Genomic DNA, 144,179 nt, shown 5'->3' with positions numbered 1-144,179 from the left:
CATTCAATCAGTTGAAGGCCTGAATAAACAAAAAGACAGAACTCCTTTTGCCCAGCTGCCTCCCAGCTGAGACATCAGGTTTCTCTTTCCTTCAAACTCAAACTGAAACACCTGCTCTTCCTGGGTCTTGATCCTCTCAGCCTTCAAACTGGAACTGCACCATTGGCTCTCCTGGCTAGGCCTTTGAACTTGGACTAGAACTAGCTACACCACTGGCCGACTGTATGTCTTGGGATTTGTCAGCCTCCGTAGCCACTCAGACCAATGCCTTACTATAAATATTTTTCTGTGTATCTACACATCTTTTTGGTTCCATTTTTCTGGAGGACCCTGACTCATACATCTATAATAAACCACTATTTTAGTATTTCTAAAGAATAATTTGGTCATCAGAAGGTAATGATGCCTTTAAGTTCACTGTGTATTTTTTTCTTCCAAAAAAATTTAATCGTAAAAATGGGAGCTGGAAAAAATTAATCATGAACCTATAGTTTATTTTGTGCTTCATGTTTCTTCAAACTTCACCTCTGGCTCTGGCTGTTCCTACAGATCCCCAGGCAGCACAAACACCCGGTCTAATGGGTGCTGCTACAGCTTTCTTACCTGTAATGAGATGGCAAGAGTCCCAAGAACATGCAGTTCAGCAAAATGAATTGGATCGCCAGAAGGATGTGTGAGGCCAGGAAGTAAGTTTCATCACTCTGACTTAGCAGAACAAATCATTTTGTCAATTAATGACGTCTCTCCTTTCTAAGCCAGACACACTTTAAGATACTGGCAGTTTTCCCCTCAAGGCAATATTTTCCATTTTTATGACACAAAATTATTGTGAGTACAGTTCTTTCTTATTTCTAACTTAGGGTACCTGGCTAGGGATTTCATTTCTCTGGGCCTCTTTCTCCATTAACAAAGTATGAAGACATTAGGGCAGGTGATCTGAGCAGTCTCCTCTCGTGCCAGTGTCCCTGTATTGAAAGTTAATGTCCAAAGGGTGTCTCTTTCATAGCAGTTTCATTACCCACTTAAGGTCTGCATTCTTTTTTCTGTGTAACCAAAATGTCAGGTGATCCTTTCATAGATCCTGAGATCTATATATAATTGGATAAAATCCCAATACCACTGCCCGTGCAAGTCCAAAGCCATCTTTCATGAAATCTGCACATTCCTGGGGAAGTTTTTGACCTCAGAACTTTCTGGCACCAACCTTGCCTGGATGGACCATCTTGACATTTATGTCTGCCCCCTATGGACCTTGAAGTGAAACGTAATCCTTTCCTCCATTTCCCTAATTTCTAAAGGAAATAAAGGGCAAGGGGTCTGACTTTATTATAGATTTGAAAGGGGTGCAGAAATATAAACAATCCATTTGAAAAGTTGGCACCTCCTTTCTCAACCTATTTAAATGCTAGGCTACCTGCCTTCCAGTGTTCCCCTGGCCAATTCACCCCTGTAGTGCCCACCCTCACTCTGAGAATAGAATAATTCTTATTTTCTTGTTCTGAGCATTTTCACTGTCTTACATTATCTCGGCTCTCTTTCACTGACCTCAAGCTCTTTCTTCCTTGCTATTCCAAAGGTCTTAGTAGAGGGTTGTTATAAACCAAGAGAGTTCTCTCCCTAAGAAGAATTCAGGTGCCAAATACAAAGAGAATATATTTTTCAACCCAGTCTCCCAACACACACATCCGTAATGGCAATCATGCTGCTGTGTTAAGACCTATCATATCTCTGTATCTCTCACACACATTCCAGGAAACTCTCACAGTCTGGTTCATAAAATGACCCCGGCCAGATGCTTAGCAACCAAGACATAAGGGTCTTGAAATTCCTAACAAGCCAGAAAAGGGTTGATGTTCCCCTCCATGGAAGCTAGCAGTGGCCTTTGACAGCACAAACCTTGTGGACTGATAAGCCACCACTCACTCATGAGCTAGGAGACCTTGTGGTTCAATGTTGTAGAGTGTTAACAAATTAAAAACCACATTTACGACCATTCAGATATTTCCAGCAATTACAGTTGTATTCAAACACAAGTTTATGATTCTTTTTTTAATTTTTGAAGCCAGTAACTATTATTTGGGGGCAAATAGGGGTTGCACAGAGTAGCATCTCCCCTCATCCACCCTGGTGAATCATCCCAGTTAAACTGGTTACTATTTTAATCACTTATCACAGTGATAAGTTTGGTTTGGGGAGTACACATAAGCTTTTTTATTTATCTTATTTTTCACCATCTCTTCTACAAAAAAAAATGGAGATATATATGATTTTTGCTTTTGTTATTATCTAGTATTAAATGTTCTTCCGTGGCTTATAATTGACTTTATTTTCTTAATTGTTTCTTCTTGATTTTTTATTAACAATTTGCATTGGCTTTTTATGTTAACAATTAGCTTAAGTCTAATTATTGCTAGAATTTCATAAGTATTTTCTAGAAACAAAAGCTTCATTTCTAAAAGTAAATAGTGTTTAAACATGATTTGAACAAATAGATTTTAAAGGGCATTATAGACTGTTATAGCTTCAGCATATCATTTTCGAAATATATTTGAACATACAGAACATGAGCAAAATTGGTATCTTGTGAAATTTTAGAATGTTGGTAACAAAATTCAATGAAACTTTATATTTAAATACTATTTTGCTTACATATACTTAATTTTTCGATTTTTTGATGCAATGTAGTTTTTAATGTTCGCAAAAATGCAGTCAACTTAAAAACTGTTTTTGAAAAGCCAATTTCTCTGAAACCAAAGAAGGACTATAATCCTTTTATGTGTCTTGCATTTAGGTAAATTTAAATTTTTCTGACATTTATTTTCTCATCATAATGGATAAGACTTTGATTAAAGCCAGAAGGCCATGAGACTTGCAAAACAAACAAAGAAGTCCAAAAAAATGTTTAAGGCTGTTTTTAGGCAATATAATAAAGATGATCACACATTGGAATGTGTAAGATCTCATTGCTCTTCTCTGCTATCTAAATAGTGTATTTACATGTTCAAGTTATCAAGGAAAGCAACAGCGCCAAGCAAACCAAGCCCAGCACCTACATCATACATCCAACTCTCAGAGAAGATTTGAACATTTCTAGATATCTTCAAGTGCAAACCAAGAAGCAAAGTTTTTTATGAAATCTGTTCTAATACTGCTAAAGAGAGTTCAAGATGCTACCAATTACAGTGTTTCACAATTAACAGCAAATGCCAAAATCCCTCACGGTGTTGCACATCACTCATTCGATCAGCCTGCGTGAAAATCTTCAACACTGGGTTTTGGAAATATTTATAAAAGAAAACTCATTGACATCATGTCACATGACATAGAGATACCCATAAACTAAAATAATATTAAATGTGAAAAATTTTATTACAGAATGATGGATTTACACATGATAGTGGCTGGGATGCAGGATGAGGAAGAGCGAAATTGGACTGAGGTTTTAAAGAATTGATGGTGAATAGGAAGCTACCAAATCTGCTCACTATGTTATTAAGGAGCCTTCTACCCAGCAGAGAAAGAACAGTCAACATAGCACAGGTGGGGCACTGATTGAAGAAATGTGGAACAATGTCATCTTAAACCCCACCACTTGAGGCTGTTGGGTAGGCTGGTTCTATCTATAAAAACAGTGGTGATGGTGGTAAATGCTTCTATAGATCTTATGAGGATTAAAGGACACACTGTCAATCAAGTGCCTGCTATGCAGTAAGTAGAAAGAAAGGAGGCAGTGGAAGGAAGAGCAGGAGGAATGGGAGCAGCAGCAGCAGAATTTGATAGAGCTAAAATTATTATCCGGGTTTCTGATACAAGGCACTGTCCTGGAGTGTGAGTCACAACTTAGATTCCGAGCTCATCTACTAATGTGGGCAGGAGTCATAAGGAATCAGAACCATGTTGTGGTGTGCCTGGAACACAGCAGCCGCTCAGAAGACATTTGTACAGGTGGCAAAAGACAGCTCAGATACACTCGGTCATGCCTGGCAGGCGACCCACAGCCATCTAACCAGCATTACTGGAAAATCTCATTCCTGGGCCTTGGCAGCCATACATGCTCTTGTCAACCGACGGTTCCAATGAGGTACTCCAGCAAATATCAGCTCTGCCTTTATAAACTTTGCTGGCCTTTTTAAGTCCCTGGATAACTGCCCCCTCATCCAAGAGAGAACTGAAGTGAAATTTGTCTTCCAATAATTTTAGAAGAGGTTGGGAGAGGTTGCTGGCTAATTGTAACGCTCAGTAACTCCTGTTACCATGACCTTCCCGTCAGACATGCCAAGAGTAATGAGATACAGCAGCATTCATTGAATTATACATTCTGAGCACGTCCACAGAGGAACGCCAGGCAGTCACTCAGTCATCAGCCATCTGCCTTTCCCTTCCCAACATCCACTTTGCAGAGATGGAGCTGGGGCCTCCTGCTTTTCCAAGCTTGATCTTTCATGGATGTCAGTAGGGAGGAAATCCTGGTGGCAGTATAGAGTAGTGGTTAGGGGAGCTGGGAATGTGACCTAGATTCAAATAACGTCTCTATTGTTTGTTAGTGCAGTGGCTTTGGGCAGTGTTGGAGACTAAGTTGTGTCACCTCCAAATTTGTATCTTGAAGCTCTAACCCCTCAATGTGGGTGAATATGGAGACAGGGATGTTAGAGAGGAAGGGAAGGTAAGATGAGATCAAAACGATGTGGGTTTGGCCAGGCACAGTGGCTCACGCCTGTAATGCCCGCACTCTGGGAGGCAGAGATGGGCAGATCATGAGGTCAGGAGTTCGAGACCAGCCTGGCCAACATGGTGAAACCCCACCTCTACTAAAAATACAAAAAAATTAGCCAGCTGGGGTGGTTGGTGCCTGTAATCCCTGCTACTTAGGAGGCTGAGGCAGGAGAACTACTTGAATCCAGAAGGCAGAGGTTTCAGTGAGCTGAGATTATACCACTACACTCCAGCCTGGGCGACAGAGCAAGACTCTGTCTTGAGAAAAAAAAAAAATTAGCCGGCATGGTGGTGGGTGCCTGTAATCCCAGCTATTCAAGTAATTCTCCCTTGAACCCGGGAGGCAGAGTTTGCAGTGAGCTGAGATCACCCCACTGCACTCCAGTCTGAGTGTCAGAGTGAGACTCTATCTCAAAAAAAAAAAAAAAAAGGATGGATGTGGGTTTAATCCAATAGGTCTGGTGGCCTAAGAAAAAGAAGAGACACTAGGGATGTCCATGCACAGAAAAAGGCCACGTGGGGGTACAGGCCAAAGGCCACCATCTAGAAGTCAAAGAGAGAGGCCTCAGAAGAAACCAAACCCATGATACGTCAAACTTCCAGCCTCCAGAATTATAAGAAAATAAATTTAAGTTCCCCTGTCTGTGATATTTTGTTATGGCAGTCCTAGCAAACTGTTACAGGCAGGTTTTTCAATCTAAGTCTCAGGTCTCCTCCGCAAATGGAGAAAATCAGAAGCCCTATAGGGCTGGAGAGGGGATGGAATGACATAAAGCTCATCAATGGCGGGGCCTGGGCCTGGCACAGAAGAAACGGGGCTGCACACAAATGAGGTGTTAATTTTAATAATCCAGCTCATCCGTTTTAAAACTCATGAGGTCCAGGGAAGTTAAATCACAGCTCAAAACCAGTAGCTATTTGGTAAGCCTGATTTGGGAGCCAGGAACTTCAGAGTCAGGATTTAAAAGAATAGGATGTATCACTGTAATCATTATCTAATTCATCTCTCTTACAGCAGCTACCTGCCTTTCTCATTCTAAATAGCAGCCTTGGGTAGCGACCAGGGATGTGGGGTCAAGGCCTAAATTGAGCTCTGACCAAGAGCCAAGCACTGTTTCGGGTGCTGGTGACTCATAGGCAAGCAAGGCAGACCAGATCCCCGCTCCCATGGAGCCAGCAGGTGACAGACGTGCTAGGCAGTGACTGCCAACAGGGAGACAGGGAAGGCCTCTCCGAGAAAACGATGCTCCAGCTGAAACCTGAATAATGAGAGAGAGCCAGGTAGGACAACATGTGGGGGAAGCAAGATCTTGTCACATCACCACACTACACCCAGCTAATTTTTGTATTTTTTTGTAGAGACAAGGTTTCACCATGTTGCCCAGGCTGGTCTTAAACTCCTGGGCTCAAGCAATTCTCCCACCTCAGCCTCCCAAAGTGCTGGGATTACAGGCGTGAGCCACAGACTAGTTTATCTTTAACACAATCATAGTTCATATTCTCCTACCTAGAAACCTTGTTTACTTATGGATTAATGTCCAAGAGTTTTTAATTATTTTGATGGAAAAGAAAACAAACCCACAGATTTTTTTTTTTTTAGCTTAGCTGAAACCCAAAATGAGGGCTTATTTCAAAGAGAATTACCAAAAGAATGTTTAAAAAGAAAGTGATGGTGGAGGTGGTGGTAGAAATAGGCTGCTGATGAGCAAAGACAGAACCATGAGGACACAGTCGGTATGTCGGAGCTTCGAAGGGCCTTGGAGATAACCTTGTTTGACTGCCTTGTTTTTAAGATGAGAAAACTGAGGCCATAAGCGGTTCAAAGACTTGATTAAAGACCCAGAGCAAGACAGTGGCAGGACCAGGATGGACATTCAGGCCTCCCAATTCTTAGCCCAGTGTTTTAGCCAAACAAATGCCTCTCTCTCAATACCTCCCTAAGGCTCTGTGGGGTGAGGAGAAGCTGAGGTCCTGTGAATTGGAAGCCGAAGTTGTGCTTACACTCCAGGGTACTGAATGGTCACTGGTTTTCTCATTTCTACTACAATGAATCCAGGGCTTTCAGAAGCTAAGTGACTTGTCCAAGGTTCCATGAGTAAAAAGTAATGAGAAGTGCTTAAAACTACAGCCTGTCTGCTTCCGAGGTAAGTCAGAGATGAGGCTCTTAATTAGGTGTTGAGTAAGGTGGTGCATTGACACCTCTCAATTATACCACATAGGCTCATTTCTGATGCTTGGGCAATGCTCAGCCACAGCTTTGACTTGATGAAAGTTAACAGAGGCAAATTCTTTTAAACCATAGGCTTCTAGACTAAGCCAAAATCCAAATACCTTAGGATGTTGCCAAGACTGCAGGACCGTTACTCAGCCTTTCAGATGCACCTCCCCAGGAAGAAGCTTATTTTGATATTTCCTTCTGCATCCCCTCTTCTTCCCCAGGAATGATGACTGCCTCCCTCAGCTCTCCTCCTCTCTCTTCATTGTATTTGTCTCCCCAAGTTTCAATTATTGACTTTCTGTTTCATGTCTCTCTTTACGCTGAGAATCTCAGAAACAATAAATTTTATTCATCTCTGTTGACCTGGCACAATGCCAATGCCTATAAACATTATTTTAATTAATTATATAAGGGTTGAAATAATAGTATGCTCACTTATTTATTTTGGCTTTGCAACCTTTTGTAAATAGACATTGGATCACAGTAGGCATTAAAACGATAGTCCTGGCCGGTGCTCAGGCCTGTAATCCTAGCACTTGGGGAGGCCGAGGCAGATGGATTGCCTGCGCTCAGGAGTTCAAGACCAACCTGGGCAACATGGTAAAACCTTGTCTCTACTAAAATACAGAAAAATAGATGGGCGTGGTGGCACATGCCTGTATTCCCAGCTACTTTAGAGGCTGAGGCACAAGAATTGCTCGAACCCGGGAGGTGGAGGTTGCAGTGAGCCAAGATCATGCCACTGCACTCCAGCCTGGGTGAGAGAGCAAGACTCTGTCTCCAAAAAAATAAAACCACAATAGTCCTCAATCAAATCAAACCCTCTATTTATACAAAATGTAATCTAATTATAAATACAATTTTTAAAAAATTCAACATAACACCCTAAAAGAAATATAAAGCAGAAATTAAAGGAAAGTAATTTGTAATAAAATACCAATTAAGTCAAGATGTAAACATCCCCTGTGTGACTGTACTAGAGGACTAGTGAAGCTGGGAGATGCCTGACTCTCTCATGACACCATGAGCATCTTTGTAAATGAGTCAGCTGCAATGTAAACTGCTACATGTTTGTGGGATAGTGGCTCCAAATCACATAGAGCTTTGCCATTGGTGATGAAATTTACTATATCAGTTAACAACCCTTGCTAACATTTTGAACAAAAGACACTGATCATTATACACCTGTGATATCCACTCGTGAATGTCCAGTGGGAAATTTAAATATCCTGGAGAACTTAGTTCTTTGACGTGCAGGAATGTCCCATGCATTTCAGGGCTCTGGCATCCTGGGCCCCAACTCACTAAATATTACAGCCCAAGATCATGCCCACAAATTTCCAGTTGTCCCTGGGGCCAGCACTGTCCCCGTGGAGACCCACTACACTGGACTAACCAATGATTTACCTCAAATGACATTCTCTCCTAATAACATAGTGGCTTTTCTTTCTTCCAGACTTCTTAAAAGTTCAAAAACAATTCTGAGCTATAGATAAAGTGAAACATCTCTCAAAAAAATTAAGGCAATCAAAATTGTACCATAAATCAAATCTGTTGGAACTCAACATTCTGATAGCTATCCATCATAAGCCAGGGCTGTGAGTATTACTTCTTATTGCACCTCTTTATTGTTGAACATTCTTGACCCATGGGTGTCCACCAAGAACAAGGTAAAAGGATGTCTAGAAAAAAAAAAAATTACTAGAGGGCACTGATAGCACTGAGACCAAAGGCTCCATGCAGACGCTGATCCAACAGTTGGACCATTTCAGTTCCCAATGGAAAATAGATAAGAATCCAAATGTAAGCAGCTTCAGATTCATATTTTAAAATTCTCAAGAGCCATGGTCTATTTCCACAGCTCTATTTTACATACTTATTTTATGAGTCTCTTGATAGAAATCTAAGCCTTAAATGTTCTTCCACAAACCATTAATCTTCAAAATACAATTTAAGCAAGAGGCTGTGTGGCAATCAAGTGCTGGCATTCCCAATTGATAAAAAATAAGGGAGGCCTTGAGTTTTGAGAAGAACTACCTGCAGACTGGGGCTGGAGTACCAAACTCCTCCTATCACCACAGCAACTTACGCACAGAGATGGCACAGCTCCATGAGCACATCCTCTCGTTTCTTTTTTCTTTTTTTTGAGATAAGTATATTTCTATTTATTTACTTTTATTTTTGTCTTTTTAAAAAATTATATTTTAGATTCAGGGGTACATGTGCTGGTTTGTTATATAGGTAAATTGCGTGTCATAGGGATTTAGTGTACAGATTATTTCCTTACCCAGGTAATAACCATAGTACCTGATAGGTAGTTTTTCAATCCTCACCCTCCTCTCATACTCCACCCTCAAGTAGGCTCCAGTGCCTGTTGTTCTCTTCTTTGTAACCATGTGTACTCAATGCTTAGCTCCCACTCATAAGCGAGAACATGCATTATTTGGTTTTTTCTTCCTGCGTTAGTTTGCTTCGGATAATTACCTCCAGCTCTATCCATGTACCTGCAAAGGACATAATCTCATTCTTTTTTATGGCTACATAGTATTTCATGGTGTATATGTGTCAGATTTTCTTTCTCCAGTCTATTATTGATGGGCACTTAGGTTGTTACTGTGTCATTGCTATGGTGAATCACACTATGATGAACATATGCGTGCATGTGTCTTTATGATAGTACACATTACATTCCTTTGCGTATATACTCAATAATGGGATTGCTGGGTCAAATGGCAATTCTAAGTTCCTTGAGAAATCTCCAAACTGCTTTCCACAGTGGCTAAACTAATTTACATTCCCACTGACAGTGTATAAGTGTTCCCTTTCCTCCAAAACCTTGCCAGCATCTGTAATTTTTTGACTTTTTAATAATAGCCATTCTGACTGGTGCGAGATGGTATCTCACTGTGGTTTTGATTTGCATTTCTCTAATGATTAGTGATGCTGGGCATTTTTTTATATGCTGGTTGGCCTCATGTATGTCTCCTTTTGAAAAGTGTCTGTTCATGTTCTTGTCTCACTTTTTAATGGGGTTGTGTGTTTTTCTTGTAAATTTAAGTTTCTTATAGATTCTCAATATTAGACCTTTGCCAGATGCATAGTTTGCAAATATTTTCTCCCATTCTGTAGGTTGTGTGTTTACTCTGTTGATAGTTTCTTTTGCTGTGCAAAAGCTCTTTAGTTTAATTAGGTCCCATTTGTCAATTTTTGCTTTTGTTGCAATTGCTTTTGGTGTCTTTGTCATAAAGTCTTTGCCGGTTCCTGTGTCCAGAATGGTATTCCCTAAGTTATCTTCCAGGGTTTTTATGGTTTTTGGTTATAGATATAAGTCTTTGATCTATCTTGAGTTAAATTTTGTATATAATGGTGTAAGGAAGGGTTCCAGTTTCAGTCTTCTTCATGTGGCTACCCAGTTATCCCAGAACCATTACTGAATATGGAGTCCTTTCCCCATTGCTTGTTTTTGTCAGGTTTGTCAAAGATCAGATGGTCATAGATACAGGACATTATTTCTGGGCTCTCTATTCTGTTCCATTGGTCTATATGTCTGTTTTTGTACCAGCATCATACTGTTTTGGTTACTGTAGCACATTCTCTCGTTTCTCTTCTGAAAATGGAGATCATTTAAGGTTACCTAGCAAGGAAGTAAAAAGAGAGAAGGAAGGAAAGAAGGAAGGAAGGAAGGGAGGAAGGGAGGAAGGGAGGAAGGGAGGAAGGGAGGAAGGGAGGAAGGAAGGAAGGAAGGAAGGAAGGAAGGAAGGAAGGAAGGAAGGAAGGAAGGAAGGAAGGAAAATAAAAAGATGTATGCCATTCCTTAGAAGTCAGAGAGGCACATCATAGAAAATCTTAATTCCCTAAGAAAATTTGCCCCCCTTTTCTCCTCTTTTGTGAGGATTCTCTCCCAGGTGAAAAAGTCAATGTATGAGACAGAGACAAAATGAGAGGACTGATATAAGAAGACTAGAAATTCTACATAAGGAGATATGAACAACTAACTAGTAACAGTCTGAAAGTCAAGCTAAGGATTTTTTTATGAGACTTTGCCCTGCTGTGATTGGTCACCTATTTGGAGGCATGACCCTGACATTCTGCCTTTTACCTATTTGATGTTTTAGAGAAGTGGTTCTCAAAAATGTCCCATTAGCAGTACCTAGAGAGTACTTTTAAGAACCTTTTAAGGCTCTTGATGTCCTGGCTTCACTCCAGACCAGTTAAATTAAAAATCCCTTAGAACAGACCCACCAATCAGTATTTTTTTAATCTCCCTAGATTATTTCAATAATGTATGTAAGTTTAAGAACCAGTTTTAAACAGCTATACCTTTTAACTCCAGGAATAAATAAGGCAAATGAAAATGATCTTTTGAATATCTCAGCAGACTAAGAATACCCTCCTTAATATGTGCCATCTCAGAATGCCCAGTTTGTAGACTTTACTGTGATAATGGATCTGAGCCTTGAAGATTCTTCAGCATCCCCCAAAACTGCATCTGTTAATGACACAGTAGATGACTGGCTGTCCATTTTGATTATACCTAATTACAATAGGAACATGATTAATAATAATTAGGGACATTTTATTTTTAAGGCATAATGATGAAAATTAATCATGCTATAGGCACATCCCCAACTCCCACTCACTGAACAGACTAGGCAAGAGAGCATGATATTCATGATAATCTCTTCTTGTCTGACTTTACTTGACCTTTCAGGTAGAATTCAGTGAAAGTAAAAAGAAAAGAGGATGAGACATCATTCCCTTCAGGGCAAAAATTTAAAAAGAGAAAGAATAGATAGAACCCAGGATTTTTGCAGCAGATGAAGCATCAGACACACACACAAACACACTCACACACACTCAACTGACCCCATCTCTCAAAAACAAAAGTGTTTAAAAATAACGTCTTGGGGAATTGGATCATCATAGTAGACTGAATACCTGCATCTTCCTTTCCTCCTGCTCAGAGTCTCATAAGAGGCAAGAAAAGATATTTTTTAAAAAAGAAAATTATAATAGCAGTAGTAAACAATAAATATCATTATACAATTTTTAAAATAAGAAATTTGTTAAAGAAGGAACCTAGGTGGTATTAGAACTAAGGATAAATAAAATGAAAGAAAATCAAAGCCAAAGCACGTATAAGAGAAGACGTCTCTGGACATCCACGGATTGGTTCTGTGAGCACCCTTTATTCAATCAATGGCTGTAAAGAGTAGGAGGAAGCCCAGACATCACCAGGGTAATTAAATGAAGAACTGAATTTAGAAGATATGTACTTATATCCTCTGTACTTTGCCCCAGTTCCTTGTACATGCAATGAAACAGGCAGTAACTCGTGTATACGGGTAATAAAAAATTCAAAGCATAGCAAATATTTGTCAGCAATCACAATAGAGTGAGCAGGTAAAATTTTCCCATGAAAAGACAAAGACCGCCCTGTTGAGGTTAGAAATATTTATTTGCCATTTACAAAAAATAAACAATAAACATGGACACACACATGCATCCTGAGCAAAATAAAAACAAACACCTAAAGCTGAAAAATGAAAAAATTATATCAAAAAAGAAGTAAATATGGCAACCTTAATATGAAACAAGATGAAACGCAAGTCAAAAAACATTAAAAGAGGAAAAGGTGAGCTTAATCTCATATTTAGTTTTTAAAAAATCATACACTGAGAAACCATAACACCAAGTTCAAGAACCTTTATGCACGTAACACAATAGCTTCAGATATCATGTCTTCAAACAGAGAATTTTTCTTAGTGAAACACAAACAAAAACTGCCTGTGCAATTCAACCTGCTGTTTTCATTTTCACTGAGGCTAGGCAAGGTGGTCCTGAGGGACCCCCTTAGGACACTATCTTCTCTGCCTGGAGGTAAGAGGAGGAAAAATGACAACAGGAAGCAGAGTGCTTTTTTTTTTTTCCTTTGAGACAGAGTCTCGCTCTGTCACCCAACCTGGAGTGCAGTGGCGCGATCTCGACTCACTGCAAGCTCTGCCTCTCGGGTTCAAGCCATTCTCCTGCCTCAGCCTCCTGAGTAGCTGGGATTACAGACGCCCGCCGCCAAGCCTGGCTAATTTTTTGTATTTTTAGTGGAGATGGGGTTTCACTGTGTTGGCCAGGCTGGTCTCGAACTCCTGACCTCGTGATCCACCAGCCTTGGCCTCCCAAAGTGCTGGTATTACAGGCGTGAGCCACTGTGCCTGGCCAGCAGAGTGCTTTTGTAGATGTGGATTTTATTTATTTATGTGCCTGATACAATGCCCAAGATGACTTTTGTTGACTCACCTGATTCAGGGAATGTGTAAAACCCTGGCAGTCCCCAAACATGAGTGTGTTCAGCTCTGCATTTGAAGGAAGTTTCTGTTGGTCTAGCCAGTGGCGGAATGGCAGCCTTAGGAGGGAGTAAGCCCTCTCCTTCTCGAAAAACCCAAGCAAGCCTGGAGACTTCTCTGCAGTGGAGGGGTAGTGAAAATATACACTTGAAAGGGGTGACCTAGATTGTTTTAAATAGGGCTTTTTCTCTCATCTCACAACCCTATAAATCAAAGAAATATAAACTGAAATGGCCACATCGAAGTTAGCAAGGAAAGTAGGGAGGAAGGACATCTCTTCCAACTGACATGTAGATTTGAACTGAGGAGGCGATACGGTTTGGCTGTGTTCCCACCAAAATCTCACCTTGAATTGTAATAATCCCCATGTGTCAAGGGCAGGGCCAGGTGGAGACAACTGAATCATGGTGGCAGTTTTCCCCATTCTGTTCTCACGGTAGTGAATAAGTCTCACAAGATCTGATGGTTTTATAAATGGGAGTCCCCGTTCACAAGCCTTTTTGCCTGCTGCCATGTAAGATGTCCCTTTGCTCTTCCTTCATCTTCTGCCATAATTGGTAGGCATCCCCAGCCATGTGGAACTGTGAGTCCGGTAAAACTCTTTCCCATATAAATTACTCATCTCCGGTATGTCTTTATTAGCAGCATGAGAACGGACTAATACAAGAGGCAAGAGAAAATCCAAGGTTTCTTCCAATCCTCTGACATGAACAAGATGGGAATGTGTGATTGGAATAGATTGAATCCAATTTTGCAAATATTCACTCTCTTGTGCACCCTACCCCCACAGGAAGGAATCTAATTCCCAGCTTTGGTCGTGTGACTTGCATTGACCGGAATGTGAGCAGACATGCCAGACACTGTGTTAAAAATGACTCTTTCATTGTGACTTGTGGTTTGGCAGACATCTTGAGCCTCCTCCATGGGTATATGACTTTGCTAAAGCTGCCATGACAAGTACCACAAGCTGAGTGTCGTAAACAACAGACATTTATTATCTCACAGTCTCGAGGCTGGAAGTCCAAGATCAAGGTGTTGGCAGAGTTGGTTTCTCCTGAGGCCTCTCTCCTTGGCTTGCAGATGGTCACCTTCTCCCTGTGTCTATTCACATGTCATTCTTCCAGGTGCATGCCTCCAAATTTCCCCTTGTTATAAGAACAGCAGGCATATCAGATTAGGGTCCACCCTAATAACCTCATTTTAACTTGATTACCTTTGAAAAGACCCTATCTCCAGAAAAAGTCACATTCTGAGATACTGGAGGTAAAGATTTCAACAGATGCATTTGGCAGGGGACACATAATTCAACTCATCAAAACCGTATCCCAGACAGGGGCCACTGTTTACGTCTGAGTCTGGAAGTGGAAGGCCAGCTGGAGCGGATATGGTGGGGACCTTCAGCCCTTACGCTACATGAGCAATTATAAATGTATATGGTAAGCCATTGAGCTTCAGAAGTTGTTTATTAGACACCATGATTCACCAAAATCTGACAAATACACCAAGTTAGTAGCAAATTCACTAACAATGAGCAAATTATTTGAAAACCACAATGCCTCACTCTGTAAGAAAAGAAATTCTTTCATTTTCAGTGAGCAGTTTCATGATATCAGCAAATCTGAGTGGCTCAGGGGGCATAAAGCATGGAGATGAGGCGAACACTCCAGAAAAGAACTCATGGTGGGATGAGAAGTGAGCTTGGTGTATTAGTTCATTCTTGCACTTCTGTGAAGAACTACCTGGGACTGGGTAATTTATAAAGAAAATAGGTTGAATTGGCTCACAGTTCTGCAGGATCTACAGAAAGCATGGCTGGGGAGGCCTCAGGAAACTTACAATCATAATGGAAGGCAAAGGGGAAGCAGGCACGCCACATTGACCAGAATGTGAGCAGACATGCCAGACGCCATGTTAAAAAAGATGCTTTCAATGTGACTCGTGGTTTGATAGGCATCTCGATCCTCTGTCTCCTCCATAGGAAGGGTATATGACTTTGATTAAGCTGCCATGACAAGTACTACAAGCAGAAGTAGGAGAGAGAAGGCAGAAGTAGGAGAGAGAAGGCAGAAGTGCTACATACTTGTAAACAACTAGATCTCATGAGAACTCACTCACTATCTTGAGAACAGCAAGGAGGAAGCCCCCCCTCCAACCGCACCCATGATCCAATTACCTCCCACTTAGCCCCTCCTCCAACAATGAGGATTACAATTCAACATGAGATTTCAGTGGGTACACAGATTCAACCATATTACTTAGGTAATCAGCTTGCCCTTTCCGTCTCTTAGGTTCAAAACCAATGGGGTTTCTACAGAGCAATCCATTCACATAATTATGGTGTTCTAAGATGTTTTTATAAACAGGAAAGAGCACATAATAAATGGTGTCCAGAGCAAAGAATATCCTGCTCTTGGTTTTATTTAATGTAACAACTGAGACAATGTAAAAAAAAAAAAAAAAAAAATATATATATATATATATAATAATTCAAGTGTTAACTTCAATGTCTACATGCCTATAAATGGGAAAAGTTTAAGAAAAACTTTCTGGCCAGGAGAGGTGGCTCACACCTGTAATCCCAGCAGTTTGGGAGGCTGAGGCAGGTGGATCATCTGAGGTCAGGAGTTCGAGACCAGCCTGGCCAACATGGCAAAACCCCATCTCTACGAAAAATACAAAAATTAGCTGGGCATGGTGGCATGTGCTTGTAATCCCAGCTACTTGGGAAGCTGAGGCAGGAGAATCATTTGAACCTGGGAGGCGGAGGTTGCAGTGAGCCAAGATCACGCCATTGCACTCCAGCCTGGACAACAAGAGTGAAACTCCATCTCAGAAAAAAAAAAAAAAAAAGAAAAAGAAAAATTTCTTACTCAACACTGTATTATCTTTTGGACTAGTTTTTCCCTTTCAAATATAGGAAAAGAGTCTTTTTAAAATTTTTCTTCTCTAGATGAGTAACATATTATAGAAAATTCTGCTCTGAACTCTTAACCACTGGACTTCAAAGAAAACATCTCAAATCCATTACATGTTTCTCAAGCCTGTGACTTTATATACATAAATATATGTTATCTAATATACATATATAAAATATCTATGTATGTACTTCTCTCCACCTTGGATTTGTTTTCTGGCATTTCACAATTATTCCTGTCATAGCTCTCCAATTACTTCAATTCTCAAGAAACTTTCCTCTAAGTCAAGGCTGATTTTAGGCAATTTGAGTCTGACTTAAGGAGGGTAAAACCCAGGCCCAGTTTTGGTGTATTTTGAGACTCCCCATTCTACTGAAGGATGGATGTAGTTCTGTTCAGCTCTCGAGGCCATAAAAAGATCAAATGGTCTGAAGGTTAAGAGCCTAGTGTATGGATAAGACTGCCAGGGGTGAAATCCCAGTTCCTACATTTATCAGCTGTGTACCTTGAGGGATTACTCAACCTCTTTAGGCTTTAGTTTCCTCATCTAGCAAATGGGGCAACAGTAGCGTCTCTCCTCCGGGGATTATCTAAAGATTAAGTGAGGTAATACATACAGAGCCCCTAGAAGAGGACTTTACAAGTTGTAAGGGCTCAATGAGCGTTCATCATTATTAAAGGTGGCTTTGGCATCCTCAAGAGAGAGCTGACAGGTTGGTCACAATTGGTGCAACCAAACTACATGTTGGTTTGGTAGCCCTGGGAAACTTAATAGCCTTTTGGCAAAGGCACATCCAGCCTGGAACAGCTGTAGGGCTCCCTCTTGGCCATGAAAAGAAGGAAAAGGTTTTCTTATTTCCTGGCCACAGGGGAAAATGTTTCTATTTCAGTGTTGATTCCTCAATAAGTGTACCATTCATTGATGCATTCAATAAATACTGATTGACTTCTCACTGTGTACCAAGCACAGTATAAGACTTGCACATGGAGCAATTAGAAGAAATACAAATTTTTGCCATCTGGGAATTCACACTCTAGTTGGGGAAGACATACAATAAATTAAATAAGCCAAAGCACCTTTCACAATGTAGCTCAGAGAGAACAACAGGTCCTAGTACCGTCTCATTATTCTGTGTTGACTTCTGCCTCAGAGTAGATTCACTCTTCTCTTCTACTGAACACAGTAACTGTCCTAAAATGTATTGTTGTCATTGGTCGCCATACATTTTGAGGCTTAAAGATGAAATAAGTCAGAGATTTCTTTTAAATATTCTAATTTTTTTTTCTGTAGAGCTACCTTATATACTAAATGCTGTGGAGTTTAGAGTCGAGAGATTTAAATTCTAGTCCTGCCTGACCAAACCCAACCATATCATTAAAATAATAAAATTTTGCCCTCTGAGTTTTACTTGTATAAAATAATAGAATTGGCTTACCACTGGTTCTCAAAGTGTGATGCCTCTCTCCCCTCAGCAAGGAGCATGAGCATTACCTAGGAATTTGCTAGAAGTACAGGTTCTCAGACCCCACCTCAGAACCATGTGAAGCACAAACTCTGACAGTAGAACCCAGATGTAAGTTTTAACAAGCCCTTCGGGTGACTCTGACTTTCCAACGTGCTGAGGCAGAGGACATCCTTTTCTATCCTATCCCCAAAATTCAACTCAATGAGTCAAGATGAACCAGCATGCTAACTTCTGTGTGCCCACAGCGGTAGTTCCCTGACGGTAAAAACATAGCCAAAGCAAACTATGCAACATCTATTTATCTTGGACACAGGTATCTATTTCTGTCTTCATCTTTTCTAGAAAATATTAGAGTTTCCTTCACCAGTCCATCTGGGATATCATGATCCTGAATACTTCAGTCCAGACCCAACTGTTATCTATGTCTTGCCAGAAAATATTAAAGACCCCTCAAACAAATCTCTTTAAACCATGGATCCTTTGAAGCGTAAAAGAATAGGTTGAGCCTGGGAGGACACCCAGTTTGAACATATTTGAAATAAAGATAAGCTTGGAATTCTCTTTTTTTAAAAAACAATGTCAGCACAAATCCTAAAAGAAATTTAAATTTTCTTATCCTTTCAGCCAGACCTCCTCCTGAACTTTTGTTCAATACTCAACATAATCACTGTATAATTCCAAAAATATGTATTACAATTTGTGGTCTTTCCAAGCTTTAGGTTTTAAAAAAATTTTTGTGCTCTTCTCTTCTGATGCTGTCTTTGGCCTGAATGTTAAGTATGCCTGATGACTCTTTATAAGCTAATTAGTGATGGTCATTCCCAGCCTCTTCCTATAAATTTCCTCATATCCTAAGTGCTTATCTTCTTTTTGTGGTTGGCTCCATATTAACAATGTCTGCCTTCACAGAGTCTCCTTTCTACCAGTGTGTTCTAGCCTTTCACACAAAGTGAAACAAATGCACTCTCTCTCTCTGTCTCACACACACACACGCACCATGGGGAAATGCAGTGGCCTTTAAAACATGACACAAGCATAACTCAACAGGACAATGAAACCGCCACCACACATGACTAAATGAGGAGCAACAGGAATGAGAGGGACTCCTGGGAGACCCCTAAGCCAGAATGTTTAGGGGAATTCAAACAGGACATGCATGTGACGTTGCAAATCTTCCTGTACTGTTTCTGAGTATTGAAAACTGACATTCTATTTCCTTTCCACACTCCAGACACTTTTGCATACTCTCAGTACACGTGGTACATGGATATTTAATATTCCTTCTTCTCAACACTCTTCCTACTATCTTGTTCCAAGTCATCACAACTCCATGTCTGGCCTATTGCTGTTCTCAGCAAAGTTGCCTTCTGCTTTTCCAGTGAAGATTTAATATTGACAAATTCCATTCAATGGGTGGAAGTGTGCACTGATTTAGGAAGGTGATATGGTTTGGCTGTGTCCCCAGACAAATTTCACCTTGAATTGTAATAATCCCCACATGTCAAGGGCGGGGCCAGGTGGAGATAATTGAATCATGGGGGCGGTTTCCCCCATATGAGATCTGATGGTTTTATAAATGGGAGTTCCCCTGCACAAGCTGTCTTGCCTGCCACCATGTAAGACATACGTTTGCTTCTCCTTTGCCTTCCACCATGCTTGTGAGGCATCCCTAGCCATGTGGAACTGTGAGTCCCTCAAACCTCTTTCCTTTATAAATCACCCAGTCTTGGGTATATCTTTATTAGCAGCATAAGAACAGACTAATACAGAAGGATATTTTACTATTTCAAAGATGATTTAGAGAAGTCCACAAGGAGTTACTCAACAAAGCAGATAAAATCAGATAGTGCCAAGTTCTCAATGCACTTTCTCTTAAAACTTTTCATTCTCAAAATAGAATTGGGTTTTCCAGGAATATTCAATTGGGATCGCTTGGACGTATATCAGCCTAGTCACTCTGTTTGGAGCCAATCTTTTTTCTGTCATCAGGGGAAACATTTTTTGTTTGTAGCACGGATGAAATTTCAGAATAAGAACCCATTTGTGGACAGCTATCTCATGAAAGACATAAACATTTTTTTCAGTTGTTAACATGACCCTAAAGAAAATTTGGCAAAGAAGAACCTAGCTCACTTTAAGACCTTAGGTTTAGTGTGGTTTTATTGCATAATGTTAATATTCTACAAAACTACCTGGCTCTCAAAGCAATAGAAAATAAGATATGTTAACAAAATAAACAAACTAACAGTAACCAGAATCAAGAATTGTGAATTTAATTATGAAAAGTAAAATTCAAGAAATGAATGACTCAGCTGTCTCAGAATATTCTCAGAAGTGGAGATGTCCAGGTCAATATTGTGACCAGTGTAACACACCAATATTCATCAAGAAATTACTTTTTAATAATTATAATATTCTCATCTAAAAACTGGACATGGGGTTAAACTTGCTATCCTCTAAGGCCCTCCCAGCTATAACAGTCTATTATTCTGTGATTTCGTGACATCTTTGAGGTAGAGCTGCAAACTTCGCTTGAAGATTTGTTAGCTTAGTAAGATGCTAGATGGGTTCCCAAAACTACAATCCAGAGGACTGATACTGGGTCTGCCTACCCAGTCAGGGTTTCGGTACGACAACTACAGATAATTAGTTTTATCGAAAGTCTTAAATTTTTTATTAAATGTGCCACTAAATCACAAGCAATCAACATGTATGGGATCATAGTTAAACTATAAATTTGGCAAAAAACAAGACATTTATTGAAAAACCATTACTTGCCTTGTAAAGCCATTTATATGGCTCTGGTTTGCTAGAAGATGGTGGGAAAGACCTCATAAAAAGTTGGGGAGGGGGGATTTGAAAAGAATCAACTAATTAAAAATGTCCAAGTTCAGACAAACTCCCTGGAGAGAGCCACTTACGGAATGTGATTTACAAGGTTCTGGGAAAGGTCAACGATACCAAAACCACTACCTACTCTAATCAGCCTTCCACAGGCCTCAAATTCCCCAGGTCTTATTCTTCTCTGCATCTTTTTTGGATTAGGTACTTAGTGAAACTTTGAAATATTATCAACCATTGCCACCTTAACATAAATTACGTTTGTTAGATTAGCTACTCCCACATTCAGCAAGACTCTGTGAGAGAACAGAAACAGATAAATGATGAAATGGGGCAGAATTTATCTAAGTCTAGAACCTCTAAAGGGTGTGAAGAATGCAGTGCCACAGTGGGGACCCTAAGATTCTAAAATAAAGGGAAGAAAAAAGACAAGTTTAGGAGTAGAGAGAAAGAGAAGGAAACAACTATTTGACAGGTATCCACTATGTGCTGGGCATGCTTCTAGAAACTTCACATTTATTTACTCATTTTATCCTCAGAAGATCCTACTGGTTAGATATTATTAATCCCATTTCTCGCTGATGAAACCACAGACTTGAAGGGGATAACAAATTTGTTAAAGATTGCAGAGCTAATAAATGGTAGAATCTGGGTACAAACCCATATCTCTATGACTCCAGAGCCTGGCCATGTTCCTCTCTACTCCAATGCTTTCTTGAATCCAGAGGCCTTATAAGCTCTGTGCTCCCAGAGAGTCCAGCACAGCATTTTATCACTTACAAGTGAAAGCCCTTGAGGAAAAGAGGAATGGAAACACCAAGAGCCAAATTTGCCTCTTTCACAATTTTGCTTTAAACCAATGGTACTCAAATTTTGCTTTTAACCATGGAAACTTGTCTTCAAAATAACCTTAAGCACAAACTCAATCCACCCACCATGGAAGGCCCAAAGCACATTCACGAACCATGTGGGAGCCATGTAAAAGTCTCAAAACGACTGCAGAAAAGATGTGAACAAGCATTCCACAAATAAGAATTTACAAATGGCCAACAAGCATAAGAAAGGTTGCTTAAAATCATTAGTCATTAGGGAAATGCATACTAAAACATCAATGTAATACCACTACATACTGACTTGAATAGCTAAAATTAAAGATACTAGGTAAAAGAGGATGTTGAACAACTGAAACTCTTAAATATGGCTAATGGGAGTGCAAAATGGTATGGTCATCTTGGAAAACAGTTTGACATTTTCTTATAAAATTAAAACATATCATTGCAATATGACCCGGCAATTTCACTGCTAAGTATTTTTGCCCAAGAGAAATAAAAATATGTACACACCAAGGCTTGTACATGTATGTTTTTAGCAGCTTTAAAATTAGAAACAGCCCAAATGTCCATGAACATGGAAGGATAAATAAATTGTGGTATTCCATCCAATGAAATACTAATCAGCAGTTAAAAGGAAAGAATGACTGATATGCCCAACTACGTTGATGAATCTCAAAAATGTTATGCTGATTGATAAAAGTCAGACACAAAAGAACACATACAGCATGAGTCCACATATATGAAACTCTAGAAAAGGCAAATCTAGTCTACAGTGTTGAAAGCAGATCAGTGGTTGTCTAAGGCTGGGGGTGTGGGATGAGGAAGGACTGTGAAGCGGTACAGTGTTTTCGGGTGATGATGGTATTATATATCTTGATTGTAGTGATGGCTATTTGGGTGTTGAAGTTTGTCAAAACTCAAAGAACTGTATACATAAAACGTGTGCATTTTAACTCCAATAAGGTTGGTTTAAAAATATATATTATTCCAATTACCAAGGAATTGTTGAGGCAGACCTGAGTCCCATTATATAATCACTCAGGTAACACTTTGGACCTTTCTCCTCATTCAACTATTTTTATTTCCTCCAGTCTCTAACTTAGCTCGGCTCTCCTCTACAGCCCCATGAAGAATGGCAACCCAATATGTCCTGCAAACTTTCAGCCGACTTCATTATGAAGATACCCTAGGACCAAAGCCAGAGCTGATAAGCATCTTAGACCACGTGGAAGAAGAAAGGATATTTTTTTTGCTCTGGATAATTGAACTTCACTTCAAATCAGAATCTAAGCTATTATTTTCTCTATACTTAGTCCAAATCCTGAAATTCCTGAAATTCATCCACTGTTATTGTCTACCTGATGCCAAAATGTCCTGATGAAAAGTGAAACATTCGGCCAGTTGTGTGAATTCTTTGTCCCGAAATCTAAAAGCTCAGCTATTTGGCAGGATAGCAGAACAGCTGAACAGTCAACATATTTTTACTGTGGATTGAGGAGCTTTAGGATTGTGTAGATAAGGTCTTCTGCAAAAATCAAAATGCGTAGGCCCAGTGTCCTTCATTAATGACCAAGTAAAATCCAAAGCATTAAAATCATAGAAGTTTAAAGCATGAAGGAATCCTGCCCAACTCTTTGTTTAAAGATAAAGAAATTGAGGTAACTCCTATTCATTCTTTAGAACCTAGATCAAATGCCATTATCTATGGGGAGCCTTTCTCCACCTCTGCAGCTTATTCTCTACTCTGGCTCTCATAGCAGACAACCAACAATCTATTCTAATACTTACCCCATCATAGGAAATGTATTTGTTTGTACATCTGTCTCCTCCTCTAATGTTGTAAACTACCTAAGTACAGTACCATGAGCTCTATACACCCAAATTCTAGAACACAGAGGGTACTCAGAGAGTGATTGTTGGATAGACTTGAGCTGAGTATCTGAATACATTTACACTCCAAATACATTCTTTCTCCATACTTATGTTGAAATGGTGATAGTGAAATTCAAAAGAGATTCTTGACTTATTCACAATTAATACTCCACACTGAAAACTAAGAATCTTAGGGTTTCATGTTCTTTGGACAAAGAGGACAGTAATAATGTGATCAGTAATAAGACAGCACAGTTTCTGGCATGTAAAAGGAACATTGTAATATAAGGAAATAAAAAACAATGACAAATTTTTGCTGTATTAGTATCAATATAAACTTAACAGTAATATTTGAGTGCTTACTATATATGAGACCCTATTCTAAGAATTATATGTATTTAACTCTTTTAACATAATTGAAAAGCATCTTTATGCTTATCCTTAAAACTAAATGCAACTTGATTTTACATTTTGTGGCTGATCTCCGTGTCCCCTCCAGCTGTGACTAAATAGAAAACCAAACAAAATTTTTAAACGGCAGTTGTCAAACTTTCCCTAACAATCTTTATTTTCAAATTTCTTGCCCATAGCCTATCACGACTTTCCATTTTTAAAAATCACATCTACTTTAAAAACTGAAAATACTCTTTAGACGTCAAATTGTTCTTCTGTAGTGACATGTTGATCAAAAGTTTAAGGAGCTAAAAGCATGAAGATTACATTTCTTTCAGTGAAAACACGCACTTTAAAATCTAGAAGAATATTTTCCATTTTTGTGTTGTCTGTCACCATGGAGCTAAAGAAGATTCAGTAGATAAGGCAGGGTATGAACCTGACACGATAAAAACCAATGAGGAAGACTGGACTGGAAATTTTCATAAAACGAAAAAGAAGAAAAAGGAATCGGTTGATTTTTTTTTCCATGAAAGCCTTAAATTCAATTGCATGTGTTCACTCATAACTCCTTTGACAAACGAAATAGTTTATTTCTTTTTTGATTTAAAAAGAAAGGGCTTCAAGCATTTTGAAAGTACCAACTAGCTATCTTCGCTAGCTAAGTATTTTCAGCCCTCAAAGAAAAATTGTCTTGTTTTTCTGTGAATCGTTCAGGGCACTAGAACAAAATGATCTTGTACACAATAAAGATTCAAAAATGAATGCTGAATTGATGAATAAATGAATTTAAATGGCCTTGCTTCTTTTTCCAAGTCACTTTTCTGCATCTACAGTAAGTACTGAAATGCCTATTCTATGCAAATCAACAGCTACCAAATTTCTCACCCTAAGTCACTAAGGCTCTGTTCAGACCACTCGTAGTCACCAGTAAGTGCCTCAGAGTCTCCTTTTCTTCTCCCTCCAGGATTCACCCAGTCCTTCACCCCTCAGAGCCCTGATTACTTCTCTTGAATGTGGTCTTTATTTCCAGCACAACCATCCTGGAGAACCGCCATCTCAGTTCAGAGGATAATTTCATTTCCATTTTGTAGTACAACAGAATTGCCCTTTCTCTGAATGACGCTGAGAAGACAACTGAGTTAATTTTGCCGGGAGTTTAGAATTGTTAAAAGTTCATGACTTTCCCAATTGGTTATAAGTTTTCAAACTCATGAAGAAATGCAGAATTTAAGTGAAACCTCATATAAATGCTCTCACATCAGGGGAACAATAATTACATAATTTTACTATCATTTTGTGGAAAACGAGGAAAGACTATAATGCAGAGTAAGAAAAAAAATAATGTGTTTGTATCTGTTAGATGCATAGCTAGGACAAATCCTAAATATGCCCCTTAGTAATAATGTGACCTTGGATGCTTCCCAAAGCCCCGATTTCTTGCATGTAAGATGAACAGTACAGAGCCATTGTGAGGATCAAATGAGATTAAATATTAAAAGGGACACTTAATGGACATTCACTAAATGTTAATGCACCACACGTATAACTTAGGATGCAAAGGCAGTGACCATTGAAACTGTAGATCTTAAACAATTTTGACACCTCTTGCGGCATTTTGGAAAGATGTCTCAGAAAAAACCATTTTGTTTTCCTTGGGACTATGCTCCTGTCACATCTGTAGTCAAGACCGTGGCTAATTTGCAGTGCCTCTTAGTTGGGTGACATGGAAGGACAGCATAGAAGTGCAACATGGATTGATTTTAGGACAGAAAACAACTATAATACAGAGAAATAATTCATCTCTTTTACAGCAAAGTCCAGAATAGGGACACTACATTTATGGGTGTGTGTGTGTGTGTGTGTGTGTGTGTGTGTATGTGTGTGTGTGTGTGTGTGTAAGGGAAACAGAGACTTTTCCCCTACTCAACATCTCCCCCAAACTCTACTGGCCCAGAAAAAAGGAGGTGATGACCAAAGCTGTGTAAGAAACCACTAAGTTTATTCTTAACTTTCAACGTTGAAAGTACCCAAGTCCTGGAATTTTAAGAGCACTTAAAGAAAGGGCTTTCAAGGACAATTTTTGCCTTACACTCTGATTTTAGAACCTAATCCCTGAAGTAAAATCAGGCCCCATTTTCTACTAAAAATATGATTTCCAGTAGTAAAGTACCAACATTTTAAATTCACATGGCAGTTCTAGCTTTTTTCCTAATTTGGTCTTTGTTTTAAAAGTATAGTTTACTTTATTTGAAGACCAAAATTACATTTTTTAAATTGAAATATAATAATATTCCTTTAGCCTTCTCCTTTTCAGATGATTTTAAGCTATCAAAGTCCTAATAGTGAATTATTAGTGCCACAAAACGAATTTTTATTACCTATTTATTAAACTATAAAATTATTACAAATAGCTTCAATTCATCTGCTCTGGTTCTTGGTGTACCATTGCTTCTCTGGTCTATAATATCAGTCCCTGGGCCACCCAAAGCCACCTTCTTTTCCAGGTTGGAGATGGCCATCTTGTTTGTGTGTAATTTTGTAGGACCAATCTATGTCTCTTTATGGACCCCTATTAGGAAATGCAAGGAGAGTTTTAAACCAGACAGCAGTTTTTAACGCTACATTTTTATAATAGTGGAAGCCCAAAAAGTGAGTATGATTTTAATATTATCTACTCTCTACAAGAATACCTTCATCCGGCCGGGTGCGGTGGCGCACGCCTGTAATCCCAGCACTTTGGGAGGCCGAGGCGGGTGGATCACGAGGTCAGGAGATCGAGACCATCCTTGCTAACACGGTGAAACCCCGTCTCTATTAAAAAAAAAAAAATACAAAAAATTAGCCAGGCGAGGTGGCGGGCGCCTGTAGTCCCAGCTACGCGGGAGGCTGAGGCAGGAGAATGGCGTGAACCCCGGGGGGCGGAGCCTGCAGTGAGCCAAGATCGTGCCACTGCACTCCAGCCTGGGTGAAAGAGCGAGACTCCGTCTCAAAAAAAAAGAATATCTTCATCCACTCACTTCTTCGGAAACCTGCTTTTATTAAGGCAATTTGAATTACAACCAATATACACAAAAGGTATCAAAATCAGTTTCTCAACACCCAGAAATTAAACATAATCAGATAAAATAACATCTTGACTTCATTATGACATGTTCCAGATTAAAAAGCACCATTATACAAAATCATACACCCAATCAATTTTCAAGCACCTAGAAAAATTGTGTTCCTGAATAAAAATCACCTTAGAGAAATAGAAAAATTCAGGGCAATTCTAAATACAAGGTCACTCTGTTGTCTTTGGTGCTTTTTTATATAACCTGAAGAGAAAAATCATGGAAAGGCAGAGATTTGGCAGCAAAGTATGTGCACTCTGATGTTTGCAGAGAGAGAGAGAAAATGTTATGTCACTTTTATACCCTGCTTTCCAAAGCAGCCCTATAACACAACTCCAGGCAACTTCTCCAGGCTGGCTAACATTCTCCCTGGGTAACTTTCATAGAAATCCACTATGAACCAGGGAAAACATCAGTCCCTACAGAAATACAGAAAGGAACCGTCATCCCATACCATCAAAAGGAGGGAAAGTTGATCTGCAACCTAAACCAAGTGGCAATCAGTGGCAAGTAAAAAAGAAAGAGGCTGTGATTCTGATTCCTTGAATTAGACAGAGGATATAGTACTTTGCTTTTCACAACCAAACTTCCTGAGTTAGTTTATAATGACAATGACCTATCCCTCAACGTGCATCAATCTTTTGTACCTGTGATATCTCTATCCAGCTACTCTACAAATTCTGCATCTTGAAACAGAAAACCAAATACCACATGTTCTCATTTATAAGTTGGGTACACGTGGTCATAAAAATGAAAACAGTAGTCACCGTGAAGACAAGAGTGAGGGGGGAGGATGAGGGGTAAAGATGGAAAACAACTACCTAGTGGGTGCTGCGTTCACTAGCTGGGTGATGTGTTCCAAACCTCAGCATCATGCAATATGCCCATGTAACAAACCTGCACATGTACCCGCTGTTCTAAAATAAAAGTTGGGAAAAAAAATAAAGCTACCACACACACACATACACACAAGAAACCTGCATCTCAGGTACTGATCACCTACAAGTCATCAAAAGAAAGATGCTTCCCCTCCCGCAACCTCATCTCTCTATGGCCGACCACATCCTCTTTCTAGAAAATCTCTGCTTGCTCAGTTCCTGAGCATTCTGTCATGCTGATTTTACTTCTTGAACTGCTCCTCCTCTTTTTCCCTTTCCTCTCCCAACCCCCAGTAATTCACTGCTCCCCGAGGGGCTGTTCTTTGCCTTCCTCTCCAGTCCTACTCACCTTTGGCTATTTCAGTTGTGCTCAAGATTTTCAGGACCTGTGTCTACGCGAGAGGTTCTCAAATCACTGTCTGTGGTGCCAGCTTCTCAAAAAATTTCCATACTGATTTTCCAAATGTTTTCTGGATGTCATGTCAGCACCTCCAACTCAAAATTCACAACACAGTAAGTCCTGGAAAGGATTTTTATTATTTTCACTTCCACTCTCTCAATTACACAGACTCAACTCTCTCCTTCATTCTCTAATATTTGACTAGTTGCAAAATCCTATCAATTTCAACTCCTCAGTATTTCTAGCTTCTATGTCTTCATTTCACCTGCCATTGCCCCACTTCAGGCACTTGTCTCACCTAGAACCCTGCTTCCTCAATCCATCTTACAGAATGGAAAAAAATTACAAGCAACATGATGATAGAGACTGGGTTTTTATTCCTGTCCATCTAGTGCCTCGCATGCTCCATTCCAAAGATTAAATTATTTTTTAATTTCTATAAACACAGCTCTGATCATGTCTTTTCCTGTTTCAACATTCCTCTGCTCCTCGGTATTTTTCTGATTAAAGAAATAATTTTTTGGTGCCTACAGGGAGCCTGACTCATGCTAATAAATTCACAAGAGACTTACTGGTAAGCCAGACTATGGCTCTGTGAATTTCTTGTAGAAATTATGCCTGATTTAAGAACCAAGATCACATTGGTGGGCCCCCAGGAGAAAGGATATATATTAAGTGACTCAGTGAATAGTGATCAACCTTGTTAGTAGTTGTCTATGTGCTAGGCTACTTCTTTTACTAGACTGAACTCTCTTTGAGCCTTTTATTCCTGGTATCTCCCTTATGTACTGAAGTGCCTGTCACAAAATCAGCACTTAATAGAGAACTGTTGGATGAACCAATGAGTGATTCTAAACCAAGGGGATCAAATGATCAGAGGAATATTTACGTCAATCTGGACCAACAAGATGGATTGCTCTCCTTCACCCCAGGAATACTTCTGCCTGTTAAAAGACTAGCCTCTGTCCTGGGCATCTGTGAAAACTGTGATGAATTTTTACTCCTTCCTCTTCTCCACACAGATCCCTGCTTTGTGCTCTTCGTGGCTCTATCTAATTGTCAAGGTAAAATCCAAATGGGCAGATAATCCTTCATTGATTTGTTTTATAAGTTATTTTTCAGATGGTATCCTGACGTCAATGTGGACTACCTTGCTAAATTTGAGAAATATCAAAATCAATTTAAATAAACATACTTTGAGGGATGGCTTTTTTTCTCACTTTGAGAATAAAAACTTTCTGGCCTTATTTTTTTAAAAGAAGTACTTTTTTGGGTAAACAATGACCATGTGAATGGAAAGAGATTTCAGGGAGGTCCTGGTGACCTAAGGTAAGGGACAGAAGCTTGAGTTTGACCCATGTTTGCCCCCATGTTCTGTGACTAATGGATTATGGGAAATGTAAGTTGAGGGACAGGTTTTTTGGGGGAAGATGGTGAGTTTGAGTTTTGACATCAGGAATATGAGGTGTTTATTGGACATAGGTGGATAGAGCCAGAGGCATTGGTGCTCGTGAGAGAAGTTCAGGCTACAGCTGAGTGACTAGGATCTGGAGACAGAGAGGCAGCCCAGCAGGCAAGTAGCTGTATTAACTCTGGAGCCAAATTGCCAGATTCAAATCCCAATTCTGCTGCCAAATATCTGTATAACCAGGTCAATGTTCTTAACCTCTCTGTACTTCCATTTCTTTACCTCTAAAACTGGCTTTAAAATCCCTATCACGGCCAGGCGCAGTAGCTCATGCCTGTAATCCCGGCACTTTGGGAGACCGAGGCGGGCGGATCAGTTGAGGTCAGGAGTTCGAGACCAGCCTGGCCAACATGATGAAACCCCATCTCTACTAAAAATACAAAAATTAGCCAGGCGTGGTGGCGTGTGCCTGTAACTCGGGAGGCTGGGGCAGGAGAATTGTTTGAACCCAGGACGCAGAGGTTGCAGTGAGCCAAGATCACGCCACTGCACTCCAGCCTCGGCAACAGAGTAAGACTCCATCTCAGAAAAGAAAAAAAATAAATAAAAAATCCTATCTCTTAGCTTGTCATGAGAATTAAATGTCATGAGAACAGTGCCTGGCACACAGTAAACACTAGATAGTCATTTGTTATAATTATTTACTTAATAGTTGAAGGTTTGAGGGCGGATGAGATCACCCAAGGAGAAAATGTAAAATAAGAAGAAAAGAATATAATGAGAGAGACCTCTGCAGAATGCCAGCTCAAACTAGACATTTAGACATAAAAATAATACTATAGGGTTCTCAGTCTCAAGAAGTTTATAATCCTGTGGCAAACACAGCATAACTTCTGCTGTAATCGATGCTTGAGGACAACGGGAGAGGAGAATTAAAAAGGAGATTTTGAGAAAGAAACAGAATCTCTATTCAGGCAACATGTCCTGGTAGAAATACTGAATGGAAAAGTTAGATAGGAATGAGGGAGAAATTATTCTTTCCATATCAGGGCTAAGCTTATAAAAATAATGATTGGTGATGTGCCCATTGGTTTCTGCATTACCTGAAACCTCAATCTAGAGCTGAACCTCCAGGGTTTTCCTTCAGGGGTCATCAGTCCTGGGAGCTCTCTGCACTGGGGGAGGAGGGTTGCATGTGAACCACTCTGGTGCTGGAGCTGAGCAGAAATGTATGCAAAAATCAAAAACAAACCCCAAAACCAAAAGCCAGTACACCTCATACAGAGCAATTGCATTCAACCCTGTGTGACAATTTCCCTCCTCCTATTTATAACTTCTTCCCCTTTGTTGAAGTTTCCAGTGATGTCACCTTGCACTGCTTTGGGCAAATGTGTTTACTCTTGCCCGCTCAGATCCAACCCACCACAAAGCACAGTAAGTGCCAGGGTTTGACCAGGGAAAAAAGAAGCCAATTGTCAGCAAGGCTCACAGGACTGGTAAATAGAGGCAGCACCAATGACTTAATGCTACTCTGGACAGCTCAAGGAGAGAGGCCCAAGGGAAAAGACCATCTGGGTCTTTTGTCTTCACCGAGCCTTGGAAGAGGCCTCCATGGCCATGTCCACCACAGGGTGTAAATCCCCATGGTGGGCATGACCACGGAGGAGACCTGAGTTTTGCTCTTGTTGCCCAGGCTGGAGTACAATGGCACGATCTTGGCTCACTGCAACCTCTGCCTCCCAGGTTCAAGTCATTCTCCCACCTCAGCCTCCTGAGTAGCTGGTATTACAGGTGCCCACTACCACGCTTGGCTAATTTTTGTAGTTTTAGTAGAGATGGGGTTTCACCACATTGGCCAGGCTGGTCTCGAACTTCTGACCTCAGGTGATCCACACGCCTTGGCCTCCCAAAGTGCTGGGATTACAGGAGTAAGCCATCACGCCTGGCCTTCCTCTATGACTTTGAACAAATCACTTAACTGCTGTGAGTTTTAATTTCCCTGTCACTAAATGGAGAGGTCAGGTTAGATGATCCAGAAGGTGTCTTCCAACACTTAGCATCTCTTAAATATGGTCATATCCTGTATTAATCTGGTAGGTGAGATTATGGTGAAGTAACAAAAAAAACCAACTTTTCCATCTTTCACTGTAACCTAGACTTATTATTGTTTCATGCAAAGCCAGCTGCAGGTTTGAGCACCCATCCAGAGCCATTGCTTATCATGTAGTAACTCACTGTTCCAGTCTGACACAGGCTCCACCCATTACCTATACCTTCTGGAACACATGTTCTTTTTGGTGACATGCAGATGAAGTGAGTGACTCAGGAATCCTATGTGGACTTTTCACTGACTCAGCTCAGAGGTGACATATATCACTTGTAGTCTGTTTACAGAGAATGAATCACATGGCCCTGCCTAGCCCCTGCTGATAGGAGAGGAGGAGTGGGAGAGGGGTTGAGAAGTGGAACCCGCCATGTTCTCAGAAGAGGAGGAGAACTGAATATTGGTGAATACTGGTAATGTCTAGACACAGCCTCTATCAAACACAGACACTTATAATTTTTCCAGCTGCTTTATGAGCAGTTCTGGCAATGTTTTGAAGACAATAGAGAAGATATTACTACCTCCATTTGAGGAAATATACTCAGAAACGTTGAGCAACATATGCAATGTCACAGAGCTCCCTAACGTCTGAGATGGGACTAGATTCTGTGTCCCATGCTGTCAGCATCCTAGTGATTAAAAGAATACCAGATTTTATCTCAGAAGACCTGCACTTGAATCCTGATCTTTTATTTCATTGGCCAGCAATTGACTTCCCTGAGCCTCAACTTTCTTTATCACTATTTTATTTTATTTTATTTTATTATTTTTTATTTTCTTATTTTTCCATAGGTTATTGGGGAACAGGTGGTGTTTGGTTACATGAGTAAGTTCTTTAGTGGTGATTTGTGAGATTTTGGTGCACTCATCACCCGAGCAGTAGACACTGCACCTTATTTGTAGTCTTTTATCCCTCGCCCTCTCCCATCTTCCCCTCAAGTCCTCAAGGAGCCTCAACTTCCTTACCTGGATTAAGAGTATTATAGACCTATCTCACAGTTTCCTTGGGAAGACTAAATGAGGTAATCAAAGGAAAAGTGTCTGTCACAGAGCAATATAGATAGATATAGATAGATAGATATAGATAGATAGATAGATAATAGATAATAGATAGATAGATGATAGATAGATAGATAGATAGATGATAGATGATAGATAGATAGATAGATAGATAGATAGATAGATAGATAGATAGATATAAAATGCTACTCCATAAAGAGCTGGGAAAAATATAACATCCCCAGAGAGGTGTTACATTTTTTCCTAGCACCTAGAGAAGTGCCTAGAACAGAGGAAAAGCTCAAATTGCAGGGTTGCAAAGGTGTGTGGCTTGTAAAAAGTGCTGAATAAGTATCATGCACTGTGGCTACTATTCTTTTTGTTCCTTTTGGGTAAGGGAAGGATGAGAGAGAGGAAGAAAGGGAGGGAGGCTAGATAAAGAGAGGACAAGCAAAGGAAAACTATTAAAGACAGGAAAGAGGTATAGTTATTGATGTGAAGGATTTTTCAATCATGTTTCTTAGCAAGAATTCAAGGCAGGAAAATAAATTCATAGGAACAGCAGAAAAAGAGCTTAGCCCTATGCCGAATGCAACAGGGCAAGTGCAAGGAAGGGACTGCAAAGGATGCAAGGGGGATGTATGAAGAGAGGACAGGCTTGTGCAAGACAAAAGGAGAACAGTGTTGTCCCTGCACCCCCTCCCATACCTGTGAATAGAGGCTGCCATGGGCTCAAAGCTCATCTTCTGAGCCAAGGACCAAACCGTAGCTTCCGAGATTGGCCCTAATGATCCATGCTAGTGGGCCATGGACTCCTTCCATCGAGTGACCTTAGCTGGTTATCTCCATGGTAACAGCACACATCCCAAACTGTTCCTTCCTGTGTGAGAGGAAACATTTCAGAAATGGGGGAAGGCTGAATTTAACAGTGGTTTTTCCCTCTTGTGACCCTTCTCCTTTGGCAAAGCGTGCACTTTTTCTGAGCACACTGCAGTCTCCTGAGGAAAGCGTCCATAGAGGAGGAAGTTTTGTGACTTTATTTGCAGATGCATGCCCGGACATATTTTTAAAGTAGAAGCCTGAATCTGCTTTTCTTTGAGTATATCTCGGGGCATTCCACCTTTCTTTTGAACAACTCCCCAAAGAGAAAAGCCAGCATGCTGTCTTCTTGTTGAAAGAGAGAGCTCAGAAAGGTTAGGTAGCTTCCCCAGAGCTACAAGCAACATGGTAGCAGAGTTAGGCTAGAAAGCCAGATGTAACAAGGCTGAGGCTCCACTGGCCACTATTTACACCCTGCCTCCCTGCATTTCAGGCACAGCCTGAGCCACCAGCCACCATCCTGGCCAACTGGCTGGCAGGTCTCCCTCCAGCCCTAGACTCTGCCTCTAGTCCCATGACCAATGATATGTCCTGTGATTTTCTTCAGCACAGTACACAGACTTTAAGGTAAAGGCATGAGGCAAAGTATGCTCTGCCTGAAGCTGGAGTTTAAGTTACATTTTAAGCTCAATGTTCTGTTTGTTCTACAATGTCTACGGTCAGAGCAGCATTTTACAGGATGATAAATTACCCTCATTTAGCTGAACCCTAGAAGTGCATGTCTGACCATGAAACCCTCCAGTGGCAGCTCTGAAAGGCACCAGGGGGTCCACTTTCCAACCAGAATCATGAGCCAAGGGCATTCATTCCTTGGCCTGACTTCAGCCTTTCCCGGTAGATTTGATCCCATGATTCTACCAGTGAAAGAAATCTTTTACTGTGTAACATCCCTGCCTGACTCTGACGTACAAAGGTGTAATTAGAACAGCGTGGAGCAGGCAGGATGATCTATTTACCTCATCCCTAACATTTAAGTGCTTTCAAAATATGTTTTTAATATCTTAGGTGCACAGGGCCAAATTATCCTCTCAGTTTTTCACAGGCATGAGTAAATCCACACAGACTAAACCCCTTGGGCCTTAGGTTCTGCTTAGAAATTTTTTTTTTTAAAAGAAAACAAATATCCCATTAAAACGACAAAGTGTACTCTGCATATTTTTAGGACAATTAGAGTTTAGAATTCCCTCTCCTTCCGCCCATGGCTTAAAAAAATAAAAAAATTCTTAACCATTTCCTTACGAAGAATGACATTAAACTGGGACAAATGGAAAGGCTCTCTTGCCTTTTAGAATAATCATCTCGTCTTACATCATCAACGTACCAACTGATGGATCAGGGCCCTCCATATTGTTTGGGAAGGACCCAGGCTCCACTGTACTGTTGCCAGGTAAATTCTTCAGGTAGATAGTTACTAGTGAACTGAAGGGAAACACTTACTTGAAACAGAAAAGCCAATCTCACAGGAAACAGAGAAACATAAAAGTAAGGATGCTTCCTACCATTTGCTTGATTCAAAAACAGGTCATGCAAATAAAATTACGAAGAAGAGGCTGCCGCAGGCTGGCCACGGCCTCAGCCTGTGGGCAAGAGATACAGACAGAACAAGTGGGAGGGGCTGGAATCAGTCCCAGTCTGAAGGAGACCAGGAGAGGGAGGAGAGTCAACCCCAACCCCACACTTTGTGCTTCACCGTGTTGGTAAGTTTGTGTTGTTGTTCATACAGCAGCTCTTTGCCCATTAGCAGGTGCTGCTGGGCCACACGTGTGGATGATATTTGCCAAGCCAACATGCAGGTCAAACGTTTTCTTGCAACCAAGCTTGGAGCAACATCTTAGCAGCAGTTGACCTGTCACTGCATGTTCAAAGTCCAAAGGCTCCAGAGCTGCCATATTTAAACAGAGAAGTCCATGTAAGACCATCTGCAGCTTGTTTTCCATTCATTACAAAGCATTTCAAAGGATGAAAAGCCAAGCCTCATTCACCCCATGGTTCAGGCAGAAATAAGATATGCCCTCAGGAGATACTGACTTGGGAGAGGAGCAAAATCCAGAGGTGTCTTGGGAAATGTATCTGTGATGTCTTAGAAACTAACAATTACATTGAAAAATCAAACAAAGAATTCATGACTTCCCAGAAGGGAAAAAATGTGTTTATTTATTTAAATTAAAAAATATTGTGAAAATTACAAAGTGTTAAATACAAAAGACAATTCTATACAACTCAACAGAATAAGAAGGAAGTATATACATCACTTTTTAATAGGTGCAGAGAGACTTGCACCAAACTTCAGGATTAAGCAATGGAAAATGTGACAAGGCACATGTCCGTCGCAGTGAAATTTCAGAATTCAAGTGATTCCAGGCAAGAGGCCAAACTTAACTTGGCTTCTTTCAACTTAAACAGCCCCCCTTTGGCATAAATCCACACTGAATTTTAAAGTGAACGGAGGGCCTTTTTCCCCCAAACATAAATTTCCTTTAGCTGTATGTCAAAGCGGACTGATAAACCAGCTCCTACACTGTTAACCCTTCCATGGAAACAGTTGTTATTGCTGTGTCTCCAATCCATGCAGAGTATTTTTCTTTTAAAAAGAAAAAAAAAAAGAAAAAGAGAAAAAGTGGCCGGGTGCAGTGGCTCATGCCTGTAATCCCAGCACTTTGGGAGGCCAAGGTGGGAGGATCATTTAAGGCCAGGAGTTTGAGGCCAGCCTGGCCAAAATGGCGAAACCCCATCTCTACTAAAAATCAAAAAATTAGCTGGGCATGGTGGCAGGCGCCTGTAATCCCAGCTACTCAGGAGGCTGAGGCAGGAGAATTGCTGGAACCCAGGAGGTGGAGGTTGCAGTGAGCCAAGATCACACCACTGCACTCCAGCCTGGGCAACAGAGCACGATTCTGTCTTAAAAATTAAAAAAAAATAATAAATAATTTTTTAAAAAAGTAAATAGAATTAAATTTGACCTTTTACTTCCTCCTTGTCTTTAAGGGCCTAATGGATCTGCAAAACTGTTGACCACAGGAATACTTGGAGACATTGGAAGCATTCCTGTGTGTTTTCCTTTAGACTTTGCTTTCTCTTAGCTGGGAGTGTTAACATCACACATTCTCCAGAGAACTTTGCAGAGGAGAATGTGGTGTCTGCCTCTTTCCTTCAATCCTGGGAAAACTACAGCAGGGCTGGGTTGGTAGCTTGCCCTGAATTCCCCAGTTTTATGTGTTTTGAATCTCCAACTGCTCCTTTAAATCAGCAGATCCTTGTTCAGACTAACCGGCCAAAGGGGAAGCATTTGGTCCAAGCTTCCTCACACCAGGCTATGGAGTATTTATCACAGAGTCCTAAAATCTAAAGACATCCTCCCAACCCCCTGGGGATGGAGATCATCAGGAGCCTCATGCAGACAGCGAGCTTCTTGATGACATGCCCGGGACCACACAGCAAATGAGTGTCAGGGCTCAGGATCAGGAAGCACAGAACTTGGGGCCCAGCTTTGTGCAATCTCCGCCTGAGTATGCCCTTCTAGGTCTCAGCTACGTGACGAAATACCACATTATGTCCTCTCCCAGCTCAGAAAACTAGGCTGGGAAACTGAGCAGCAGCAGAGCTAACGGCTTGGCCTTGTTTGACCCCACCTTACCCCTTCTAGAAAGATCAGGAAGAGTCCCCTGAACCATTGGGAGTGCAGGTTAGATTCCGGGGAAGCTCTTCTGATCCAAAGAATGTCATGCCAGCATGTGATGCTGCATGGTCACAGGTCAGAGTTCAAGGTCATAAGTTAGACAAAAGGTCAAAATAGCAGATCATCTCTTATAACCCCGGCCAATGTTAACAGGTTTAAAAGTTACTTTTTTTTCTTATAGTGTGCAAATGGGCTGGGTTCAGATCTCCAGCTTTCTCCCATCAAAAATCCCCCTCTAATCCAAAAGAAGCTTGTAACCCACTGTGAAGGAATGCCACAGGTACACAGTAGAGTTACTTACAGCCAATCAGATCTAGAAGGACAAAGCTCTAGGCAACATAGCAAATCACAACTAGTCTCTCAGCATGTCCTAAGCATTCGGCAGCCCTGGGAACAGGCAGACCCTGCAGGAGCTACCCAGGGCATCCAGTGAGAAAATGGCAAACATATCATCCCGCCAAATTCTGATCAGAACCCCAACACCCAGGCCCCGAAGTCAGTGTACACGCCGCACATCTCCGTGGCTTTTTCAGTGGTGGGTGCAAACCACAGGCACATCCCGGACTCCTTGGGGCTGCTGGTTCCGGCTGAGCCTAGTCCCCCACCCCACCCCGAATCAGGGGTTTACTGAGGGTCTCTTCAAAGTGGCAGCCGCACTGTGAAAGTGAAACCAGACACTTGAAAACTGTCTTTCCTCTCTCTAAGGGTGCTGGCTGTTGGAGCCACACCGGCAGGGATCCCGGGGATGCTAGGAATTCTGATGGATGTTCTCTGAGGACCCTTCGCTGCTCTCGTTGAGGGGCGTCTCCGAGGTCTCCTCCAGCTCATCGTCTGCCCCCTCCTCCTGAATGGTGAGGTGCACGTCCGGGGAGGAGGACTCGGAGCTCACGCTGTCCCCTTCCATGGAGCAGAGGGTGCAGGACAGCGCGGGCGCCACGCTCTCCTGCAGCATGTTCAGCATCAGGGGCACCTGCACCGACCTCAGGCCCGACACCACGGGCAGCGGCTTCATGGCCTCCCCCCAGAGCCGCTCCTCGTCTTTGTACAGCAGCAGGAGGTTGGACTTCTTCTCTCGCCTCTTGGATTTCATGTAGCCCAGCATGATTCCGATCAAGAAAATGCCATAGAAGGACATGACAACCAGAATGTAGAAGTACTCGTTGCCATTGCCGCTGCCGCCGCCGGGCGCACGGGACTCCAGGGGGCTGCTGGAGGCGGCGGTGCCGGGGTGCGTGCTGTTCAGAGGCTCCATCTTCAGCATTGAGGCTGCCTGCACAGCAGGGGCTGGGGAAAAAGCCGCAGGTCAGAACTCTCCCCCAGGTCCTGGGCACAGGGAGGAGGGGGAGCACAAGGTTTGTGGAACTGCAATACCAAAAAAGCTTAAAAGTGCATGAAAGAAATAGCACAAAAGGCTTCGCCAAACAGCTGACAAGAGTGAGCTATGAGGGCTTGGAGTGCAGGGGAGAGAAGCCCAGGGAGGTTCACTGGGAAAAGTAAGAAGGACTTTTTTTTTTTTTTTAAGTGTACACATTTGTCCTGTTTGTAGTGAGCAGTATTACTTTGATTAAAAAAAAAAAAATCAATGTAAGACAGGAGCATACAGTAAATAATATCTTTAAAATTGGGAAACGTATTTTAACTGAGCAGAAACAAAGTTTACATTGTGTTTCCAAAACCAAACTATTTTAAATTCAAAACAATGTTTCCTTAGAACAAAGAAAAGCAGAAAGAAAATAAAGGAAAAAAATTCATCTATTAATTGGCAAAAATGTCCCGCTTTCAAATGTTTCTGAAGCAAAGTGTAGCCTTGCTAACTTACCAAGGCTGACAGTTTGTCCCAAGTTTTGAATTCCCAAATCGTCCAGTCCAAGAGGGTTCTTCTGCTCTGTCCGGCTCTGCGCTCTGACAACTCCGCTGCTGCAGTTGGGATATATAGTCAAGAAGTGCATCGTCACGTGCTCTGGGAGGAAAATTTACAACCGAGGCTGACCGTGGCAGAGTGAGCAGTGAACTGAAAGCACTGCAGTTCAACTCCCTGAACTTTGCAGCTGTGAAAAGTGAAAAAGACTGGGAAGTGAGAACTGCTCCTCACGCCCCAGCGCCCCGCCAGGGTTTTCAGGTAGCCATGACGATGAGTGAAAAGAGGAGAAAGGAATGTGCTCTGTTGGAACCGTTACCCCAAAGCCCACTCTCACTGAAAATTAGCTCATGCTTCGTGCGGCTCCTGGGGAATAACCATTATTGGGCTACACGTTTTCAGAGGCAGCTGAATCCCATCATCTGGATGAAAGACAGTTGGAAGCAAGGGCAGGATTTACAGTCAAGGAACTGGGGCTTCGATTTCAGTTCTTCCACTCCGTATGCAAATATGATAAATCCTTCCTTAACCCTTCTGCACCTCACATTCCTCGTCTGTAACATCGTTGTGCCTGGGGGTCTTCTGCAGGTAGGATTATATAAACCATGTGACCTTTTGAGACCCTTTCAGCTTAACCCTTCTAAGATTGAAGGCTGGCTGGTGTTGCTTAGCCCTCTAAAAGTAGAGATTCTAGCTGCCTTCTACATCAAGGTCACAAACCTATGTTTATAATAAGTTGTTTTAAAAGCTCCCACGTTCTTTTCAGTGGTCTGCATTAAATGGAAACATGTTGTGGTAAAAGATACTATGGGCCGGTTTTGTTCCGTCCTGCCATACACAGCTGCTCCTCTGAAGCCTCATGCAGAGACAATTGACACGTCTCTTTGCTGTCTCTGGCAGGTCAGGGGAGGAGCAGGACTATTTCAGAGTGCAACTAAGCACAGTTCAAGTTTTTTAAACCTCGGTAGACCCTGTGTTTAAATGGCTGCTGTGATCAAAATTGGAAGAGGAATTGCAGGCTTTAATGTCAGTTCTCTGCTCCCTGGGCTGCTTGTTCTGAGGCTTTCATGCTAAGTGGAAGGAAACTGGGAGGGATCCACTCCCTCCAGTTGTCTGTGGCCTGTGGATTGCAGCCAGACTGTCTTGTGGGCCAACTCTAAAGGAAACATCTCTCATGGTTCTGCTGTAGTCAAACTGACGCATGCGACATCCACCTGACCTGCTTGAACATATATAGCTTAGGCACTGGAATTTTCACTGCAGCTACAGGAACCCCCCTGGGTTTGCACCTGATCCTGATTCTAAGAAGACACCTGGAGGAAGAACAGGAAGATTAACCGAATGCTGCCATTTTTCCCACTTGACTAGTCACCTGTGTTCACCCATAAATCCCCAGCTGGCACTGGAGGTACCAACCATGGACCACTCCGGCATCACGACCATCCATACACTGGAACTGTGCTCACACCAGTAAAGATACCCTCACCATTGTGTTAATATGTAAAACCCTCCATAGCTACCTCGGCTATGGTAGACTTGGCCTTTTCAACAGGTGTCCATCATAAACACTAGAACACTTCCATCTACATCTAAGCCTACACTGGAATGTCTGGGACCCTAGCAAAAGACAGGCCCAAGAAAGAGATGCCTGTTGATTGTTGACCCTGGTATTGTTTATTGTATACCTTAGGACATACAAGATTGGTCATCACCCAGGGATTGTCCAACACTGAAGACTGGAAGCTTTGAGTAGGCAGAAAGGAGGTGGGGATAGGGGTTACCAGACTCAAGGAGGAGGAAGTACAAAGCCTGGTGCCAGGAAGCCAAACAGAGGCTGAAGTTTTAAACAAAATAAATCCCCAAACCTGAGCCAACAGCCCCAAGGGAATACAACCAAGAAAAGAGATGAGTGTGGGGAAACATCTAGAATGAATTCCAAAGGACAAAGCAAGTCAGAGCCAAAGGAATAGCAGGACTGATTGCAGGAGTCAGGGAAGGAACAGCCCAGAAGAAATTCTGGGCTGCCTGCTTGGAGTCTCTGCTGTCCCGATTCCCACGTACTTCCTGCATGGATATTTCTACTAGAGTTAAATGAGGCCAATTGCAGTGGCTTATTTAGGTAATCCCAATGCTTGAAGAGGCTGAGGTGGATGAATCACTTGAACTCAGGTGTTTGAGACCAGCCTGGGCAACACAGTGAGACCCCTATCTCTACAAAAAAATACAAAAATTAACTAGGCCTGGTGGCGAGTGCCTGTAGTCCCAGCTACTTGGGAGGCTGGGGTGGGAGGATCACTTGAGACCAGGAGTTCAAGGCTGGAATGAGGTCTGAACATGCCACTACACTCCAGCCTGGGTGACAGAGCGAGATCTCTAAATAAATTAGAATAGAATAGAATAGAACAGAATAAAATAGTTCAATGAAATGATGCAAAGAAAGCACCATGTCTGGCCGAATGCGCATGCTCAGTGTCTGCCTTTAGTTTTCATTGTTAGGAGTACACTGTTGCTCCCAAGGGCTTCAGGTTGCCTCCGTCATGTGTGTGCCCATCTCCAGACTTTTTACTCCAGACTTTTTATCACTGCTCCTTCACCTGTCTGCCACTCCCAGGAATGGAATTTAAGAGAAGGGAATTCCAACTTCAAAACACATAGCTCAATCTTCTTCCCAGACCTCACTCATGACAGGGATTGAGTGAATAATGGCATAAAGAATGCTGCCTTTTTCCCAGTTTATGGAAGTGAATAATGGCATAAAGAATGAGGGAGAGGGGGCACATCTAGAAAGTGCACTCTGTCAGGAGAGGATGGGACTGCACAAAAATTATTAATTATATCTACCCCAGGCCTCAGTTTTAGGAGACAGCAATGTTAAAGAAATAAATCAATTTTAGCTAGCATTTCCATTTCCTGAACAGTGTCTTTTCAGGAGCAAACGTATCTAATTCTGATGAAGTCCAATTTATTTTAAATGTTTTTGGTTGTGCCATTTGAATCCTATCAAAGAAATATTTGCTTAACCCAGTCATGAAGATTTTCTCCTGTTTTTCTTCTAGAAGTTTTATGGTTTTAGCCTTACATTTAGGCCTATGATACATTTCAAGTTAATTTTATTCTACAATGTAAGATATGGGTCAAGGGTTTTGGGGCAGGGTTGTTTGTTTTTGTTTTGCATATGGATGTCCAATTGCTCCAGCATCATTTGTTGAAATGACTCCTTTTCCTGTTTAAAATTATCTTGGAAACTTTGTTGAAAATCAATTAACCTTATGTATGCAGGTCTATTTCTTAACTCTTCATTCTGTTCCTTTGATCTGTCTTTCTTTGCATCAATATTTTTCTGTTTTGACAAATCCATTTTGAACTTGTATTTTAAATGAGTCTAAGATACACTGCAGTTCAAATCTAACTTAGTGTCTATCATGTACCAAGAACACATAAGTCCTGTGAGGTCAGGTATTATTACAACCATTTCATAGACAAGGAAACTGAAGGTCAAAGAGGCAAAGCAAGTTGCTCAAGGTCAAATCACTAGCAGTACAGTCAGTCAGTATGTGACCCCAGATCTATGCAATTCCAAAACACATTCTTTTTCCACTACCTTTTGTCTCACTGAATGGGAAACAAAAAGAAACTGAGAAAGAGTAGGAAGTGAAAGATGGACATTTTTCCAACTTCTTTTGAGTCTTCATAAAGCTTTTTTTTAAAAAAAAAAAAATGTGAATTCTGACATAACTAGATACACATAAATACACACGTGGAACTACAAGTTGTCTTTTTCTGAATTCATATTATTTTAGGTACTGGAGGCTGCACCAACCTCAGCATGTTCTAGAAGTTATCAGTGAAGCAGTAATACTCTCACCCTATACCTATGTTGTCCATAGTACAGTAGTTTCTCTGCCTACATATACAGCCTGATATGGTTTGGCTCTGTGTCCCCACCCAAATCTCACCTCGAATTGTAATCTCCACGTGTCAAGGGTGGGACCAGGTGGAGGTAATTGAATCATGGGGGCTGTTTCCCCCATGCTGCTCTCATGATAGTGACTGAGTCTCACGAGACCTGATGGTTTTATAAGCGTCTGGCATTTCCTTTGCTTGCACACACTCCATCCTGCCACCCTGTAAAGAAGGTACCTGCTTCTCCTTTGCCTTCCGCCATGACTGTAAGTTTCCTGAGGCCTTCCCAGCAATACAGAACTGTGAGTCAGTGAAACCTCTTTCCTTTATGAATTACCCAGTCTCAGGTATGTCTTTATTAGCGATGTGAGAATGGACTAACATAAGCCTGTTCTGGTCTTCTTGTTTTAATGTGGGTTTTTATGTTTGTTTGTTTGTTTTTTCCTATTTGATCCTGACACACACTTTCTCTAGAGCTTTGAGTACTTTCATTTCCTGGTAACGTCATTTTTACCAGATGACCCAGGAGTCCCTGGCCACACATCTCTGAAATTATGTTAACAGCTTCTGTGACTAAACAAAGTCTATGCTGGGATAACAGCATGGCTGTGAATCTCATCAGATTAAACATAAGTCTGGAGTCCAGAAATCTGACCCAGCTCAGCCTTGCCGGTGCTACGTGACTGGCTGGGTTGCATAATTGCTCTGTGTTTCAGTTTTAGCCACCCTCGAGCATGTCAAAAGTAACATCATTAATTGTCTCAAGATCCTGAGAAATGTCCCATAATCCACTGGGCTGTCCCCCTCCTGAGCAGACCAGGCTTTGGGTCTGGCAGAATATTGCAAAATGAAATCCTCAATGCCCACCACTGGTTTTGCTTTTCCCAGAAATTCTGTCTGAAAAGTTCTGTCTGGGAACTCAAGAAGTAGATCATCCCTTCTAATGCCCTGAGTCACCCTCCCTGGACACATACTTTTTAGCATTCCTAGCACTAGAAATAAAACAGGGCTGGATTTCTGACAGGCCCTTAGTAAGGTCCCCAGGCCCTCCCTGTAACACCAGCTATGCTGTGGAGGATGTGGCTATCAGCAGGTCCTGCTTAGATATCACCCAAAGGGGGTTAGGAGGGAAGAACCGGAACTCCTGAAATTAACAGTGAAGTTGGTATTTATTCACCTTTGTTATGTATTATTCAAGCATTTTTAACCTGATATTTATTTAACAAATACTTGCATAGTACCTAAAAGTGCCTCAGGAATTGCTGTAAGTACTTTGCAAAGTTTATTTTATTTAATTCTCATAAAAAGCCCTTGAGATAGGCTCTGTTATTACCCCCATTATACAATAAGGAAACTGAAGCAGAGAAAGCTGGAGCAGCCTGCCCCAGATCACACAGCTAGTACATGGCAGAGCTGGCACTGGAACCCAGAGCTGAAAAAAGAGAAAAGAAAGAAAAAAAAGAGAGAAGAAAAACATTGCCTCTGCCTCTACAGACCTTACCATTGGTGAGGGAGGCAGACAAGAATCCCAAAATTGTATGTGTAAAGTTGCAAGAATGACAAATATTGCAAAAAAGAGAGGATGCCAGGAAAGGTAATATTAAGGGGATTGAATTCCTTAGAGAAATCAGGGAGGACCCCCTTGAGGAAGTGATCCTTCAGTTGGGATCTGAAGTTTGAGCAGGAATTAGCCCAGATGAAGTGAGAAGGTAAGAGAATTCTGGCCAATGGTGATCAGTGGAAAGATCCTTCGGAGGAAGAAAGTGGGGAAGGAAGAGAGATGGCAAGAATGAGGAACTAAAAAGTCTACGGGGACTCTGTCAAGGAGCAAAAAGGAACATGGTAGAATATGCTGCAGGAGAGGCCAGCATGGGCCAGATATGTGCCACCTGGGAGCATGAGGACAGGAGACCAAGGAAGTGAAAGATAGATTCCTGCTTTGAAGAGCTCAAGTACCAACTGGGGAGACAACCCCAAGGCCTGGGGTGAGTGTGTGATTGTTCAAGACTGACTGGATGCATGATTGCTGAGCACATTGCAAAGAACAAACTAAGAGCATACATGCCTGAGCACAGTTAGCACCAAGGAAACCAGAGTGAGGAGTTGATTGACTTAATGAGTGTGTTTGTGAATAACCGTGGGAACACGGACTTTGCTTCCAAAGTTCTTATCAAGAGTTCCAGACAGGCCAGGCGCGGTGGCTCACGCCTATAATCCCAGCACTTTGGGAGGCCGAGGCAGGTGGATCACGAGGTCAGGAGATCGAGACCAACCTCCTATGGCTAATACGGTGAAACCCCGTCTCTACTAAAAAAATACAAAAAAATTAGTGGTGGCGGGCGCCTGTAGTCCCAGCTACTCAGGAGGCTGAGGCAGGAGAATGGCGTGAACCCAGGAGGCGGAGCTTGCAGTGAGCCGAGATCGCACCACTGCACTCCAGCCTGGGCGACAGAGTGAGACTCGGTCTCAAAAAAAAAATAAAAAATAAAAAAAAAGAGTTCCAGATAATTAAAATAAAGCTCTTGAATGTATCTCAACCACATTTCTCAAGAGCTATCAGTGGTGTGTTTGGAGTAATTCCTGGTCAAAACTTTGACAAGGAGACACAGAACTCCCAGAAGCAATAAGACAAATCAACGTGTCAGCAAGTGTAGTTTTAAAAGATGGGCTTAAAAGTACAGATGGCAAATCCGAGCGTCAGGAACTCAGATCAGATGGTGGTACAGCATATAGTTTAAGGGCACAGGCTCTGCGGTCAGGCTGCCTAGGCCTGTCTTGGTTCTTCCTACTAGCTGTGTGACTATGGGCACATTTCTCAACCTCTCTGTGCCTCTCAAAGAAGCATAAGAGTATCTATCTCATAAGGTTGATGTGAGGAAGAAACAGAATTATCCACTATTGCACTTTCCATTTAGACTGAGCCCCAAGACAAAAATACGAAAGGTTTGAGCCTCTTTTCCACATCAAGAGTGTTTTTTAAAAATTAAAAGTCGAGCATTTTTAAGAGACAGTCATTGATGTTTTCTCTTCCCCTTCCTGGGGAAGATGTGGGGAAGGGGCTGCTTTCTCCTCGAGTTAAGGGAAGTGAGGGGGCGCTTCGCAGAGGTCACTTGAGAGTCTCAGTGGTCTCTGTGGCCTGTAACCTGCTGGACACAGAGGACTGGGATCAGAACCACACCTGGAAAAATGTGAAGGGCAAGAAACCATGTCCGGCCAGAACTCTGGGGAGAGCTTGCTGAGTTAGGAATGCTCACGCTCCCAGGGTTTTTTTTTTTCCTTTGTGGGGGTGGGGGGTGAGGGGGGGTGTTTTTTTGTTTTTTTGAGATGGAGTTTCACTCTTGTTGCCCAGGCTGGAGTGCAATGGCACAATCTCGGCTCACTGCAACTTCCACTTCCCGGGTTCAAGCGATTCTCCTGCCTCAGCCTCCAGAGTAACTGGGGTTACAGGCACCTGCCACCACACCCAGCTAATTTTTGTATTTTTAGTAGAGACGGAGTTTCGCCCTGTTGGTCAGGCTGGTCTTGAACTCCCGCCCGCCTCGGCCTCCCAAAGTGCTGAGATTACACGCCTGAGCCACTGCGCCCAGCCGTTCCCAGGGCTTTTAAAGGAAAAGACAGGAGAGTGTTTCCTATAGGCCAGTGGTAGGCAATGCAGGAATGCAGGAGGGAGACACAGACCTGGGCTAAATGTTAGTTGGTTCCTGCCCAAGGCAGCCTGGAGTGGGGTGGGAAGTCATGGCCCTGCCCACCAATGACTTCCAGCCTACCCAAGCCCCAAGCAGTGGGAGAAAGAAGGGAAGCAGCCTTCACTCTAAATAAACTTGAGAAGTTACGACCCTCCCATAGGCCTGGACATACAAATTACTGTACTGAGATTACTCAGGGAGACTAGAGAAACCAGGGGGGTTTTCTTACTTAAGAGTAACTAGAAAAGTTGTGAGTCTGCCCCAGATTTTCATCACAGGGCAAGGGAGTAGCTGGCCCTAGAGAATGAGTCTGAGGAAGTACTGGGACTTTAGGATGACACCCTGTAAGCCCTGCTTGTTTATCATAACAAATGCATATGTAAAAGCTTGGAACTGTGCCAAGCACACAGCCAGTGTTCAGTTTTCACCAGTGTTAAACAATGTTTAAAAAATGCAAAAACACAATATTCAGGAGGACAGAAGACCAAGGAGTCAGAAGATAGGTCCCCGCCTTGAGGAGGGATGATCTAGCTTAAATTTAGGTTTAGGACCAGAAGTGACTATTTGCTATTTTATTCCCAGCAACTGGAATGGTACTTGGCCTACAGCAGACCTTCCAAAAAAGATCTGTTGACTGAATAACAGAAAGAATGTGCTAAACACACATTATAGACTTTTTAATTTAACTTTTAATTTCACAAAAGCCCAATGTGGGTGATTATGAACAGAATTTTGTGAGTATGGAGAATGAGGCCAGAAAAGTAACTTGTCCAACTTGTCCTGGTCACACAGCAGGACAAAGCAGAACTGGAATAGACCGTCCTACCTCATGCTGAAATCATGCCAGACACATACTCCATTTCTAGATGCATGATGCTCAGCTGCTAGCCACTTCCTCTGGCCCCAACTAATCGAGAGGTCAGGACAGAAAGAAGATGTTGAGGAAGTGCTTCGGGGGTTCCAGCTCAGGAGGGCAGAACCAACACTTTTATTTTAAAACAGTGTTTCGAAGCCTTGAAAAGGTCTTCCAAAACCTTTTAAGTACCAGATGATAAGGCAGGACCCAATCAAAAGGAATGTCCACTTAGCTCTGACTTCTGCACTTTCCAAAGGCAGTTGGTTCTAAAGAAGGACTTAGGGATTTCAAGAGCATATCATAGCTTGGGTTGCCCTTGCACAAATACAGACTAAATTATGGGTGGCAGGAAGTAGGGCAGGAAGAGGGGGTCTCCTTTTCTCTAGTGACTGGCTTCCTGTTGCAGCAATTTCCCATCGTGTTTCTCCATTCGTCTCCCTCTAGAGACAGAGCTGAGGTGTATAGCACAGGGTAGCCCAAGACTATGAGGAATCTCTATTTTGCCACAACTGGAGTTCTCAGGATCAGCCTAGCTAGGCAAAAAGAATGGGAAACTCATCGAGAAACCTCACTCTATCAACATCATGCAGGCAAAATTTGCCTGACAGGTACTGAATGAATAAATCAAAGCTGGTTCTTCACATACCAGGGAGGCAATTGTGAAAAGTGGCACACAGCTGCCCACAGTGAACGAGAAACAAAGGAGGCCTGGACACGGGGAGGCTGATACCCAAGGTTATGCTGAGAAAGCAAGTATTCCTTCTGTGCTCAGTAAATAATTGAGACCTGCACAGAAATGCTAATGTCAGAAATGCTGATTCATGCTGAGTAGTGAGCATAAGGAGAAGTGAATGGTCCCTGCTTCTGCCTGGGGGATTCCTGTGGAGTGAGGAAGCCACATGGTAAGCTGATCATTGGTCATTAGTCAGGTAGACTCATAGCTATGTGTCTCACATTAATATTACAAAAAATTTCAGCCAAACCCATCAGGGTCCTGACCTCATGCTCTGCCATGTTTAACCTAATTAATGACATATTCATTTGGCCTATACTGGTTTATTTATTCATTTGTTGATTCATTTATTCAAATAAACACACCTGTCCTGCAACCTAAACCAATAGATATTTTATAAAGTTAAGGGATGAAAACAACAAAAAGATGATTGCAAAGAAAGTAAGTCAAGCCAGGTGTGGTGGCTCACACCTGTAATCCCAGCACTTTGGGAGGCTGAGGCGGGTGGATTACTTGAGGCCAGGCATTCGAGACCAGCCTGGCCAACATGGCAAAACCCTGTCTCTACTAAAAATACAAAACTTAGCTGGGTGCAGTGGTGTGTGCCTGTAATCCCAGCTACTAGGGTGGCTGAGGCAGGAGAATCACTTGGATCTGGGAGGCAGAAGTTGCAATTAGCCAAGATCATATCACTGTACTCCAGCCTGGGTGACAGAGAGACTCCATAAGGAAGAAAGGAAGACAGGAAGAGAGAAAGAGAGAAAGAGAGAGACAGAGACAGAGACAGAGAGAGAAAGAAAAAGAAGAAAGAAAGAAGAAAAGAGAGAAAGAAAGAAAAAAGGAGAAAGAGAAAGAAAGAAAGAAAAAAAGAAAGAAGAAAGAAAGAAAGAAAGAAAGAAAGAAAGAAAGAAAGAAAGAAAGGAGGGAGAGAGGAAGGAAAGAAGGAAGGAAAGAAGGAAGGAAGGAAGGAAGGAAGGAAGGAAGGAAGTAAGGAAGGAAGGAAGGAAGAAAATAAGTCAAATAAAATAAAAATTAGCATTGCACAGCAGAGGCTAATGTTGGGGCTTTGTCAGATCCTAGCTTCTTGGCTGAATGATACTGGGCTCTTCTTTGAAAAGGACCAAATATTTGTCTACAACAAATCACACACCAAGCCCCCAGCAGTGTAGACCCAGGACTGCCACCTCCTCCTAGCACTGGATCACCGTGGCGTGAGAGCCATCATGTTCAGTCTGCTCTGACTGCATGACTCATAACATAGGCCCAACCCATAGAAATCCTGGCCCCTTAATGCAAATCTCCTGGGAAAGGAACTTCTGAGGTTTTTTAAATAAGAAAAAAAAAAAAAACTCTGGGGCTCATTTGAAACTGTGCATACTCTATACTTTTGCTCTTACCTCTGGCCATTTGCATTTCTTCTTTGAAGAAACATCTATTCAAGTCCTTTGCCTATTTTTCAGTTGGGTTGTTTGTCATTTTACTGTTGTGTTATAAGAATTCCCTATTTATTCTGGATACTAAATTCTCTATATATTCTGGATACTAAATCATTCTGGATGATTTGCAACATTTTTTCCCATTCTGAGTTGTCTTTTCATGTTCTTGATAGTGTCCTTTGATGCATACAAGTTTTTAATTTTGATGAAGTCCAGTTTATCTCTTTTTTCTTTTGTTGCTGTCCTTTTGATGTCATAACTAAGAAATTGTTGCCAATAATTTACACCTATGTTTCCTTCTAAAGTTGTAGCTCTTCCATTTAGTTTCTTGATCCGTTTTAAGCTAAAGTTCCATGTGTGATGTGAGGTAGAGGTCCAAATTTATTTTCTACATGTGGGTATCCAGTTGTCCCCACACCATTTGCTGAAAAGAATATTCTTTCCCTATTGAATGGCCTTGGTATTCTTGTGGAAAATCAGTTGACCATAGATATATGGGTTTATTTCTGGACTCGCAATTCTATTCCATTGATCTGTATGTCTAGCTTTATTTCAGTACCACACTGTTTTGAATACTGCACCTTGCAGTAAGCTTTGAAATCAGAAAACATAGGTCATCCAACTTTGTTTCTCTTTTTCAAGATTGTTTTGGCTGTTTTTTAAAAAAGGGCAGTTGGAAGTTGATACCAATTGCATTGAGTCTGTAGATCAAATCTAGGAGTGTTGCCATCTTAACAATATTGAGTCTCCCAATCCATGAACACAGAATGACTTTCCATTTGCCTTATCTTCCTTAGTTTCTTTCAGCAGCATTTTGTAGTTTTTAGTGTACAAGCCTTGTACATCCTTTGGTAAATATATCCTATAAACCAAAAAGTATCTGAGACAGATCTCAATCTATTTAGAGGTTTATTTTGCCAAGGTAACATACACATGCCTGGGAGACAGGTCTGTGTCGTTCTTTAAAAATGATTTTTAGGATTTTTGTACATTGATTTTTTATCCTGAGACTTTGCTGAAGTTGCTAATCAGCTTAAGGAGATTTTGGGCTGAGACAATGGGGTTTCCTAGATATACAATCATGTCATCTGCAAACAGGGACAATTTGACTTCCTCTTTTCCTAATTGAATACCCTTTATTTCCTTCTCCTGCCTGATTGCCCTGGCCAGAACTTCCAGCACTACGTTGAATAGTAGTGGTGAGACAGGGCATCCCTGTCTTGTGCCAGTTTTCAAAGGGAATGTTTCCAGTTTTTGCCCATTCAGTATGATATTGGCTGTGGGTTTGTCATAAATAGCTCTTATTATTTTGAGATACGTCCCATCAATACCTAATTTATTGAGAGTTTTTAGCATGAAGGGTTGTTGCATTCTTGTACACCAATCACAGACAAACAGAGAGCCAAATCATGAGTGAACTCCCATTCACAATTGCTTCAAAGAGAGTAAAATACCTGGGAATCCAACTTACAAGGGATGTGAAGGACCTCTTCAAGGAGAACTACAGACCACTGCTCAATGAAATAAAAGAGGATACAAACAAATGGAAGAACATTCCATGCTCATGGGTTGGAAGAATCAATATCGTGAAAATGGCCATACTGCCCAAGGTAATTTATAGATTCAATGCCATCCCCATCAAGCTACCAATGACTTTCTTCACAGAATTGGAAAAAACTACTTTAAAGTTCATATGGAACCAAAAAAGAGCCCGCATCGCCAAGTCAATCCTAAGCCAAAAGAACAAAGCTGGAGGCATCACGCTACCTGACTTGAAACTATACTACAAGGCTACAGTAACCAAAACAGCATGGTACTGGTACCACAACAGAGATATAGATCAATGGAACAGAACAGAGCCCTCAGAAATAATGCTGCATATCTACAACTATCTGATCTTTGACAAACCTGACAAAAACAAGAAATGGGGAAAGGATTCCCTATTTAATAAATGGTGCTGGGAAAACTGGCTAGCCATATGTAGAAAGCTGAAACTGGATCCCTTCCTTACAGCTTATACAAAAATTAATTCAAGATGGATCAAAGACTTAAATGTTAGACCTAAAACCATTAAAATCCTACAAGAAAACCTAGGCAATACCATTCAGGACATGGGCGTGGGCAAGGACTTCATGTCTAAAACACCAAAAGCAATGGCAACAAAAGCCAGAATTGACAAATGGGATCTAATTAAACTAAAGAGCTTCTGCACAGCAAAAGAAACTACCATCAGAGTGAACAGGCAACCTACAGAATGGGAGAAAATTTTTGCAACCTACTCATCTGACAAAGGGCTAATATCCAGAATCTACAATGAACTCAAACAAATTCACAAGAAAAAAACAAACAACCCCATCAAAAAGTGGGCAAAGGACATGAACAGACGCTTCTCAAAAGAAGACATTTATGCAGCCAAAAAACACATGAAAAAATGCTCATCATCACTGGCCATCAGAGAAATGCAAATCAAAACCACAGTGAGATACCATCTCACATCAGTTAGAATGGCCATCATTAAAAAGTCAGGAAACAACAGGTGCTGGAGAGGATGTGGAGAAATAGGAACACTTTTACACTGTCGGTGGGACTGTAAACTAGTTCAACCATTGTGGAAGTCAGTGTGGCGATTCCTCAGGGATCTAGAACTAGAAATAGCATTTGACCCAGCCATCCCATTACTGGGTATATACCCAAAGGACTATAAATCATGCTGCTATAAAGACACATGCACACGTATGTTTATTGCGGCACTATTCACAATAGCAAAGAGTTGGAACCAACCCAAATGTCCAACAACGATAGACTGGATTAAGAAAATGTGGCACATATACACAATGGAATACTATGCAGCCATAAAAAAGGATGAGTTCATGTCCTTTGTAGGGACATGGATGAAACTGGAAAACATCATTCTCAGTAAACTATCGCAAGGACAAAAAACCAAACACCGCATGTTCTCACTCATAGGTGGGAATTGAACAATGAGAACTCATGGACACAGGAAGGGGAACATCACACTCCGGGGACTGTTGTGGGATGGGGGGAGGGGGGAGGGACAGCATTAGGAGATATACCTAATGCTAAATGACGAGTTAATGGGTGCAGCAAAACAACATGGCACATGGATACATATATAACAAACCTGCACATTGTGCACATGTACCCTAAAACCTAAAGTATAATAATAATAATAATAATAATAATAATAAATGATTTTTAGGGCTTCAATATTTAAAGGGGAAAAGCAGGCTAAAGAGGAAAGAAGGAGAGTATGGTCATATTACTGAATCCACATGTTGCAAGAGACAAGGAGCAGGTAGGAGAATAGTCAATTATGTATTTGTCTTGCACTCATGATAAGGTGAACATAGCATAGCTACCTGTGGAGATATTTAACTTTTATCTGCAGCTATCTGCTTAGGAACAAAAGGAAAGGCAGCTTCTTGCATGACTCATATTTCAGCTTAATTTTTTTTCTTTTGGCATAGTGAATTGGAGTCCCAATTTTTTATTTTCCTTTCACAATCCCTAAGCATTTTAATTTTTTTGATGCTATGATAAATGCAATTGCTTTCTTAATTTTATTTCCAGATTGTTCATTGCTAGTATATGGAAATACAATCGATTTTGTACATTATTCTTATATCCTGCAACCGTGTTGAACTTGTTTATTAGTGTTAATAACATTTTAGTGGATTCTTTAAATTTTTCTCTATATAAGATCACGTCATCTATATAAGATCAAGTAGAAACAGTTTTACTTTTCAATCTAGATGATTTTCTTTCCTTTTCTTGCTAAATGTTGTTTATTTGTTTAATTACTTTTCTGAACTAATTCTGTATTGTCTACATTCTTTCTCATGTGCGGCCACTGAAGTCTCTACTCAGTTAGTTTAATGACCAGATGATGACTAGACATAGAATTATTTCACTTAAACTTCTGGAACCAATAAGTCTCCTAGTCTTTACCAGGGAGCTCAATTTACATGTTCAGCCATACCTTCAACACTCAGATAGCTAGTTTACAACTCTATGTTAGCCTTCACTTCCCCCTTGCACAGAACCTTAAGGTCAGACAGGGGTGAGAGAATAGGTCCTATTGAGGTCTTTCCTGAGTATGCACACACCTTTCTAAATGTGTGTGCCTTTCTGGATTCCCTGGAATACGTCAAAGCTCTTCAAAGTCTCAGTGAACATCTCATTCCTCAATTTTACTCTTTTTTAAGCTTTGGTTTTTGTTTTCCTTGTAAGTTTATTGTTTGTCCCAGCAGCTATCCATTGCCTCACAGAGTTTATCAATTACCCCTAATTGTTTTCAACGGGGTCCCTGGGTAAAATATTTTTCTCACTGGACAAGCTCAAGTCAAGCAAACAAAGACAGCCTTGTAAGCAGCATCCTCCAGGAAACTACCATAAAGGTAAAATAGTGACAATTCTGTGGGAATGAGGCTTTAAAGGAATTCCAGGCCCACTCTCCTCTCCCACGGGTGGCTGCCAGACTGCTAGATTTCAGTGTAATTTCATTTTCAGGCTGTGAATTTTCTTTATTTTAATTGATAAAAAGATATTTATTGAGCATTTTCTAGATACAAAGCACTTTGGTATATACTATGAAGGAAGAATAAGAAACAGTCCCTAGCCTCAAAGTCCTTCAACTGAGATGAGGATAGAGCTAAATAATTGACTAGCTGTAATACAAAGGAAATTGAAATAAATATTAAAGTCAGGTCATAAGCCATCCTCTAAAAAACTGCATGTCCAGGGGATGGATTAGCAAGGACTTCATGAGCAAGTTGCATTTAGGTTCAGGCTACGAATTTTCAAAGCTACTGCAGAGCTGGAGGCAGAGATGGGAACAGAGCAGCGTAAAACACCATAAAGTTTTTGTTCTGAGATCTAGCCTTTTTTAAAAATAAACACCCCCCAAGTTTCTACAAACCTTTAATTTAAAGTTCCAAAAATTGTTGGTTCTGATATTTTATGTCAGTTTTCTTGTTGCTTTTATGAAGGAGATAATTTTCAGAAGTCCTTGCTCTGCCATGTTCTTTGACATCATTTCTGCCTGGCATTTGGTATAGACCATTGCATGGTGGTCAGAGCTTGAACTCTGGCAGCTAGACTGCATGGGTTCAAATCCTAGTTCTACCGGTTACTGGCTGTGTCACCATAATCAAGTTTCTCATCATCTCTGTGCCCCGGTCTCCTTCTCTATGAAGTAGAGATGGTAATACTCCTATATATACTGCATAAGATTGCTATGAGGATTAAAATACTTAATACATGTAAAACCATAGTACAGGGCCTGGCTTATAGTAACTACTCAATAAATTCTGATTACCGCTGCTATTATTGTTATCATTTCATTTCCGTAAACATGGCTGGGGGAGGGGTTATTATCCTAGCCATTTGACAAAAGAATAAAGGGGGGCAGAAAGAGGCTAAGAAACTTGCCAGGGATCACATAGCTGGAAGTCCTGACTGTGCTGCTGTAAAGCAAGATGCAAGGCGACCCCAAGTTTATGCCCACATATTCCACTGGCCAGCCATAAAGGAAGTCAGGGCCTAAACGCAAAAATAACAAATTGTGATCCCAAGAACCAGAGACTCCCATCACACCTCCCTTTTTTCTCTATACTCAGCAGAGAAGGAAAAGCAAAAGGCTATGTTGAAACAACCTTTGCAAAATTATTTTTGAGGAAATTATGACAGTGAAAGAAATCAAACCTGACTCCACCTTGCTTCTAACCTTTAGGCTGTCCTGTTCATTCCTGGGCATAGCCCAAACTAACTTTGGGAAGGAATTCAGTTCGTGATTTCACTCTGAAACAAAACTGATAACAGCCCTATTCTTAAAAGATCCCCTTCTTCCTGGGGACCAGTCTGCCTTTGCAGGACTAACAAATTAGCTACAAGATTAGAAATTACAGTTTAGGGGTTGGGCAGCCTCTGGTCTCAAGAGTCTGAACCTCCCCAGATTGCTCCTGAGGAGTCTACATCACTATTGTAAAACCTAAGATCGGTGCTTGGGATATCGTGCAGACCCTGCTCTGGATGGATCAGCTGACACCACCCAGACCTGTAATCTGGCTCAACCAGTTCTGCCATCCCACCCAGGAACAGAAGGAAGCAAGAAAAACTCACTTCGACCCCCTATGATTCCATCTCCAGCCTGACCAAGCAGCACTCCCCAATTCCCAAGCCCCTACCCTCCAAATTATCTTTAAAAACTCTAATCCCTGAATAATCAGGAAGACTGATTTGAGTAATAATAAAACTCTGGTCTCCCGCACAGCCAACTCTGCGTGAATTAGTCTTTCTTCATTGCAATTCCCCTGTCTTGATAAATCGGCTCTGTTTAGGCAGCGGGCAAGGTGAACCCACTGGGTGGCTACAATATGTGCAGATGGTACAAAGGAAATCCTAGGGAGAGCCAAAAAAGGGAAAAGTGCAAATGAAGAAAGGGCTCCAAAGGGTACCAATCAGTGAGGGGAAAATATGTTTTTCTCTGTATTGATTTTCACCTCACTTTCCCCTGGGAGGAAAAAGACTCCCTCATCAGTTCCAATGTATGTTATACTTGTAATTCATATTTATGTTGCCTGCTTTCTAGAATCTGGGGCATCCAAGTGACATGGCCCACCACTTGCCTCAATGGAGAGCCCCAGCAGGGAGTGCAAAACCCTTGCAGGCCAACTCCCAACCTCTGCCCCTCCCTCCATTTGCCCTACACAGTTCCATTTAACAAGCAAATATTGAACATTCTCTCTGGGCAAAGGACACTGCACCCCTAGAAGGGTCCTTCGTTGATAGAAGGGAGTCCAAAGATAAGAAGCAGTCTCCAGCCTCAAAAATGAAAAAACCAAGTATGGAAATGAGAAAAGGGCTCAAGCCAGTAGAGGGCCATTAACTCCAAGGACCATCAATGAGGTAGAAACCACAAGTCCAGGAGCTTCTGAAGGAAACAGTCCTTCAGCCTGGATGGATCAGACAGCATTGACTGATACTGTGCTAGGTATTGCTAGGAGTTGAAATGAGCATGTGGGGAGGTAATACGAGTGCAATCCAGGAGGCTGCAGCAGCCTCGGGGAAGAAGAGGATACAGGGTATGTTCAGAGATGAGCTAGGTACATGTCAGTGAGTACTAGGAGAGTGCGACCCACAGCATGTAAGGCCTTTATCCTGGACCAAATAATGTGGACACAATACAAATATGGGTAAGGGGATACTCTGCAGAACTTGGAAACAGAGCACCCCGTGTTCACATGAGAGACCTAGGTCAACTAATGGGGCAATATTTGGAGGAGGAGCTGGAGGGTGGTTTCTACCCCAGAGTCATGTTGGTGGTGGAGACCAGACACCCTTCCCAACAGAGGCAAGATTGGTGGGGTCACCACACCTAAACATTCTGAGCTCCTCATTCATTTTGGTCAAAATGCCCTTGGGCCATGGACAGGTAGGAAAACTGTTGGGAATGGTCAGGAGTCATTCTGGAGCTGACAAGGCCAGGGACATTGCTGATATTCAGTCGTAGGGGAGTGTGGCCCAGACCAGCAAGGAATGGAAGAGAGAAAAGGTTAGAAGGCTAATGCTCTGCTCCTGGGAAGAAAACTGGAGTGGAATCAGCAGGAACAGAGAGGAGGAGATGGAGGCTAATGCTGTGGGAATCCACAGGCAGCTCAGACTGCTCTTTCTTTCTCTCTTTCTCTGAAATCATCTTTAGGGCATTAAGGGTCACTTCCTACCTGCCACCCACTCCACTCTACCCCCTTAAGTGTCCGTGTGTGTGGTATGACAGCGTCCTCTCTAGGGCATGGAAAGTAGCCATCTCCAAAGATGAGAAGCACTAATGCATCCTGCCGTGTTCGGGCTTAGGGAGAAAAGGTAAACTCAGGAGGGTGCCCTAGGGAACTAGGGTCTGGATGCCTGGGCTCCAGGTCTCCTGTCCCACACTGGGGCCATTGCCAAAGTCTCAGAAAAGTTTCTGGGCACAGAAAAAGCCCTCTGTGACAAGCAGGGAAGAGTGACATGCCATGTGAGTGCCAACTCAAGTTGCTGGAGGGCACCACAATCATGGCTCAGGGGCAGGCTGCCCTTTGCTTGAGGTGGACCACAGCTCAGCCTATGCTTCCAGACCTTGCTGGCACTTCACAGATCATCTAGTGGGAAGGATAATTGCCACTTGCACCTCAAGAGCTTGTTCACAGACACATAGACCAATGGAACAGAATCGAGAACCCAGAAATAAGGCCACACACCTACAGCCATCTGATCTTTGATAAAGTCAACAAAAATAAGCAACAGGGAAAGTACCCTCTATTCAACAAATTGTGCTGGGATAGCTGGCTAGCTATACATAGAAGAATGAAACTGGACCCCTGCCTTTCACTATATACAAAAATTAACTCAAATTAGATTAAAGACTTATATGTAAAACCACAAACTGTAAGAGTCCTAGAAGAAAACCTAGGAAACACCATTCTGGACATTAGCCTTGGGAAAGAATTTATGACTAAGTCCTCAAATGCAATTGCAACAAAAACAAAAATTGACAAGTGGGACCTAACTAAACTAAAGAGCTTCTGCACAGCAAAAGAAACTATCAACAGAGTAAACAGACAACTACAGAATATGAGAAAATGTTCACAAACTATGCATCTGACAAAGGTCTAATACCCAGAATCTATAAAGAACAAACAATTCAACAAGTAAATAAAAAAAAATTAAAAACTAGGCAAAAGATATAACAGGTACTTCTCAAAAGAAGATATGCAAACAGTCAACAAACATATGAAAAACTGCTCAACATCACTAATCATCAGAAAAATGCAAACCAAAACCATAATGAGATACCATCTCACACCAGTCAGAATGGCTAGCATTAAAAAGTCAAAAAACAACAGACGCAGACATGGCTATGGAGAAAAGGGAACACTTATGCACGGCTGGTAGGAATATAAAATAGTTCAGCCACTGCGGAAAGCAGTTTGGTGATTTCTCAAAGAACTTAGAACTACCATTCGACCCAGCAATACCATTACTGGATATATATCCAAAGGAAAATAAATCATTCTACCAAAAATACACATCCTCTGCTCTTTGAAGTGCTTTGCTAGTGGTTGATTTTTGGCTCTAAAGATGAGCATATAATTCTTTTGCAAAGCAGAATATGGTACATGTCTACCAGGTTATAAGCCCCTGTCTGTGGGGACAATGTCTTATTCATGTTTGCCTCCCTCATGAAACCTAGCCAGGGTCTGACTATATTTATATTATATATTTATTGATCTAATCAATTACTCAACATTCAAACATCTTCTTGGACAAAGAGCTTCCTCACAAGATGGCTAGAATTGTCAGAAAGTTATTGTATCAGCCAAAGCTGCAACCCTGGAATCTCTTTTGATGAGTCATTGCTCTCCCCTATGTGGCTATCTTAGAATATTTTCCTTTGTCCTCAACCTGATTGGCCCACAAATAGTTGAAGTGAGGATCCATCCTCTGCTTCAGCCTCCTCCAAATCACTTTTTTCCTCTCTTAAAAATATTCATACCCTAAAAGAGACCATAATCTTGACTCAGTAACTAGACACTAGGGAAAACGAAATTAAAAAAAAAAAAAAAAAAGGAAAAACTGAGTTCAAAGACAACAAATGATGAGGATTGGTTTGAGGTTTGGATAGGATTCAGCTCCTTGATCCCATGAGTCACTTTCAGGGAAGAAAGACACAAACCCCTGGAATACTCAGGGAAAGCAGTGGAATTCTTTCACCCCTGTGAATGGCACCTGTATTAGTCTGTTCTTATGCTGCCAATAAAGACATACCTGAGACTGGGTAATTCATAAAGGAAAGAGGTTTAATTGACTCACAGTGCCATATGACTGGGGAGGCCTCATAATCATGGCGGAAGGCAAAGGAGAAGCAAAGTCACATCCTACGTGGCAGCAGGCAAGAGAGAGAGCATGTGCAGGGAAACTCCCCTTTATAAAACCATCAGATCTCATGAGATTTATTCACTATCATGAGAACAGCATGGGAAAGACCCACCCTCATGATGCAATTACCTCTCACAGGGTCCCTCCTATGACATGTGGAAATGGTGGGAACTGCAATTCGAGATTTGAGTGGCCACACAGAGCCAAACCATATCAGCACCCAAGGAAGGACATTCTGTAACTGGACAGAGCAGTCAGATGATGCAGTTGAGTGTTGTTTTCTGCAGACCAGTGCTACCTTAGTGGTGCTTACAATGAAGATACAGAGAGGCAACATAAAGAAGCATGTTTTACTCAATGCACAGAAGGGAACTCAGAGATTATTTAATCTAGCCCTTTCCATGTACAGGCAAGAAAATGGAGGCCCAAAGAGAGGAAATGAATTAAGCAGTTACCTACATGTATCTTCACAGATCTAAATTTCCAGTGTCACTAACCAGGCTCACACCTGGCCTTCTGCAGCTATATTTCAGGCAAAAATAGAATGGCTCATCCTTCACCTGCTCCCTGATACATCGCACCTTCCACCACAGAACAGATGCACAAGACTAGAGCCAAGAAATGCCTTAAATGATGTCTTCACCTCCAGGAGGTCACACAGTGAAGCCCTGGGGTTGGGATGTTCTAGTTCTCAGGTGAACAGATGGCTTTATGAATGTCAATTATGTCATTTTGATTTATAACATACATATACATACATTATATATTTTAATATGTATCGAATGTAATATTTTTCAAAGAGGGTAAAGGACAGGACAGGTGAGGGACTTTTATCTACATCATTTCCTTAAAGAGGAGAGAGGCAGACAGGAGAACAAAAGTACCCTGATAATGTTGATAATGGTTTGTTCTAGCATAGAGGGGAATTCTGGAAAGGCACCTTAAACAGGGCCTTTTCCTGCCATAAAATATGCAGAATACACATTCCAGACCCCTACTCCAGGAGCAGGGACATCTGTTATTTAGTAAAATGTTTTTATGCCTGACAGGTGGGTGATGTGCTTTTTAAGTCACACCAAAAATGCTGTGTCTCCATCATGGTAAGCAGAACACAGCTCACTCTCATGGGTCAACCATAAACCAAGGAGTGGCTTTTCTCATCCTCTTTCACTGATGCACCTTCTTATTGGGCGGGATGTGGGGAGGGAAATCTGACAGGAGAACAAGTAAAGCAGGGCAGGAGGCAGGAAGGTTGAAGAAAGAAATGCCCCAAGGAAAAAGAAAAAAGAAAGAAAACACATGGAATATTACACAGAAGTTAAGGTGGTTACACTAGACATACTATGTCAACACAGACATCTCAAAACATAATATTAGACACTGAAAGCAAATAGCAGAAAAAGGTATACAGTATTTTATCATTTACCTAAAGTTTATATTGTCAGGCCAGGCACGGTGGCTCACACCTGCAATCCCAACACTTTGGGAGGCCTAGGTGGTTGGATTGCCTGAGCTCAGGAGTTCAAGACCAGGCTGGGCAACATGGTGAGACCCCATCTCTACTAAGAATACCAAAAATTAGCCAGGCATGGTAGCATGCACCTGTAATCCCAGCTACTCGGGAGGCTGAGGCAGGAGAATCACTTGAACCCAGGAGGTGGAGGTTGCAGTGAGCTGGGATGGAGCCACTGAACTCCAGCCTGGGTGACAGAGTGAGACTCTGCCTCCAAAAAAGTAATGATAAAATAAAGTTTATATTGCCAGTTGTTGGTGGATACAGACATAAAGGTATATAATCTTGCACAGGAGCAGCAATCATCTAATCAAGCTAGTGGTTACTTCACAGATTCATTTAAATATGTATGAAGATTCACTTTTTTGTATGCCTGAAATATTTCATCACCAAACATCTAAGTGGAAGTTACCCCAAAAGAATTGAAGCACCTCTCCCACTACCATTTTCAGCCCTCTCCATCTCTCCTCTCTCTTTCTACCCATTAACCTATACACGTTTTAACCGATACGTGTTTTACAAATATATATATAGAGAAGACAGGATAAATAGGTAGATAAGTTGCATGGGTGGGTGGATGGACAGATGGGTGGATGGATGGATGGATGGATGGATGGATGGATGGATGGATGGATAGTGATATAGTTTAGATATGTGTCACCTCCAAATCCCATGTTGAAATGTAATTCCCAATGTTGGAGGTAGGCCTAATGGGAGGTGATTGGATCATGGGGGTAGATTCCTCATGTCTTGGTGCAATCCTCTTGATAGGGAGCGAATTCTCTTGAGTATTGATTGTGTAAATGTGTGGCACCTCCCCCACCTTCTGCTTTCTCTGTGTGACGTGCCTGCTCCTGCTTCATTTTCTGCCATGAATAAAAGCTCCCTGAAGCCCCCCCAGAAACCAAACAGATGCTGGCACCGTGCTTGTACAGCTGGCAGAACCATGAGTCAATTAAACCTCTTTTCTTTATAAATTACCCAGTCCCAGGTATTTCTTTATAGCAACGCAAGAATGACCTATTACAGATGGGTGAAGTCATTATTATGAGCCAAGTGCTTTGCATGAACTATCTTATTCAAACTTTACAATGACCCACCTTACAAATCGGATAACTGAGATACAGCCTAAGATCACAAAGCCATCAGGTGGCAGACCCCAAAATGAAGCCCAGGTGACTTTGACTCCAGCACTATGCTAATTTCTTGTACCCTGATGCCACTTGAAGTAAAGGGGCTAGAGAGCATTTAAAGGTTAAAATTCTTCCTTTAGGAATCTGAGGGACAGAGGAGCTATAGAAAAAAAAGAATAAGTAAATAAAAATAAATAATGTGGACAAAAGGAGCTGTTTGTTGAGCAGACAGGAAAACTGTCCCCCATGAAGCATCCACTGTCATTCTGCCTTCTGCCTGCAACTGAGTGAGGGATCTGTCCCACGGAAGAGACAAAGCCTCTTCCCACATATCAGCTCCAGAGAGTAATGTATTTGTCAGCAGTTATGCGTTACAAGTCTTCTCTCCTGTTTTAACTTGCATCAGTGGTGCTTCTGCACTAGAACATTAAGGCCTCCCTGCATTTACCAACCCAAAGTCCTGTGAACAGTGATGGAGCAAGCTGGGGGCACTTTTTTGAGGAAAAGCCACCTTCTCGGTGGCAGAATGAGTAATTGACTGCATTGCCCCAAAGGTTCAGGATCGAGTCCTATTATGGGCAGTGATTCAGTGGGAAACCTCACCACTTTGCAGCTCTTTGTCTTTTTCAAAAACCAACAATGGCATGAAGCAGTTGGACACAAAATTTATTATCTGAAAATTTGATCTAAGACTCAAGTTCAGATAATAATTCTTAAAGTTCATATTTGTTGAAATGTAGGCTTATTCTTATTTGAAAATCGCGTGTATAGGTGGCTTGGGATTAAAACTCCAAAATACATGCTGTTTAACCATCTGCTTTTATGTGTTTGCTCCTAGCATTGAAGTTGTGGTTAAATAATACATGTTTTACATTTAAATAAGTGGAAAGATGGCCAAGACCCATTGAGAAAAGCAAACATTTAGCTCCCCGTTTCCTCTGGCTAGTTTTTAGAACACGTTTGTGTATGCCTTTCCTGAAGAACAACCTTTAATCACACCAAAGACAGACATGTTTGTTTCAGTGATTTCAATAACATGAGAAATGAAATGCGTATTGCTAGAACGTATTAGAGACTATCTACTCCAACAATTTCATTTTGCAGAAAAAAAAGCTGAGACACAAAGAAAGGAAATAATTCTTTTAGACCTGCATGGAAGAAGCTATCCTTTGCTAGTACAGTGCTCATAAAGACAAGGTTTTGCCCTAAATAATACCAAGTTAGATGAGTGAACATTTCTCCAAGCCTCAAAATGTGTCATTTTCTTAAGCATTTCTCATTAGTTGCATTGATTAAGGTTGACAATGCCATCAGACTCTGGGACTGAAGCAGCCAAAATTGCATGCTTAGTTAATGATTATCTAACAACCAAAAAAGTATATTCTTGCTAGTTGTGGCAAAGGTAACTAACTGCCCATCAAAGACTTGTGCTTTCCTTTCTATTATACAGAGTTTTTGTTGAAAAATGGCTGCCAGGCCAGGACTGTATTCTATCTCTTTTCTATTGGTAAGGTCATGTGACTAGTTTTCATCAATGGAACATGAGCAAAAGTGACGAGTGTCACATCTGGGCTAAAACAGGTAAGAAGCCAGTGTGCCTTGTCTACAAGGTGGAAGAAGGCTGGGTCCCTGAATCACTGCATGGAAGGCAAAAGGCCTACACTGCATGGAAGGCAAAAGGCCTAAACCTACTTTGGACTCAATATGAGTGAGCAACAGCTTCTATTGTATCACCACTGAGGTTTGGGAGTTCAGCTGTTATAGAAGCTTGCATTATCACTAATGCATGCATCAAATGAAAAGCACCTCAAAATGTAAAAATGTATCCCAAGCCAGTAAATTACATGGAGACCCTGTCTGCATGCTCTGTGTGTTAATTAAGTGATGAGACCTATTTCTTAGGTGAGGGTGCTGATGCTATAGCTTGAGAATCTCTACATATGTCACTGGCATAGTGGAAAGTGCGTAGTCATTAATGGCAAGAAGATGTGTTCAAAACCCAGCTCTTCCGTCTTCGAAGTGTGGTATGTTGGACAAAACTGCTTAATCTCTCCATATCTCCCATACATGGCTGTGATGTTCAGGGAGTGGTGGTGGGCAAACTTCTGGTAAAATCCTGAACCACAGAAAGAAGCGTCCATGCCTGCCAAGGGGTCCTCTGGCTCCTTTCCAGATGCACTGAGTCAGTTGGTTCAGGCTTCTGGGAGAACTCCCTGCTGTAGCAAAGCAAATCTTTTCATAGCACACTGACCTGCCTCCCCTATCAATCACATGTCAGCTTCCTCCCAGGAGTCCAGGGGACACCTCCAAGCTTCTAATGGCCCTGCCTTGGCTTCATCTCCCTTGAGGCTGGACTGACAAAATGAAATCTCTTCTCTACCATCCATTTTATCCCCTTCTTTCTTCTCACTCCTAATGTTTTTTAAACAGTAAGGTGGCCAGGCGCGGTGGCTCACGCCTGTAATCCTAGCACTTTCTGAGGCCAACGTGGGCAGATCACCTGAGGTCAGGAGTTCGAGACCAAACTGGCCAACATGGTGAAACCCTGTCTCTACTAAAAATACAAAAATTAGCTGGGCGCGGTGGTGGGCACCTGTAGTCTCAGCTACTAGGGAGGTTGAAGCAGGAGAATTGCTTGAACCCAGGAAGCGAAGGTTGCAGTGAGCCAAGATTGTGCCACTGCACTCCAGCCTGGGCGACAGAGTGAGACCCTGTCTCAAAAGAAAAAAAAAAAAAACTAGAAAGGTATGCCTGCAAATAGTGATGTGCTAGAGAAGTGTAAACTGCTAGAGAATCTCAAGCTGTAACATCAGCACCCTCACCTAAGAAACAGCAATGCTCCAACTCAGACCAGCCTCAGGAAAACCCCCAATAGCTACTTTGGAAGATTTTGCTGAGTCACGCAGGACATAGCATCCAGATTGCACGAATGTAACAGCCCCAAAAATGCTTTCTACCATTTCTTAAGTGCAATAAAGAATGTAGAGAATATTAAGACACACAAATAATTCTGTTTTAAATTTCAAGAAGTTCTTTAAGCCCTGTTTTGCCCCCACTAAATTACGAAACACGTAGCTAAACATGCTCTTAACAAAAAAGGTTTTCCAGTTTTTTTAATGTCTTGACTTTTCAATCAGTTTCATCAACTCAGTCAAACAGGTTGCAATTAAGATCAGAAGGAAAAACGTCAAAAAGCCATTGAATTCATTTGGCACATAACACACTAAGGAAATGGCTACGTAAATCCAGCCTTTGCTTAGGTCTTCTGTTTGCTCAGCTGTGTTTATTTAAATTACATATTGGCCTTAACTAGGTCCAATATTTACTATTCAACCCCCTCCTGCTCACCTGAACTTGGGGTTCTTAGTTGCATGGAAGTAGGGTCAATGAATTAAATGTTTCTGATGTGTTGATTCGCATCTCAATTCAGGGGAGTCACTCAAAGTTTGGGGTTCCAGAGACGCTAACTTCAGTGACTTGAAGACTCAGCTTTCCTTTGAAGCAAGGACATGAAATATATCACAGATCTAACAAAAAAAAAATTTTTAATTTTAAGTCTGGTAATGCTGAAATGGAACTGCAAAGATCAATCACAGGAACTGTTAAGTGAGAGAATAATTAAAGATTATCTAGTTGGATGATCTTTCTAACGAGTTTTTAGCACTGGAGCCCATATTATTATTATTATTTATTTATTTATTTAGGCAGAGTCTCGTTCTGTGCCCAGGCTGGAGTGCAATGGTGCGATCTTGGCTCACTGCAAGCTCTGCCTCCCAGGTTCACGCCATTCTCCTGCCTCAGCCTCCAAAGTAGCTGGGACTACAGGAGCCCGCCACCACACCCAGCTAATTTTTTGTATTTTTTAGTAGAGACGGGGTTTCACCATGTTAGCCAGGATGGTCTCCATCTCCTGACCTCGTGATCCACCCACCTTGGTCTCCCAAAGTGTTGAGATTACAGGCGTGAGCCACCACGCCCGGCCTGGAGCCCATACTATTAAAGATAACTCAAACAGAAGCCAAATAAACAAAGTAAGTAAATTCTGAGTTGCTGTAATTATTTAATAAAACAGGGTTGGAGGTTCCAAAGTCCCTATACCCACTGACCCCTTTCTCTTCGGTGTCCCCTAGGGCTCCTCTTCCAAATCCTTGGGCTCCAAAGACCATATTATGAAAACAACCATCTAGTTCAGTCTTCTTGCTTTATGTTGCCCAGAAAGAAACTGAGGCACAGTGACGTGCTCATATTCACTTAGCAAGCTAGTGGCTGGGCCAGAATAGAAACCAAGTCCCCAGACTCCCAGTTCGCTACTCGAAAGACAACAGGCTACTTCTCTAGATGTGTTCACATAAGCTCTGGGCCTGTGAGTTTCCTGCCTGTATTGGGAGCATTTCCATTGACCCTTATCTTCTGGTTCTGAGGTCAAATATACAGCGGCCTCTGCTGTAAACATGCAGAACCCCGATGTACAGAAATCTCGTGAAAGGATGACCAGCACGTCCTTGGAGTGGGAGCCTGCCAAACGAGGGAACAGAGAGCAGGGTCTGCATGTCCCGCCATCGACCCAAGTTCTCACACGAGTCCTGTGAGCAAAGATGCATCGGTTCTTGGAGACGGGAAGGCTCCCAAAGATCATCTACTTTCTGAGGCATTTGTAAAATAACTCATTTTCCAAATAAGAACGTATTTGTCCTGGCACTTTATAAACTGATGAGTACTTTAGAGCTATAAACAGCCAGGTCTGAGAGGCAGCTCGGACTAGAAAGGGGCTTCTCAATGTGAGTGTGACTCATGGACCACCTATTTTGGAATTACTAGGGGTACTTAGTAAAAATGTGGATTCCTGGATTGAGCATGAATCTGCATTTTAACCAACCATCCTTAATGACTCTTCTACATATGCCACTGGCATAGTGGAAAGTACATAGTCATTAATGGCAGGAAGATGTGTTCAAAACCCAGCTCTTCCACCTTCAAAGTGTGGAATGTTGGACCAAACTGCTTAATCTCTCCATGTCTCCAATGCATAGCTGTGATGTTTAGGGAGTGGTGGTAGACAAACTTCTGGTAAAATCCTGAACCAGAGAAAGAAGCGTCCATGCCTGCCAAGGGGCTCCTTTCTAGATGCACTGAGTCAGTTGGTTCTGGCTTCTGGGAGAACTCCCTACTACAGCAAAGTAAATCCCTTCATAGCACACTGACCTGCCTCCCCTATCAATCACATGTCAGCTTCCTCCCAGGAGTCCAGGGGACAGCTCCAAGCTTCTAATGGCCCTGCCTTGGCTTCATCTCCCTTGAGGCTGGACTGACAAAATGAAATCTCTTCTCTACCATCATTTTACCCTCTTCTTTCTTCTGACTCCTAATGTTTTTTAAACAATAAAGTATGCCTGTAAATAGTAAAGTGCTAGAGAAGTGTAAATTGCTAGTATTATTACTATCATCCACGAAGGAGTTATCGAGAGTGGTTACAGCTCAGCTAGAGAAAAAGGAACCACACTCAAGACAGAATGTAAGATGGAAGCTGGTGCAGGGGTCCCTGTTGAAAGTGGTAAGACTGATCATCAGTGCCACAGGCAAGATAGATAATTATCCAAAGATGCTAAAAGTTAGAGAAGGACTCCTGTGATCAATGAGATGTGGTCTGCAGAGGAGTAGAAAAGGGCAATGAGGTCAGTATGAACAAAGACTTGACTTTGGGACCAACACCAGTGAAGAGGCCCTACTTGAAAGGAACAAGGCCAGGTGTAGTGGCTAACACATGTAATCCCAGCTCTTTGGGAGGCTGAGGTGGGTAGATCACTTGAGATCAGGAGTTCAAGACCAGCCTGGGCAACACAGTGACACCCCATTTACTAGAGAGTAATTGGTAGAGCATGGTGGTATGGAGTGGCTGCCCCACAGCCCTTGAGGCCACTCCATACCACCACATTGCCCCTCCTCAACCACTGAGAACATCCAGGTTAAAATAAGTTTATCTCTATTAAGATGCAATTTAGGTAGCATGATTATATATCCCAATTGTATGGCATGATTCTAGTCTACATGTAGTTATTCATAGCATTTCCTTTCATTATCAGTAATGTTCCACTTTGGACACTACATTACACGGTCACTCAAAGCTTGGGGATTTAACTAATCCCCATTCTTCCTCAGTGGTAAAAATTAATATGTTTCTGAACTCTGTTCTTCATTAATTTAATGATTCTTATGCTTGCATGCTGGCTGTCCACAGGCCAGATACTACTTGTAGATGTGTAGGTGGGGTGGGGGCGGGGGGGTCTTTGAACTGTTTTTAAATTGAGTTAAAAATGGTTGAGTTCTTTGGCATTTTTAATTTGAGAAGTTTCCCCTGAAAGCCTGGATTGGGGGGCTCTCTTGAAAAATTAGATCTGCCATCAATGAAGCTACAATCCCTTCTGACAGCAATTGCCTAGGCCCAAGCTTCCAGGCCAACCCAGCCCTCTCCCAGCTCATGTATTGTTTTTATATTATCTACCTGCTGTAATTTATCATGTCTTGTTACTATATTACCTGCCGCTGTGGGCAAGTGAGTTTGTAGTCCCCACATTTATATAAATGTATTAATGCTATGAGTTGAATTGTGTCTCTCTAAAATTTGCATGCTGAAGTCCTGACCCCAGTGTCTCAAGATGTGGCCTGATTTGGAATTAGGGTCCTTACAGATGCCATTAGTTAAGATTAGTTAATTAAGATGTGTCCCGATCCAATATGATGGATCCTTATAAAAAGGGGAAACCTGGACACAGAGACACACACACATAGAAAAATGCCATGAACATGAAGGCAAAGACGGGATGCTGCATCTACAAGCCAAGAATCACCAGGGATTGCCAGCAAACCACCAGAAGCCAGGGAGAGGCACGAGAGAGTCTCCCTCAGCCACAGAAGGAACCAGTCCTGTCAACACCTTGAGCTCAAACTCTAGCCTTCAAAACTGTGAGAAAATACATTCTGTTGTTTAAGGCACCTAGTCTGTGAAACTGTTATGGCAGCCCTAACACATTTATATAATTTATGTAACTATAAATTATATACATGTATATAATTTTACATATACATGTATATAATTTTATATAAATCCATGATTCTCAGTCAGGAGCAACCTTCCCCAAATGGGACATTTGGCCATGTCTGGAGATATATTTTTGTTTGTTTGTTTGTTAGTTGAGACAGAGTTTCACTCGTCACCAAGGCTGGAGTGCAGTGGTGCGATCTCAGCTCACTGCAACCTCTGCCTCCTGGGTTCAAGTGATTCTCCTGCCTCAGCCTCCTAAGTAGCTGGGATTACAGGTGCCTGCCACCTCGCCTGGCTAATTTTTGTATTTTTAGTAGAGATGAGGTTTCACCATGTTGGCCAGGCTGGTCTTGAACTCCTGACCTCAGGTGATCCACCCACCTCAGCCTCCCAAAGGGATGAGGTGACAGGCATGAGCCACCATGCCCGGCCTGGAGACATGTTTGGTTGTCACACCCGGGAGGTAGGGATTAATGAGTGGCGCCTAAGGATGCTGTCTGACATCCTGGAATGCACAGGATGGCTCCCACAACAGGGAATTATCCAGGCCCAGGTGTCAATGATGCTGAGTTGGGAAACGCTAATATAGATGAATACCATAAAGTCATGTTCCACGTGCCGGGCATTCGGGCTTTTGCAAGCATTAACTCATTTAATCCTCCCTAAATTCTATAGGAGATGATATTATTTTTTTAATTGAATAAGACTTTATTTATGAACAGAGCCAGAAGAGACATAACAAATTATTATCCCTAGTTTGCTGATACAAAACTGAGGCTGGCATGAAGAGAGGTTAATTAACTTGCTATCATGAACCCTGGTGTTTTGACTCAGAGACCTTGTTTGAAGCCTATCCCACACGGATATCCCAGCGGGTCAGTGGGTTGAACCCCAGAACAAATGTCCCCTCTCTCCATAACTCATTTTATCCCAAGGACCACCTCCTGAAGCTCCCACTGTTCAGTCTAGAAACTCTGAAAATGTGTATTATAACCTTCTTTGTCACGCTGTTTCCAGCATGTTCTGTCTGGCAAAAGGGATTGGGACTAAATGGAATCAAGATCCTCTCCTGTGAAATTACCAGGCTCTTTGCATAGCATGTCATGAAAACTGGAAACTGGAGGAATGATTCCCAGGCTTTTAGCCTGATGCATTCCTTCCTCATTCAAACTCTTGTTATAAAGTGTATGAGAAATGGTGCAATCAGCTGTAAATTGTCACCACGTCACCCTAGTTTCCCCTCAGTAGCCTAGGGCACCATGTCCCTGACATCACACAGAGGCCACATTTAAATGTAAATAACAGCTGTGAATGCGGGATTCTCAAAGGCAATGAGCAGAGTCCACCCCTCAAAATAGAGTCCTCTTATTTCATGTACGAGAGCTTCAAATGGGACTGTCCAGTGTGTCACTTGCCTCGTGCTGCTGACATTTCCTCCTCTGTAAAACAAGGGAAATAATAATGCCAGTAGCAGTGTAGGGAGGATTACATGAATTAATATATAATTAAGATGCTTGCTGCTGTGCTGGCCACATAGAAAGGTCTCAGTAAGTGTCAACCACTATTACTGGTAGACAACTGCTTTCTCCCTGGGTGACCTTGACTAGTTTTCTGATCTGTAAAATGGGAACAACACACACATAATATCTTCTCCACCAACATCAATAAATTGTTATGAGACGTAAGTGAAAAAATTAATTCAAAATCAATTCGTACATGTATTCAAACATAAAGGCATTAATATTAGTGGCCTGATTCTCTGTGGGAGATGCGAATTATGGCCTAGGCAGGGTGAGGTGGCTGGTGCTTGTGATCCCAACACTGTAGGAGGCTGAGGTGGGAAGACAGCTTGAGCCCAGGAGTTTGAGACCAGCCTGGGAAAATAGCAAGGCCCTATCTCTACAAAAAGTTTAAAAATATGATATGGAGTGAAGAGCTCATCCACGTGCCGGGAAGGTGGTGCACCCCAGCTGCATGGGAACAGAAGCTCTGTGCTCAGGACCCTTCTAGACTTCACTTTATATATCTCTTTATCTGGATGTTTATTCGTATCCTTTCAAATACCCTTTGTAATAAATCAGTAAACGTGTTTCCCTGAGTTCTGTGAGCCACTCTAGCAAATTAATCGAACCCAAAGGCAGGGGGCGGGGTTCAGGGGAACCCCAACTTGAAGCCAGTCCGTCCGAAGTTCCAGAAAACTGGACTTGCAACCGGGGGGAAGGAGGGGATTATCTTGTGGGAGTAAACTCCTAACCTGTGGAATCTGATGCTGTATTCTGGGTAGATAGTTGGAATTAAATTAGAGGACACCCAGCTGGGTCCTCCTGCAGAATTGACTGCTTGCTTGCTGGAGGGGGAAAATAAACACATATTTTTGGATCACAAAAAAAAAAAAAAAAAAAGTTAAAAAAAAAATGAGCCAAGCGTGATGGTTTGTGCCTGTAGTCCTAGCTACTCGGGAGGCTGAAATGGGAAGATCGCTTGAGCCCAGGAGATTGAGGCTGCAGTGACCCATCTTTGAGCCACTGCACTTCAGTCTGGGTGACAGACTAAGACACTGTCTCCCAAAAAAAGAACAAATTATAGCGTAGCTGGCACATATACATATTAGCAGGAAACTCAACACCCAGTTCTCCCTCTCAGCTCCTGGGGTAAGTGCTCTAATTCACCACATGCAGTCATCCCAGGGCCTGCTTGCTCTCTTTGTACCCACTACTTCCACCATCTGACTTGGTCATGTCTCTTTCTACTCTCAAGATGAGTAGAACTTTCTACTCTTTCTACTTTCTACTCTCAAGATGAGGCCACTGATTGCAGCCACATCTGCTGCTTAAACTGAGAGACTTCAGTAACTGAGAGTCTCAACCAAAGGCTATTGGCAGCCCTGTTCCTTTCCTTTCAGAAAGCCCCATGAAAATATTCCTACCTCTCTGCAGTTTGCAAAATTCATGCAGCATTACTTTCCTTCACCTATACATAGTTTTTATTCTCCAGATATCCTGCTTCACCTTCAGCCTGGAGAAAAGCATTTCAGTTCCTTGCAAATAGTGTCGCCTGTCTCCACTACCCTCTAAAAATGCCTCCTCAGAAGATGGGTACCAGCAGTCTCTTAGACTGAAAAACTCAGGTTCTTTTCTATAGGTAGGTTCCTCAGAAGACGTGCTTCGGGGGAGAACACTAGTCAGCTTAGTGTTAGGCCCTCCCCAAATACCCCAGAAACAGTGTAAGGAAACCTAAATCCTAGACTCCCAAAGATTTTATTGGAAGGATTGATCAATTTTTTTAGAAGACCACAACTCCCAAATTTCCATGACCACCCAATCTCACCTTGGTTTGAACCACACTCTTGGTGAGGAACAGATCATTGCACAGGACCACCATTTGGAAAGGAAATAAATGGAAGTTGGCAAAGGAAAGTGGTCTCAAAAAAGACAAGATTCATCCACTATTTCATTATTTGTGTGTTCTGTCTTCTAGGTTGGCCCTTCAAGAGAAGGCCACATAAAGCTTCTATGACATTTGGCACATTGCCCAGCTTCTTCTCACAGGACTCAGGCAGAGCTCTCAGGGCCTCTCTGTGAACTAGGACTGCACTTCCCTGTCACTCTGGCCTTATTGGAGAGAGATAGCCTGTCTGTTACCCTTCACTGTGTCAAAGCTGAGCAGCTTGCAGTGAGATCACTGGAGGAAATAAAATCCCCGTCTTTATCTGCTTACACTTGGACTAACGGGAACTCATTCAGATGCGCCAGAAATCCGTGGGGAAAGGGAAAGATTGTAAAGGAACGTTTGGAAGCACAGAGTGTAAGACAAGAATGAATCAGGAGGCAAAACAATTACAAGTTTCTCTACCTCTGTGTCTTTTTAACCAATGTACTCTTACAGTGCTGTCCGTTACCTTAGGTTTGGTCAGGGATATGGTTTGGCTCTGTCCCCACCCAAATCTCATCTTGAAGTGTAGCTCCCATAATCCCCACATGTCATGGGAGGGACCCAGTGAGAGGTAATTGAATCAGGGGGGTGGGTTTTCCTGTACTGTTCTCATGATAGTGAGTAAGTCTCACAAGATCTCATGGTTTTATAAAGGGCAGTTCCCCAAACACGCTGTTTTGCCTGCTGCCATGTAAGATGTGCCTTTGCTCCTCCTTCACCTTCTGCCATGATTGTGAGGCCTCCTCAACCATGTAGAACTGTGAGTCCATTAAACCTGTTTTTCTTTATAAATTACTCAGTCTCGAGTAGTTCTTCATAGCAGCATGAAAATGGACTAACACAGAGTTTTTCTCTACTGGACTGACAATTTCCTCTTCTCCCATTAGCAGGTTAGAAATAAGTGAGGCCTGATGAAGAGATTCAAAGGAAGACTAGAGTCCAGTGAATTCATGTGTCCTGCCAGAATGAAGAGAGGATGACTCCCATTCTAATGGGCTCCAGAGAAGAGGGTGAAGATACAGAGCAACTCTTTAATTTCATCAAAGAAGTGGCTTTGCAAATATCAACGTGTCTTACTTTATAACAGGGCTTGAGTTTTCTATTGCTAAATCTCCCCCGGCAGTGGCTTACTACAATAACCATCACATATTCTCCCTCATGCTTGCAGAGTTGACTGGGCTCCACTAGGCAGCTCTCATTTGGGGTATTTCTATAGTTGCAGTTCAGAGATTATCTTGCAGCTTTGTCCATTCACACCTCTGGTGCCTGGGAAGAATGAAACATTGGTGGGTGGAATAGCTGGCAGTCTTTGGAGATCTCTCTCTACCTCTAGGCTGTCTCTCTATGCAATCCCTTCACATGGCGGCTTTCACATAGGTTGTTGTTATGTGGTTGCTCAGAGCTTCAAAGGCATGGAGAAAGAGGCAGAGATACAGAAACACAAAGCAAGACAGGAAGAGTGAATGCTCTATTGCCTGCCTTTTACAATCCAGACTTGAAAGTCTCAAAGGGACACTTAAATTGCATTCTATTGATTAGAAAGGAGTCATTAAGCCAAACTTAATATCCTAATTCAAGGGGAATTATATCCACCTTTTGATGGAAGAAATATCAAATAATTTGCAGTCATGTTTTCAACTCACCAGAGTGGTTTTCAACCCAGACTATGCATCAGTCACCTGAGGAACTCTTACATATCCTGACGCCCAAGTCACTCCCCAACTAAAGTAGAATTTCTCAAAGTGGAACCCAGGCATCAATTTCTTAACAACATGAATCCATGTTTAAAAACCACTGTTTAGATATTAGAGGGATTTCTTTTTTTTTTTTACAAGTAATTTTTTTTATTATTATAATTTAAGTTCTAGGGTACATGTGCAGAACGTGCAGGTTTATTACATATGTATACATGTGCCATGTTGGTGTGATGCACCCATTAACTTGTCATTTACATTAGGTATATCTCCTAATACTATCCCTCTCCCCTCCCCCCACCCCACAACAAGCGCCAGTGTGTGATGTTCCCCTTCCTGTGTCCAAGGGTTCTCATTGTTCAACTCCCACCTATGAGTGAGAACATGCGGTGTTTGGTTTTTTGTCCTTGTGATAGTTTACTGAGAATGATGGTTTCCAGCTTCATCCATGTCCCTGCAAAGGACATGAACTCATCCTTTTTTATGGCTGCATAGTATTCCATGGTGTATATGTGCCACATTTTCTTAATCCAGTCTATCATTGATGGACATTTGGGTTGGTTCCAAGTCTTTGCTATTGTGAATAGTGCCACAATAAACATACATGTGCATGTGTCTTTATAGCAGCATGATTTATAGTCCTTTGGGTATATACCCAGTAATGGGATGGCTGGGTCAAATGGTATTTCTAGTTCTAGATCCTTGAGGAATCACCACACTGTCTTCCACAATGGTTGAACTAGTTTACAGTCCCACCAACAGTGTAAAAGTGTTCCTATTTCTCCACATAGTCTCCAGCACCCGTTGTTTCCTGACTTTTTAATGATCGCCATTCTAACTGGTGTGAGATGGTATCTCATTGTGGTTTTGATTTGCGTTTCTCTGATGGCCAGTGATCATGAGCATTTTTTCATGTGTCTGTTGGCTGCATACATGTCTTCTTTTGAGAAGTGTCTCTTCACATCCTTCACCCACTTTTTAATGGGGTTGTTTGTTTTTTTCTTGTAAATTTGTTTGGGTTCTTTGTAGATTCTGGATATTAGCCCTTTATCAGATGAGTAGATTGCAAAACTTTTTTCCCATTCTGTAGGTTGCCTGTTCACTCTGATGGTAGTTTCTTTTGCTGTGCAGAAGCTCTTTAGTTTAATTAGATCCCATTTGTCAATTTTAGCTTTTGTTGCCATTGCTTTTTGTGTTTTAGACATGAAGTCCTTGCCCATGCCTATGTCCTGAATGGTATTGCCCAGGTTTTCTTCTAGGGTTTTTATGGTTTTAGATCTAACATTTAAGTCTTTTATCCATCTTGAATTAATTTTTGTATAAGGTGTAAGGAAGGGATCCAGTTTCAGCTTTCTACATATGGCTAGCCAGTTTTCCCAGCACCATTTATTAAATAGGGAATCCTTTCCCCATTTCTTGTTTTTGTCAGGTTTGTCAAAGATCAGATGATTGTAGATGTGTGGTATTATTTCTGAGGGCTCTGTTCTGTTCCATTGGTCTATATCTCTGTTTTGGTACCACTACCATGCTGTTTTGGTTACTGTAGCCTTGTAGTATAGTTTGAAGTCAGGTAGTGTGATGCCTCCATCTTTGTTCTTTTGGCTTAGGATTGACTTGGCAATGCAGGCTCTTTTTTGTTTCCATGTGAACTTTAAAGTAGTTTTTTTCCAATTCTGTGAAGAAAGTCATTGGTAGCTTGATGGGGATGGCATTGAATCTATAAATTACCTTGGGCAGTATGGCCATTTTCACGATATTGATTCTTCCTATCCATGAGCATGGAATGTTCTTCCATTTGTTTGTGTCCTCTTTTATTTCACTGAGCAGTGGTTTGTAGTTCTCCTTGAAGAGGTCCTTCATATCCCTTGTAAGTTGAATTCTTAGGTATTTTATTCTCTTTGAAGCAATTGTGAATGGGAGTTCACTCATGATTTGGCTCTCTGTTTGTCTGTTATTGATGTATAAGAATGCTTGTGATTTTTACACATTGATTTTGTATCCTGAGACTTTGCTGAAGTTGCTTATCAGCTTAAGGAGATTTGGAGCTGAGACAATAGGGTTTTCTAGATATACAATCATGTCATCTGCAAACAGGGACAATTTGACTTCCTCTTTTCCTAATTGAGTACCCTTTATTTCCTTCTCCTGCCTGATTGCCCTGGCCAGAACTTCCAACACTATGTTGAATAGGAGTGGTGAGAGAGGGCGTCCCTGTCTTGTGCCAGTTTTCAAAGGGAATGCTTCCAGTTTTTGCCCATTCAGTATGATATTGGCTGTGGGTTTGTCACAAATAGCTCTTATTATTTTGAGATACGTCCCATCAATACCTAATTTATTGAGAGTTTTTAGCATGAAGGGCTGTTGAATTTTGTCAAAGACCTTTTCTGCATCTATTGAGATAATCATGTGGTTTTTGTCTTTGGTTCTGTTTATATGCTGGATTACATTTATTGACTTGCATATGTTGAACCAGCCTTGCATCCTAGGGAAGAAGCCCACTTGGTTGTGGTGGATAAGCTTTTTGATGTGCTGCTGGATTTGGTTTGCCAGTATTTTATGGAGGATTTTTGCATCGATGTTCATCAGGGATATTGGTCTAAAATTCTCTTTTTTTGTTGTGTCTCTGTCAGGCTTTGGTATCAGGATGATGCTGGCCTCATAAAATGAGTTAGGGAGGATTCCCTCTTTTTCTATTCATTGGAATAGTTTCAGACAGAATGGTACCAGCTCCTCCTTGTACCTCTGGTAGAATTCAGCTGTGAATCCGTCTGGTCCTTGACTTTTCATGGTTGGTAAGCTACTAATTATTGCCTCAATTTTAGAGCCTGTTATTGGTCTATTCAGAGATTCAACTTCTTCCTTGTTTAGTCTTGGGAGGGTGTATATGTCCAGGAACTTATCCATTTCTTCTAGATTTCCTAGTTTATTTACATAGAAGTGTTTATAGTATTCTCTGATGGTAGTTTGTATTTCTGTGCGATCGGTGGCAATATCCCCTTTATCATTTTTTATTGCTTCTATTTGATTCTTCTCTCTTTTTTTCTTTATTAGTCTTGCTAGTGGTCTATCAATTTTGTTGATCTTTTCCAAAAACCAGCTCCTGGATTCATTGATTTTTTTTGAAGGGTTTTTCGTGTCTCTATCTCCAGTTCTGCTCTGATCTTAGTTATTTCTTGCCTTCTGCTAGCTTTTGAATGTGTTTGCTCTTGCTTCTCTAGTTCTTTTAATTGTGATGTTAGGGTGTCAATTTTAGATCTTTTCTGCTTTCTCTTGTGGGCATTTAGCGCTATAAATTTCCCTCTACACACTGCTTTAAATGTGTCCCGGAGATTCTGGTATGTTGTGTCTTTGTTCTCACTGGTTTCAAAGAACATCTTTATTTCTGCCTTCATTTCATTACATACCCAGTAGTCATCCAGGAGCAGGTTGCTCAGTTTCCATGTAGTTGAGCAGTTTTGAGTGAGTTTCTTAATCCTAGTTCTAGTTTGATTGCACTGTGGTCTGAGAGACAGTTTGTTACAATTTCTGTTCTTTTCCATTTGCTGAGGATGCTTTACTTCCAACTATGTGGTCAATTTTGGAAAAAGTGCGATGTGGTGCTGAGAAGAATGTATATTCTATTGATTTGGGGTGGAGAGTTCTGTAGATGTCTATTAGGTCTGCTTGGTGCAGAGCTGAGTTCAAGTCCTGGATATCCTTGTTAACTTTCTGTCTCGTTGATGTGTCTAATGTTGACAGTGGGGTGTTAAAGTCTTCCGTTATTATTGTGTGGGAGTCTAAGTCTCTTTGTAGGTCTCTAAGGACTTGCTTTATGAACCTGGGTACTCCTGTATTGGTTGCATATGTATTTAGGATAGTTAGCTCTTCTTGTTGAATTGATCCCTTTACCATTATGTATTGGCCTTCTTTGTCTCTTTTGATCTTTGCTGGTTTAAAGTCTGTTTTATCAGAGACTAAGATTGCAACCCCTGCCTTTTTTTGTTTTCCATTTGCTTGGTAGATCTTCCTCCATCCCTTTATTTTGAGCATATTTGTGTCTCTGCACATCAGATGGTTCTTCTGAATACAGCACACTGATGGGTCTTGACTCTTTATCCAATTTGCCAGTCTGTGTCTTTTAATTGGAGCATTTAGCCCATTTACATTTAAGGTTAATATTGTTATTTGTGAATTTGATCCTGTCATTATGATGTTAGCTGGTTATTTTGCTCATTAGTTGATGCGATTTCTTCCTAGCATAGATGGTCTTTACAATTTGTCATGTTTTTGCAGTGGCTGGTACCGGTTGTTCCTTTCCATGTTTAGTGCTTCCTTCAGGAGCTCTTTTAGGGCAGGCCTGCAGGCCTAAAATCTCTCAGCATTTGCTTGTCTGTAGAGGATTTTATTTTTCCTTCACTTATGAGGCGTAGTTTGGCTGGATATGAAATTCTGGGTTGAAAATTCTTTTCTTTAAGAATGTTGAATATGGTCCCCTGCTCTCTTCTGGCTTGTAGAGTTTCTGCTGAGAGATCCGCTGTTAGTCTGATTAGCTTCCCTTTGTGGGTAACCCGACCTTTCTCTCTGGCTGCCCTTAACATTTTTTCCTTCATTTCAACTTTGGTGAATCTGACAATTATGTGTCTTGGAGTTGCTCTTCTCGAGAGTATCTTTGTGGCGGTCTCTGTATTTCCTGACTCTGAATGTTGGCCTGCCTTGCTAGATTGGGGAAGTTCTCCTGGATAATATCCTGCAGAGTGTTTTCCAACTTGGTTCCATTCTCCCCGTCACTTTCAGGTACACCAATCAGACGTAGATTTGGTCTTTTCACATAGTCCCATATTTCTTGGAGGGTTTGTTCGTTTCTTTTTACTCTTTTTTCTCTAAACTTCTCTTCTCACTTCATTTCATTCATTTGATCTTCTATCACTGATACCCTTTCTTCTAGTTGATTGAATCAGCTCTGAAGCTTGGGCATTCATCACGTAGTTCTTGTGCCATGGTTTTCAGCTCCATCAGGTCTTTTAAGGACTTCTCTACACTGGTTACTCTAGTTAGCCATTCGTCCAATCTTTTTTCAAGGCTTTTAGCTTCTTTGCAATGGGTTCGAACTTCCTCCTTTAGCTCAGAGAAGTTTGATCATCTGAAGCCTTCTTCTGTTAACTCATCAAAGTCATTCTCCATCCAGCTTTGTTCCATTGCTGGCGAGGAGCTGTATTCCTTTGGAGTGGGAGAGGAGCTCTGATTTTTAGAATTTTCAGCTTTTCTGCTTTGTTTTTTCCCCATCTTTGTGGTTTTATCTACCTTTGGTCTTTGGTGATGGTGACGTACAGATGGGGTTTTGGTGTGGATGTCCTTTCTGTTTGTTAGTTTTCCTTCTAACAGTCAGGACCCTCAGCTTCAGGTCTGTTGGAGTTTGCTGAAGGTCCACTCCAGACCCTGTTTGCCTGGGTATTAGCAGCGGAGGCTGCAGAAAAGCGAATATTGCTGAACAGCAAATGTCGCTGCCTGATCATTCCTCTGGAAGTTTTGTCTCAGAGGGGTACCCGGCCATGTGAGGTGTCAGTCTGCCCCTACTGAGGAGTGCCTCCCAGTTAGGCTATTTGGGGGTCAGGGACCCACTTGAGGAGGCAGTCTGTCCATTCTCAGACCTTAAACTCCATGCTGGGAGAACCACTACTCTCTTCAAAGCTGTCAGACAGGGACATTTAAGTCTGCAGAGGTTTCTGCTGCCTTTTGTTTGGCTATGCCCTGTCCCCAAAGGTGGAGTCTACAGAGGCAGGCAGGCCTCCTTGAGCTGCGGTGGGCTCCACCCAGTTCAAGCTTCCTGGCTGCTTTGTTTACCTACTCAAGCCTCAGCAATGGCGGGTGCCCCTCCCCCAGCCTCGCTGCCACCTTGCATTTGATCTCAGACTGCTGTGCTAGCAATGAGTGAGGCTCCGTGGGCATGGGACCCTCCAAGCTGGGTGCAGGATGTAATCTCCTGGTGTGCCGTTTGCTAAGACCAGTGGAAAAGTGCAGTATGAGGGTGGGAGTGACCGATTTTCCAGGTGCCATCTGTCACAGCTTCACTTGGCTAGGAAAGGGAATTCCCTGACCCCTTGCACTTCCTGGGTGAGGTGATGCCTCACCCTGCTTTGGCTCATGCTCAGTGCGCTGCACCCACTGTCCTGCACCCACTGTCTGACAAGCCCCAGTGAGATGAACCCAGTACCTCAGTTGGAAATGCAGAAATCACCCATCTTCTGTGTTGCTCAGGCTGGGAGCTATAGACTGGAGCTGTTCCTATTCGGCCATCTTGGAACCGCCTCCTTAGAGGGATTTCTGTTTAGCATGCAAAATAAAACCTACCTAAAACTTACCTCTGGTGATACCCATCTAAAGCTATGCTTCTCAACCTCTGCAGACTCAATGGCTGCTGTTTTTCATAAATATTTCAAATGTCTTCTTTATGTTCTGAATTAAAATTTGCAAGTAATATAACTTGCCTATACATTGAATTTTCAAAAAGTATCCATGTATTAACCTAATATTAAAGGTAAAATACAGAAAGGCAATTTATAATAACATAATATGAGCATCATGGAGCAAGTGCTTGGACGCAACACTACTACTCATGGTCAGATGTTGGCACTATCTGCAGAATCACCATGAATGCAACAGCTACAAGTGTAGATTGACACCTGTGTGTTATGTGGGAGATGCAAATGCAATAAACAGCTTTATCATCATTAGTGCGATTTTCCAAAAATAAAGCAATTGTATCAGTGTGTTAGGGCTGCCATAATAAAACACCACAGACTGAGTGGCTTAAACAACAGATATTTATTTTCTCACAGTTCTGGAGGCTGTAAATTTAAGAACAAGGTGTCAATAGGTTTGGTTTCTTCTGAGGCCTCTCTCTTTGGCTTGCAGATCGCTGTTTCTCACCATGTCCTCACATGGTCATTTCACTGTGTGTATGTGCCTGATGTTGTTTTCTCCATGTCCTAATCTCCCCTTCTTAAAAAGGACACCAGCCACATTGGGTTAGGGCCCATCCTAATGTCCCCATTTAAACTCAATCACTTCTTTTAAGGCCTTATCTTAAAATGAAGTTGCATTCTGAGGCTTCAATATATGAATATATGAATTTGGGGATGGGGAGGGCACAATTCAGTCTGTAACAGCAACCTACTCTTAGTAAATTTCTAAACCAAATAATGGAATATAATCTTCCCTCAATTTTCAAGATAATTGGATTCCTGGAAAAGTTATTGTATGTTATTAAAACTATGCCCCCAGCTACCAAGCCCACATTATTTTTATATCTGTCTTAGCCCATTTGTGTTGCTATGGCAAATTACCACTGACTGGGTAATTTATAAACAATAGAAATGTAATTCTCATGGTCCTGGAGGCTGGAAGTCCTAGATCAAGGTGCTGGCAGGACTGCTATCTGGTTAAGGGCCTGATCTCCACTTCCAAGATGGTGCCTTATCACTACATCCTCTAGAGTGGATGAAAACTGTCCTTACATAGCAGAAGGGGCAGAAGGGCAAAAGAGCATTTCCTTCAACCTCAAGCTCTTTTTAAGGGTATTAATCTCCTTCATGAGGAGAAGCCCTCATGACTTAATCATCTTTCAGAGGCCACACCTCTTAGTAGTGTTCCAATGGGGATTAAGTTTCAATATAAATTTTTGTGGGGACATCATCATTCAAACCATAGTGATATGTGCAGTGGAATTAGATTCTAGACTTAGCTCATTAAAAACAGATTATACACCCATGTGACTGTCCCACTGGGCATTTGACAATTGTGCAGGCTAAGAGATAATTTATTTGTGCAGGATTGTTGAGTACTGGGACAGACAGCACCAGCTTCTCCCCATTAAATGTCAGTGATACTTCAATCACTGTGACACTTAAAATGTTCCCTAAGGGGGCAGAACTGGCCCCTTTGAGAATGCTTGATTTGAGGAAACCCAATAATAAACCATAATCTAAATGTTTCTCTTGCTAGAGAAAATCACCGTTCCCTATTTGCTAACTTTTGATGATTGTTTTTAGATTTCCTAAAATTGAGGAAAAACTGTTCATGTATTTGATAAGCTTGACTGCAGGGCTATCTGACATACTGGAAATTACCCAAGCACAAAAAGGATTCCAAACACAGATTATGTTGGTTTTTATGCTGTTCCAAATTAGCCACGCCAATGATTCTGCCAGCTGATCTGATCAATAGTCTAAGACTGATAGCATGCAATAGGGAGTAGAATTTTTCCCCTTGCTACATATTGGGAAAGAAGCCAAAATTAAATTTGCCATTGAAAAATCTCAACATGTTTTAACAGTGATGTTTACCTTGAATTCATATATGCAACTGAAAAAGGATCAAGAGGAATATAAAGAAAAGCCATCGTTGTTTACCTAATAGTGTTATGTGCCTAAAGTCCCGCAACCAGCAGGTGGTGGAGCCACATACTCACCATCTGACACCAGAGCCCTGCCCTCCACCACCGCTCAATCCACAAGGATGAGATGTCCAGGAGAAGGCCAAAAACAAAGCAGGCAAATGCTGTGGGACATGCAGCATTTCTCCAACAAACCACGAGATCCTTCTTAGCAGGAGGAGCAGGTGGGATGGTTCCTTAAAGCACTTCATACTCCACCAACTTTAGAATTTGATTAATCTTTGAACAAGGCTAAAATTTCACTCATATTATCAATGTCTAAGTCCAGGGAGAAAAGGTCTAAAACATATTTGATTAAGCTTTGAACATGTGTTATATCTTGTTTTTTAGAGACAGAGTCTTGCTCTGTCACCCAGGATGGAGTGCAATAGTGTGATCATAGCACACTGTAGCCTCAAACTCCTGGGCTCAAGGGATCCTTTTGCCTTAGCCTCCTGAGTAACTGGGAATACAGATGTGTACCACCATGCCCAGATAATTTTTTTATTTTTTTGTAGAGATGGGGTCTTGCTTTGTTGTCCAGACCAGTCTTGAAGTCCTGACCTCAAGTGAGGCTCTCATCTTGGCCTCCCAAAGCACTGGAATTACAGGTGTGAGACATCACATCTGGCCTAACTTTGAACATTTAAAATGTCAAATACATTATGACTTTAGTGGTTAGATTTCAAATGGGCTGGAAATTGACATTATTTCCTGATTGTCTCTTCCCCTCTTCAGCACCCAAGAGTTTGCTGTGTTGAGTCTTTTGAGAAATACCAAGGTAATTCTATTTTTGCACAAGCTGAGGCAATAATGCCCCACATTGCTAGGCATTTTCCACCAAGGCCCCATCTGTTCCTGCTCTCAGCAACCAGGAGTTTCTTCCACAGACAGAGGCAAGAAGAGGGCTCAAGTCTTAGTGTTGTTGTCTCTTTTTAAATGATTTCCCTTTTACTACAGCATGAGAGAAATTAGTTATGATCCTATCTCCATGTTGCAAAATAACAGGTAAAATATTTTCAAAAGAGTAGGTAAAATAATTTCCATGGCCAATATAAATCATACTGCAAGTGATTATGGTAATGGTTTGACACATATTTTTGCATGAGTGGATGGGTATGATAGATTAAACCATGTGTAAATACTGGAAAGGCAAAATGACCTGGAAAGCTAAATATGGCAACAGACATGACTAGAATCTCATCTTAATATCATCTTCCAGGGGATAAAAACTAGGGGCTTTCTTTTGGTTAAGATATTCAAAACCATGTGTTTGGGGTACTTCTTTTAAATGTAATAATTATTTGTATTTTGACTCATTAAATTATTTTCAAGGACTTTATATTGACAAGAAGAGACAATATTTACAGTACATTAGATGTATGTTAACAGTACTTTGTATTCTGTGATTTCATCCCCAAATCCAAAGTTTCCCCATAGATATTGTCCCTGTGGTATTGAAGGTTGTATCAGTGAAAGATTAAAGAACAAGCTCTTTGCCAATAGTGTGTTTCCATGGCTCTTAGAGACTGGATTCCCTCATGACCCTGTACCACAGGATCATTTTGTATACCTATTATGCAAATCCAAAGACAACAATCAAACATAATTGAATTTAACCAATCGCTTTTTCCCTCCCATTTCCACTTTTCCTGAACACATTTAGGAATGCCTTCGATAATAGCTTAGATCACACATGCATGGTTGATTCATCTGGTCCAAGTCATGACCAAAAATACCCAAAAGATGTGCAATTACAATCCAGTCATAGTAGTCATAATGTATTCAAACGATTATAATAATTTTACGACAGCCAAATGGAATTTGAACAGTGCAACTAATCTTCCTTTCAGGCCGTTTCTATTATGCACCACCCCATTGACCATTTGGCAACCGATTTAAGGGAATTGTTGAACATCATTTTATAGCCTTCCCCGAGATCACCAAGGGAATTAGACAAAAAAGGAAATATAATGGTTCATTTGTAGGCCCAACACTCCTAGATTTCCAAGGCTTTTAGAAATAATTCTTCCACTCAGCACACATTTACTCAGCCGCTATGTTTCCCACATGGGACTATATATCAGACATCAAAAGATGAATAAGGGATATCTCTCAAGAAATTCACAGCTGAACAGGAGAGACAGTATACAATGACCTATATATGGGGCTGTTTGCCCAATATGTAATAGTAACCACTAGCCATACATTACTACTGAGCACTTTCAATGTAGCCAGAGTGAACTGAGATGTGCTGTATGTAACACACACCAGATTTCAAAGAATTCATTCAAAAAAGAAAATAATATATTTCCTTAATAAGTTTTACACTGAGCACATGTTTGTGATGGTTAAATTTACATGTCAACTGACTGGGCCATGTGGTAACTAGACATTTGGTCAAACATTATTCTTGGTGTTTCTGTGAGAATGTCAGATGAGATTAACATTTAAGGGGTAGACTGAGGATAGCAGCTTGTCCTTCATAATGTGAGTGGGCTTCATCCAATCAGTTGAAGGCCTGAATGGAACAAAAAGGCTGACCCTCCACCAAGTAAGAGAGAATTCTTCCTGCCTGATGGCCTTTGTCTTAGTCCATTTGAGCTGCTGCAGAATGTCATGAACTGGGTAGCTTATAAACAACAGAAATTTAATTCTCAAGGTTCTGGAGATAGACAAGTCCAAGATGTGGACAGATTTGGACAGACGGGCAGATTTGGTTTCTGGTGAGGACCTGATTCCTGGTTCATGGATTACTGTCTTCTTGCTGTGCCCTGACATAGTGGAAGGGGCTAGAGAGCTCTCCAGCGTCTCTTTTCTAAGGGCACTAATTACCTACCAAAGACCCTACCTCTTAATACCATCGCATTGGTGGTGAGGATTTCAATGTTACAAATTTTGGTAGGGACACAACCATTCAGTCTATAGCAGCCTTTGAACTGGAACATGAGCTTTTTCTTGCCTTTAGACTAGAACTGAAACATTAGCTATTCCTGAGTCTCGACCCTGCCAGTATTCTGACTGGAACTACACCATTGGCTGTCCTGGGTCAACTTACCCTGCATCTCTTGGGACTCAATATGCACAATCATGTAAGCCAGTCCCTTACAATAAATAAATCTATATTATATACACACACGGACACACCCTTGGTTCTCTTTCTCTGGCGAACCCTGACTAATACAAACACTGAAATGATATGTCTGATATATTGTGCTGAGTACATTCTTAAAATTAACTTCATATGTTTCCTTTTGTTTTTTAATGTGGCTACCAAAAATTTTAAATATTGCAGTTCATGTTATATGTCTACTGGACTACACTGATATAATATACATGCCACTTGCCTAGTATGAACAGAAAGCTAGTTATGCACAGAGGAAAAAGTGATTATTCTGGGTAGAGATTCTTGACATTGAATATCGGTCTTTTAGAGACTTCTCTGGAGAAAATTTGATGAGACTACAATAAAAAACAGATGAGCAAAGTCACAGAGGCCTTACAGTGCTTGGCATGTTTGCAGAACAGCACGTAGACTGGTGTGCAGGAAGAAGGGAGGCAAGTAGCAAGAAATGGGATCGGAGAGGCATGTGGACCCACATGGTGGAGTCTTGATTGTCACAGTAAAGAGTCTGACTTGGTTCTGTGGACAAAGGGGCATCATCAAAGGTTTTTAATCCGGGGATTGACATGACCAGGTCTTGCTTATTCTGGAATAAGAGAGAAGAGGCTGGAGGGATGAGGAAACAGGGAAAAGGAAAAAGGAGACCACTAGAAAATTGTGCCAAGAAATGATGAGAGCTTCAATTAGATCAATTACAAGGAGTGGAAACAAGAATGAAGGACATGGTAGATACTTGTCAAGGCACTAATGAATATGGTGTTTACACTGGAGTCAGAAGGGCAGGTTTCCCTTCCCCAAGCAAATGCTTATGTCCTACCTGCTAAATGTGTTTATTATCAACCAATGAACCATAATAAAATTGTTGAGAATCCCATTTATTTATTTCAAAAACTAAATTTCATTTCAATTTTGTGTAAATTCTCTGGAATTTACACAAATTCTTAGGTACAGATTCTTTAGGGCTTTTCTCATTCATCCTCGAGTCTCCTGAAGACTGTGACAACAAGGACGTGCACAGCCGTCCCACATGCACTTCCTCTGAGACAGGCCCTCCTTTTTTCTCATGCCGTGCTATCCTTGAAAAAGGGTAGTCCACGTGGCCAGACCCTGGACTTGAATTGCTCATCTCCCTTCCGCTTTCCTTTTGCACAAAGGCCACTGAAGTCTGTTCTGTGATTCCTCTCTTGTTTACATAATAGCTACTTCAGTGTTCTGTCATGTTTTCATTTCCCTTGGGGAGAAAAATGTTATTCTCCCCAGGATGCATGAGAAAAAATTAGGAGTATAGTTCAATTAGCACTCATCAGAAGAAAACTTTGAAGTGTTTCGAGTAAGAAGCAAGAGATGAAGCTAGTGGAAAAATTAGCAGAGGATGAAAAAAGAAGAATGCAGAGCAACACCCCAATAATAGTTTCACCCAATAAAGGGGGCTGGAGAAAGAAAGAAAAGTATTACTTTTGTTGGGACAGAAACATGTAGATGAAACCAGATGAAAATCACAAGACAGCTACTGGCCACAGCTATAAAATTAAGAATCTTCACATTAAAAAAATAAGATTGTGTCTTTGTTGTTAAGAGTCTACCATATTATCTTTCAATCTTCATGAAAGCCTTCAAAGTACAACCTTTTGGGGAGTGATGCCTAGCAAAAGGTGAAACTGAATCATAAAGAGAAACATTCAGTTTCCAGACATCTCAGGCTACGACTCAAGTAGTGAGACAACATGTTCTGCTCGTAAGGAAAGAGCAGGGAATTCTGTTCTCTAAAGTACACATTCAGAAGTATTCTGTATCAGCTAGTGACCTGTCAGCACATCCTGAAAAGCTGATAGGGGCTGGGAAGCTAGAAACTGCCTAAATCAGTTGGAGTTTGTTTATTGCAAGCAGCAGAAATGGACTCTGGCTATATTAATGTGAAAAAAAAGAGAAAATAAAAAATATTGAAAGGCTATGGAATAACTCACAGAAATGAAGGAAAAGCAGAGAGGTCAAAACTCAGAAAACCCAGAAATCAGCTCTGGAGATCTAGGTGGCAGGAACCAAAGGACTGTCAATTCAGGGCACAGCCATCAGGATTCATCGGTTTGACCATTATCCTCTGGATAACTCCATGTGAGATCCACATGCTAGGGATGGAGCTTCTTACCAATGTAGCTGGAATCACCCATCCACTTCTTATCTAGGTAAGACAGGATTCCTTGATTGACAGTCCCGCCAAGCCTGAAAGTAGTAAAGTGTATTTGAGTCCTCCAAAAGGAGGGAGAAGAGTGCTGGGCAGGCAAAAGAATCAGGCATCCTCTGCAGGTCTCATGCCCTTCTTTTGTTCATGCCATCCACTCTTCTTGCTCTCTGATCTAAAGCCCATCCATTCTTATGTCCTTACCTTCAACCCACTTTCTCCAAGAAGTGTCCTCTGGATACTCCAACTCCTATTGACCTCTTTCTCTTCAGAATGCATACAACACAAGTAGTCAGTCACATCATCATTTGTTCAACTAATAGTTTCGAGCCTTCACTATGTGCCAAGTACTCTCCTAGGTACACATGCTTCTTCTGAATGTCCTGATTCTTTTCTTTATGATTTCCCAGGCATAAGATTCTCATATTTGGGAACTCAATTAAAACTTTGCAGTATTTATTGGTCACTCATCAGTCTTTGATCCCATAAGTAGGCGTCAACTTTGAACCACATGCTTCTACCTAGCTAAAGGCTCTGAAATTGATTTAATGACCTATATCATGCAACTACTGATAAAGACAAAGTACTTAGAAATACTTGCAAGGCAGATCAATTCTAATTTTAAATGATATCAAGCAGGTATCCTCAATTTACATTTAATTTGTAGTTATTCACCCATTCAGTAAACAAATATCTATTGAATGTCTTTTTTGTGTAAATACAGACATACTTTGCTAAGCAGAGCTGACATTCAGCAGCATACACTAGCACGACTGTACCAACGACTGTTAAAATAGTGAAAGTTTCCATGCTGGTTGGTAGTCACAGCCCCAAGCCTCCAAGTGTCCCATCACCACCCTCAATAGCCCTGGTCATCCCTGTTCCTATGACCCCTCCCTCAGGTCCCTCATCTCCTCATAATCCAATGACTAAAGGTTAATTTCTGGCACAAGATCCTGCTGCAGCACCCAGGCCAATATCTGTTCTGATGTGTGCCCATGTCATCTTTGTTGATAAATATATTTAATATCATCCTGGTTCCAAGTACAGTGGTGGATACAAAATTAGGCAGGCCTTGTCTGTAAGGAGCTTAAAGATGGAGTACTACTCAGCAATAAAAGGGAACAAAGTAGATGAATCTCAAAAACATATGTTGAGCAAAAGAAGCCAGACACAAAATAATACATACTGTATACTTCCATTTATACGATGCTCTAGATCAGAAAAAACCAACTATACGTAATATAGTTTGGCCCTGTGTCCCCAGCCAAATCTCATCTTGAATTGTAACCCTCATAACCCCCAGGTGTCAAGGGTGGGACCAGGTGGAGGTAATTGAATCATGGGGGCCATTTCCCCCATGCTGTTCTTGTAATAATGACTAAGTCTCACGAGATTTGATGGTTTTATAAGCGCCTGGAATTTCTCCTGCTTGTACTTCTCCTTCCTGCCATCTTGTGAAGAAAGTGTCTGCTTCCCCTTCACCTTCCACCATGAGTGTAAGTTTCCTGAGGCCTCCCAGCCATGCTGAACTGTGAGTCAATTAAACCTCCCAGTTTCGGGCAGTTATTTATAGCAGTATGAAAACAGACTAATACAATGAGCATGTAACTCAGCAGAGTAGTTGCCTGGGATGGAATGGGAGAGTGAGGTCTTAATTGGAAAGCGGATTGAGGAAACTTCCCAGAGTGATAAAAATGTTTCATGACTTAAGGACAGTGGCTTAAAATCTGTGCGTTTTGTTGCACATTTCATTAAAGAGCTTACAGTTCAGTAAGGAAGAGGATGCCTCCCAAAAGCCGTTTAATACCAATGAGAAAGCCTAAGTCATGTGAGAGAGGCACAGAGGCTAAAGCCTTCATGGCCGAGTGGCTGAGATCCTCTTCTCTTGGGTTGCACAGCACGGCCTGGCTTTGAATCCTGGGTCTGTGGAACTATGGGCAAGTTATTGTAGCCCCCTCAGTTTCCTCATCTGCAAAATGGTGGCAATCATAACTACCTGAGGGGTGCTGTAAGGGTCAAATGAATTACCCATTTAAGGCATTTAGAAACTTTAGCCCAGAGTAGGCACACAGTCAATGTTCACTAATAATAGAATTCCTGGACTTCAGAAGAGGAGGTTATATCCAGTGGGAGAGCCTTGAGGAGGCCACATTTGAGCTGAGTTTTGAAGAGCTGTTTCTAAGATGTGGATACGGGCAGTGACTCACACCTGTAATCCCAGCACTTTGGGAGGTCGAGACAGGAGGATCACTTGAGCCCAGGAGTTTAAGACCAGCCTGGGCCACATACGGAGACCCCGTGTCTACAAAAAATAAAATAAAATAAAACAATAAGCTGGGCGTCGTGGCACACACTTGTGGTCCTAGCTACTAGGGAGGTTAACGTGGGAGGATCACTTGAGCCAGAGAGGTCGAGGCTGCAGTGAGCCATGGTTGCACCACTGCAGCAGAGCAAGACCCTGTATCAAACAAACAAACAAACAAAAAATATGTGTACATAAGGAGATGGAGGGAAATTAGATTATATCTATGTACACTCACCTTGCCACTCCAATCCTTCAAGAATTATCTTCAGTGTCACTTTCTCCAACAAGCCTGACCTAACCCTTTAGCTACATTCTGACCCTCTGTACCCAAAATCAGGGCGCCCATACTCCCTCGTGCTGCAGTTATCACATTTGTATTTAATAATAAATTTATTGATTATTTAAGAATTTATTTCATATGTGTCAGTCCTCTCTAGTAGACTAGAAGCTGCAGGGGGGTCGGGTGCTCATTTTTGTATCTCCAGACCCTCATACAGAAACTTGCAAAATTATTCATTATTAATAAGTAAGGAAATAATAAGTACAAGATTTATTTTATATAAGTAAAGTTGTAATTTTGCTCTGTTCAACTCAATTCAGAGTGTTTATTTGAGGCACTGGTGACTGGGGGCTCCTCTGCGGGCTTGAGTTCTATTTGCAACCTCCTACAGACATACCCCTGAGCAAATTAGTTAACCTATTTACACTCTGCTCTCCTGCATGTAGCACAGGGCAGTAAGAGTCCATCTGCATAGATTTGTTATGAGCAATAAGCAAGGGAATTTTTGAAAAGCATTCTATCCTGTGCCTACCACATAATAAATGCTCAAAAAACAGTGCTGTCATTATTGTCTCTTTTGCCCAACCTATAGAGGAACGTCACCCCACCAAAGATACTGTTGTGTCAAAAATATCAAAGTGCATCACACACTCAAGCGCGACTTTGTAGATCCTTCTCAATCTCTTCTTCCAACCCCCCAACTGGCAGAGTGTGGAATAAGGTTCAGTACGTTTTGTCTCCATTGTATGTATTTTGTCCAAAAATGCATTGCAAAAAAATCTACTCCTTTGGGAGGCCGAGGTGGGTGGATCACCTGAGCTCAGGAGTTCGAGACCAGCCTGGCCAACATGGCAAAATGTGAAATTAACTGGGTGTGGCAGCAGGTCCCTGTAATCCCAGCTATTCGGGAGGCTGAGGCAGGAGAATCGTTTGAACCCAGGAGGTGGAGGTTGCAGTGAGCTAAAATCACGCCATTGCACTCCAGCCTGGGTGACAAGAGCAAGACTGTGTCTTAAAAGAAAAAAAAAATCTACTCCAATATCAATCATTTTGTCTTTCTTTTCTTTTCTGATTCCAAGATAGTATTTTCTAATTCTTTCCCATAGTGAATTTTGCAAAAACTGTTTTAGCGTTACAGAAATCTTGCACCTACTCCATCTCACTTTATGTTTAGATTGACCACATTTTTCAGTATGAGATTAGAAAATGAGAAAAAAAAAATAGAATCTTCCCCAAGCCACAAAGAGAGTAACGGGCAGAACTAAGATTCCAAATCCAAGTCTTGCAGCTCCAAACCTAACATTCTTTTAGCCTAAAGTAACTTCCTAGAAATTTCTACAGCAGGGTCCTAAAGCATAAATGACACTTTTGTGTGTCTGTCGGTCTGAATCTGATGAGGCCCATTGCCTGATTTCTTCTGACCCCAGGTTTAAACTCCAAAAAAAATCAAGTAGCCTCAGATTTTACAGTTAAATAAGCACAGCCTGGGACTGAAGATTTTAATTAATCACAGACCTGGTGCAAATTTCCTGGAGCAACACCTCAGGTGAGAAAAATTCAGTTGCCAGGAAACAAGCGTCACTGAAAAAAACTCCTACCTTGAAGAAGTGGAGAAATGGCCTACCACATTAGTAGAGAGGATGCCACTCTGGGAAGAAAGTAAAGTACTAGAGGTAACAGGCCCCTAATTTGACCAGATACAAATCACTCTAGGCCGGGCGCGGTGGCTCATGCCTGTAATCCCAGCACTTCGGGAGGTCCAGGCGGGTGGATCACGTGGTCAGGAGATCGAGACCACCCTGGCTAACACGGTGAAACCCCATCTCTACTAAAAATACAAAAAATCAGCCAGGCATGGTGGTGGGCGCCTTTAATCCCAGCTACTCCGGAAGCTGAAGCAGGAGAATGGCGTGAACCAGGGAGGCAGAGCTTGCAGTGAGCTGAGATCCCAAGATCGCGCCACTGCACTCCAGCCTGGGCGACAGAGCAAGACTCTGTCTTTAAATAAATAAATAAATAAATAAATAAATAAATAAATAAATAAAATAAAATAATCACTCTAATGTTGGCAGGACTCTCTTTTTATATTTCTTTCTGTATCAAGTACTATTTATATTCAATGAATCAGGGTCTTTTTTAATTCTTTTTTAATTCCTTGGGTCAAAAAGTACATATATTTTATACATACATGCATACACACACACACACACACACACACGCACACACACGCAAGTGTAATTGTAAGAGTTTTTTTTTTTTTACCTTAATAAAGATACTAAATTCTTAAGTGCAGAAATAAATGTGAAAATTCCTAGCACTATTTAAGGTACTCATGGGTACTCAATAAATGCTTACAAACTTTGAATCTACTGAAATTTCTTCCTGGGCACCTTTTAGCTTTTTACAACAGACACCAAGACAAACTTTTCTCCTAATCCTACCACAGTGCTAAATATGCCCAGAAGAGTTCTTTTGAAGCCCTATTCCCTTACCTAAGGTTTCTGACACATCAAAATACCATTAAATAGAGTTTCAAAGGTAAATAATCAGACTACTTTTCACCACAAACTCTAGAGAAATAAAACTGCAAACAACTCATTAGAAAGGCTGATAAAAAGCCATCTTGAGAGTTGTTAGAATCGTTATAGAACCATTTAAAATTTTCTCTGGGATGCTTTCTCTCTAGATAATGCAAGAAAAAAATAGCAGTTTTGCACATAGATATGTCTAAGGCCACAGGCTCAAATTTCACACAGAAACATGAACAAGCTCCCTGTCTTTGAAAGGACTGAGGCAGACCGAACTGACACTTCTTCATGTGAATTTCTCTCCCTTAGCTGCCAATCTGAGTAAATGCCACAATTTTAAAATCAAGTCTGGTTTTTTTTCCATCTCCAAAATGTTTTTATTTGCACCCTGGAAAGGCTGACGTCAATTGCCTTACAAATCCACCCACCTAAAAAAAAATCCCAATTAATTATAGTTGACAAGACTGTCGCATCTGTAATAATGGTAGACACAGAGCTTGTGAGCACAGTGTCCGTTGCCATAGTTACCTGTAAGGTATGACAACAACTGCAGCTCCAGAAATTAAAGTGTCACAAAATGGAGGATGACTGCATATCACTTAGCTAAATGATCCCACATGGTACCTTGGCTGATTATTAGAGAGGGATACTGTGTTCCTTCAGGTGAAGCTAATAATCAAGTGAAATGTCCTCTGAGAGCGTTTTCTCTCCTAGATCCCAAAAGACTGATAAAATGATCCCTTGATAACTCTTAAAAGCAATTGTTCCTTTTTGAAAAGTTTAGGAATGTGCAATATTGTAGTAATTGACCAATTGAATCACTTTAGATTACATAATACCCACTATGGCCACTACCAAAGAGGGAAAAGCATAGTTAAGAAGAAAGGTGTCCTATCTATATGACAGCAACCAATCAAATTGATCTTTTCCTTTAAATGACTGGTTTACAGCAAAATAGTTGAAGAAAGAATCAATCTGAAATATACCTTTTACTAAGTGTATATTTTACTATCTTAAACGAATGCGCTGATCAACTTGTTTAAACTATCCATGTAGATGTGTCCGCAACTTAAAAATCCTTGTCAGTATTTACTGAGCCCCTTGCCCCTTTCTATCAAAGGAGAAAGTTGAGAATCAGAAATAATGTATTTAAGGTTGACTCCACTTGTCTCAGATGGCTCACACAGAGCCATTCTCAGCTCCTTGGAGGTTCTTCAAGATAAATAGGCACAAGAGCCAAATCTCTATAGAGAAATAGTGTTAACTTCATTCTTTAGCAAGGGGAAAAGTTAAAGTTTTAATAAGAGAAACAATGCTTTCCTTATATAAGACTAGACTGTACTGTTAAAAAGAAATACACATACAAAAACTTAACTTCTTTGGTGAGATATACTTAAAAGGCAACCAGAGCTCCTGCTGGCAGAGATTAAACTAGAATTGGAATATCCACCATCTTCCCTTTAATTCACTGGACTTGTACCTCCCTTCCTGACTTGGGGCTGACAGGGCATGAGGAAATCAACCTCTAGCAGCCATCGTGAACTTTCACTAGAATTCACAAAATAGAGACAGGCCCCAGAAGTTTCACACAGGGAAGAGTAGATTTTCCTGAGAAAGAAGTTTGAGGGCTGTGCACAGTGCGATTTGAAGGGAGCTTGAAGGACTAAGAAATTGAATAGTATGAGCATTCTACATGAGGAAGCCTCTTCTCAAAGACCTTTCCAAACTCTTGGAGGGTGTAAGAGATCTAGATGGTTAGAGAAAAAACAAACTTCCCATTTCCCTCATCTGTAGTATTTTTAGATATTTACCCAATCCCTGTGTCAAAGAGATGCTTAAACTTTTATCATTTTTAAGGACATATTCCATCTAGAAAAGACGGCATGGAGGTATGGTGCTCCATTCTGCCTGCAGGGCTTTGGCTAAGACGGTGCCACCTCATGTAGGTGATATGGCAGAAACATCCGCAGAGTAGCCAGGCACCTCTCCCCAAGCATGTGATAGAACAAAACCCATTTCCCTTCATTTCTTCCTTGTCTCACCCTTAATAAAACAGCCAGGAGGGTCCGTGAACAGGCACAGGTTACACGTACATACAAAGATATAATAAAAAGAAAACTTTGTGCTAAATCTCAGCTAAAAGAAAACCATTATAAAAGGTATAAAATGGGACATCTTAGAGCCCTCATTTTCTCCATTGACCTCTCATTTCTCTCATTCACTATATGAAAATAGGGAAAGTTACCGATATAAATTGGAGGGTTAAATCTTAAATTTCTAGATGAAAAGAAGATTTCCTTGTTCTAGTGAACCATCCTTTTCTCTTCTCCCACAATATCTTCTCTGTCATTATTACACAGGTTTCCTTTTATTAACTTTGTTTCTTCTTATAATTTTTGAGTTTGTCTGGGGCTTCTTTTTTTTCATCCCCTAGTCTTCTTTCTCTAGTTATCTTTTGCAACGACAGGCTTTCTTTATTCCTTAAAAGTACCACTGTTGTCACTCCAATATGTTTTAGTACCAGGTGAGAACAAAGCAGCATTTGCCATTTCAGGGATCAATGTAAATGGTAATATTATTTAATAACAAATTGTGTGTTTGTGTGTGTGTAAACTCTACACAATTTTACTTTGGGTAAATTAACCTAGATCATAAATTCCATAAGTGCTATATTTTCAACATCTATAGCACAGCCAGACAAATAATTGTTGAACAAATAAATGAATAAATGTTGACTAATTTGCACTTTTAGAAAAATTAAAATTATAAGGCTTGAAGGTTTCAAAGGAAACTTTGACAATATGAAAAGACTTTTAATTTCGGATTCTCCAATTCTCCTTCAGTTGAAACAAATAATTACCTTAAGATCACAATTTATTTCTAATTAAAACAAGTAACAGACGATTACAGTTCCTATTAAGATGGATACATGTATCCACTGGATACAATTTAAAACAGGAGAAAAGTTACATAGAACGCCTTTCTGAAGACTTTGCAAAGTAAATGGAATCAGGAGGATTATAGGGGGAAAAAAGAGATCTCAAAGTATCACTGAAGTGGTGGTAAGTATCACATTTGTCCTGCAGTTTTTCCCAGCCAGGACTCAAAATCAGTCTAAAACCTAGAAGCGCACACTCAGTACACACATAAAAACTCTAAGCCCACCATGCAGGCTCCCAACACTCTATGAGAAGGGAACTCTAGTCTCTGACTGGCGAAGCATGGCTCCAAGAGTGGCAAGACAGAGGTATCCCCATTGCTTTTTTCCTTTCCATTATCTAACCACTTGGCCACCAAGGCATGGGCAATTATAGGAACTGGGCAGAAGAGTGGGGAAAATAAGTCCCAGCTGTCTAATCAGATGTCCAAGGGAGGGAGGCATCCCTAGTTGCAGGTAATCAGAGAGAGCAGGAGCTCAAGAACGTCATACCTTAAAGTAATTCTCAAAGGCTTTCACTTCTCAAAAGTTTTGAGAACTGAACCACAGGGTGGACCACTTCCAGATTCAAGACTGGGTGGTGAATATACAAGACAGGTATAAACAGTGCTACGAAGACTGAAAAATGAACTGCCTCAAAACACAGCCTACAGAAATGGATAGGAACTTGCAGCCTCAACTCAAGCAGGTTGATGAACTAAAAACAAGAAAAGAAAACAAAATCAATAGTCTCCATCAGATTTAAACAAAACCCAATGTCCCATAATATGACATTCAAAAGGCTCCATGATACAATCTAAAAGCACTCAATATAAAAAGAGCGAGAATAATCTCAACATCTCAGAAGGGAAAAGAAAATAAATGCCAATCCAAAATCACACAAATGTCGTAATTTTCAAAGACTTTAAAGCAGTTATTTTAAGCATACTCTAAGAAGTAGGATAACAACTCTTGAAGCCAATGGAAAGATAGAAAATCTCAACAGAGAGATAGAAGATATAACAAAGAGCTAAATGGAAAAAATTTAAAAACACAATGATTGAAGTAAAATATTCACTGAATTGATCTAATAGAGAACAGATGAGAGATTTGATGAACCTGAAGAAAGAGTAATAAAAATATTCATCCTGAACAACAGAGAGAAACAATATTTTTAAAAATGGGCAAAGCCTTAGAATCCTGTGAAATAATACCAAAAAATTAACATTCATGTCATTCTAGTCCCAGAAAGACAGAAAGCAGCATATAGTGCAGAACAAATATTTGAGAAAATAATACTTTACATTTTTCCAAATTTGATAAAAGACATACACTTACAGATCAAGTTCATTAAACTCCAGAGACTATGCTAAAAGAAATCCATATTTTAACAGATAAAACATAAACTTATCAAAACTAAAAACAAAGAAAAAATATTTTAAGCAGCCAGAAAAAGAAAAAGAGATGTTAAATTTAGGGGATCAGCAATTCCAGTGACTATGGATTTCTCACCAGAATTCATGGAGGTCAGAAGGCAATGGAATAACATTTTTTAAGTGCTAAAATAAAAGAATTAGACAACATAGAATTCTACATCCATGCCCAGGCACAGTGGCTCACGCCTGTAATCCCTGCATTATGGGAGGCCGAGGCGCGTGGATGACCTGAGGTCAAGAGTTCAAGACCAGCATGGCCAACATGATGAAACCCTGTCTCTACTAAAAATACAAAAAATTAGCTGGCTGTGGTGGTGTGCACCTGTAATCCCAGCTACTCAGAAGGCTGAGGCAGGAGAATCACTTGAACCTGGGAGGTGGAGGTTGCAGTGAGCCGAGATCATGCCACTGCACTCCAAACTGGGAAACAAGAGCAAAAATCTCTGTCTCAAAAAAAAAAAAAAAAGAAAGAAAGAAAAGAAAAGAATTCTATATCCATCAAAATATCCTTCAGGAATGAGAGTAATATACAAAGATACTATCAGATGAAGAGCCAAGACAACTTGTAGCAAGTAGACCTGGTCTAAAAGAATTGCTAAAGAAAGTACTTCAAATGGAATGAAAATGTTACCAGAGGGCAACTTGAAACTTCAGGAATAAAGGAAAAGCAACAGAATTGGTAATGGTCCAGAAGATGACTGTTTCTGTCTTCTTAATTTCTTTAAAATATGCATGAAAGTTGAAAGGAAAATGTACAGCATTGTATAATAAGATTTAAAATGTATACAAACATAATACGTATGAAAAACAGACCACAAAGAGGGGAGGATAAAGGGATTTTATATAGTAGTAGATTCCTACATCCTCCAGAAAGTGATAAGATACTAATTCTAAATAGACTATGAAAAGTTAAGAATATATATTGCAATCCCTAGAGCAAACATGAAAAAGTATACAAGCAGATATAGTCAAAAACTCAGTATAATAATCAAAATAGAACACTAAAAAAATTCAGTGAATCTAAAGAACAAGAGTAAAAAGGATAACAAGAAATTTTTTTAATGGAGGAATAAACAAAACAAATCAAGACAGCAATAATTACATAAAATGAAAATTGTCCGAACACAGCAGTTAAAGGAGATAGATTGTCAAAATAAATTTTTTGAAGAGCCAACTATATGCTATTAAAAATCTCTCTTTAAATAAAATAATATAGGTGGGTTAAAAGTAGAAAGAGATGGAAAAAGATATACACAAAAACAAATGGGATATAACTAACAAAAAAAGACAAAATTATCATTATTTGTAGGTAATATATTTATCTATTGGTGAAACCTGAGAAAATCAACTAAAAAATACTGTGGCCAAATTATAGCACTCAGTAAAGTGGCTGCTTATAAAATAAATATTCAGCCAGGCACGGTGGCTCACACCTGTAATCCCAGCACTTTGGGAGGTTGAGGTGGGTGTATCACTTGAGGTCAGGAGTTTGAGACCAGCCTGGCCAACATGGTGAAAGCCTGTCTCTACTAAAAATACAAAAATTAGCAGGGTATGCTGGCACATGCTAATAATCCCAGCCACTCAGGAGGCTGAGGCAGGAGAATTGCTTGAACCCAGGAGGTGGAGGCTGCAGTGAACCGAGATCACACCACCACACTCCAACCTGGGTGACAGAGCAAGACTCCATCTAAAAAAATAAAATAAAATAAAATAAAATAAAATAAAATAAAATAAAATAAAATATTCAAAACTTAACAACTTTTATATGTATTTATAATAACAAGTTTAAAAAATTAACTCATAATAGCAACAATGTTTTATTCTGCTAATGTTCTATAGTATTTGACTTTTTTTATTTCAATCATTTTGAGGGAACAGTTGGTTTCTGGTTACATGGATAAGTCCTTTAGTGGTGATTCAATTTTTTGCCCTTTCCTTTCTGATCAGCAAAGTTACATTAAAACAGAGAGATGTTATAAGGAACACATTGCTTCACCTTATCAATTAGGTAGGACATTTTTAGTTCCGTTGCTGACTGTGTCTGGGAACATAAATGAGGAAACCTCTGCCTCCCAGTCCAGCCCACTCTCTGATTTTCTCTATTTAGAAGTACTCTTCAGTGGCATAGACAGACTTTCTCTGTACGGTGGTTGTATTAGTCCATTCTCAAGCTGCAATGAAGAAATACCTGAGGCTGGGTAATTTATGAAGAAAAGAGGTTTAATTGACTCATAGTTCTGCATGGCTGGAGAGGCCTCAGGAGACTTACAGTCATGGTGGAAGGCACCTCTTCACAGGGTGGCAGGAGAGAGAATGAGTGCTAGCAGGGGAAATGCCAGGCACTTATAAAACCATCAGATCCCATGGGACTCGCTCATTATCATAAGAACAGCATGGGGAAACTGCCCCCATGATTCAATTACCTCTACCTGGTCCCACCCTTGACACATGGGGATTGCGGGGACTACAATTCAAGATGAGATTTGGGTTGGGACACAGAGCCAAACGCATCAGTGGTGAAGTAGATTTTTAATTAGTGTGCTTCCTGTTCTCAAGCCCAGTGCAAGATTTCTTCTCAGAGCTCCAGCTCCAACCAGAAGAACCCTAAAGAAAGATTGGTCCAGCTCAGGTACCAGGCTCTTACCTGTATCATCAGAGTGGTCAAGAAAATGGGAATTTATGATTAACCAGGCCTATACCGTGTGGCTTATAGGAAAGGAGGAGGATTCTATAATTAATGGTCCCACCAGAATCACAAATCTAAAATATGAGAGATTTAATACTTCAACCAGGGTGTGCAGTGCTAGACAGCCTAAACCCACATCTTCCAAGAGGAAAGGCCTCTACAATAATTGGAATATAGGAATATAAAGAAGAAATGAAAGGCCCACATTCCCCCAGAAAACCCTGCCCCAAAAATGTACAGAAGAGAAACTCCTCTGAGCCAAGAGTTAAATGGTGTTTTTGCTTTTCATCCAGAAAAAGCCAAGATGATGCAAAGGGAATATTATTCTTTCCTAACTGATGCAAACTTCTGGGGAGAAAAACATACATGTGCAAACGTATGTTCAAATCTATATATGCATAATACATTCATGAGCACCAGTATATCACTGTGATTTGGCATCTAATATTTAACGAATCTAATATTTTTGTTTCTATGAATACTTCTCAGCTGCCTGGGATAGCCTGAAAGTTCCTAGTCTCATTTCCCTGCTGGTTCTTTGCCAGAGAATGTAACAGTGAAGGAAATCAAAAGGCCTTACTTCATCAGCTGACACTTGAGGGAACAGCACAGGAATCACAGACTGAGGCTGGCAACCAGCCCCCTTTCTCACAGAGGAAAATTACCAGAACTCTCTGCAGAGTGACTAAGAGCTGCCAGCAGTGCTGCCTCGTGTCCTCTTCTCATCTGAGACTGAGCAGATGCAGCTTTATAAACAAGATGGAGAGAGAAGCCAGGATTCCACCCTGAGACAGAGCAAGCCATCTCTGACCAGGTGGTCTTCCCATCATATCTATGGACACTGGGCAGACAGCATGAAACGCTAATGGGCAAAAGCACCACAGATGCTTCCTGAAACCAGGGCAGTGCTGAAAGTCAACAGAATGGGCGTCCTGGTTATGGTAGGTATCAGCTTTTTCATAATGTGGTCAGGGAGACAGACGCTCCCAAGAAACCCGTTGGCTCATCCAGTTGTCTGGCAGAGATGAATCGGTGTTAAGATACATCCCTGACTGTGCCTTCCATGCATCTGTTCTAGAACTGGAAAGTTGCCAAGACCCTCAGGACTCCCACAACAGAAAACAGAGGGAAAAAAAAATTAAATTGGAATAGTGTATTGTAGGAGTAATAGAGATTTGCATTATTTGCCTGATGTTATGTTGGTTTTGAACCACATGCAGATAAAGAGCCTCTGACTTACTCCCTGCTGTATCCCAGCTCCTAGTAGAAAAGCCAGTTCATAGAAGTGCTCAAAACATATTTCATAAATGAATGAGAGACATTACCTAATTTTCCTCCATACCAACCCTAATCATGAAAAAGGCTGGTGTCTACATATGTGTGTTGTGTATGTCCATGTATTTCATTGAATCCCTGCTTCTGAAATACTTCTGAAATAGTAAAGCTCCTAAAGTACCAAAGACCAGGAAAATATGACTTTGTGTCTATGTGTACCTGGCTAGATGATGAAAGTATAATATGGTCTGGTCAGAATATCCTACTAATTGGAGATTTTGAGTCTAGTTATCCCAGGGATAAACCATATATTTGAATATTTTAATATTCAATTATCTTTTTTTCTCTTTGTGAGAAAGAACAGAACCATCTCTAAAAAGGAGCAAATGAAGACAGTTTCATCAAGACCAGCACTCTAGGGAAGGAGAGCCTTATCATATCAGTGAAAGAAGGAATCAGGAAATTATCAGCTAGCAGCTGAAATAGAACTGTTGTCTGTCAGTCCCTAAAATGCAACTAAAAGTCTCCTATCAACACCATCACCCATTGTCTCCTTTTATACCCCTCAAGTTGCTTGTTATCCCTTTCTGGTACGTCATCTCAGAAATACCTCTCCAGGGATAATCACTGACCACACCTCCCTTGGACATTTTATTTAACCAATTTTTGTCCATATTCCTATTTCAAATGAAGGATGAGCCCCTTCCCTCACCTCTGCTCCTTTGAAGCTAGGTCCTAAAAAGTGGGCAGTAGGCCTAGATATTTCAGGACAGAGAAAGGAGCTATGCTAAGTCATTAGCCCACCTCCAAACAGAATCTACTGTGAGAGAGGAGCTTCCACTTACAGAGCTAACTATAGGAGCACAATTTTCTGGGAAGATAAAAGTCAACGATCTTGGCAGCCAGGCTCCAGGTGCTCCTGCCTCCACCATGACATTCTCTTCTTAAGGCAAGAGCATGGTCCAAGAGTACCTTTTCCGGGCTGTCTTCACATCCTCAAAGGTAAAAGCACACAGCACTAATTCTTCCCCCACACCTACTTCCCCATGTTCAGGTGGGCCAACAGCACTACTGCCCATTCACCTACATGCCACTCAGTCCTGCCACTAGAAAAGCCAGCATCTTTCCAGAGGGCTACCAAGCACTGCCAGGACACTGGAAACAGTTCTCAAGCAAAATGGGTCCTTAATGGAAGATGATTAAAATCTAGCTTTTGGATTGGGAGCAATGGAAGGCTGAATGCCCTTGGCCCAAAGGCTTAGGGTTGTTTAGGTTATGTTTCCTGGTCATCTTAAGCTGAACAGGCTGAAAAGGAAGGTTCCTAAGTGCTGGGAGGGAGAATGAAAAGGAAAACAAACAGAATGTAGAGACAGCTGTAGTGTGGATACCCAAGTTCCTTCTGAACTTTGTACAGAGAGACCTCACACGTTCTTCTTTCCTCCCTCAGAAGAAGGGACAGATAGACACTGCTCTGCTACGTGGACACATACTGGGAGCCCAAGCTTCCTTTTTGAAAACCCATGGGGATTTTTCTCTCTGGACCTCAGCCTGATACACTAACATAAAGAGGAATAGCCTTGTTTTCACTTCGTTTCTGTCTCAATTATCACTCGCTACACTCCAATCTCTTCCAATTCCCTTCATCTCTCCTGTCCCTCATAGTTCTGTTCCTAGCCCTCCATCCCATTCTCACCAAAGTAAATGGGAAAAGAATTATCAGGAAGGGGGAAAAAGATGACTTTCTCATCAGAAAAATAAACTTTTGGTGTTTATACTCAAAGATTATCTTAAATAACATGTGTGTTTTCACTCATTCAATAACTATCAATACCAACTCTGTACTCAGCCTTGTGGAGAAGATATTAAGGTGAACTAAGTACAAACTCCACTATCCTAGGCCTCCCAGTGTTCTAATAATTTGTTCTGGTCTTAAGATTTTTATACAGATAGAAGCAAGGCATTATGGGAATACGGTGAAATAAACTCTTAATTGTCTCTAGAGATATCAAAGAAGGCTTCTTGGAAGAAACAACATTTGAGCTGGCTCTTAAAGGATGAATAACGATTCTCTAGCCAGACCAAGAAAAACAGGAAAGAGTTTATGAGGCTAAAGGAAAGTCAACTTAAAAAATGTGAAGATGAAGACTAGCTTATGTATTCAGGGAACTGCATTTGGTAGCAGTATTAGAGATGAGACTACCCAAGCAGAAAAAAGTCAGGGCATGGTGCATCCTATGATCTCTATGTTCTTTATTTAGTGGTTTGGACCTTGTTGCATGAAAATTAGAGAAATTTAAGTGGTTTAGATTAGGATCCGATCAGATTTGCATCATGATCAGATTTGCATATTAGAAAGATCCCTATGGGCCGGGTGAGGTAGCTCACACTTGTAATCCCAAGATTTTGCGAGGCTGAGTCAGGCACATCACTTGAGGTCAGGAGTTCGAGACCAGCATGGCCAACACGGTGAAACCCCTTCTCTACTAAAAATACAAAAATTAGCCAGGCATCGTGGCACATACCTGTAATCCCAGCTACTTAGGAGGCTGAAACCGGAGAATTGTTTGAACCCTGGAGGCAGAGGTTTCAGTGAGCCAAGATCGCACCACTGCACTCCAGCCTAGACGACAGAGCAACACTTCATCTAAAAAAATAAATAAATAAAAAGAAATATCCTTCTGGCTACAGTACCAGGGATAATGCAACTCGGGTTAGATCAGAGGTGGGGAAACTACTGAGGAAGTTACTACAAAGTCAAGCAAGAGATCGGGAGGGTCTGAACAAAGGCAGTGATGTGGGTTTGGAAAAGAGGGGTTTATATTATTTATCACTCAGTTCCTAAGGTAATATTTTTTTCCTGCCTAATATTGTAATGTGGAATCAGGCAAGCGAATGTCTGCGTCTTAAGGCAAGGCTTATGTGTGTTTTGGGCTTATCTTTATTAAAAATTACCTTATCCTGAACCTGACCTAAGCTCTTCCGCCCAAAGTGAGTGGTGGAGGTGGTTGTCATTGTTGACATGATTGTTATCATGATGATGATAATGATGACAATGACAACCCATTTAGAATGTGAGAGCAGACCTTTAATTACCATAAATTAAATTTGCTATGCTCTGAATGTTTGTGTGCCCCCAGAATTCATATGTTGAAACTTAACCTCCAAGGTGATGATAGAGCCTTTGGAAGGTAATGAGTTCATTAGCGTTCTGCCTTCATGAATGGGATTAGCACCCAATATGGTTTGGCTGTGTCCCCACCCAAGTCTCATCTTGAATTCCCATGTGTCGTGGGAGGGACCCAGTGGGAGATAATTGAATCATACGGGAAAGTCTTTCCCATGCTGTTCTCATGACAGTTAGTAAGTCTTATGAGATCTGATTGTTTTATAAAGAGGAGCTTCCCTGCACGAGTTCTCTCTTTCTCTCTTTGCCTGCTGCCATCTGTGTAAGACATGACTTGCTCCTTCTTGCCTCCTGCCATGATTGTGACCCCCCGCCACAGACACATGGAACTGTAAGTCCATTAAACCTCTTTTTTTGTAAATTGCCCAATCTCGGGTATGTCTTTATCAGCAGCATGAAAACGGATTAATCCAGTAAATTGGTACCAGTAGAGTGGGGCACTGCTATAAATACCTGAAAATGTGGAAGCGAATTTGGAACTGGGTAATAGGCAGAGGTTGGAACAGTGTGAAGGGCTCAGAATAAGATAGAAAAATGTGGGAAAGTTTGGAACTTCCTAGAGACTTGTTGAATGACTTTGACCAATGCTGATAATGATATGGACAATGAAATCTGGGCTGAGGTGGTCTCAGATGGAGTTGAGGTACTTGTTGGGAACAGAAGCAAAGGTGACTCATGTTGTGTTTTAGCAAAGGGACTGGTGGCATTTTGCCCCTGCTCTAGAGATCTGTGGAACTTTGAACTTGAGACAGATGATTTAGGGTATCTGGTGGAAGAAATTTCTAAGCAGCAAAGCATTCAAGAGGTGACTTGCATGCTGTTAAAAGCATTCAGTTTTATACAGGAAGCAGAGCATACAAGTTCAGAAAATTTGCAGCCTGACAATGTGATAGAAAAGAAAATTCCATTTTCTGAGGAGAAATCCAAGCCAGCTGCAGAAAATTTGCATAAGTAACAAGGAGTTGAATGTTAACCCACAAGACAATGGGGAAAACGTCTCAAGGGCATGTCAGAGACCTTTGAGGCAGACTCAAAGGTCCCATCAGAGACTTGGAGGCCTAGGAGGAAAAAACGGTTTTGTGGGCTGGGCCAAGGCTCCCTGTGCTGTGTGCAGCCTAAGGACTGACTTGGTGCCCTGCATCCCAGCTGCTCCAGCAGTTGCTGAAAGGAGCCAATGTAGAGCTCAGGCCATGGCTTCAGAAGGTGCAAGCCTCAAGTCATGGCACCTTCCATGTGGTATTGAGCCTCCCAGTACACAGAAGTCAAGAACTGGGGTTTGGGAACCATCACCTAGATTTCAGAGGATTTATGGAAATGCCTGGATGCTCAGGCAGAAGTTTGCTGCAGGGGTGGGGCCCTCATGGAGAACCTCTGCTAGGACAGTGCAGAATGGAAATGTGGGGTCAGAGCCCCCACACAGAGTCCCTACTGGGGCACCACATAGTGGAGCTGTGAGAAGAGGGCCACCATCCTCCAGATCCCAGAACGGTAGATCCACCGACAGCTTGCACCGTCCACCTGGAAAAGCCACAAGCACTCAATGCCAGCCCATGAAAGCAGCCAGGAGGGAGGCTATACCCTGCAAAGCCACAGGGGTGAACATGCCCAATACCACGGGAACTCACCTCTTGTATAAACGTGACCTCAAAGTGAAACATGGAGTCAAAGGAGATCATTTTGGAGCTTTAAGATTTGACTGTCCTGCTGGATTTCAGACTTGCATGGGGCCTGCAGTCCCTTTGTTTTGGCCAATTTCTCCCATTTGGAATGGCTATATTTACCCAATGCCTGTATCCCACTGTATCTGGGAAGTAACTAACCTGCTTTTGATTTTACAGGCTCATAGGTGGAAGGGACTTGCCTTGTCTCAGATGAGACATTGGACTGTGAACTTTTGAGTTAATGCTGAAATGAGTTAAGACACATGATTGGTTTTGATTTCTGTTGGGTTTTTTTTTCTTTTTTTTTTTTGTTTAGACAGAGTCTCGCTCTGTTGCCCAGGCTGGAGTGCAGTGGCATGCTCTCGGCTCACTGCAACCTCTGCCTGCTGGATTCCAGCAATTATTCTGCCTCAGCCTCCCTAGTAGCTGGGACTACAGGTGAACACCACCACACCCAGCTAATTTTTGTATTTTTTAGTAGGGATGGGGTTTCACCACATTGGTCAGGCTGGTCTCAAACTCCTGACCTCGTGATCCACTCAACTCAGCCTCCCAAAATTCTGGGATTACAGGCATGAGCCACTGTGTCTGGCCACATGATTGGTTTTGAAATGTGAGGACATGAGGAGCAGAATGATATGGTTTGGCTGTGTCCCTACCCAATTCCAATGTGTTGTGGGAGGGACTTGGTGGGAGATAGTTGAATAAGGGGGGAAGCCTTTCCCCTGCTGTTCTCATGATAGTGAATAAGTCTCACAAGATCTGATTGTCTTATACAGAGGAGCTTCCCTGCATGAGTTTTCTCTCTCTCTTTGCCTGCTGTCATCCATGTAAGACATGACTTGATCCTCCTTGCCTTCCACCATGATTGTGAACCCCACTCCCCACCACCAGCCACGTGGAACTGTAAGTCCATTAAACCTCTTTCTTTTGTACATTTCTCAGTCTCAGGTATGTCTTTATCGGCAGGGTGAAAATGGACTAATACAGCACCCTCATAAAAAAAGCCTTGAGGAAGCCTATTCACCCCCTCTGCCCTGGGAAGACACATAGAAAGCACTAGCCATGAGGACAGGCCCTAAGCAGACACTGAATCTGCCGATGCTTTGCTCTTGAACTTTCCAGCCTCCAGAATTATGAGCAATACATTTCTGTTGTTTATGAATTACCCAGTCTAAGATACTTTGTAATGACCACCCAAACTAACTAAATCAGAATTGAACACCAATTATTCTTTCAAAAGGTTTGAAGTTATATATTTAGAAATAAAGATATTATTATTGATTGAGGCCATTCTTGGCTTCAAATGGGATACTTCAGGGACTGCTAAACCCCCAAACCAAGGAACAGAAGCACTCACTGTGTTTATGATGTTGGAACTTAAATACAGAGCAAGAGGTCTCCTTATGCTCATTCTTGCTGACACTTGCTCTTCTCTCCAGCACTCCAACCACAGCCCTGGTCCCCTGTACTGCCATTGTCCCTTCTCACTGGACTTTCACAAACTTTTCCACAGTTTATTGCCCTAGCATGTGCTGTTTCATCTAATTTTTTTTTAAACAGAGTCTTTCTCTGTCACCCTGGCTGGAGTGGAGGACCACATCTTTTCCTCTATCTACTCTGCCTTGGAAACTTGAGCTCATTTCTCAATTTCCAGCTCAAAGTTCCTCCTGCCTCTTGGCAATATTCTCTGATCCCAAAGAGGAAGCTCATTGTTCAATATTTTATGTGCCTATAGCAAAGGGCTCATAGCTGTGTTATAGTACTTAGATATTAAATTGAAAGAAAGGAAATTGATTGAAAGAAAGAACAAACAAAGGAGAAAATATAAGAAAAATAGAAAGACAGCAATACCACAAAAAGTGAAGTGCAGATAAAGAATTTAATATAACCCAGTAATAACCAATAATTAAGAGCCAGGACAAAATGTCTTATATGTGTGTGTATTTTTCTAGAAAGAGAATCCACAGCCTGTCAGATTCTCAAAGGGGTCTAAGAAACAAAGTTTTTAGAAAAATACTTATTGTACACAAAATGAAAAAGAGTTAACATACAACATTTTAAAAGAGAGTGAAATACTTTCATGTATTTCTGTTGAGCCTTGTTATTCAATCACATTTGTGTATTGACAAAGCATAGGAATAGTGAATATAAATAAAAAGCAGTTTTTAACTCCAGGGAGAATAATAGTAGAATTACCCAGTGAGTTCTGGCCTCAAATCAGACAGAGCCATATAAAATATTCAAAATCTAGTAAGATATAATTTAGATATATTTAAGTGTCATATGGTCCTAGCAAAAAGAAAGGTTTCAAAGGTTCAAAAGTGAATAAAGTTTCAATTCTTAGGATTCTATGAAATTCGAAGATTTAAACATATAAAAGGAAAGACATGTAAATATGGTAAGAGCTTATCAGCCTAGTAGAGCTATGGACTTCTCCCAGTTGACAGAAAAATAAAATAAAATGTATAACTTGCATTCAAGGAAGTGGACTTCCCTCTCCTAAAGTCAAAGAATCATTGACATTACAACATAAGTAAAGTCAGTACGTTCTATCAAGGTCACAAACAAGAATCCAGTCTCCTGGCCTAAATCTCTGCTGCTAATAATATAAATTGTAACAAAATAGGGGTCAAGTGCCCAAAGTCCTTCCATTTGTTTTCATGAATATGCATCTACAGGTTCAAGGGTATGGGGTTCATCTCAAGGTGAGGTCAATTCTTTTTTGGCTGTTTCTTCCAATACTCAGGAAATACATTGCTATGACTATCCTTCTACAGCACGAATGTAGACTGCCAAGTCAACAGCAAATTTCACATCAACATATCCAGTCCAGCAGCAGAATGGGTCCACATGGAGGAAGTCTGAAGAAAGAGGTGTCTTACATCCAAATGGACCAGGTCCTGTGAAACTCTCCTGGAAACCCTTGAAACCTCTTTTGTAAAGATTATGACACTGAGAGAAGTCTAACAGGGCTGACTCCATTTTACTTCTAGCCTCACAGGCTGCCTGTCTTTGCTTATTCCTGAGCATAGGCCAAGCTAACCATGGGAGGAATTTAGTTTATAGTTTAACTTGGTAGCAAGGATGAGAACAGTTCCTCCCTAAAACTAATTCTCCCCTTGTTCAGTGACAAAAACCTGGTGAAAGGCCATGAGATTAGGATTATGGGAGGAGCCTGAACTCCACTAAAATGTAGGTATAGTTTCTATAACTTCCTACTGCTCAGGAGTCATGTGGCCAGAGGTTACAAGATTTGTGGCTTCTTCAATTGCTCCTATAGATAACATTACCATTACAGAACCTGAGGTTGGTCTTTTGAGATGCTTTTCAGACCTTTGCATTCTGGAAACTCAGTAATCCCACCTAGACTCATGGCTCATGATTCAGCTGATCTTCTGCACCCCCTAAACCTACCCAGAGGCAGACTCAGCACACAAGGACCATTTTCCACACCCTATGATTGCATCCCCAACCAATCATGTGGACCCATTCCCTAGTCCCCTGCCTTGAAAAAGCCTAACCTCCAAGCCTTTGGGAAGACTGATTTGAGTAATAACTCCATCTTCCATGTGTTTAGCCTAGCATTAATTAAACGCTTTCTTTACTGCAATACCGTGGTCTCAGTGAATTGGTTTTGTCTATGCAGCAGGCACAAAGAGGCTGTCAGGTGATTACACCTTTGTGGATAGAGTCTCTCTTCTGAGTCAGCCATGTACTATGAACCCATGGACCACTGGACCCATGGACCACAAAACTTACCTACATAAAAAGTGCCATCAAAGATGGGCATCTGCAAAAATGAGTATCTGCAAATGACAGATACCACTTAATCTAAAAAAGAATCCCTAAGTTTCCCTCCCTGTAGCAGCTTTAGCCTAGAATATAAAAATGTATGCCCCTGAGGATCTGATTCATCAACATTAAATCTCAAAAAACCACACTGAGACACAGGATAGGAAACTTCAGAGCTGCTGGTGTGCTCTGAAAAACTCTGGGCTGATGGAACTAGCTGCAAATCAAGACAGTCTTGACCTTGCTCCAGTGGTAGTTTGCTGCTGCTCACCAGAAAGGGCTCCTTCCCTGCTCCTCACTTTGACCACCTCCCTCAAGTTTCCCTTACAATAACAGTGAAGAATTACAAGCTTAGAAACTTATCATTTTAGCCAAATGAAATACAGATATGAATGTGAGATTTGTACATACACAGAAGGGAGCATAAAGAGGAAAGTAGGCCTCCAGAGTCACAAGAACTTCATATCATGTATTCCTAAAACTTTAAAATGCTGAAAAAAATTATGACTTTTCTTTTAAAATGTATATCTGAATCATTTTTTCAAAAATATACTGCATTTACTGTGACTACCTTTGCTTTCAAAATGCATGTTTGAGTCCCTTTTTAAAGTTTACTATGATTCTCTTGGGAAAAAAAAGTGTGTGTGTGAGTGTGTGTGAGTGTGTGTACATATATATAGGGACTAGGGAATGGGTCCTTGGGTCCTGCTAATTGGTTGTGACTGCAATCAGGGGTGTGGAAAATGGTCCTTGTGTACTGAGTCCATCTCTGGGTGGGGGACCACAGATATAGCTAGCTAGCTAGATAGCTAGATACATAGATAGATAGATCTATAAAATAAATATTTAAAATAAAAATAAATAAAGACCGAGCCCAAAATAAGATGGCCTTGGCCTCAGGGTTTTCAAATATTTGTAGCCATTTCAGAACCTTTTAGCAAGAGTCCATTTGCATTTCTGGGGTATAACCACACAGGAGCCTGAAACACCATCCTGAGCCCTAGCAACTGAGCCAATCCTGGTGTTCTTTTCCACCTAATATTCACCCAGATGGGCTCCTGCCTCCAGGTCAGATCATCGTATAGATCTTTGCTACTCAAAATGTGGTGCCCAGACCAGAAGCAACAGCAGAACTTGTGACCTTGAAAGAAATGCAGAATCTTGGCCAGGCATGGTGGCTCATGCCTGTAATACCAGCACTTTGGGAAGCCGAGGCAGGTGGATCACCTGAGGTCTGGAGTTCAAGACCAGTTGACCAACATGGTGAAACCCCATCTCTACTAAAAATACAAAAATTTGGCCTGGCGTGGTGGCACATGCCTGTAATCCCAGCTACCTGGGAGGCTGAGGTAAGAGAATCACCTGAGCCAGGGAGGCAGAGGTTGCAGTGAGCTGAGATCATGCCATTGCAATCCAGCCTGGGCAAAATGAGTAAAACTACATCTAAAAAAGAAAAGAAAGAAAAGAAAGGCAGACTCTCAAGCCCCAGCCCAGAACTACTGAATCAGAATCCATATTTTTCTAAGATTTCCAAGTGAGTTCTATGCACATGAACATTTTGGAAGTCCTGGTGTAGAATACATTGTCTCTCCCACTATGAGTACCTAGAGAAAAAGGAAGAGAGGCATTCACATTGCTACCTCACAGATGGAAGAAGGATGGACAGAGCTTTTGGCCCCGATATTTTCTTGCTTGGAACAAGTAGGAACTAGATGTGGACAACGATGATTCCGTCACTCCCTCAGGTGCACTGGGCGTTTGCAGGCTTCAGTGATTTTTATAAATGTAATTAAATCTCACCCTACTTCTATTTTGACTACTAGCTAACATTTTTTGACCATTTACTATATGTCACAAACCACTTTAAATTTATAATAAGTACTGTCTCATAGAATCCTTTTAAGGATCCCATGAGTAGGTTCCATTACTACCCTCATTTTGCAGAGGAGGAAACTAAGGCACAGAGCCATTAATTAGCTTGCTGAAGATTACACACTAGTAATCCACAATTCCCTCTAGGCACATTGACTCCAAAGCTCCAGCTCTCATCCTCCACACCAATCCCATTGCTCTTACAGGAGACAAAGCTGGGTCACATGGTCACGAGTAGAACCTCTATGCATATCTGCATTCAGAAAGATGATCAAGCTGTAGAACGGCTAGCCAAAAACACAATGCTGAAAGTTCAGGGTTGCAAAAAGTCAGAAGCACACATCAGCTTCAAAGAGAAGGCTGTCAATGGATATGGGAAGTGGGGAAGGAGGGGGTAGCCTTCTCTCTGCCACACAGAAATGGCTCCAAGGCTGTGATGCAAGGTGGCCCCAGATCTGTGAAAAGGCACTTTCACCTTTAAAGCACTTTGCTGAGAGGGAAAGTCAAAGCTGATGTCCTCCTAGAATAAAGCACTCGGGTCCACTGGGGAATCCAAAAATAAAAGCATGACGTTAAGTATTTCTCCACCTGTAGCTACTGCTCACCCTTAAGAAGAGGGGCAAGGTGGAGCTGTTAAGGGAGCAGGTAGAGGGAGAGGCAGGTGGGGGACCGTGGTTGAAGCACTAGAAAAGGGCAGCTGGGAAGACTAGCATATGGGAGTGGGGGAAGGGGCAGACTTCCAGAGGAAGTGGTTTTTGTTGAGGCTGGCTGAGAGCAACAAGGAGGCTGGGAACACCAAGGATGCCGTGAGAAGGTGAGTGACCCAGAACTCATCACGTGTGCTTCTCGAAATCAGAAGACATCTACTGACAGTGACATCTTTTAAATTGGAGCCCTGATAGCATAAACAAGGCTTCAAAAGTCTTTAAAAATTCTTTATTTTGGTCAAAATACAACCTGATTTTGCAGGCCATCTTATCCTGGCTTCAAGACTTTTTCATTCCTCCTAGACTTCAAAGCACAGATGTCAGGTTTCCAAGCTGGCAAGTCTACCTTCAATATTAGAAGGAAATGCAAGAGCAAAAAGAGATGAATGACACAATCCAGTAGGTTGCAAATGGAACTGTTTGTGTGAGGCACTAGAGTTGCATCAGCTCTGCCACGTCATGTGTGAAAAGCAAAGTGATTACACCCAGAGCAAGAGGCTGAAGTGCCCTCCACTGGCCAGACAGATTCCCCAGTAGCCTCAGTGTCACCACAGAAATGGCTTGAAAGGACAAGAGTTTTTGGAATTTCCTCCATCTTAAATCCTGGGGTTCAAAGATGTTGATGATGCAACCAATGGAAGAAACTAGCTGATAGTGTTGCTTCCTGAATCCAAGCTTTAATTTTATTTAATATGTAAAATTCTCTTTAATCTTACAACAAAGAGATTTACCTTAAGTCTTTAATGTCTGAACCACAGAAGCAGAAATAGAAACATGCTATACGCAAGAAATTATCACAGATTTATCTTTTGTCTTCATGTTGTTTCCTTTTGTTTGTTTTCATTTTTGAACCTCATTCTCCATCTTTTTCCAGGCAATTTTTATTGGTAATCTGCTTAACAAAAGACTAAAGTGATCTAGTTCTGCAGATGAAGCTGAAAGCAGATTCTATTTCTCCAGCAGGGTTTACCTCGCTCTGTGAACACAGGCTTAGCAGACATGAGTTAAAAATGGACAGGGGCTCTCTGGTGCCTCAAGACAGCTTTAGGCACACATGGAAGAAGGGGAGGGTCTTTGAGCAAGAGAAAAAATGGGCACCTCACTCACCCTTCCAGGCAGAGTCCAGCACAATCTTCGGAGGGCTAGAGGTGGATTGGAGGTTGTCACAGAAGCCTTTGAACATTGCAGAAGTCACTTGAGGTATTCCCCAAGGATAGCAACATCTCACAGGGACCAGCTTCACTGTTCAGGAAGGAACAGCAGCAGCTTCCTACAGGGACACACGTATGTGCAGTGTCTGGAGAGTGGCTCTGCTGGGCCAGGCTGCCCCACAGAGACAGCCAGCAGGATGTTCCTTTTATTTATTTTTTCCAGCTTTATTGAGGTATAACTGACTGACAAAACTATCAGTTTAAGATGTACAATATTAGGATTTGATATATGTATGTATTGTGAAAAAAATGACCACAATCAAGTTTGTTCACATGTGTGTCACCTCACCTACTTACCAGTGTGTGCATGTGTGTGTATGTGTGTTTGTGTGTGGTGTTGAGAAGGAATGAAATCAGTAGCTCAAAGAGATAGCTGCACTCCGTTATTCATTGGAGCACTGTTCACAATAACCAAGATATAACCACCATAAGTGTCCAATGACATGAATAGATAAAGAAATTGTGAAATACATGTATATGTGTGTGTGTATATAATTGTATATTATTTAGCCATAAAGAAGCAAATCTTGCCATTTGTGACAACTTGGATGAACCTGGAAGACATGATGCTAAGTGAAATAAGTCAGACAGGGAAAGACAAATACAGTATGATCTCGCTTCTATGTGGAATCTAAAAAAGTCAAACTCCTAGAAATAGAGTAGAAGAGTGGCTGCCAGAGGCTGGGGATGGGGGAAATGGGGAGAGGTTAATCAAAGGCTGCTCCTTCTAAAGAGTGAAATGAATGCAGACAAGGTGGCTAAGCAGTTACTGGTTAACCTATCTGGGCACAAATAACACTACAAACTTCACAAATCAAACCACTAAAAAGCAATCACACTATTTTATTACTAACTTGTGCACTATGACAAAATGATATCATCTTGTTTTCAATTTAAGGCCTATAAAATATTTAGTGATTTGTGGGAAAATTTGTTACACAAGGGAGAAAGCCTAACTACAAAGATCCAGACACACAAGGAAGGTAGAAGATGGTTCCCAGGAGCCGTTATCTATACAAAACCTTAGGGCTAAAATTTAGACCTTCTGGATGCCATGAGACCTGCCTTCCTGTGCAGTTTTTCCATTAACTGCAGTGAGACCTTTGTCTAGTCACTTACCCTCCCAGGAGCCCCATCTCCTTGTTTGTTCAACATTCAACAAGCACATTTTGAGCCCTAAATACTTTCTGGGTACAATAAACCGAGATGGTTTCTAACCTTTCTAAGTATAAAAGAACATATCTTCACACCAGAAAATTTCCAACATGCTTCTACATGAATGTCATCATACTTTTCCTTTTGCTTCATTTTTTAAAAAGCTATCTAAATGGCAGAAAACAATGGAGTCAATGATACATCTAGTACTTTTATATTTACTAATCAGAAGAGCATCCATGCAGACCACAAAAGTGACAATAAATACATTGCAAGACGTAGTATTCATGTAGTCTCAATGCCTGGTGCACCAACATATCCACAGGCTCCTCACAAAAATTTAAAGGTCCCAGGAGCACAAGGTCCCGTCTTTGCTCAAAATAGAAAGTCACACACCTAGACACACTAGTCTAGGTGTCCCGATGTTCAACACCAGGGCACTGGACACTGAGATGTGGACATTATCATCTCCCAGGAAAACAACTTCCCCTAACTTTAAAGTACCACTGGACTCAAAGGGTCATATGGCTGGAAACAGTTCTGGCTTTACTTTAACCACCAAAGACTCATTGCCTGAGACAGTCTCAAAATTCTCAAATTCCCTTGGAATTCTCAAACCATTATAGTCAGCAGATTTGGTGTTATTTATATTTTTATCTGTAATTTTCCTCTTCCCCCACTGCCTCATGCTCATGAGACAATGCTATCAGTAGAGAGTACCTGAAATCACTTCAAGTAAGAAGAAGAAGCTACTGATACATGTGTGAATCTCATAATGTTAAATGAAACAAATTAAAGACGGAAGAGTACACACGGTATGATTCCGTTTATATGAAGTCCAAAAGTAAACAAAACTAACCTATGATGGTGGAGGTCAGAATCGAGGCTTCGTTGTGGGGTACTGGCTGAGATGGTCATGCAGGAGCATTTCTGGAAGCTGAAAATTCTCTAACCTTGGTTTAACTGGCAGCTACATAGGTGTACGTATAAGTAAAAATTCATCGCATATATATTTAAGAAGTGTGCACTTTAAGGCAAGTAGGTCATACTTCAATTTTTACATACAAGGGGAAAAGCAATGGGAATTAAACCAGGAAAATGGTTAAAGGGAACAAGTGGGTTCAGAAATAGAAGCAGGGAATCTGGAAGCAAATCCTAGATGACTTGAGCATGTAAGGATGAGTGGGGGTTGTGAGGTGCCCAGCAAAGGAGACTGGGAAAAAGAACTCAGAGAAGGGGGAGGAAATGGTATAGGGAGGGACAAGAAGACAGGAGTAGTTCTCAATGACTTGCAGATGTGAAAATGAAATCTAGGCTGTGGGGACTCCAAATTAGTTTGAGTTTGAAAGAAATATGACTGTGGTGCCTGCGTCATGTGAGAGGCATCTGCAGCCTGGGCAGGTGTAACCGTTGTTTCTCTCCTTATAGATTAGACTTCTTCCTTACCTACATTGTTTTTTAAAATGTTGTAAATGACTAAAGAGAGGCAGGGAAGACCCCTTCCCTCTTCACTGTTGATCTTCATTATAGATTAACTTCCCTCTTACCTTTCTCACACAAAGACTTGATGGTTATCACATTTTCTAAAGACGAATGTTGAACACATTCTTTTAAATTGGAAAGAAAATGAAAACAAGCCCCATGGAAAAGAAAACAAACTATAATGAATTAAATTGTTGTAAATCACCAACAAGTCCTGTATAGAAAATGTTATAACACGGCACATGGATATATATGTAACAAACCTGCACATTGTGCACATGTACCCTAAAACCTAAAGTATAATAATAAAAAAAAAAAAGAAAATGTTATAATCCTATCAAGCTTCTTTGTTTTCTGCCAATATAAGCAGGAAGGTAACTTTCAATTTTGGAGGACTGGACCCATTTTTCTGGAGTTTGTGTCTTCTAGATGGTTATTCCCAGCTTTTCACTTGAATACTCTTAAAAACTGGATTCTGATCCTTTTGATTATTTCATGTTGACATAGATAAAGAAGGATGGAGACAGGGTGATAGAGGGGAAAGACCTTCCGGTCTCATTAGTGAAAATAACATACATGAAAAAGCCATATCTTTTCACAAGTTTCAGAAGTATCTGGGTAACTTTAACACTTGCTGGAGAAGCATCAAGTCTCCATTCAAGGATCCAAGTACCACTGTCAGAATCCAGAGCAATCTGGGGACCCTCTGGAAGGATGTTCCGAGCCCTTCAGAAATACCCACCCAATGGCCTGCTTCTGCCTGGAGAGGGAACGTTCACCATCTCTAGCTGGACAACAGAGTGACCTTCGGGGCACCAAGCCAAATGCAGAGAAGAAAGGAATGGAATGAAGCAGAGGCAATACTGGGCAACACCTGCCGTTAAGTGGAACAACCTGGGCTGTTAAACACACATTCACTTGTAGGGAAAAATTAGAATCAGGTTGGTTTAGGCTTAATAGTGTATTTATACTGTGCTGGAGAAGAGTTTTGAAAGCAGGGGGCTTCTGCAGTGTAGCTGACATGGCTTGTATGAAAATACCATTTTCTTCTCTTAATTTCTATAGCACTTTGGTGAAGATATTTTTTAAGAAATCTGTTACATTTTTTCTTGTACTGTGCTTATTTTATAGACTTTTATTTTCCTCCACATTAGACTGTAAACATCTGAAGACAGAAAGCAGGTCTTTTGGCCAGGCACAGTGGCTCACGCCTGTAATCCCAGCACTTTGGGAGGTCAAGGTGGGTGGATCGCCTAAAGTCAAGAGTTCAAGACCAGCCTGGACAACATGGCAAAACCCTGTCTCTACAAAAAATACAAAAATGAGCTGGGCATTGTGGCACATGTCTGTGGTCCCAGCTATTCAGGTGGCTAAGGTTGGAGGATCGTGTGAGCCCAGGAGGTCCAGACTGCAGTGAGCCGTGATTGCACCACTGCACTCCAGCCTAAGTGACAGAGCAAGACCTTGTCTCAAAAAAAAAAAATGTTCTTTTCATCTTGTGTGCCCCCAACTCCCCCATGGCTACTCACAGTTGGAGGAATGTAGCAGGTGTTCCCGGCGCCTGGGCGCTGGTGCCTGAGCCACTCCTCTGCTGTGAAGAGGGACCCTGAAGGGTGAGGTTCACCCTGCAGGCAGCCGGTTGTAACCAAATGCATTGTCTTTGAGCCAGAGGCATTGCTGCTTCTCTGAAAAAGGTAAAAATAAAGTGTTTAAAATTCAAGGAGAATTTCAGAGAAATAGGGACTAGGTAAAGACAGCCCTGTGGCAGTAAATAGCAGACAGTGAAGGAGGAAGACAAAGTTTCAGAAGGAGGAAGACAAGGTCGCCTTGCCCTCTGGTCTCATTAGTGGAAATAACACCGACAGGAAAGTAACATCTTTGAAGATATTTGAAAGTTTTCTGGGTGATCATGAAATTGCAGGTGGCAGTATGAGGTTTTCAAAATACACAGAGCATGCCCTCTGAGAGAAACTCAACTGGCAATTAGGATATTGCAGGATCATAGAGCTTTTCTTCCCTTCTTTAGCTATGAGTCACAAGCTGCCAATTAAGAAATCGGTGACCTGTCAGGAGCTTGATATTACCTAATGGGCTAAAGCCCTCGATGGTGATGACTAATAACATTGGTGTGTTCAGGATTTAATCTTTAACTTGATTTCCTGGGGTGATTAGATGATGAACAATAAGACGGGTTATTTTATTCTTCAATAGATCCTTTATGTGGGGATCTGAGTGATGCAGTAAAGCAGAAGGAATAAAGAATTGTATCCTCTTGCGTTCTTCCTCCTCCCCCTGCCCAGCAACAGACATGTTAAGGTCAGCAGTCCTGAAGTACAGACGGGTGTTCTTGGTAAGATGTGCAGGAATCCACAGTGATCAGAATGCATGTGGACCCCATTGTTTTTACTGTGCAACAAATGTGTCAAAAGCTCATACAGGACAGCAAAGCAAAGACGTTTTTAAGAACATGAACTCAGAGTCAAGCAGACCTTGTTTGACTCCTAGATCTGCCCCTTACCAGTCTCAAGCAAGCTTCTTAACCCCTCTGAGCCTCCACTTTACTCATCTGTAAAATGGTGATAATAACAGTACCCACCTCATATCCTCATATGATGTTGAGGAAATTAAATGAGATATTGCATGCAAAGGCTTCATGTAGGGCCTAGTTCCTGATGAAGTGCTAACAGACATCAGCTAATATTATCATTTTTATTAGCAGCCTGTGAAAATCTCTTATAACTTAGCCATCTGTCTTTACAGAGTATAAACCATGTTTCATTACTTCATCTAAGGAGAGAAGAGATTCCTGTTGATAGAGGAAGATAGCAAATGAGCTGGTCATATATACAGATTTCAACCTACGTGCTTAGAAGACAGCTCTGTGACCAAGGCTACCGAGGACCTGTCAGGGAGCCATTAAGATTTACAAAGGATATCTTTTTAAATATCACACATTGTTGTAGATCAAAGCAAGCCATGATCTTTGAAGAAGGTCCTCCACTTGTCTTGTTCTTTCCATTGCTAGCATAGAAGGATCTCTTGGATTGATGCTGGTTTGTTGCCAGAGTATCCATGGCCATTCTTTGGGAAACTCTTGGCTTTTCCCATCCTTGGTGAATAGGGTTATCCAGCCCTACTTACCAGGGACATTTTGAAGAGGACACTAGGAGAAGTGGGCATTTCTTCAAGAGAAATGAAAAGAGGGAAGGCATGATGTCACTATCACTTCATATGAATGGCAAACACATATCAGTGTATATAAACTACTGGCACAAGCAGAGTCTCACTTACTGGCTCTGACCTACACACCAGGGTCATTGGCCAGAGCATCACGGACCAAAGCACAAATAGTGCTGGATGATAGGGTTCACTGCCAAGACGAAGAGGAGGGATGAAAACAGGAAAGGAGAAGTTTGCCACATGCTCAACTCAAGTCTCCTTACAATAAAAAGTCAAAAATTTATTTTCTGAACTACATATCTGCTCGGATCTTACCATCTTCATTTAGCCACCAAATTGTTGACTTAAAAAAAATGGGGAGGGCAGGTGGGATGCCTCTCGTCTGTAATCCCAGCACTTTGGGAGGCCATGGCGGGCAGATCACAAGATCAGGAGTTCTAGACCAGCCTGGCCAACATGGTGAAACTCTGTCTCTACTAAAAATACAAAAATTAGCTGGGTGTGTTGGCACATGCATGTAATCCCAGCTACCTGGAAGGCTGAGGCAGGAGAATCACTTGAACCCAGGAGGTGGAGATGGGAGTGAACCAAGATCACACCATTGCATTCCAGCCTGGGCAACAGAGTGAGACTCCATCTCAAAAAAAAAAAAAAAAGGAAGTCAGGTTCACAAAGTTACAGAATGTCTTTCTTGGCTAAGACCTGAAGCTCCTTCATTTCTGTTAAAATTAGGCAAATAATTCCCAAATGGCAATGTGGAGTCCAGGACTAGTATGCAGCACCTGGGAAACTTCCACAAATTACAGATGCCTTGAGCTTACCCCATGTGGACAGATCCAGAATCTTTAGGGGAGGGTTCCATTCTTTTGAGCATCCCTGATGATTACGATGAGGGGCCAGTCTTGGGAACCCCTGAAATGGGCCATTTTCATGCCCGGATTTACAGGGTCTGCATCTGAATGTCATGTTCATTAATTGATGCATTTCCTTATAACTTGCCATCAGGAAGTTTGCCCAGCAAGTTTCAAGAAGATAACATAACGCTGATAGCCAGTCCCTCCTATTTACCCAGGAGTTTCCCTTCTCCTCTGCTGCAAAAGTCTTTCCTTTCTTCCAAAGTCCTGACACTTTCCACTTAAACTGGCCTTGAGTCATAACTAAACCTCCCCTCTCTCAAAGCGAAAACCATTTTACCCCTTCTCACCCTGAATACTTTTTCTGTTGAGATTCTTATATATGCAACATGAGTGCGTCCCCTGGACATATTGGCTAAATGTCCAGAAAAAGAATTGCTCCAATAAGTGCTCAGTAAAACTCCTAATGAGACCATGGAGTAGATGCTTAAAATAAATTTTTAAAAAACCAAAGTTGTATTTCAATTCTGTGTGTGTGTGTGTGTGTGTGTGTACATGACTGTGCATGTGTTGAAAGGAAGGGAGAGATTTTTAATCAAATTTAAACAAAGAAATAATTTATATTCCAATGATGGAAAAAAACAATTTGGTCTCATATATGGAACCTGAGGGAAAGACAAGCTTCTCATTTATAATTTGGAAAGATGCCAGGGGTAGGAGGTGGGAGAGCTGAGGAGGGCAAGGATGCAGTTTTTTTTCTTTTTTTTAATAACGTTTTTTAAATAGTGTGACATGTATGGTCACGCCTAAATCTCCCTAAATTATATTTTAGAAAAAAAAAATCATTTAACCTCCTTTCCTTTGTTGGGAAGACAGAGGTCATGGAAACATGCCTAAAGCAAGAGATGTAAAAATGATATCACTATTTCCGTGGCTTTGAAAAGTGACACTGGTCTCTGTGCAGGGACATTGTCAAGCATCAGGAACTTTTCCCAGGCTGAGCCGCCTTCCGCACTCAACCCCAGCTACTCTCTGTCAATACGCTACCAAACCTTCAAAGTTCAACTCAAACGTGTCAGCCTCTCCAGTAGCTTCTTCTGCCCTGGGTTAGGAGAGAGCTTCCTGTGCTAGAATTTAGTTCTTCACTCCTTGAGTTAGAACAGTGTTCTCAATTAGAGAAGATTTTGTCCTTCGGGGACTCACGGCAGTCAGTGTCTGGAGACATTTTTGGTTGACACAGTAGGGAGGGAGGTGCTACTGGTATCCAGTGGGAAGAAGACAAAGATGCTGCTAAACATCCTATAATGCACAGGGCAGCCTTTGACAACAAAGGATTTTCCAGCCCCAAACACTGGCAGTGCTGACATGCAGACCTCTCCCTCCTCCTCAGTCTTTTACCTATTTGGCTTCCAGGACACCACATCCTTCGGGCTTGAGTTTTCTCCGACCTCACTGGTCCACCCTCTTCAGTTACCTCTGCTGGCTCCTCCACACCTCCCCAAACTCTAAACATTGGAGCACACTAGTGTTGGGCTTTATCTCTTGTCTACCCATTGTCACTCCAGTCTATGCCTTTAAATATCATCTTCAGACCTGCTACTCCCAGATTTATATCTGACTGGACCCTGCCCCTGAATTCTAGATTCATAGATCTAAACATCTCCATTTGGACATCTGAAAGGGCATCCTGCACTCAGCATATCCCAAACTGAGTTCCTGACCTTTCCCCAAAAAACCTGCTCTTCCAAATTATCTCAGTTAATTGCCATTCCATCTGCTCAATTGCTCAGGGAAATAACCTCAAAGTTATCCCTGACCCCTCTCTGCCTCTCAAATTTTCATTCAATCTACCATCAACTCTATTGGCTCCAAAGATATCCTAAATCTGACCACTTCTCTTCACTTCCATTCCCTTCGGCCCTGGTCACCATCTCTCACCCAGACATGGCAGCTGTCTCCTAACTGGTCTTTCGGCTCCTGCCTGTACGACCTTCTCAATGCAAGAGCCGGAGTGATCTTTACAAAATGCAAGGCAGATCATGCCACGCCTCTATTCAGAATGCTCAATGGCTTCCAGCAATTTCCAAAGTAAAGTCGAAAGTCCTTATACTATGCTGCAAGGTCTCATGTGATCACTCTGCTTCGAAATCTCTGGCTTTTCCCCCATTAGAATCTCTCTGACTCATATCCTGCCCTGCCCCTTCACCTGCCTCAGCAGCCACATCAGCCTCCTGGGTCCTCCCTGCCTCCTCCAGGCACCTCCCGACCCCAGGACCATTGCCTCTGCTGTGCCCACTGCCTAGAAGGGTCTTCCCCTAAAACCCCCGTGGCTCACACCGTCAATCCTTCAGGTCTTATTGAAATGTCACCGTCTCCGATGCCACGCTATTTAAAAGTGAAGCCCTGCACCTCCCGTGGTCGGCTGTAATATCTTTCCCGTAGTGCTGACCACCATCTGGCACACTCGTTATTTTTCTGGGTGAGTTTTTGTCAGATTCAAGCTCTCTAAAGACTGGGACTCTTCCGTATGACTGTCTCCACAGCATGCAGACGAGTGCCATCCACGGTAAATGCCCAGTGTGATGCACAGCTGAACCCCCTGCAGACTTCAAGATTCCCCAGGAACAGGAGGTGTCGTATCACCCACAGCAGCTTACCCAGGTCTCCTTCCACGCCTTCCTATATGACCTCCATCTGTCTTCCAGGCTAAGCCCTACACAAGGAGCTTTTTACACATTTGTCATTTCATTTTGTTTACTGGAACCCAATCGATTTTTAATTGAATTTACAACCAGAATCCCGAAAATGTCAAAGGTATCTTCACCGCGGTGAAAGCTTTATGCTGCTCTCCAAACCTCAATTTACCAGCAGCCTGGCAGAGGCTGCAAATCACTCTTCAGAGGTGGTGCCCTTGGAGGACAGACTGTGAGCAGGGTTTCTGCACCATCTTGTGGACAGCTTGGGAATGACACCTACTGAAACACGTCTTTTATGTCCCAGCGTGTGTGTGTGAGTGTGTGTGTGTGTGTGTGTGTGTGTGTGTGTGTGTGTGTGTGTGTGTGTGTGTGTGTGTACGAGAGAAAGAAACGCTTACTGATGTCTCCTCCCCACACCAAAATGAATACCTCCTCTCCTTACCAGTCCTCAATGCTAAAGGCTTCTTGCTTGTGTTTTAAGCTGGTAATTCCCTTTTTCAGTTAAAAAAAAAATTCCTCCTCCTGGCCCAGTAAGGAGAGAACTGAAGGCTCCTTGCGGTTTGGCTTCTCCCAGAGTGTCTTTCCCTTAGCAGCAGCATCTAGTTCACTCTCTGAATCAGGAAACTGTGCAGGTAAGATGAGTCTTCAGTATCTAAAGGGGCTGTCCTCGGAGGCATGATTTCAGCAGCACCATGCGAGGCCGGCACACCACCCCCTAGTCCAGTGGGCCCTCTGTAATGTGCCTTTTATTCCACTGTCAGAACTCAGGTTTTAGATGTAAACACTCCTGGGAGAGGAGCACTAATGTCCAGTCATACCAGCCCAAATGTCCAGTTATACCGACCCAAATGACCAACAGCCAACCTACAGGCAGGAGGTGGAGAATGAGGGCAGACAAAGGCCTCTAGTCACCTAGTGGGGAAGGCAGGTCCGGGACAAGAAAGGCTACCTGACCCTCCAAATGCCACTGCACACACCTTACAATTTCCTCCCTACTCGGCCTACCCATGCATAGTGTCAACTCACTGATTCCATCCTGTGTGTTTGGGATTGAAGAGGGGAAAAGGGCCAGATCCAACTTCATTGTGAAAATTCTACACTCCAAGGGTTTGTACAGCAATTCCATTACCTCAAAACCCGTGAACTATATTAACTACAGCCACCCAAGCTTGCCTGGGGAAAGACGGTGGACAAAGAGCCATGATTTGTAACCAGTGCACGATTTGTTTGAAAGGAGCATGCACTTCTGAGGTGTGAGAAAGTTCTAGAATCATTTTAGCCAGGATCAGGGAGATCGTTTCTTTCATAATATGTTAAGAAAATGGAAGAAAGAGTGTGGACTCATAAGTAAATTTAAACTTTAGACCAGTATATATGAATTAGCATCAGAAAGGGAAGGGAAGAGAATAAAGATTTATTGAAAGCCCATTTATGGAACGCACTATCCAGCTACATTACAAACCTAAGTTTAATAACCCTCATTAGAGGCCAGCTATGCGATCCTGAGCTAGTAGTTTAACTTCTCTGAACCTCATTTTCCTGATCTGTAAAATGGTGTGCTGATGCTGTGAAAAACAGTTGGGTGTTTCTTCGAAAAGTTAAACATAAAACTACCATATGATCCAGTAATTTCACTTCTGAATATATACTTAAGAGTGAAAGCACAAACTCCAACAGATATTAGTACACTAATGTTCATAACAGCATATTCACAATAACCCAGAGGTAGAAATAACCCAAATACCAATGGACAGATGAATGAATATACAAAATGTGGTATAAACATACAATGTTTTGTTTTGTTTTGTTTTTTTGTTTTGTTTTGTTTTTGAGACAGGGTCTTGCTCTGTCACCCAGGTGGGACTGCAATGGTACAATCATGGCTCACTGCAGCATCAACTTCCTGGGCTCAAGTGATCCTCCTGCCTCACCCTCCTGAATAACTGGGACCATAGGAACACACCACTATGCTTGGCTAATTTTCAAAACTTTTTTGTAGAGATGGGATCTCTCTATGTTGCCAGGCTGATCTCGAACTCTTGGGCTCAAGTGATCCTCCTGCCTCGGCCTCCCAAAGTACTGGGAATATAGGTATGAGCCACAGCACCCAGAAAATATATTATTTTTAGGCCTTAAAAAGGAATGAAATTCTGATGTAAGCTACAACATGGATAAACCTTGAAAGTGTGTATGCTAAATGAAATAAGCCAAACACAAAAGGACAAATATTGCATTATTCCACTGAGGTACCTAGAACAGGCAAATTAATGGAGATGAGAAGTAGAATAGAGGCTACTAGGAGCTGTGGGGAGGAAGGAATGGTGAGTTAGTGTTTAATGGGTGTGGTGTTTCAGTTTGGGGTGATGCAAAAGTTCTTGAAACAGATAGTGGCAATGATTGAATAACATTGAGAATGTATTTACTGCCACTAAATTGTACACTCAAAAAAAGGTTAAAATGGTAAACTTTATGTTATGTATATTTACCACAATGATAGAATAGATGATAAATAGATGACTGATTGATTGATAGATAGATAGATAGATAGATAGATAGATAGATAGATTAAATAGAAAATGGTACTGGGTTACTATTCAAAGTCATGTCTTTCTTAGCCCTAAATATATATATAACAATTTAAATATATATTACAATTTATATTTGTAGAAGGGATATATATATATATATATCCCTTCTACTATATTGTCTAATTCTATGTTTATTGCATTGCGTATTTTGCTAAATTTTACTCTGTGCAAAACGTGTTGAATAGGTGTGAATTAATTAATTATATAGTTTTACTGACTACGGCAGTACAAAAGGAAAAGACGTTATGATAAATTTTCTCAATACACAATACAAACTAAAAAGACTCTTCCAGTCCTCCTGAGCTGGTTCCATCCTGAACCAAGTATCTCTCCCAAGAGGCCCCAGCAGGGCAGGCTCAGGCAGGCTCTCCCCTATAGTTCGATGAGAAAAGTCTCCATGATGTACTTTTCTCATATTTACGATATGAAGAATGGCTTTTTTTCCCTCTAGTTTTAATTGAGACGGAACATTCCAAGGCCAAGAAAATGTCATGCATTCACTGGTGAGTAAGCTGGACATGACGGGAATGACAGTTACAGGACACAGCTATTTGCCAAAAACGTGACCTGTGGGACTTAAGAACCATGTCACGCTGCTCTGCTTGGTGGTTTCTATTTGGATGATCTGAAATCAGAAACTTGGTTTTCTTTTGAAGAGAAAAATGTCCAGAATACTGGGATATGTGCAGGGGTGTGGGACACGTGCAAGTGTGCACATCCACATGTTCACAGCCATGGAGAAGGGAGGAAAAATCACCCCTTAACTCAAAGAACTATGGAAATTACAAGAGGAAACAACCTACTTTCCCTATTGAACAGCAACAAAAAAAGAAGCAAGCAATAAGGGATAATAAAATGCCCAAGTTATGTTTTTACACGCAAGGAAAGTGAGTCAAGAGGACTATAACTTTGAAGACAGCTTATGGAATATGAATCTTTCCACATAGGGTACTTACTGTATTTTCTCATTTCTTTCAAATCCTGTAGAAGTGCATAGTCAAGACTGAAAATATAAAAGGCCATAAAAATGGAGATACAAATGGCTCTCTAGATGTTTGAGTTGGTTCTAAGAGAAATCACATTTGTGAGAGCAGACAAAAATGTGAAACAAAAAAAAAATGGCAGTGCTTAAATGTTAAAGCAAACTCAATTGACAGACATTAACTGAGCACCTACCAAATAAAAGATACTGGGCTAGCCTCCACAAAACAAAAAATAAAGCATTATTTCCTCCCCATTCTGGATTATAATCTAGTTGTGCCTTTTTGAAAAGCCAGTCCCATCAACAGAAAACTATCTTGATTTGAATGGCTCATTAAATAGGATAGAACAGGGGAATTCCAGCTCTAAATGGAAGGCTGTTTAACTCCACCTTCAACTGGATTCTCTTTAAAATGACAGCAAGACAATTTAAGAGGATTTAATGCACAACAATAAAGAAAGTAAAAGAAGGGCTGTCACTGAATGAAAATTCAACAAATGACTAGAAGGTGGATGAAAACAGATGAAGTAGATCAGAGGAACCGTGGCCTAGAGTCTTTATGGGAGGCAATACGCACATCTACCCTGCCAGACTCTGATAGGTTTCAGCACTCAGAAACAGAAAGAATAATGAAGGCAGTGAAATGAAGGTGTGGACATGGGCTGCCCTGTCCCACTGCACTCTCTCAGCACACTAGAAACCAGACATCTCCCTGGCCTACCCCACCTTACTCCCCAGTCTAAGCATCAAAGGGTCTTCCCTGAAACAAATCAATAGCCCCACTGGAAACATCTCTGCATTCTGGCATTTAGGATGCCCTCAATCTCCCAGAGGCAAAACCATCTACCTGACAGATCCCGTTCACATGCATGATTTTTCATTGCCTCGCGCTTCAACTTAAATGAACAAGGATGAAGACTGTGCAGTTATTTCAGAATAGAGACAAGTTTTTTAAATGACTCCAACCAAAACAAAGTTAGGCTATAGAACTCAAAATAAAATCCTCTAATTAGAAATTAGACCCATGAAACAAAAATAAGATGCTGTATCAAGAGGAAAAATCAGATACCAACAAAAAGAGCTATTGGAAATTTTTTAATGACTGCAAAAATAGGAAAATTCATTACAAGGGTTGGAGAGTAAAATCCAGATGACTTCCCCAAAAACGGATCTAAAAAATAAGAGATAAAAAAGATAATAGAAAAAAAAAATAAGAGACCTAGAAGACCAATCTGTGGATCCAATATCTGACTAATAGAACTAATACAAAAAAAGAGAAACCAGAAGAGAGAGAAAGAGAGGAAGAAATTATCAAAGACATAACAGAAGACAGTAAGAATTGAGAGGTGGGACTGATCACTGAGGATTCAGGTAGTCAGAAAAGTCGGCACAGAGGAGGGAAGTTTTCAGCCCAGCCTTGAAGGATGTGCAGGATTCTGACCAGTGGGAAGAAAAGAGAGGTCTCAAGGTACAAAGCCCAGCAAGCAAAGAATTCAGACCAGAAAGAGCATGATTTATGCCTACAGAAGCTGCATAGATTCAGATGCAACCACCATTTCCCTAGCATTGGCATCTTCAGACATTGTTCTAAGCCCCTTTAATGCTGCACCCAATGGAATCCTCACAACCATCTCACAGCTCTCATGTATAGCTCAGGACACTCAGCCTAGGAGAGACAGGCAATGCATTCATGTCACACCGTGGTTGATTCTAGAGTAGAATTCACACCTATGATGACCCCAGGCTCTAAGTCCCTCACTCATAAATCTCACCAGGGATGAGAGTTCTCTCAATTAAAAAGAGGACTCTATGACTAGAAAGATAAGTTGAGACTAGATTTTCAGGGGCCTACAATATTAAGTAAAGGAGTTCTTTTTTTTCATATGACACAGTCTTGCTCTCTTATTCAGACTGCAGTACAATGGCAAGATTATGGCTTACTGCAGCCTCAACCTCTGAGGTTCAGGCAATCCTTCCACCTTAGCCTCCCATGTAGCTAGGACTGCAGGCATGTGCCACCATGCCTGACTAAATTTTTTTTTTTTTTGTAGAAACAGGGGTCTCACTATGTTGCCAAGGGTGGTCTTGAACTCCTGGCCTTGAGGGATCCTCCTGCCTCAGCCTCCCAAAGTGCTGAGATTACATACATGAGCCACCACACCTGGCCAGGATTTCTAACTGTATCATTAAAGCAATGAAAAGCCATAGGAGGTTTCTGAAAAGAAAATGACAGTGAATATGGTGTTTGAAGAGGATAAAGCTGACAGCAGTTGGAGCAGTCGGGAGGGAAACAGACTTCTGAAGCTGTGACTATGGCTCCTACACAAAGGAGCTGGATCTGCCCATGGGAGCTGGCAGTGCAATGAAAGAACAAGAATTCAAGCATGCTTCAGCAGTGTGCGGGGCATGCACATGAAATCTTTGGCCTTGACCTTTAACTGTAATGCACACCCTAGCAGGGTAAGGGGACGTTGTCCGTGCTCCTCCCCTTGGGTCCCTTTTTACTGTCTTTGTGTTTCCCACTTGTTTTCTGTGTTTTTGTTTCCTGTGCTTTCACCAGCATCTGCGGCTCTTCTTCTGAGGCCAGGGCTCCTGGGGCAGGTTTGGCCCGGGTGCAAGGAGTGGAAATGGAGAAGCTCTGAGCTGCCCACCCCCTTAGGCCCTTGACCCACAATGGTTGGGGACAGGGATGTAACAGCCCACTCCTGGGCCTTGGCTAGAGCATCTCTTCCCTTCCACAGCCCCCTGCAGGATTCAGTGGGAGCTTCCTTCTGTGGACATGGGAGAATCACTCTCACACTTGGCCTCCTGCTGCTCTACTGCTCCTACCATGCCCTCCTGGGGACCTAGGAGTGCATCCTCCATCTGTCACCCACACACCCTCATCTTAAGGTCTGCTTCTGATGACCCCAGACTGAGACAGATAGGGGAAAGGTAAGAGCAAGCTTGGAACGGGGGAAGGAGAAGGAATGGGAGGAGATTAGCCCTCGGAGGCTGCTATAGTTTGTCTGTGTCCCCACCCAAATCTCATCTGAATTGTAGCTCCCATAATTCCCTCATGTTGTGGGAAGGATCTGGTGGGAGATAATTGAATCATGGGGATGGTTTCCCCCATACTGTTCTCATGGTAGTGAATAAATCTCACGAGATCTGATGGTTTTATAAGGGGTTTCCCCTTTTGCTTGGCTCTCACTCTCTCTTACCCGCTACCATGTAAGACGTGCGTTTCGCCTTCCATCATGATTGTGAGGCCTCCCCAGCCATGTGGAACTGTGAGTCCATTACACCTCTTTTTCTTTATAAATTACCCAGTCTCGAGTATGTCTTTTTGTTGCTGTTGTTGTTGACAGAGTTTTGCTCTTCTTGCCCAGGCTGGAGTGCAACAGCACAATCTCGGCTCACCATAACCTCTGCCTCCCAGGTTCAAGTGATTCTCCTGCCTCAGCCTCCTGAGTAGCTGGGATTACAGGCATGTGCCACCACGCCCGGCTAATTTTGTATTTTTAGTAGAGATGGAGTTTCTCCATGTTCGTCAGGCTGGTCTCGAACTCCCGGCCTCAGGTGATCTGCCCGCCTTGGCCTCCCAAAGTGCTGGCATTACAGGTGTGAGCCACCATGCCCAGCACAGGTATGTCTTTATCAGCAGCATGAAAACAGACTGACTCAGAGGCCCACGTGTGATGCGATGAGGAGACTTACTCCTTAGCGACCATGGTGCTCGGGCACAGCGGACCCACAGAATGTGCATCTGGCCTTGTGAAGCAGCTCCGAGACAAGATTCAAGCTGCTCCCAGAGTCTGAAAAGGTTCCTCTGGTCTGCAAGAGATCTTGAGGATAACCTAGGGGCTCCTTTAGGGGTTAGCATTATTGCTGCACAGCCTATCTTGCAGAAATTTCCTGTCCTGGAGTTTAGAGAACTGCAAGAAGGAAGCCTCAGCGTTCAGAAGGCAGCCAGACCTTTTCTCTCAGTGCAGCTAAGTTTATCTCCTTATTCCCTAAAACCCACTGGGGGAGGGAGGATGCTTCTTTGTAAAATGTTCTTGTTTCATAGTTTAGGGGAAGGGAGGAGACACTCACTTTATATTCTGATTAAATACACTCACTTTATATTCTAATCCCTCTGAGGCACAGGCAGGGATTAGACAGGAAGCCAGTGGAGGTGTCCTGTCACAAAACCAAGCTATGAGCTTCTGACCCTAAGAAACACACATCATTTTACCCTACAGTAATTTAGTTTGGTGGCAGACCTTGGGGTTCCTTGCTCCATGAGAAACGACATTCTCATCCCTGGTGAGTTCACTTTCCAATAAGCCTCCTGAGCTCATCCACTGTTGAGAAGTTACCTGCCACCAGTGAAATTTTATTCAGTTGCTGGCATGGTCTTTGAATAGGCTGTGCCATTTCTTTGTTGATATATATGTCATATTTTAGCTGAAAAAATGTTAACGCCCAGAGAGAACTTTCCAGACCTACAGTTTAGTGAAAACAGGGGATGAGAAAAAGCCCACTGTGGCCCAAAGTCCTGGAGCAAAAAGAGGAAATAGAAATCAGTCTGTATTAGTCTGTTTTCGTGCTGCTGATAAAGACATACACGTGACCCAGAAGAAACAGAGGTTTAACTGGACTTGCAGTTCCACATGGCTGGGGAGGGCTCAAAAATCATGACAGGAGGTGAAAGGCACTTCTTACCTGGTAAGAGAAAACGAAGAAGCAAAAGTGGAAACCCCTGGTAAACCACCAGATCTCGTGACTTATTCACTATCATGAGAATAGCACAGGAAAGACCGGCCCCCATGATTCAATTACCTCCCCCTGGGTCCTTCCTGCAACATGTGGGAATACTAGGAGATACAATTCAAGTTGAGATTTGGGTGGGGACACAGTAAAACCATGTCATTCCACCCATGGCCCCTCCAAATCTCATGTTCTCACATTTCAAAACCAATCATGCCTTCCCAGCAGTCCCTCAAAGTCTTAACTCATTTCAGCATTAACCCAAAAGTCCACAGTCCAAAGTCTCACCTGAGACAAGGCAAGTCCCTTCCACCTATGAGTCTGTAAAATCAAAAGTAAGCTAGTTACTTCCTGGATACAATGGGGGTACAGGTGTTGGGTAAATACAGCCATTCCAAATGAGAGAAATTGGCCAAAACAAGGGGGTTACAGGGCACATGCAAGTCTGAAATCCAGCGGGGCAGTCAAATTTTAAAGCTCCAAAATGATCTCCTTTGACTCCAGGTCTCACATCCAGGTCACACTGATACAAGAGGTGGGTTCCCATGGTCTTGGGCAGCTCTGCCCCTGTGGCTTTGCAGGGTATAGCCTCCCTCCCAGCTGCTTTCACAAGCTGGCGTTGAGTGTCTGTGGCTTTTCCAGGTGGATGGTGCAAGCTGTCGGTGGATCTACGATTCTGGGATCTGGAGAATGGTGGCCTCTTCTCACAGCTCCACTAAGCAGTGCTCCAGTAGGGACTCTGTGTGGGGGCTGCGACCCCACATTTCCCTTCCACACTGTCCTAGCAGAAATTCTCCATGAGGGCCCCGACCCTGCAGCAAACTTTTGCCTGGGCATCCAGGCATTTCCATACATCTTCTGAAATCTAGGTGGCGGTTCCCAAACCTCAATTCTTGACTCCTGTGCACTCTCAGGCTCAACACCACGTGAAAGCTGCTAACTGAGCTGTATGTAGGCCCCTTAGAGCCATAGCTGGAGCAGCTGGGACACAGGGTACCAAGTCCCTAGGCTGCACACAGCATGAGGACCCTGGGCCTGGCCCACGAAACCACTTTTTCCTCTTGGGCCTCTGGGCCTGTGAATGGAGGGGCTGTCTCAAAGGTCTCTGACATGGCCTGGAGATATTTTCCCCATGGTCTTTGGGATTAACATTAGGCTCCTTGCTACTTATGCAAATTTCTGCAGCCGGCTTGAATTTCTCCCTAGAAAATGGAATTTTCTTTTCTATTCATAGTCAGGCTGCAAATTTTCCTCTGCTTCCCTAATAAAATTGAATGCCTTTAATAGAACCCAAGTCACCTCTTGCATGCTTTGCTGCTTAGAAATTTCTTCCACCAGATACCCTAAATCATCTTTCTCAAATTCAAAGTTCCACAAATCTCTAGGGCAGGAGCAAAATGTCACCAGTCTCTTTGCTAAAACATAACAAGAGTAACATTTACTCCAGTTCCCAACAAGTTCCTCATCTCCATCTCAGACTACCTCAGCCTGGACCTTATTGTCCATATTGCTATCAGCATTTTGGGCAAAGCCATTCAATAAGTCCCTAGGAAGCTCCAAACTTTCCCACATTTTCCTGTCTTCTTCTGAGCCCTCCAAACTGTTCCAATCTCTGCCTGTTACCCAATTCCAAAGTGGCTTCCATATTTTCGGGTATCTTTTCAGCAACACCCCACTCTACTGGTACCAATTTACTGTATTAGTCTGTTTTCATGCTGCTGATAAAGACATACCCAAGACTGGGAAGAAAAAGAGGTTTACTTGGACCTACAGTTCCACATAGCTGGGGAGGCCTCAGAATCATGGCAGGAGGTGACTTCTTACGTGGTGGCGGCAAGAGAAAAATGAAGCAGCAGCAAATGTGGAAACCCCTGATAAACCCATCAGATCTCGTGAGACTTACTATCACAAGAATAGGATGAGAAAGACTGGCCCCCATGATTCAATTACCTCCCCCTGGGTCACTGCCACAACACTTGCGAATTCTGGGAGATACAGTTCAATTTGAGATTCGGGTGGGGACACAAACAAACCATATCACAGTCTGACGGTAAGATTGGACTAATCATGTAATATATGACAGATATGTAATAGAAATAGAAATAAGTTAAATGATTAAGATTGATTTAGATTAATATTTGAGATTGTTCCAGCCAAAATATGACATAGACATCAACAAAAAAAATGGCACAGCCTATCCAAGGACCACACCAGAAGCAAGGCAGGTGAGGGTCAGACCATATGGAAACTTGGGCACCAAGAAAAAGGAGACTGAATTCATCATAACAGCCATGAAATGCCATTGAGAAGCTTGTAAAAGAATATAATATAATTAGCATATGGTCAAGTAATTCCATTGCTAGGTATATATCCAAGAGAAATGAAAACACATCTACACTCAAAAACTCTTATATGTGAGGCCAGGCACAGTGGCTCATGCCTGTAATCCCAGCACTTTGGAAGGCTGAGGTGGGCAGATCTTTGATGTCAAGAGTTTGAGACCAGTCTGGCCAACATGGTAAAACCCCATCTCTACTAAAAATACAAAAATTAACCAGGCGTGGTGGCACATACCTGTAATCTCAGCTACTCAAGAGGCTGAGGCACAAGAATTGCTTGAACCCCAGAGGCAGAGGTTGCAGTGAGCTGAGATCATGCCACTGCACTCTAGCCTGGGCAACAGAGCAAGACTCCATCTCAAAAAAAATAACAAAAACTCTTATATGTGAACCTCTCAGAAGCATTATTCAGAACAGCTGAAAAGGAGAAACAGCCCAAATGTCTATCAAGTGATTAATGGATAAACAAAATGTGATATATCCATGCAATAAAATATTATTCAGCCAAAAAAAATGAAGTACTAATACATGTTACAACATAGATGAACTTTGAAAACATACTAAGTGAAAGAATCTAGTCACAAAAAGCTATATATGATATGATTATATTTATGTGAAATGTCCAGAATAGGCAAATCCATAGAGACAGAAAGTAGATTTGTGGTTGCCCAGGGCTGGAGTGTGGGGGAACAGGAGGTGACTGCTAATGAGTACAGGGTTTCTTTTTGGGATGAGGGAAACAGTCTTAAAATTAGATTGTGGTGATGTTTGCACAACTCTGTGAATATATTAAAAAGCATGAATTTTATGCTTTAAATGGATTGTGTGGTATGTGAATTATATCTCAGCAAGTTATTTTTTAAGATGTAATTAAATTTATGTTTTGGAAAGATCAGCCTGGCAGTCATGTGGGAAAAAATTAGAGGAGTATAGAAATGAATGCAGAAAGGCCAGTGAAGAGGCTATTTTTACCATCAAAGTGGTTGTCAAAGACAGAGGGGACTACAGTGGTAGTGGAGGTGGTGGTAGAGAAAAGTGAATTACTCAAGAGAGACTCAGAAGGCACAAGACACAGGAGTTGGTGCTTGGTTGGCTACATGCACGAGGGTGAGGGGGAAGTCCAACACGACTCCCAGGTTCTAGCCAGATGGAGAAGTGCTACACTCACCACATTAGAGCAGAGTGCAAGAGGACCAAGCTTGCTTCTGTGGACAGGGTTATTATGAATTTAGCTTGGAGGAACTTTTGAGACATTCAAGCAGAGATGTTTAGCAAATAGAGAAAGTGCTGCAACAGACATGAGTGGGTAACCTTCATGTTGTAGCAATGAAGCTCTGAGATTGGGTGAGACCACCTGGGAAAAGAGGACTGAGCCTAAAGAACTCCCCCTGTTTCAATGGCTGAATAGAAGAGAACAAGCTGAAGAAAGGCCACGAAATGTAGGGGAAAGCCAGGGAGGTCCCCAGGGAAGACCTGTGCTTCAAGAACCATGGGTCTGTGGCATTGAATGGTGCCGTGAAGTCAAGGAAGACAAAACTAAACTGTGTGCACTGGATTTAGTGACATCATGTTTTGGGGACTCTCTGAAAGAGCTGCTTCCCTGGAGTGATGGGCCCAGAAGCCAGATTGTGTTGGGCTGGAGAGTGAATAAGAGGGGAGGAGATGGAGATTAGATATCTTGGGTTAGGTTTTTCAGATGCAGACTGGGACATTCAAGTGCAAGTGATTGATTAAAATGCCCCAAGAAAATGCCAGTCAGGGGAGGGAAAGGAGAACAAAGAAGACAAGAGAAGGAGGCCAACCAAGGTGCAATCTCAGGAAACGCCAGCAGAGTGTGGCTTCAGCCGGATCCCGGATCCCACTGGGGAGCTCTGGGGTGTCAGTTGTTCCAGCCTGAGGTAAGGGAGCGTGGCTTTCAAGCATTGCCCCTGAGTCACCCTGAGTAAATTCTAGGAACTTCTGGAATGTACTGGAATTACCTAGAATATATTCCAAGGCCTTCTATATCTGTGGAGGGTAAAGGTGGGAGTTGAGTGGTTCTCATAGCCCAAAGGCAGTCCTCATGAAGCCATAGTGCTGGGTGTTAGAAGCAAAAGCACGCTGAAGGGGGGCAGGCACACACAAGAAGCGGGCATTCAAAGGTATGGGTGGACAGCCAGCACTGTCTGATACATCAGATAAGAAAACATTATCTTGAAAAGTTTGACTTTGAAGAATAGGAGAAAGACAAAATCATAGCTGGAGGGGACAAGGGACAGTTTTGATTTAATGGGAACAACTCACAAATGTTTAAAATCAACATGAAGAGTCAAGTTGAAAGGGAGAGGTAAGCTATTCAAGAAATGAAAGGATAATTGATCATAGAAGAGTTGAGAAAGAAGAAAGAGAACAGGTGCAAAGCACAGATGAAGATGTTGGCCTTCCATTGACAACTTGCAGAGGGCACTCAAATACAGAGCTCATTCAAACCTCACAAAATCAGGGGAGACTTTTTTAATGTGCCTACTACATGCAGCCTTTTTTTACATGAACTATTTCATTTAATCCTGATAACTCAGATAAAATACTATCACTTTACAGATGAAGAAACCAAAACTCCATTAGAATTTTGATTGGCTGCATGTGACTGGAAACTCCAAGAAATAGTAACAAAAACAAATTAAAAGTTTGTTTTTTATCTCATGTAAAAATGTCCAGTGGCAGGCAGTCTTGGCTTGGTATGGGGCTCCTTGATAATTAAGGACACAGGCTCTTTCTGTCTTGCTAATGCAGCCATCCTGATGCATGGCTTCCATTCTCAAGTCATCTTGTGGCCCAAAATGGCCTCTAGAAGTCCAGCCATTACATTCCAATTCCAGGTAGTAGCAATGTGGCAAAGGAGAAGGATCTAAAGTACCACATAATGATTCCACTTATTTCTCTTTTAACAAAATTTAGTCTCATTATCACACCCAGGTAAAGTTACCTCTAGATTGCAGTTCTTTAGCTGAACCCACTGCTGACTAAGTTTGGGGTTCTGTTGCCAAGAAGGAGTGAGAAAGTGGGGTAGGAAATCAGCCCTCTGAAACACTGAGTAATTTGTTGAAAACTATCTGTACTATCTCCACTACTCTTCAACATGTACTATAATCTTAGACAGTACAGCTAGATAAGATAAACTAAGCAGAATCATACAAATTTGAAAAAAAGTGAAACTATAGCTATTTGCAGATGACATGCAAGAATACCTGGAGAATCTTAGAGAATCGATGATAAAACTAGCTCAAAAGATTCAAATAAGACAGCAGGATAATAAAGCTAATGCACAGAAATCAATAGTCTTCATATACGAAAGCCATAACCAATTAGAAAGTTTTATGATAAAGAAAACCTCATTCACAATAGCAACAAAGAAGGTATAGCAATAAACTTAAGAAACATGCAAAATCTACATAAGAAAAACTTTAAAACAATTCTAAAAGAAAAGTTGACTTGAACGAATGAGAGACATACTATATTTTTATTTTTTACTATTATAAATTTTAAAAATCTTTATGGGTAGATAGCCATTGTAAATATTTATGGGGTACATGAGACGTTTTGATACAGGCATGCAATGTGAAATAAGCACATCATGGAGAATGGGGTATCCATCTGTCCCCTCAAACATTTATCCTTTGAGTTACAAACAATCCAATTACATTCTTTAAGTTATTTTCAAAATACAATTAAGTTATTATTGACTATAGTCGCCCTATTGTGCTATCAAATAGTAGGTCTTATTCATTCTTTCTATGTTTTTTGGTACCCATTAACCACCCTCATATCCCCCACAACTCCCACTCCCTTTCCCAGCCTCTCATAAACATCCTTCTAGTCTCTATGTCCATGAGTTCAATTGATTTTATTTTTGGATCCTACAAATAAGTGAGAACACACCTTGTTTTTAAATAGGAAGAATCAACATCATAATGATATCAGGTATCCTTATTTTATAAATGTAATGCCATTCCAGCAAGCATTTTTATGTAGCTAGAGATACTAATCCTGAAATTTATATAGAAAAAAAAATGCAAGAATGACCATTAAACACTGGAAAAGAAAACACTGAAAACGAAATTCTACAAGGAAGGACTATCCCTACCAGACATTGGAACATACTATAAGGATTCCATAATTAAAACAGTGTGGTACTGGTGCATGAAAGGAGAAACTAAGGAAGTGATAGAGAAAGTCCAGAAATAGACCCAAATACATATGGAAATTCAGCATATAACAAAGCAGCATCTCAAATCACTAAGGCAAAACTGACCTTTTAATAAACAGTATTTGCATATCTAATTAGCCATTTAGATTAAGAGAAAATTAAATCTATACTTTAGACCACATACTGAAATAAATTCCAAATGGATTAGGAATCTAAATCTATATAGGTCTCCACCCCCAGGCTACACCCATTCTCAGGCCTTCTGACTCTGACTACATCATTGGCTTTCCTGGTTCTCCAGGCTGTAGGTGGCACAGTGTAGGATCTCTCAGCCTCCATAAGTGTGAGCCAGTTCCCATAATCACTCATGTATAATCTCCTATTGGTTCTGTTTCTCCAGAGAACCCTGGCTGGTACCATGACTTCCAGGAGGTAAGTAGTAATGACGGTTAAAGGGTGGGGGTGGGAGCAAGGTGAGGAGTTTAGGGGAAGGATAATTTCCTGATAATATATACCTTTTGGTATAATTATGTTATAGCATATATGTAGAATCACGTTAACGTTTCACATATTCAAATAAAAAGGATGGGTAGATAGATAGATAGATAGATAGATAGATAGATAGATAGATAATTAAATGAGAAGGAGTAGGAAAATACCCAAAATTGAAAGTAAGCAGAAACCAATTAACCTATTTTCAAGTAAATAATATAAATACATTGAAGGGGGTTGAACGCTTACTGGAGTAACTTTTGAATTCAGAATTTTGACCATATACCCTCAAGCTAAAGTCAAAAATGAACTGTAAACAAACATTGAATTCTGGTTCATATCTTCACTTTCCACAGTGACATGGTTAGCAATTCTGTAATGACTTTCTGGCCAGGCATGGTGGCTCACACCTATAATCCCTGCACTTTGAGAAGCCAAGGTGGGCAGATCACTTGAGGTCAGGAGTTTGAGACCAGCCTGGACAACATGGTGAAACCCCGTCTCTACTAAAAATACAAAAAGTAGCCAGGTGTGGTGGTGCATGCCTGTAATCCCAGCTACTTGGGAGGCTGAGGCAGGAGAATCGCTTGAACCTGGGAGACGGAGGTTGCAATGAACCAAGATGGCGCCACTACACTCCAGCCTGGGCAACAGAGCAAGACTCCATCTCAAAAAAAAAAAAAAATGAAATGACTTTCTGTGTGTTCTAAGATTAAGGATTTAAGTGACTCTATTCTGAATAAGGGTAGCCAGGTTTATAACTGTTGAAGAGTGTTACAGACATGGAAAGAAGGAAGGCTAGAACGAACCTTGTGTTGCTGGGTTAGTATTGGGGGTACCAGTATGAACTCAAGGTTTTAGGATGGATGGATGGATGGACAGAACAAAGCAAAGAAGAAAGGAAGACAGATACAGATAGTAATACAGGGTGTGTATGTGTCTGTGTGTGTGTGAATACATATGTGTATTTATTAATGCTGTCCTCTGACACAGCCTAGAAAGAGTGACCCCCTCCCCCAATAGAATGAGTACATCTAGCACCTAGATCTTAATTGAGTCCTGGCCCCCAGGGGGAGGTGGATTTATTTATTTACTTATTTTTCTCTTGCCCTAAAGGACATTAACAGGACAACTAGAAAACTTTGAATAAAACCTATAAATTATAAAAGAGTACTACGTCATTGTTAACTAACCAATTTAGGTAATTGTGGTCATATAAGATAATGTCATTGTTTTTAGGATATACACTCTAAACTATTTAGGAGTAAAGGAGTATCATGTCTACAACTTACTCTCAAATGGTTCTGAAAAAAATTTGAGAAAATGATAAAGCAAGTATGGTAAAATGTTAACGTTTGAAGGATTTGGATGAAGGGCATACTGGAATTCTTATACTATCTTTGCAACTTTCCTGTAAGTCTGAAATTGTTTCAAAATATAAAATTATTTTAAAGAAGGCAATAAAAAACATTAGCTCAGGAATTCTGAAAGTGGCACAGAATTGTGGCTGGTTATTAGAGTTCAAACTGTATTAAACACCAGTCCAGGGAGACTGGCGTCCCTTACAAAAAAGGAACTTAGATACAGTAATTACAGTTTCGGGGGGAAGTTGCCAGAGTAACACCCCTTTTGCCATTAAAGTTTGCTACTTTTCTATTCAAAAAACATAGAAGGAAATTCATTCAAGAAAATGTGGGAAATGCTGAAAGCTGTAAACCAAAAGATGATACGCTAGTTTTCATTACATTTGTGTACACACTTACATGTGCCTTTTCATAAAATTAGGATAGGATCAGATCATGCTTTATACACTTTTATATGCTCCTGGTTTGGGAATATTATAAGCATTGCTCTTGCTATTAAAATTTTTTAAAGGTGGAGAGGGTTGAGTTGGTCATATTCCCCAGTGAATGACACATTTGTGTGTTATATTTGTACTTAGCAACAGTACTTTTTACCTTCATTCCCTTCATCCCATTCTCCTCTTGTTTGTATGTGCTCCTGTAATGCACATAGCTCTGTGCAATGCACACATCTTACGCAGCTCATGCTGTCCTTAATGTTTTACTCAGCATGTTTGTAAGTTCCCTTTAGTCCACGACTTCTAACTGCCACAGATAGTCAAATATTTTTAAACAGGTGAATTTTCACGACTGCATAAAACTTCATCATAGGACTGTACCATCATTTTCATCTCTTTCCCTGCTGTTGGCAAATAGATTGCTGCTGCTTTCTTCTTTGTTCCTTGCTCCTCCCAAGTCAGGAGTAAGATAAGTTTGTGTGTATGTCTGCTGTGTGGCCATGCCAAGTCTCCTTAACATCTCTGAGCCTCAATTTTCCACAACCCTAGGGTTGAACACGGACTTGTAACACTGATATGCGAAGGACCCAAACCTAAGGAGGAGGGATTACTGTGGACAAAGCACTTGGCGACAGCAGTCTATATTCTGCAAGGCTTAGTTCCAGGAGCCCAGTTCCTGGAGTAAGGATCTCAGTTCACACTACAATCCATAAGAGGCAGATCTGCTTTGACATCTTTTGCAAATAAAAAAAAAAGTGGGCAGAAAGGAGGGATCTAGGGAGCTTAGCATGTTGACCCTGGACTCATCTCCTGGGGTAGCATGAGAGGGTGCACTTACACCTCACTAGCAATTTGATAACAGCTGGACCAACCAGCGAGCCACTCCAGAGACACTGGAAAGATGACAGTGCAGCCTCTTGAGCCAGGAGAATCCCTGGAAGCAGCAACACTGCGACCACCATTTCCCCAGTGCAGAGGTAGGCATGGGCATGGGCATGGAGGTGAGGAGGTGTCTGGGCAAACATGGGCCCAGAGAAGGCTGCCAGAGGTAGCTAAGGACAAGCCAGAGGTAGCTAAGGGCATGCCAGTATGCTTCTGCTCCCCCAGAACCTCCCCATCAAGGCGAAAGGGACCCAAAGAAAGGCTGGGTAGAAATCCCATTGGGGCTGCAGTGGGTGTCATGCTCCCATAGATGCCCCACAGCAGGAGGCTCTGGGGGAAGTTGCCAGGTGACAGGCTGCAGGTGTCTGAGTTCACCTGAAGAAGCCAGCATCGAACATCATGAGGGGCGGAGAGAACCAACATCCATTAAAGAAAATGTGGTACATATACACCATGGAATACTATGCAGCCATAAAAAGGAATGAGATCACGTCCTTTGCAGGGTCATGTATGAAGCTGAAAGCCATCATCCTTTGGAACAGAAAACTGAACACCACATATTCTCAATCATAAGTGGGAGGTGAACAATGAGAACACAGGGACACAGGGAGGGGAACAACACACATCAGAGCCTGTCAGTGTGGCGAGGAGAGGGGGAGCATCAGAAAAAATAGTTAATGCGTTGGGAGCTTCATACCTAGGTGATGGACAGGTGCAGCAAACCACCATAGCACGCGTTTACCTATGTAACAAACCTGCACGTCCTGCACATGGATCCCAGAACTTAAATTTTTTTTTTTAAAGAACCAACATCCAGGCTATTAGCAATGATGTCCCACACCAGCTGGAAATGATACCACAGGGAGAGGGAACAAGGAAAAGCCAGAGGGTCTACAGTACGAATCCTGCCCCTTCCCTGTGAAGTTATTTAAAAGTCCAGGGCCAGGGGCCAGGAGGGAGCAAATAAAGCCCCCAGAATAACCATAAATGGGTATGAGGCATTGCTGTGAGGTGAGGAACTTGTTCTAAAACTGGGATATAGTGATGATTGTCCAACTCTATAATTTACTAAAAATCATTGAATTATACACTTTTAAAATGATTGAATTTTATGGTATGTAAATTATACCTCAATAAAGCTATTTTTTTTTTTTTTTTGAGACGGAGTCTCGCTCTGTCGCCCAAGCTGGAGTGCAGTGGTGCGATCTCGGCTCACTACAAGCTCCACATCCCAGGTTCACACCATTCTCCTGCCTCAGCCTCCTGAGTAGCTGGGACTACAGGCGCCCGCCACCACACCCGGCTAATTTTTTGTATTTTTAGTAGAGACGGGGTTTCACCGTGTTTGCCAGGATGGTCTCGATCTCCTGACCTCGTGATCCACTCGCCTCGGCCTCCCAAAGTGCTGGGATTACAAGCATGAGCCACCACGCCCGGCCAAAGCTATTTAAAAAAAGAAAAAATCCTTTAGATGGAAAAAAATCATAAAACGTGGCCTCAATTTTAATATGCAACCCAAACTAGAAATAGCCAGAATGACTGAAGTCTCAAGAACAGAATAAGTATGTTGCCTACTCTAAGCCAAAGTTAACAAAACTCCATTCTGAGGATACAGTAGTCTTTATGTTTGCACATATCTAATGTGTCTATTTATACTTGGTGCTATACAAGGCACCTGGCACAGTGCCAGGCAGGTGGCAAGCCAGCAGCCAAATGTTGTTTTATTAACTGCTCAGGGCAGATGGTCAGTGCCATGCTTGGAACTGGAGACTAAGTGGGCAGAATACAGCAAAGCATCATGGGTCAGCAAGGCGCTGGGGTGGGGTTGAGGGGTTTAGAGTCAACAAGCCAAGACCAACAGGATGGCTCAGGAAGGTCTGGCAGCATGAGTCAAAAGGCTGGAGTCTGGGGGACCAGACCACATCAAACTAGTGTGCAGTGAGCTTCAGACAGACAAGGTTCCAACCTAGCTGTCACTTACTCTTTTAACTGCTGTAAGCCCGAGCTTCCTCATCTGTAAAACAGCATGAATAAGGCCACCCGTTTTTGTGTCACTGTCATGCGGATTTATGGAGGTAACATGTATCAAATATTTGGCAAATTCCGAGTTAACTGTTGTGTCCTGTTGTTCTGTTTTTTGGTTTTTTTTTTGCTTCTTTTTTTTTTTTTGGAAACAGGGGTCTCTATCTGTTGCCTAGGCTGGAGTGCAGTGGCACGATCACAGCTCACTGCAGGCTCAACCTCCTGGGCTCAAGCAATCCTCCCACCTCAGCCTCCCTAGTGGACCACAGGTGTGCACCATCACATCTGGCTATTTTTTTTTTTTTTTTTTTTGTAGAGATGGGGTCTCCCTATGTTGCCCAGGCTGGTCTTGAACTCCTAGGCTAAAGAGATCCTCCTGCCATAGCGTCCCGAAGTACTGGGATGACAGGTGTGAGCCACCGTGCCCAGCCTGTATAATGTTCCAGAACTAACAAGCATGAGGATTGCTAATGTCTTGCAAGCATAGCTTCTCAACAGGTTTTTCCAATAAAAGTGATCATCTTTCTGTATTCTTAAAAGCAAAGAAAAGGCAGGAAGGACTTGGAGGGGGGAAAAACAGGAGATCCCAATTATAAAATTCAAAAAGCAATTCTTGTTACCAGTACTACAATCAAAAAACTGTCCTTTTTTCACATATCTGTAATCATATCTAATTGTCAGCCTCGACATTACAGACACACAGGTGACTGGTGATCATGGGCATCTTGCTATGGTGAGTCTGCATTCTTCATCCTCTCTACCTGTGAAAACAGTATTGCCAGGGTTTGGGGTGGGAGAAAAATAAGAAAATTTTGTTTTCTACTGTACCAGATTCCCATTACTGTGTATGAGCAAGGCTCTGTGTCCATGCCACTTTGGGGAAATGGAAGCTACAGAGCTGGTGAACACCAGCTGCATGGTGGACAGCCCATAGGCTGGTGA

The 144,179-nt window shown here is 41.7% G+C and overlaps 1 protein-coding gene across 3 annotated transcripts; it reads right to left on the bottom strand.

The window, feature by feature from the left end:
- Positions 1-35,495: 35,495 nt before the first annotated feature.
- On the bottom strand, positions 35,496-127,041 carry KCNE4 (potassium voltage-gated channel subfamily E regulatory subunit 4). Of its 3 annotated transcripts, none has more exons than XM_063645735.1 (5): positions 126,756-127,041; positions 118,011-118,166; positions 113,741-113,903; positions 38,872-39,012; positions 35,496-38,336 (listed from the first exon to the last, which is right to left on the bottom strand). In XM_063645735.1, exons 3-5 carry the CDS (start codon positions 113,814-113,816, stop codon positions 37,801-37,803), a joined length of 753 nt encoding a protein of 250 aa, XP_063501805.1. In that variant the 5' UTR covers positions 113,817-113,903; positions 118,011-118,166; positions 126,756-127,041; the 3' UTR covers positions 35,496-37,800. The 3 variants fall into 3 exon arrangements, with proteins under 3 accessions (XP_063501805.1, XP_063501806.1, XP_055146757.1); XM_063645736.1 differs by lacking the exon at positions 126,756-127,041 and adding an exon at positions 118,566-118,836; XM_055290782.2 differs by lacking the exons at positions 118,011-118,166; positions 126,756-127,041 and having other exon boundaries at positions 38,872-39,100; positions 113,741-113,776.
- Between the last annotated feature and the right edge of the window lie 17,138 nt (positions 127,042-144,179).

The sequence above is a fragment of the Symphalangus syndactylus genome, chromosome 8 (assembly GCF_028878055.3).
Source record: "Symphalangus syndactylus isolate Jambi chromosome 8, NHGRI_mSymSyn1-v2.1_pri, whole genome shotgun sequence".
Classification (NCBI taxonomy): Eukaryota; Metazoa; Chordata; class Mammalia; order Primates; family Hylobatidae; genus Symphalangus; species Symphalangus syndactylus.
Note: the sequence above shows the minus strand (reverse complement) of the source record. Positions and strands in the feature narration are given on the sequence as shown.

Coding starts and splice junctions, on each gene's coding strand:
- KCNE4 (XM_063645735.1), bottom strand. CDS start 113,816: ATGTTCAAAGGCTTCTGTGACAACCTCCAATCCACCTCTAGCCCTCCG. Junction 39,013..113,740: donor GCTGGACTCTGCCTGGAAGG/GTGAGTGAGGTG, acceptor TTTTCCTCCCAG/AGCACGTGACGATGCACTTC. Junction 38,337..38,871: donor GGGACAAACTGTCAGCCTTG/GTAAGTTAGCAA, acceptor CTTTTTCCCCAG/CCCCTGCTGTGCAGGCAGCC.